At 50.5% G+C, this 140207-nt stretch overlaps 5 protein-coding genes, 3 long non-coding RNA genes and 1 pseudogene across 16 annotated transcripts; 3 read left to right on the forward strand and 6 right to left on the reverse strand.

Moving 5' to 3' along the window:
• Nucleotides 1-8742: 8742 nt before the first annotated feature.
• HPN (hepsin) lies at nucleotides 8743-25847 on the reverse strand. Its single transcript, XM_042919098.1, has 13 exons — nucleotides 25663-25847; nucleotides 25042-25111; nucleotides 19233-19334; nucleotides 19103-19144; nucleotides 13842-13971; nucleotides 13646-13768; nucleotides 13493-13533; nucleotides 13053-13218; nucleotides 12773-12963; nucleotides 9914-10009; nucleotides 9578-9720; nucleotides 9231-9395; nucleotides 8743-9012 (listed from the first exon to the last, which is right to left on the reverse strand). Exons 2-13 carry the CDS (start codon nucleotides 25055-25057, stop codon nucleotides 8974-8976), a joined length of 1254 nt encoding a protein of 417 aa, XP_042775032.1. The 5' UTR covers nucleotides 25058-25111; nucleotides 25663-25847; the 3' UTR covers nucleotides 8743-8973.
• Nucleotides 25848-27204: 1357 nt separating this feature from the next.
• On the reverse strand, nucleotides 27205-35879 carry SCN1B (sodium voltage-gated channel beta subunit 1). Of its 2 annotated transcripts, none has more exons than XM_042919149.1 (6): nucleotides 35727-35879; nucleotides 33827-33993; nucleotides 32807-33047; nucleotides 28297-28438; nucleotides 27888-27959; nucleotides 27205-27800 (listed from the first exon to the last, which is right to left on the reverse strand). In XM_042919149.1, the coding sequence occupies exons 1-5, from the start codon at nucleotides 35764-35766 to the stop codon at nucleotides 27893-27895; spliced, it is 657 nt and encodes a 218-aa protein (XP_042775083.1). In that variant the 5' UTR covers nucleotides 35767-35879; the 3' UTR covers nucleotides 27205-27800; nucleotides 27888-27892. The 2 variants fall into 2 exon arrangements, with proteins under 2 accessions (XP_042775083.1, XP_042775084.1); XM_042919150.1 differs by having other exon boundaries at nucleotides 27883-27959.
• A 3095-nt stretch (nucleotides 35880-38974) lies between these two features.
• On the reverse strand, nucleotides 38975-63978 carry GRAMD1A (GRAM domain containing 1A). Of its 7 annotated transcripts, none has more exons than XM_042919012.1 (19): nucleotides 63184-63978; nucleotides 53117-53327; nucleotides 53008-53028; nucleotides 52450-52534; nucleotides 52207-52310; nucleotides 52034-52129; nucleotides 51206-51286; nucleotides 47893-48005; nucleotides 47572-47722; nucleotides 46835-47033; nucleotides 45811-45954; nucleotides 44098-44216; nucleotides 43874-44016; nucleotides 43064-43167; nucleotides 42805-42978; nucleotides 42620-42707; nucleotides 41359-41466; nucleotides 41155-41275; nucleotides 38975-39432 (listed from the first exon to the last, which is right to left on the reverse strand). In XM_042919012.1, exons 1-19 carry the CDS (start codon nucleotides 63453-63455, stop codon nucleotides 39340-39342), a joined length of 2427 nt encoding a protein of 808 aa, XP_042774946.1. In that variant the 5' UTR covers nucleotides 63456-63978; the 3' UTR covers nucleotides 38975-39339. The 7 variants fall into 7 exon arrangements, with proteins under 7 accessions (XP_042774946.1, XP_042774942.1, XP_042774939.1 ...); XM_042919008.1 differs by lacking the exon at nucleotides 63184-63978 and adding an exon at nucleotides 59750-59886; XM_042919005.1 differs by lacking the exon at nucleotides 63184-63978 and adding an exon at nucleotides 57402-59455.
• On the forward strand, nucleotides 60196-69503 carry LOC122208276. Its single transcript, XR_006197170.1, has 3 exons — nucleotides 60196-60499; nucleotides 60634-61002; nucleotides 69104-69503. It is a non-coding gene; the product is annotated as an uncharacterized LOC122208276 (long non-coding RNA).
• LOC122208283 lies at nucleotides 61438-62777 on the reverse strand. The gene is made up of 3 exons (XR_006197177.1): nucleotides 62672-62777; nucleotides 62496-62526; nucleotides 61438-61523 (listed from the first exon to the last, which is right to left on the reverse strand). It is a non-coding gene; the product is annotated as an uncharacterized LOC122208283 (long non-coding RNA).
• A 13953-nt stretch (nucleotides 69504-83456) lies between the features above and the next one.
• LOC122208285 lies at nucleotides 83457-93091 on the reverse strand. The gene is made up of 4 exons (XR_006197180.1): nucleotides 93065-93091; nucleotides 88555-88639; nucleotides 84959-85179; nucleotides 83457-83706 (listed from the first exon to the last, which is right to left on the reverse strand). It is a non-coding gene; the product is annotated as an uncharacterized LOC122208285 (long non-coding RNA).
• On the forward strand, nucleotides 86992-87939 carry LOC122208244 (annotated as a pseudogene).
• A 14264-nt stretch (nucleotides 93092-107355) lies between the features above and the next one.
• On the forward strand, nucleotides 107356-115588 carry ZNF792 (zinc finger protein 792). 2 transcript variants are annotated; one of them, XM_042919048.1, is made up of 4 exons: nucleotides 107356-107602; nucleotides 110567-110651; nucleotides 111115-111237; nucleotides 112120-115588. In XM_042919048.1, exons 1-4 carry the CDS (start codon nucleotides 107567-107569, stop codon nucleotides 113739-113741), a joined length of 1866 nt encoding a protein of 621 aa, XP_042774982.1. In that variant the 5' UTR covers nucleotides 107356-107566; the 3' UTR covers nucleotides 113742-115588. The 2 variants fall into 2 exon arrangements, with proteins under 2 accessions (XP_042774982.1, XP_042774981.1); XM_042919047.1 differs by having other exon boundaries at nucleotides 107357-107602; nucleotides 110525-110651.
• A 20909-nt stretch (nucleotides 115589-136497) lies between these two features.
• Nucleotides 136498-137993, reverse strand: ZNF30 (zinc finger protein 30). Its single transcript, XM_042917907.1, is given in 6 exon segments — nucleotides 136498-136532; nucleotides 136535-136921; nucleotides 136924-137429; nucleotides 137431-137629; nucleotides 137632-137863; nucleotides 137973-137993. Coding segments are annotated over 6 exon segments (1380 nt in total).
• Nucleotides 137994-140207: the final 2214 nt, after the last annotated feature.

Genomic DNA, 140207 nt, shown 5'->3' on the forward strand with positions numbered 1-140207 from the left:
CCGGGTGGTGACTGCCAGAAGGTGGGAGGAGAACCAGGAGCTTGGGGTCCTGGACGCAGGGAGAAAGTGCTTCAGGGAGGAGGGAAGTGTTGGGGTGTCTCAAGCCACAGATGGCCAAGCAGGATGTGGGCTGAGGATGGGCCACTGGGGGGACGGGGTGGGGGGGGGGCTCATCAGGACTGGTCTGGCTGGTGTGAGCTTGAAGGCAGACAGAAGCCCGAGCAGAGAAGCGTCACAGAATGGAAGGGGAGGGGTCGGAGGCACTGAGCACAGGTAACCCTGTGGGGGGTTTTGCTGTAAAGGGTTTCGAAGGCAGGGGGCAATCGCTGGAGGGGCTGAGGGATCAAGGCAGGTTTGTTTGGGTTTTTTTTAACAAACGTAAAGAAAATGTTTAATGTTTATTTATTTTGGAGTGGGGAGAGGTAGGGGCAAAGAGAAAGGGAGAGAGAATCCCAAGCAGGCTCCACACCGTCAGCACAGAGCCTGACGCGGGGCTCGAACCCACGAACTGTGAGATAACGACCTGAGCTGAGGTCGGAGGCTCAACCGGCTGAGTCACCTAGGTGCCCCTAGGCAGGTGGGACAAATCGCAGCCTGTTGGAACAAGGTGAGAAGGATCCAGCAGAAAGGGGCAAACTGCGGGTAGACTCAGACCAGTGTGCATCAGAGTCCCCAAAGTCTGGCTGAAACAGACTGCTGGGCCCCACGGAGTGGTGGCCCGGGGTGGGACCCAAGAGCTTCCATTTCAACAAGTCCCCAGGTGTTGCTCATGCTGCGGTCTGGGGACCCCACTTCGAGAACCATCGACGCAGAGGCGAGAGAACAGAAGGATCTCTGGGTGAGACCCGGGAACAGTCGCAGGGATGGAGCTTAGTCAGGGACCAAGGCCACCGTCACCACAGCTGCTGGGACTCAGAGGGGGCCCCAGAGGGTTCCCACTGTGTTTCCCAGCGAAACAGGAGGCGAGACTGTGGCAGCGCAGCTGAGAGTGGGGTTCGGGAAAGGAGGTGTGAGTGCTCATCCAGGAGAGGCAAGGGAGGGTAGCCGGGAGCTGGGCAGGTGGCCCCTCAAGTTCACGATCACAGATGTGAAGCCGGCCCAGGGGCGAGTGCAAGAGGACAGGGGAGCCTTCTGGAGTGGGGTTTGCCTGATGAGCGGGAGGGAGGGGAGGGTGCCGGCCGGCCGGAGTCACAGAGCCCGGAACTGGAGAAGGAAGGGCGCGGGGAAGCAGCAGTAGGGTCAGTGGGTCCGTGGGCTGGATGGCCAGTGAGTCGGCCAGTGGCTAGACTCAGGGGCAGCCAGAGACTGGCTTGTGCCACAAGGAAAGCAGCGGTGAGTAGGGGTGAAGCTGAGGCTTTGGAGGGCTGCCCTTCGGGAGGGGCCTCGAGAGGCCTGTGGTGAGGACTCAACCCTGGGAGGCTCCACGTCTCCCGTGACCCTCTGTCTGCCTCGGGAGAGTCCGCCGTGCGATTCGCCATCCGCCCACCGTTCGTCCACCTGTCTGTCTGTCTCCCCGACTTCGTCTCACCACTGCTTCCTTCAGGCTCTTTGACAGTCCGTCCCTGTGGTGCCCATTTTCCCACTGTGCCCGTGGCTCCCTGGGTGCCCCTCCTTGCTCCACTCCTTGCCCAGCCCCCAGCCTCACTCATTCACCAGCCCGTGTCCTGTTGGGCCTCGGGGTCTCACCACCACGTCCTGGCCGTGGACCACCCGCCCCACGAGGGTCTCTGGACCACCCGCCCCACTTCCACACGGACACGGACGCCAGGAAAGCAGGGCCAGGACAGCCCGACAGGGCGGGAGCTCGGCCGCTTCTCAGCAGTGTATGCAGACGTCCCGGTCGGGGGGGGTGGAGGGCACCCAGGTGGCGGGAGGGGCCGGCAAGGGAAGGGCTGTGCACATGCGCTTTGCCGACCTGCCCGCTTCAGCCAACAGTGCACCCGGCCTTCCCGCCCACGGTGGCACCGGTGGCTACAGGCATTACTGTTCCAGAAAGAGGCACAGAGAGGCAGGAACTGGACTGTGGAGAGAGAGGGGCTGGGGCCCGGACTCCAGGTCCTGAGAGAGGACAGGACAGGGGCACCCTGACTCCTGGATTGGAGAATGGAATGGGTGGGGGGTGTGGACCCCTGGTCCTGGAAGAGGAGAGGGCTGCGGCCTCGGGCTCCTGGTGCCCGTGGGCTTGGACCCGGGAGCAGGCAGGTCTGGGATAAGAGCCCCCACCGCCTCACCACTGTAGGCACAGCCATCGGGGACCACAGAGGTGTCGGTGCGGCAGGCCCAGTACCCGGGGAGGCCACATTGCTGCTGTCTGCCACCGACGGGACGTCGGGGGTCCCGGATCCTGGGATGGCGAAACAGTCCCTCTGCTGGCCACTGTCGAAGCCTACGTGGTGTGGGATTCAGGACAGGGTCAGCCAGGCCATTTCCTCACCCTGAGGACCCTGGGCAGCCGCTGTTGGTTCCCCACCCACGTGGGCAGCCATGCCCAACCCCCCCGCCCCGGGCCATTGTGGGGCTCCCACCGCTGGCCACACCCACGGCCTACTGGATGTCCTCGTAGAGAAATAGCACCCGGGAGGCACCGCTGGCCATGGAGCACCACCTGGAAGGTGTTCACCTGCAGCGGGGAGTGTGGCCTACAGCCCCGCTCCTCAGCTGGGCTCCATCTGCCCCACGGAGCTGGCTTCTTCCCGGCCTCCCCCTGTCCCAGTCCCCTGTCCACGTGGGCCTCCCTCTCGCCTGCCCTCCTTCTCTATTTTTCTCTCTCTCTTTTTGCCTCAACCCTCCCTTCCCCCAACCATCTATCCTATTCTTTCACCTTTTCTCACTCTCTGTCTCCCTGCTCTTGCTCTCTCTCTCCTTCCTTCTCTATCCCTCTCCCAGTCTGTGTCTTTCCATCTCTCTGCCACCCATTTTCTCTCTCTCACTGTGTCTCTGCTTCTCCTCTCTCTCTCCATCTCTCCCCATGTCCCTCTCATTTTTATCTCTTGCTCTTGCCCTCTGTCTGTGTCTCCCACTTGCCAGAAATCAGACTCTTTCCCCTGGGGGTGGGGCCAGAGAGCCCCAGCCTGGGCCCTTCTCCCCTCCCCCATCCTCACCTCCATCCATCCCCGGAAAAGGGAATCGGGTCCCAGGTGGCCACGAGCAGGGCTCCTGGGCTGGGAGACACGTTGGGGAAGGCGTAGGCCAGATCTTGGGGGCCCGCTATAGTAACTCTGCCTGTGATTCTGCAACATACACAGCCCTGACTCGACGTGGACCCATCTGCCCAAGACGGGGCCACAAAGGCCTGGCCCAACTCCCAGGGAAATGCCTCAGGTGGGAACAGGGCCACAGCCTCCCCAGAGGACACCAGCCCATCGAGGCAGAAAGGAAGAGTTGGGCTGGGGATTGTCATCAGGTCAGGGACTGGAGGGACAGGGCCCAGGGCCCAGAAGGACAGAGGAAAGGAGCAGATACAGACAGGATCAGTCAAGGACCTGTGGTCAGGGGTCAGGGCACTCACACTGGCCGTCCCATGCATGACCTCAGAGAAGCCATCATCTGTCCTCTGCAAGGAGGGCCTCATCTCCATGCTTCAGCCCATAAGGGTACAGGGGCAAGGCTGGGGACATCGTGACCTCTCAGAACTCCCAGGGAAGGGTCATGTCCCCTCAGTCCCCAAGGGCAGGGCTCACCATATTGGGAGCATGTCCCGCCTCACCTCTGATCGCCTCGCTCCAGGTCACCTGGCTCTGCGCGACCGAGGGGAAAGGGGGTTCGGCCAAAAGCTGGGGTCCACCTGCCACAGCTGACCTACCTCCAGAGCCCTCACTGCCCCCTGCCCACCAGCAGCAGCCAGAGCATCCCCATGGTGGCCTCATGTACTGGGTGGCTGCAATGGCTTATCCCCAGGGCTGAGGTGGGGGCCCGGGAGGGGGTCGAGGTGGGGCTGGGGGGACTGTCAGTTCTGCTATCCATGGTTCGTGGATCCAGCAGGCCTAGGAAGCTCCCAGGGATCCTGGTCCTCATCGGGTCTGGCCGGGGCTGGGCCAGGCCTGTAGGTGGGGGTGGGGCAAGGAGAGCAGACAGATGATTTCCAGACCCTTCCCGGGAGCAGGGTTGCCCCAGGCCCCAGGGTGCAGGAGGAGCTCCCCACTCCATTAGCAGGCCTCGGCATGAGTCAAGCGATCCGCAGACAGAGAACTGGAGCTCTGCTGCCTGGGGAGCTGACGATGCAGGGGCTTCTCCTTCGCTGGACCCCGCCGGCAGTGGGTGACAGACCGTCTCGCAGCCTCCCGGGACCGGAGCCAGCAGGTGAGGACAGACGGTCAAGGTGTGCACCTGGGGAGATGGAGCGGCTGCAGGCCCGACACGGGGCCCACAGGGGGCGTCTGCAGAGAATGATGGGGGATTCTGTGGTAGAAAATCTCAGTTGAGCATTTGGGAGCATGACTGGGGGACATACCGGCCGAAGGAGAGGTGCACCTGGAGGGTGAATGAGGAACCAGCAAAGGGGGCTCGTGCTGTGCACCTTGGAGACCGGTGGGGGCTGCCTGGCAGGGGAGGTTCTGAGTGAGGCAGTGGGGACCCCATTGTCAAAGTGGGGGGTCCCTGGGACACTGCTGTAACGCCCCAAATCGAAGCCAGCCTTCACCTGGTCAAACCAGGTGGGACAGAGGGGTGCTTATACCAGGCCCTGATCTGAGTGGACCCCTCACCTTCCCCCCCCCTCTGAGGAATCTCGGTTAAGGCCTCCCATCTACGTCCCCAGAACACCCCAGCATGGAGCCCCCGGGACCCCTTGGGAGCAGTGTCCAGGCCTGGTCAGCGGTGGGGGATGGCTGGGAGTGGGGGCACTTCTGGTCACATTCCCAGCTTTGCCCCCTCAAATGCACCACCTAGAAGAATGTCAAACCCCACAGCCCCTGCCTCCTGGCTTGTACGAGGGTTAAGCCAGCATTTCCCAACGTGTGGCTCCTGGGCTGCAGTCCGTGCAGGAATTCTGGGAGTGCATAGGAGAAAGTGAGGAAGCATTGGTTATTAGTTTACTCATATTTTTCAATCTAATATTTTGTATTTATGTTGAAAAACATGCCACTGCCACACGAAACCTACAGTTTTAGAAATATCGCCACTAAAGTCAAGGCTAAGTTGGAAAAAGAGAAAGACAAAAAGAAGGAGAAGCAGAAAGACATGATCTAAATAAAATAATACAAGTGGGACCAGTGGTATTTGTTGCTGGCCTGCCTCCCCCAAGACACCCCCAGAAGAACAGGGTTTTGTCTGGTCTCCAGTTGTGTCCTCAGTGCTTAGAACCGCGCTTGCTTGGCACGTAATACGTGCTCAATAAATACTAGTCGAAGGAAGGAAGGAAGGAAGGAAGGAAGGAAGGAAGGAAGGAATAATACAAATTAAGAAAACCACACTCAAATGTCTGACTTTGAGGAAATAATGAGAGAACATACATAAAACCCTTGGAAGCACCCAGACATAAGTGCTAAAAAATATTCATACATACACTTATTATTATAAAAAATTATTATTATGTACAAGTGCACCAAATAGACATTCTGGGCAAATGCTGAATGGCTGAGCATGAAAATCAAGATATGGCCAGGGCACCTGGGTGGCTTAGTCGGTTGAGCATCCGACTTCGTTCGGCTCAGGTCATGATCTCACAGTTTGTGAGTTCGAGCCCCGCATCAGGATCTGTGCTGTCAGCATGGAACCCACTTCAGATCCTTTGTCTCTCTCTCTCTCTCTCTCTCTCTGCACCTCCCCCACTCGTGCTCTCTCTCTCAAAAATAAATAAACATTTTTAAAAAAACTTTTAAATAAATAAATCAACTCAAATCAAGGTATGCCCAAAGCTGAATACCACCATCCTAGGACAAACTTTTGAGATGTAAAAGCAAATCTGAAAATATATTAAACATTTCTTGCTGTCACAGCCTTATTTTCCACAATCACAACAGGCAAATCTTTCAGGCTGAACACTTCAGGGAGGGATAATTTCCCCACTTTGTCAGCTGCCAACATGCTCATCCGGTCAATAAGTTTCTGTGGCGGTTCTAGAATGCGGGTCCCGAATTCTATCAACGGACTGAGAGTTGGGGTCGGTCTCTCTCTGCTCTTCTGAGTCTGGATAGGTTTGTGATGGCTTCGACCAACTGAGTCGACCAGAGGGGAGGCTGAGGTGTAAAAGGCAGTGTTTGTGGAAAGGCTCACTGTGGAGCCCGAGACACCTGGGAAGTCCAAGTGTCCTGGGGTGGCCATGCTCAGAGGCCAGCGAGCTGATAGCTGAGCCTAACCTCTGAGCTGTTCCAGCCCCGGCACCAGACATGGGAATAAAGCAGCTCTCCTAGTCCAGTTTCCGTCTACCGACTCCTTCCTTCCCATAGATCTTCCAGCTGAGGGTCTGGACGTCACGGAGCAGAAACAAGCTGTCCCTGCTGTTCCCGTTAGACCTTCTGAACCACGGACTCCATTAGCATGACGAGATGGTTGCTATTTTACCCCCCACGATGGTTGGGGTGTTTTGTTATGCAGCAAGAGGACTGGAACAGCTGCTCACTTAATAGCTGACGCATTTAAATAGTATTACTTCTTCTGCAGAAACTAAAATCCGCTCCCTACTCCCACCACGCCTTGAACGTTCACAGTGATTATTTCCGATCATCGCAATCATTGTTAATCAGGGTGGCATTTTCCTTGTAAGAGAGCTGTTGTGGAAGACTGTACGTTCCTCCTTCCGCTGGACGGGGAGGAAGCCAGCTTTACAAACCACACGCGGGGCTTTCCACCCCAAGTCATCCAGAAGGCTTTTCTATATTTGAAAGCGAATATTCAGATAAAAAGTCTATGAGCGCAAACCCCTGCTTGTGTCCCGGATAGGGTTACACCCGGTGGGCCGAATAGTTCTGGCTCCGAGATGCGTGCCAATGACACGGAAATAAGAGTGTTGATCTTCGACTTTTCTGAAGACCAAGACCTCAGCAGAACATCAAAACAGTCCTGTGTTGTCATTAGTTTTCTCATATCTGCGTGGCTCCTTGGGGAGGGGGCGAGGTGGGTGGGGACAAGAGGAGAAACTGAGGCTCACCGACCCTCAGCAAATAAAGGAAACTGGTAAATGGCTATTGAGTGGGCGCAATAATGGTCGCAGAAGCCAGCGCCGCCCCATGGCTGGCATGTTTTCAGTACATCTGTTATCGACTTTTAATGCCCAAACGTCCACTAGATCCGCTAGAGCAGGGCTGTGTCCCCTCAGAGCCCCAGGGCAGGCCGTGCCCTCTTCAGTCCCTTGCAGAGCAAGGTCATGTCTGCTCTGCCCAGCCCCTCCTGCCAGGGTAACCTCCTCCAGGACTTGGCTCCACCTGCTCAGGACCCCTACGGTGGGCCATGTTCTCTCAGAAGCCCTGAGCTTCATACAACACACGTACGGGTCATTTTTCAGCTAATTGCAAAAGAAAATTTATGTTCACGATGTGCAAGTCGAGTCCCAGATGGGATGGGTAGGATGGTCCGTTCACATGCGGACATTTGGAAAACCTGCCTGGAGCTTGCGGATGAGACGGGAGGAGGGGGTCGGGCGGGGCTGAGGTGCTCCCAAAGGACAAAGCAAAGCGATGGTGAGGATCAACCACACTAAGGGTTTGGTATCCAGGGAGTGAGGCTCGGAGCATTTTCCAAACGCTCAGTTATCCAAAGGCACTTTCCTGTGTCTATTCATGTTTTAGGAAATTGCTCGGATGGACAACACATTATAATTTTTATCACCGAAAGTCATGGGAAGCAGGCACCCGTGAGCATTTTCCTGCAGACCAGCTGGTTGTCAGCAACACATGGATAAGACCAGGGCAGAAAACACTTGATTTCTCCCAGTTTAGGGGCAGCAGCACCCCCTGGTGGCCGGCAGGCCTCCAGGAGATCTGCAGATGCTCTAGGGAACCCGGGGAAGCTGGGACCCGACCTCCAGCCCAGACCAAGGAAGGGGTGTTTGTCTCAGGTTCTGCTCACAGGGCCTGGCACTCCTGTCTCCATCCTACAGGGACCCAGTTTCCTGTGTTGGCCTATGATGAACGTCTTTTTTCCCCCACTGGGTATCCACATCATGTTTTTAGAAAAAGTGCCCCATTTTCCATTGGGGAACACCCTATAGTCAAGTCATACAGTTCTTGAGGGTCAACCTTCCTAACTCCATGCATTACGTGCAGTGATTTGATGAGGGATGAGGATATGACCCGAATCTGTCCAGAGAGAGCCAGGCCTGGACCTTGCTGTAGCTACTGGTTAAGAATTCGCTTTCCACTGGGGCTGCTAAGTGGTCCGTGAAGATAAGCCTTGTATTTGGGTTGAGTGGGGGGGGGACATCTCTGTCTCTGGTTGTAGTGGAGTCTTCTTGGAAATAAAGCTGGCATGGAGAAAAGTAGATCTGAGAGAAGAAATGAGGCACAGTCCCGATAAAAAAGTATATGAGCAGCTGGATCCAACAGTACCTGAAGCCGATTGCTCCAGGGCAGTTTCAGCTAAGTGAACCAATTATTATTTTTTTTCCTCTTAAGCCAGTGGGGACTGGAGGATAATGCTCCCTGCCTGATTTGTGCCAGTCCCTAACTTCTCTCTTCCCTCCCCCACAAATGTCCTCATTGCTGTTGCCATTTGCAAACTCAGAGGCCACGTTAATCAAAACCATCTTTATTATTTAAAGAGCATCCTGTCATCAGGGGCACCTAGATGGGGGTCCCCAGATGGCAGAACAATATTTACAGGGGGGTCAGGAGGGTGAGGCTCGGGTGGTCCCAGGGCTGAGTGGGCCCGCCACTGTGGAAGAGAGGAGCCTGGAGGGAGGGTACCCTTGGACCTGTGGGCTCAGCCCAAGAAGAAAAATGTCCCATTCCAGGCCAGGGTGAACCCCACCAGGTGGGGCTGGAGCCACCTAGGCGAACTTGGGCCCTGGAGGCGTGCACTTCAAGGAGAAGCCGCAGGTCAGAGCTGGGTCACCATGCCGCTGGCTTCGGAGTGAGTCTGGGGAGAGACAGCTGGGGGCTTCTGAGGACTGAGAGGTTTCCCCAGTCCCACAGCTCCCCTCCCCTCCCCAGAAGCCCTCTGAAATCCAGCTGTTCCCTAGGCCGCCCTCTTCTAGGCCTGAGCACAGGTTTCCAGAAAACCCCGCCTTCTCCCTTTTCCCCATTAGAGTCCCAAACACTCCCGCCCTCTGGCTCCCATCTGGGCCCAACGTTCACCTTTATGGCCTGGAAGATCCACTCCCGGAAGTCACTGACTTTGGTGTAGACACCTGGCTTCTGGGCCAGGGCACAGCCGGTGCCCCAGCTCACGATGCCACACAGCCGCCAACGTGGCGTCCGAGAGATGCTATCCTCACACACGAAGGGGCCACCGCTGTCACCCTGGTGGGGGAAGGGGAGGCCTGGCTGGAGGCCGAGAGGGCATCCAGGAGGCCCTCTTGAATGGCCAGCGGCTGTGGCCACAGAGCCCCCTGGGCCTGAGATAGGGAGCCCGACCGCCCCCTGCCCTGGGTCTCCATCCCCGGAGTGGCAGGGGCTAGGGGCTACCCCACACAGTCCCTCACCTGGCAGGCGTCGATGCCACCCTCAGGGTAACCGGCACAGAACATCTTGGGCTTGATCTGGTTCGCGTAGAAATCGGGGCCGTTGCAGACATCGTTGCTGATTATGGGGACTCGGGCCTCCTGGAGTACCCCAGCCTGTTGGCCTGGGGGTGTGCGGGCAAGGCTGGCCAAGGCTGGGGAGCGTGCGCGGCCCCCTTCCCTCCTGGTGCCCCCCGCCCAGGCTCCTCAGCGTCCCTATGCCCCGGGGCCCAGAAGCATTCGACCAGCCGGACTGCTTTTCCCCAGCCCAGCTCAGTCTCCCTGACGGCGGCTCCGCAGACAGAGGACGGGACTCACCGTAGTACTGTGTGTTGCCCCAGCCGGTTACGGTACAGATCTTGCCATCCACCAGGGCCTGGCCGGCAGCCGGGAGGCACACGGGCTGGATGTATTCTGTGCGAGAGACCACGTGGTCCAGCCTCTACCAGCCTGGCCCACCTTGTACCAAACCCCTGTCCGGCGGCCTCAAGCGCCCCGGCACACCCTTTCCTCGGTTCTTTTAAAATGACCACGGGAAGAGTTGCCATCAACTGAGTTAACCGTGTACAAGGCGCTTTCCTGTATCCTCCAAACTCCCATCAGCCCGGGGGGGGGAGGGGAGGGGTACTGTTAGCCCATTTCCAGAGGAGGGACATGAAGCCAAGTCACTTGTCCAGAGTCTCATAACGACTCAGTGACAGAGCTAGAACTGGAACCCAGGTCGGCCTGATTCCGGAGCCGGTGTTCTTAACCACGGCCCACAGGGCCAGCCCCTGCCGAGAGGGTGCCTTTGTGAGAAGTAGGAAAAGGCATCCCTATCTTTACATCCGTGACTTCCAACTGCCAGAAAATCATCACAGTAGATACACAGGTCTATGCCCACAACAGTGAGAATGGTGCCCCTGGGATGCGATGTCCTCGTGCCGTGCACAACACGCACAGAGGGTTTGAATGCTCCCTGCTGGTGACTTCACGCGCCTGAGCCTCGGAGCTCTACGCTATAAAATGGACAGAATAATCTTTTCCCCCAGAGGGTGTGGTGAGAAACTGGCGAAGCACTGAGCAGCCCACCTGACACATAGGAAATGCTCACATGAATGAGTCACAGTAATAAACGACAAAAGCAGTGACTGCTCACACGAACTGGGTGCTCACTGTGTGTGCTGCCATCGCTCGAAGCTCTTTACTCACATTCCCCTTTTAATCATCTCAAAAACCCTAGGCGGTCATTTAATGGATCAGGGAAACTGAGGCACAGACAGAGGTGAAGCCACACACTCAAGATCCCACAGACGGCAAGCCCCGGAATCTGATCCCAAATCCTATGCTGTTACCCCCTCGGCCTCGTGTCTCGAACTGAAGCCACTCCCACCCCCTCCTCCTGTGCTTCCACGGACACTTCTTTACTTCAGTATTTGTAACCCCCAAAGACAAGGCTTTGTTTTTAAAAAAAAAGTGTATCTGGGGCGCCTGGGTGGCTCAGGTCACGATCTCATGGTTCGTGGGTTCAAGTCCCACATGCTCTGTGCTGTCAGCGTGGAGCCCAGTTTGGATCTCTCCCCCTCTCTCTCCCCCACTGGTGCATGCTCTCTCTCTCTCTCTCTCTCTCTCAAATAAAAACAAAAGAAAAAAGCAAAATGTGCATCATCCCCTTCGATGGGAAAACCAATAACATGGACCATTCAAAAGAAAATAGGCATAAAAATAAGTATAATAGAAACCACAAAACAGCCCTAGCAGCACAGCCTGGGGGTTACACGCACAGATTCCCACGCCAGGCAGGCTTGGCTCAGATCTTTGCCATTTTCCAGCTGTGGGACTTTGGAGCAGAGTTCCCTTCTCTGTGTCGGGATCTTTCCCCATGTGGGAACGCAGGATTAGAGGAGGACCCACCCTCCCCAGGCTGCCGTGGGGGCTAATTGTACTATTTCATTATCATTGTACCGTTGCCTGACAGAGGCTCATCGTCGTCATTACTACGACTTCGTGGCCATTGTTTTTATGATTAGTGTCACCACACTGTGGCCTGCTGAAAGCGGAAGCCCAAGGTCTGCTCTCAATCCAGAGGCAGGCCCTGGAGAAGCGTCCTGGCCCCCAAGGGGAGTCTTGCCCCCTGACAGCAAGGAAATGCCCCAGAGAACTGCAGAGGGGCTAACTTCTGAGTCCCTCTCTGATTCATCTGTGTATTTTAAAAGCCTTCTTCATTTCATCTTTTTCATTTTAATTTTTTTTTATGTTTATTTTTGAGAGAGAGGGAGAGACAGACCGTGAGCAGGGGAGGGGCAGAGAGAGAGGGAGACACAGAATCCGAAGCAGGCTCCAGGCTCTGAGCTCTCAGCACAAGAGCCCGATGCGGGGCTGGAACTCACGAACCACGAGATCATGACCTGAGCAGAAGTCGGACGCTCAACCGACTGAACCACCCGGGCGCCCCTCTTCATTTCATCTTAACTATATTTGTTGGTAACAGCTCTTTTGAGACGTAATGCACACACCATGCAGGTCGCCCTCTTCGAGTGTACGAGTCAATGGCTTTTTAGTGGGTTCACATAGAGTTGGGTGCCTGGCGATCCATTTTGGAACAAAAGAGGTCCTGTATTCTTGACTCATCCCCTCCCAATCTCCCCACCCCAGCCTCGCCCCTACCTCATACCTCCCTTACCCCCTGGTAACCAGTGATCTTTCTCTGTCCCCACACCTGCCCATTCTGGAATTTCATTTTAACGGGATCATAGAGCGGCCTTTTGTGTCTGACTTTGGTTTAGCACAGTGTTTTCAAGGCTCATCTGAGTGTCTTATGTCGGTACCCTGTCACTCCTTTCGTGTGTGGATGGACCACGTTCTGTTCATCCGTTTGTCAGACGTGTGGGTTGTCATCTTTTGCTTGTCGTCAACCGAGCTGCCTTGAACATCTGTGCGTGAGATTCTGTGCGGACATGTGTTTCCGTTTCTACCGGGCGTGTACCCTGGGGTGGAATTTGCTGGGCCCAATGGTAACTCCATGTTTGACCTTTCGAGGAATTGCCGGGTGGTTTTTCAAAGTGGCTGCACCAGTCATCCCTGTTTGACGCGTGCCCGTCAAGATCGTTTCCCTTACCCCCGTGGATTCCTATGGCTCCGTCCTCTCTCCTCCCAGCCTCTGGAGTCCCCAAGGCCAAGGCTCATCTCCAGACTTACCCGTGAGGGGCAGGGGGCTGGACAGGTGGACCAGGGCGATGTCATTGCTGTTTTCCTCGCTGTTGGGGTCTCGAAAGGGGAGGTAGCCCCCGTGGTACACCACTGCCTGCACCCCCAGCTGCAGGCCATGGGGGGAGGCCTGGGCCACAGCTCCGGCAAATACCCGCCATCGGGACAGGACCCGGTTCCGCCTGCCAGGGGACAGGAGAGGAGGATGGCAGCTGCCTGGGCATGGCCCGTCCCACGTCGCCTCTCCCCCTCAGCGCTACGGGACGCTCACTCAGGGAAGCAGTGGGCAGCTGTCAGCACCCAGTCTCCAGAGAGCAGGGACCCTCCACAGAGGTGAGCTCCATCGTAGCGAAGACTGACTTGCCACGGCCACCTGCCCAGGCTGGTGTCTTGGCCCCCCACGATGCGATCCACAGGCAGCTTCCGACGGCCACAATCTGTGGGAGAGGCGGAGTCGTCACGAGGGCCCCGGGAGGGCCTGGAACCTCAGGACACAGCCCCATCCTTGGGGATCTATGGGGACAAGGCCCTGCCATCCTGGGGGAGTCTGAGAGGACACAGCTCCATCTTTGTAGGGTTGGATATGGCCAGTGGGGGGGGGGGGGGGGGGGGGGGGGGGGGGGCGGGGGGGGGGTGCCTGATGGGACATGGCCCTGCTCTGGGTTTGGGGGGAGGGCCTAAGGGAGAGGGTTCTGAGTTTCAGGGTCTCACCTTGGCAGACGGTAGCCAGGAAACGGCCCCTGGGACAGTCACTGTGAGAGAAAGACAGGGGCAGAGGCAGAAATAAAAAGAGAGGCCAATTAAGATGGAAGAAAGGGCACCGACCGCAGGCGGGTGGGCGCCCCTGCCCGCTGCCCTCCTCACCACACAGAGATGACCTCGAGCAGCCTCCGGGCCAGCGGCAGCCTCCCCTCGTCCACGCAGAAGAAGCCCGACGTGCCGTTGGCGCCCGCCGTCCGCACGTCCAGCTCCGAGTGGCCCAGGGCCCTGGGCAGGCAGGGGTCAGGCCTGCTCCTCCCGCCCCGCGCCGCCCGCCCACCCCCCGAGGGCCGCCCGCTACCTGAGGAAGCCCATGTCCTCGCAGCCCAGGCCCGCCACCCCGGCGTTGGAGCGCGAGGAGCACAGCAGCCGCCACGTGCCCTCCGTGTCGTCGAACACCATGAGCCGGGCGTCGGCAGGGCTGACCTGCACTGCAGGGCGACAGGACGGCCGCCTGGGTCACCTCCCCGCTGTGCCCACCCGCTTGCCCGCCCGACCCTGCGGGGCTCCAGGCCAGGGTCTCCGCGGAGCCAATAGGAGCTGGGGGGCCCCTATGGGCTGGGAACCCGGGGACCTTCCTGTGGCCGCCGGGCTGCCTGAGCCGGCTGCACATGCACCGCTAGTCTGACCCTTTGCTTGGCCATTTGGGAAGAGGGAAGCGGTTTCCAGCGAGCTCCAGAGAGGATGGCGTGTGCGGCTGGATCTCCCGGGGCCATCTTTACCCCCAGGAGGGGAAAACTCAGCCAACGCGGAGGAAAGCCAAGATCTGCCCCTTGATGAAGCCAGGCTTGCAAGACCCCCAGAACTGTTGGAGAAGTAAGTTCATCATTTCCCTTTCTGTTTAACCAGTTTGTTTCTTTTTTCCTTTTGTCTTCTGCAGCCTGAAGACCCTTGACACATCAGATTGCCAAAGTATCTAGATACCCTATAGTTTTTTTGAAAGAAAGAAAGAAAGAAAGAAAGAAAGAAAGAAAGAAAGAAAAGCTATCCTTTCTGCAAGACTTGTCCAAGCCTTGAATATACTAAAATCCATGGCACTTCTCCAAGTAGTATTCATTCATTCATTCATTCATTCACCAGATAAGTGTTAACTAGACATATACTCCGTACCCAGTCCTGTGTGGGGTGATGCTGGGGGCACAAAGATGACCTAGGCAGCCCTGGGTTGTGCCCTCACCAAGCCCAAGTCCAGGGGTGGGAAAGACAGACAGCAGAAAAAAAGTCACTCAACCAAACACCTCATCACAAGCTGTGAGAAGAGGTGGGGTGGAGACACAGTAAGGCTGGAGAGAGCCCATGGGGGGTTCCTCATGTCTGGGGCCGGTTGTGTTGAGAACTGAAGGCCCTCTTAGCCCCTCCCAGGCTGCTCCCCACATGGCCAGAGGACCCCTTTCCACACCTAAGCCAGGTCACAGGCCTCAGGCGTATGTATTTACATTTACCCCTCAGCACGGCCTGGCTCCGTTTTGGGCAGTGGACAAATTGCCAAAGCAATAAGCGAATCAGACAAAACCCCTGCTCTGTGGAACTCAAAGGCCAGTAGGTGAGACGGGGAATGAAAGGGACAAATGAGTAAAATAGATGGTGTGTCACAAAAGGAGCCGGGGAGACAAATCAAGCCTGACAGAGGCAGGGGCGTACTGGCGTGCGGGGTGAAGCTGCCATTTTCCATAGGCGGGCACGGAGAGAGCTTCGTTAAGGAGGTGGAGTGTGAATGTAGATCTGAAGGAGGGGAGAGAGTCGGGAAGGTAGGCGAGGGAACAGAGAACTAGGCCACAGGACCTGCGAGTACAGAGAACCCAAGGCTGGTGGGGGGTGCGGTGGGGGAGGACCAGCAAGGAGGCCGGAGCAGAGTGAGCGAGAGGCAGAGGAGCTGGGAGGTAGGCTGGGTCAACACCAGGACTTTGCTTCTCCCCGAAGAGAGGGGCAGCCAGGGGAGGCTGAGCCGGGAGGCCCTGACCCGACTCGGGGGTTCACAAGGCTCCCTCTGCCTGTGGGCCGGGAGCAGAGCAGTGGGGAACCTGGGGAGGGGCTGCGGTGGTGTCCAGGAGGGGGTGGATGGAAGCTGGGCCAGGGGCAGGGACGGTGGGGGCGAAGGGTTTAGACTCTGGGTCGCAGGGACAGGGTTTGCTGGCAGAGTGGACGTGGCTGTGAAGGAAGGACAGGGGTCAAGGACAACTCCACGGTGTTCAGCCTGAGCCATAGAAGGATGGAGCTGCCGTTGACCAGGATGGGGAAGGGGGCGGGGGGAGCAGGTCTGGGGAAGGACCAGCTGTGACCTCCTGGGTCCTTTTCTCCCGAGCTTCCTGCATTCTAAGGCCATAATTAAGGCAGAGCACATTCTAAGAAACCAAATCTGGGGCAAACTCAGTTTGCCAACCTCTCAGGAGGAAGCCGGCGAGGCCGTACCCAAGCCGAGTGGTCTTCCCATAGCCCCACGGATCTGGACAAGGGAGGCAGGGCTGCGTGCTGAGATCCTGCTAGGTGCCCAGCACTATGCCTCGTGCTCTCCCTGACCACCAACAGCAGGGCCTTGCCACACCACCCCGAAGCCACAGAGATCCCCATTTTGGTCAGAGGAGGGGCTCAAGCTCGGAGAGACGGGCTGACTTGTCCAACATCACCGGGTGAGTGAGAAGCAGAGAGGGTTCGCACCCAGGCTTCGCCACTCCAAACCCCAAGCTGTGAATGTTGCCCTAGGCGGCCTGTCCAGCCACTTCCCCTTCTGAGGGCCAAACAGTGACAGCGGAGGGACGTCAGTGGGTTGGACCATGTTATGCTATGTCATATCTGGTGGGGGGGGGGGGTGGCTTGTGAATCTCACAACCATCCTAGGGCATAGAGACCCCTTCTATGCCCATCTTGCAGATCGGGAAACTGAGCCTCAGAGAGGACATACTTGCCCAGGAACCTACCGCTAAGAACCAGCAAAGAATTTGAACCCAGGCCTGCCAGCCTACATACTCACTGCTGCTTCTGAGGGTCTCACCTGGACTTTCACCGGCCCCACCCTGGGCACACTTCCCCCAGCTAGCACTAAGAGCCTCCTGGCTGTCCTGCCTTAATTATGGCCTCCTGCTCTGAGGTGGGGGCAGGCGATGCCTGGTGCCTCTGCTGGATGGCGCCCACCACCCCGCATTCCAAGACCAAGACTTGGGGTTCAAACCATCAGCTGGGGGTGAAAAGTTTCCAAGTGTTCCAGATAGGGTGAGGCCTTAGGGAAAAAATGATCACTTTATGGATATGGGTTGGGGGAGATGCGGGGAGGGAATATCAAATGCCCCCTCCAATTATTTTTGAAGCCACGTTCTGTGCCACTGTTTCTCACTTTTCAACTCTTTATTCTTGTTTGAATTATTTGAAAGAAAAAAAAAAAATGTGTTCCGGGTCACCTGGCTGGCTTACTAAATTGTGTGATATAGTTAGAGGTGTGAAAATCCCAGGAAAATGAGGTGGGGATATAGTTTTGCGTCTGTTTTTGTTTGTTTGTTTGTTTGTTTTGTAATTTCCCAGCAGTTTTGGAAAACCCAAGTATAACTTGAGCAGTAGTGCTGACGTTGGCCGGAGCTCTGTCTGAATCACGGCCTAGTTACTTTCCAGCTGGAGGCCAAGAACAGGGTAGTTCAATGGCAACTTGTGTGTATTCATTTAAGCAAAGACTCCCTGAGCACCGACTTAGATGCAGGACACCGTCTAGGACAGCAAACAACGTGCCCCTGCCCTACTAAAATGCACCAGAAGTACATAATTATCAGTGTGAGGAGAGTTTTACCGCGGCAACACGGATGGTGGTGGGGTCGGGGGGAGCATGAGGTCTGGGGTGCAGGAAGGCCTTGCTCAGGAACCTTAAAGCCTGAAGGTGAGACACAAAAGCAGTATTTACCAAGTGGCTGAGAACCAAGCACTGCACGGACCATCATCTCTCATTCTCCCCCGCGCCCCTCGCCGCTTACAGATGAGGCTATTGGGACTCAGGCGGGGCAGGACCGGTAGGAGGCCCCAGAGCTCAGCAGTGACGGTGCGGAACCTTGAAACTGCTTCTAGGTGTGAGCTGGAAAGAGGTGATAAGCAAAGACTGTGGGACCGGGAGGGTTCTTCAAGGGCATGAGAGTGGACCCTGGCGAGTGCCAGACGCAAGCGTGAGGTGCGGGCGGAAGAGGGGGATGGACCCTAGGAGCCTTGGAGCCGCAACGGGTTGAGATTTTAGCCCAGCGGCAGTGGGGAGCTATGGAGGGGTTTTCGGCAGGGGCACGACCCCTCTGTCCTGCCGCTTATTCAGTGTGTGGTCTTCACTTCACTGGGCCTCAGTTACCCCCTTCTGAAAAACGGGGATGATAACAGCTCCAAATTCACAGGGTATGGTGCAAAATTTACAGCCAGGGCCTGGCAGATGTTAGCCGTCACTATGGCGAGTTGCTTGGCTATTTCTCGAGAAACAACAGAGTGTAGTTGTTCTGCACAAAAGCAGATCTAGGCTACCTGGGTTCAGATCCCAGACCCCGCCGCTTACTAGCTCTGAGACCTGCAGTAAATCACTGGGCCTTTCTGTGCCTCGGCCTCCCCACATTAAAATGAGCTTTAGGGGAGGGTTAATGAAGTGACAGCATAGAGCCCAGGGGCCTGCGCCCGGCACCTGTACATGCCAAGTGCTGAGATGATGACCAACATGGACGTAGGCTTCCCTTGTCTGGATTTTCATTTCTTCTCTTGACGTGAGCAGAGCCCTTTATGGAATTGATGAGGCTCACGGGAGTGAAAAATACATGCCGACACTTAAGTTCCCCTTTCTTCCTGCTGCTCTGGGCCACAGAACGGCAGCCCGGGGCTGGCATCTGGGAAAATTCATCCATTCATTCCACATTTAGTGTCTGTATCTATTATTAGTGTGGCCATTCATTCTCAGCTGCCTGCAGACACAGCTCTACCAGGCAAGCCTAACAGCTATTCCTGGCCTCATCATCTACCAGCTGTGTGTCCTCTCTGGTCTCATTTTCCACATCTGTAAATGGGGGTCATGACAGCAGCCGCCTCCCAGAAGAACTAGAATGGGTCGCCGAATTCATACGGCACCCCTCAGACAGGTTTTGACCTTGCCTCGCAGTAAGGAACACATTTTACATCACAGCGTAGCCCTGAACCTGTGCTTTCTGGGGCGAATCATTGCGTTGCTCCGAGCCTCAGTTTCCCCATCTGTAAAACGGACTGATAAACAGTACCACTCTCGTAAAACCGAAACAGAAGATTCACAAAACTTTTTCTTACGGAGAGAGGTACACTGTGGTATTTTCTAATCTAATCTATTTTCAAAATGCGGTTTTCAACTCCCTAATTTAATTTCACGATGCACCAAGCGGGTCATGCACTTAAGAGTCTAAGAGACACCAGACAAGTGAAGTGCTTAGAACAGTGCCTGGCCCAGAGCAGGCCCTCCACACGGCACAACACCGCCGCTAACTTCTCTGCACTGGCTCCCGCAGTCACTCAGGACCTTTTTTCTGGAGCTCCCACCAGGGACATGTGTCCTCCAGGGCTTCCCAAAGGCTCCCAGCCTGCTTTACTCACCCGGATACAGCGGCTCCTGATCACTCTTGAGTAGAAAGGTCACTGCAGAGAAGGTAGAGGTGAGGGCAGGCAGGCGGCGGGGGGGGCTGCAGGGGGCAGGGGAGGGTAGAGGCCCAGAGGCCACTCTCACCAATGGCCCAGGATGCTGCCCCGATGGCCGTCAGGAGCAGCAGTGTCCCCGCAGCGAGGGCTGCCACCTTGGGTCCGGAACAGCATGGCACAGTCCGGCCACCTGCAACAGACACCGTGCCGGAGCCACCGCCAGGCCTGTCCTCGTCACGGCAGGGTCTGGGCACGGAGCCAGCTCTTAGCCCCCAGGGCTAACTTAGCACGCCTGAGCCTGCCATGCCCTGGGCCCAGTTTCTCAGGGCCGTCCCTCCCCTACAGCGTGGACAACCAGGTGTCCAGCTCCACAAGGCTTCCCGCTGGGAAGGGGCGTGGCCGGGACAGCCGCACTCCCGCCGGGTAAGGATCTCTCCTCCCCAGTGTCGGTGACACATGACAGGCGCTTCCGCACTTTGCTATCTCCTTCATCGTGTTGCACCCTTTTCTCGAAACTCTCACTTCTGATAACTCTCTCAGAGGTTCTTGTGACCCTTGACCTTTGCCCCCTTGGCAGCTCACTTCCCTCCTGTTTGGCATTTCCTCACCACCAGTCTGCTCCGGTCCCTCCGTCCTTGGGTATTCTCCCAAAGCCAGACCTCTCCCGCAGGACCCAGCTCCAAGGTCAAATGTGCCCCTGGAGGGTAAGAACCTAAGTTTGAAAATTCGCAAGCCCCACTTTGAAATATTGGTCTTACTCCGTGCTGGCAGCTCGGAATCTGGAGTCTGCTTCGGATTCTGGGTCTCCCTCTCTCTGCCCCTCCCCCGCTCATGCTCTGTATCCCTCTGTCTGTCTCTCTCTCTCTCAAAAATAAATAAACATTGGGGCGCCTGGGTGGCTCAGTCGGTTAAGCGGCCGACTTCGGCTCAGGTCGTGATCTTGCGGTCCGTGGGTTCGAGGCCTGCGTCGGTCTCTGTGCTGACTGCTCAGAGCCTGGAGCCTGTTTCAGATTCTGTGTCTCCCTCTTTCTCTGACCCTCCCCTGTTCATGCTCTCTCTCTGTCTCAAAAATAAATAAACGTTAAAAAAAAAAAAAAGAGTTAAAGAATCCATGCTATAAACAAATAAATAAATAAATAAATAAATAAATAAATAAACATTAAAAAACATTTTAAATGTCGGCCTTACCCCTCCCTCCCTGGGACCTTGGACAGGTGGCATCACCTCTTTGAGCCTCAGCTTTCTCATCTATTTAATGGGCATCCTCCCAGCACTCACCTAAAAATAATACTTTCAAGTTCTCTTAAATAATAGCCAAACTCTAATCACAGGCTTATTTTCTCAAGCACTACTCTAAATGCATTCACTTACTCAGGCCTCATTTCAATTATGGTTCCCATTCTTCAAGCAGGAAGCACTACGGCTCAGAGAAGTGGAGTCACATGCTTAGGGTGACTCAGCCAGCAAGAGGCAGTGCTGAGTCCTGAACCCCGGGCACGTTTGGTGCTGGGGCCCAAGTGTAGAACCACTAAGCCATGCTACCTCTCCCCGTGCTATAATGCCCGGCATAGAACAAGTTCTCAATAAATGCTTTTACATTAGAGCTGTGTGGTCCTGGGCAATACCCTTCACCTCTCTGGGCCTCACTTTTCTCATTGGTAAATGGAGCTCTATTCATTCATTGTCCTGTTGGAGCACCCACTGTACCTGGCCCCGTTCTAGGCTCAGGAGACACATCCCAAAACGAAACAGGTGAGATGCTCGCTCTCGTGGGGCTCACATTCTCATATGTGTAAGGTTGAGGGGAAAACATAAACAAGTAAGCAAACTCGATCATTTCCAGACTGTGGCGAAGTCTATGAAGGAAATAATGCAGGTCAGGGCAGCAGGTGGCCTCTGGAGGGTGCTGAGGGAAGGTCTCCCCAAGAGGGGACTTTTGAGCAGAGACCTGAAGGGTGACACCAGCCATGTAAAGATCTCAAGGAAGAGCGCTGTGGGCTGAGGGAACAGCACAGGCAAAATCCTTGAGGCAAAAATAAGCATATGATCTGTTTGAGAGAGGCCACTGATGTGGCCAGAATGGCATGAGCTTGGGGGAAGGCAGGCACCGAGGCTGGGACCAACCAGGGAGGCCAGTAGCCTGAGGAGAAGGGGGGTTTTATTCCCAGTGTGACAGAGGCCCTGGGGACTAAGAGCCAACCCCTTTGGCTAGGGATTGCGGGAGGGCCGAAGATGCAGGGCTGCTAAAAGCCTTTGGCAGGGCCTGGCGTGTGCCCAGCTGTCCCTGGCACCTGCAGGCCGTCCCCGGGGCAGCAGGAGCTCCCAGCTCTCCCCTCCATGTCGTGGTAGTACAGCTGGTGGGCACAGGGCCAGACCAGCACCCAGAACGGTGCAAGGCCTGGTCCAGGATCCTCCTGGGACGGCCGGCGTCTGGGTGTCTTAAGAATTTGAGAAGCCAGCAGTTCCCGTCAAGGCATGAGAAAACAAATACTCCCTCCCTCCAAAGAGGCCACAGTGGGCCAGGCCAACCCTGGCCTCCCGCCCACGCCCGCCCACCAGCGACTCTGCCCCCAACCACCTTCCTGGTTCCGGTGGGAGGTCTTGACTCCCTGCAGCCATGAGGCTGGTCCTGGTCCCTTTGTTTTCAGGTGCCTGTCAGGGCTTTGGGCCCGGCCCGGAGGCTCTGGTGTGCCTGCCGGGGTGCCAAGCGCTGCCACCCCGTGTCTCTTGGGGCGGGAAGAACCTCCTTCCACGCCTTCTGGATCTGGGGACTTCGAGTAACCCTAAAACAGGTGCCCGTGGGGGGACAGGAGGCGTCTTCACTCTGGGTCCGCCTGTGTGAGAGTCCTCCTCACGGCTCGTCTTTGCGGAGGCAGGAAGTGTCCTCCCTGTGGGCATGAGGCAGCCTCCTTGCCCTGATTCCCGGGAAGCAGGGGAGCCTCCGGGCCTGGGAGGCAGCCTGCCCAGCCTCTGCCGCAGGCACTGCTCTCTGCCCCCCAAGGGCACTAAGGCTGCCCTACCTCAGGTCTTCTGCCCCCACCATTTGGCTGCAAACCCTCACAAGTGACATCTTTGGTTCCTTGGCTTGAAACTCAGGCTCGTGGCTCAGCCCTCACCCTACCCAGCTCCCACTTCCTGAATGGAGGGCCCTCCTTTGGCCTCCGGGATACGGCACGTGCCCGATTTTCCTTCCATTTCTCCGATGGGGCCTTCCCCATCCCCTGACCCTCTTCTTACTCCCTGAAACCTGGAGTCCATAGGGTGGCACATGGCCTCCCCCCACTCAGGCCCCCTGCTCCCATATCCGTCTCACACACCTCCACAGCCTCAGTTTCCCTTTTCTGTCCTGCAGCCTCGTAGATGTCCCCGCCCACAGGACCCTCCTGGTCTGACACTGGCCTCAATGTCCTCCCAACCCCCAGGTCCCGTCAGAGGCTCTCATCCTCAGGACTGTCCCTCATCTGCAGGATGCTTCCCCCTGCCACACACACAGCTTGCCAGCTCGCAGCCTGCAGGCCTCCTGAGCATCTCCTGTCCACCCTCTCCTTCCCTGCTCCCAGCCCCACCTGCGCTCAGCCTCTCTTCTGGTCCAGCCTCCACACAGAAGCCCGAAGATCTTCCTAAACACAAAATCCATCCTGTCCCTTCTTTACCTAGAACCCTCCATGGCTCCCCAGTGTCCCCAGGACAGAGTCTTAGACCTTCAGCCCTGTGGTGCCGCTGTTAAAGATTCGGGGATTGAACATGTTTCCCCAAATTCCCAGAGAGTCTTATGGGGCTTTCTTTATCAGACACCCAATAGTTTCCAAAGAGCAGTCAAAAGCCCCAGAACTTGTAAAACACAAGTCAGTAGAAGAGAAACGAAGACTAACCACCAGCGCCATCTTGCGGAGAGACCCAGCACTGCCAAGGCATCAGCCAGCCCTTCAGCAGAAAGAGTCCTAAGAGACGTGGCTCCGGCTTGCTCACCTCACCGCTGCCCCAGCTCCACTTCCGGTATCACCTCCAGAAATAGCCGAATTACCCATGTGCCACTGCACACCCAGCGCCTTGTCAGCCCCTGCCTTTAGCCACTCTTCCCTCTGCCTGGCACACCCTACCTATTCCCTACTCATCCTGAGTGTCGGCCCGGGTATCGCCTCCTCCAACTCTGAGTCCCCGGGGAGCACCAAGAAGCCTGCCTTGGGCGCACTTCAAAGCAACACAGATGTAGCAGCCACAAGGCAGGGATGGCTCTCAGCCCTGTCCTAGCCCCGTCCTGCACTTCCCTTTCTTCCTTGCACCAGGTGTTAATAAGGACAGTATCATTATCCTCGTCCCCAGTGTACAGATGAGGAAAGGAGGCCCAGAGAGGCGCAGCCACCTACCCTGGGTCACCCAGCAAGTCGGCGCAGCACCAGAACCTCTCAGCATCTATATCCAGGTTTGACTGCCGGCTCCAGCCCCGCCAGCAGGACGCCGTGACGGGACCGGCTTGAGCTGCCCGGGGGTGCACTGGAGCCCCACTCTGCCTTGCTTCTCTCTGTAGCCAGACCATCTCCGGCCACCCCTCTGGGCATGACCTGCTTTTCTCCCCGGTTCATTCACACAGGGGCCCCGGGCCCGGGGACCCCAGGAGACATGCCATCCCTGAGGTTCCAGGCTCCGTCACCCACCTGCTCAGCCAGGACAAGTGCCCCCTCCTGAGCCACTGCGAGCCTGGGCTCGCTCTGGGGCACAGCCGTGCGGCTTGGGGCTTGATCTGCCAACTGTGCTGAGACCCCACAAGGGCAGCGTCCACACTGATCGTTTCAGCCAACACAGCCAGCCCTTCCTGCCAAGCGTGCCATTCAGACCCTCATGCCACCCTGTGAGGCGTGCCTTCGTATCATCTCCATTCTACAGATGAAAGCTTGAGGACCAGAGAGGATAAATCTGGGGCCTCCCAGTCAGAAAGTGCCACCACCTGGGACCAAACCCAGCTAGCCTGGTTGCAGGAGGAAGAGAGGGAGCCGGCCCCCACTGGAGAGGCAGGCAGGAAAGGCCGTCCCCTGATCGGGCCCCTCCAGCTGGCCCCCAAGCGTGGAAGAGGTTGAGGGAGAGGCGGGCTGTTTGGAGCCCCCACCGGGGCCTGCCAAGAGCCCTTCAGTGCCAGCCACTCGGGCGCGTGTTTTCCCCCATCGTTCCTGGAGTGCTTTCTCTGCGACCTCTCCCCTCTCCATCCATCCTGGCCGAGTCCAAAGTCCTCCCTCTGCTCTTTTGCCCACAGTGCGGGGAGGTGGGAGGAATGTCTGGAATCGGTGGGGGTCTCGGGTCCCGGGGACGCCAAGTTGGCCGACCTCTGTCATAACCGCTCCAGTTCATGGCATGTGTCTCACATGCTAAGCCCCACAGTGGTGCCTTGTGTGTGTTCCGAGCTCCCAACAACCCCTGTACGTAGGCAGGTAGGTAGGTTGGTAGCATTAGGATCCATGCTTGACCCAGGGGGAAAATGAAGCCCAGAGAAACGATGTCAGTTGTACAAGACCACACAGCAAAAAAGTGGCAGGTTCAAGTACAGGCCTGTGCGTTTAGCTCCAGAGTCTGTGTCCTTAACCATGATAGCTGGTCTTCCCACCTTAGCCCCAAGGAGAAGACGGTCCAGGGTTCGCTGAGAGATCACTGGGGTGTGAGGGGAAACTGAGGCATGGAGCCAGGCAGGTCATATGGGGTAGCGGGAAGGCGGGTGGTGGCACAGCCCCACAGAAAATTTGGTTAATAGTTAATCAGGTGGAAGAGACTTCACAAGGGGCTGGGGGTGGGCCCAGGAGGGGTGCCAGAGCAAGGGGGCTCTGAGGGGGTGGAGGGCTGGGAACAGAGCACAGAGGGAGGGGCGCCAGGCAGAGCCAAAGTTGGGACTCAAGGAAAAGGGGACTCACCCTCTTTCTCCGCCATGTCACGGCCTCTTGTTAATGATTCCCAGGCTGACTTCCTGGGCCGGGGAGGGACCTGTGGGGAGATGAACCGAGAGGCAGGGCCTGGGGGAGCCGAGCCCAGCCCCGGTGCCCCCAGTCCCAGGCGCCCATCCAGGGAGGCTGGAGGGACTGGGCCCTGGCCAGAGCACGCCGTGATCACGGACGCAGATCGGGCCGGGTTCAAGGATGGGGTCAGTGTCTGACCAGCAGCCAGGGGACGCCTGATTTGCAGGGTTGGGGGCCCCCCGTGCCTGGGCCTTGGTGAGGAGTGGGCTGAAGGTCTGAATTCCTGGGGCTGAGGGAGTAGATGAGAGCTGGGGACCTGAACTCCTGGGTCCTGGGGAAAAAGGCATTTGGGGGCTCTGAACTGCTGGGTATGTGGGAGGAGGGGCGTAGGAGCCCAGACTCCCGGGTCTGAGGAGGCGGAGACTGGGGCCCCATCCCTGTGTCTGAGGGAGCCGGGGTTGGAGCTCCAAGGTCCTTGGAGAGACGTCTGGGAGCCCCTCTGCCGGGAGGTGGGCGCTAGGTAGGGTGAGGATGAGGGGACCCGTGTCCCGGCCTGGAACTGAGGGCCCCGGTCCTTACCCTGGGGTCCGGCAGGTGGGGGCAGAGCTGAGAGATAGTGCCCTTGTCGGGTCAGTCTCCGGGCCTGGGCAGGAGCATGGTGGCCCCGCAGCAGCGGTGGCCCGGAGGCAGAGGCAGCGGCGGCGTGGGGCCTGCTAGGCCTGGCTGCCTCACCTGAGGAGGAGGGGGGCTGGGCCGGAGGCGGGGGAAGGGGCGGGGAGGGGCAGGGCGGAGGGATCGGCAACGCTGGAGGCCACCTGGCTGGTGGGGCAGGGTTTGCAGGGGCTGGACCTGGCCGGCCTGCCCCCGCATCGCCTCCTTCCGGCCTGGAGGGGGCCCAGGTGTGCCAGTCTGAGGGGACATGGAAGGGGGGGGGTTGGGCAGACAGACAGAGCAGGCCGGGGGTGGGGGGTGGGGCTGAGGGGGTGCCCGCAAGGACTGAAGGATGGGCCTTTGAACTGGAGGCAACCAGACAGAGGGCCCCGGCTGCCCCAAGCCCACCCTGCCCCTGCCTCTGCCCCTGCCTCTGGCCCAGCCCCCGCCCTACCCGCCCCCCCCCCCCACCTTGCCCCAGCTCAGGCCTAACTCCCTCCCTGTCCTCCCCTGCTTCCTCTAGCACCTCCTGCCCAGCCCCAAGCCTGCCACTGCCCCTGCCATTTCCTGCCCCCCATGTGCAGCTCCTGAACAAGGCAGTCCGGGTCCCTGCCCCAGCCCTGGCCCCGGCCCCCTCCCCCCCAGCTGCCTTCCTACAAGTCACGGGGGCTGGTTTGCTTTGGCAGCTTCCCTGCTGCCTGCAGCAGTGACCTCTGGAGCCTGGAAGTCCTACACAGGGGGGATGGGGGGCTTGGCCCGGAAAAGGCAGCACTGAGTGCTGAGGCCCAGGCCAAGCGGCCGGAAGTGTCCACAGGCAGATACACACTGTCCCGCCAGCAGCCAAGAGCGATCCACGTCAGACCCCAGGGCCAGATAAACACCCAGACACCCAAGGGTCACCATCAGACACCTGCTTGTGGACAGCCATGCACCCAAACACAGACAACAGCTGCTCACCCCACACACTGGCTCCACTCAGAGCCACAGCCTCTCACAGGGGGTCGTGCTGGCGGGGCCCCGCTGCTGCCCAGCCCCTCATCTCCCTCTCCCTCTCCCCAGCTCCCATCACAGCAGAGACCCACACTGCTGGGAAGGGACGGCTGCATTCCCTCTCTTCTCTCCAGAGCACCTTCCCTGCCCTGCTGCCCCCTGCCCTACCCAGGGCTCCCCTCTGCCCTCCCCCACCCTCCCATACCACTCACGGTCCCCACTGCGCTAGTGACCCCCCAACCCCAACTAGTCAAGTACTAAGTGGCTGTCCCCGGGGAGGGCGAGACCCACCCACCGGCTTCTTCCTCATCCTTACCCCTGAACATGCGCAGAGAGGTCCCACTGCCTTCCCCGGGAGGGCGGCTCCCCAGGAGAACTGAGGCTTTGGGATTTGAGGGGTGTAGAGGGTGATGGGGCTCATGAGAAAGACTATGAATCAAGTCCAAGAATCTTTATTTCATGAACAAAACTACTTGTGTGAAGAGAGACGAGGCTGAACGGGCCCCTTTCTAAGTGGCCGCGATCCAAGGCTGGTGAGAGAGGGCAGGGTTGGGCCGGGGCAAGAGTGCATCACAGGGAGAGGGGACCCCAGGTCCAGCCAGAGGAAGGAGGGGAAATGTTGCTGGGGGTCGGGTTGGGCCCCAGAACCCCCTGCCCCAAACCGTGCCAGCCCATCACGACCCCCCACCGGGTGGGGGCTGGGGCAGGGAGGGGCTGGGCCCCAGTAGTGTGCATCTGAAGCGGCCAGTGTGTGCAAATCAGCAAGAAGGAGGGGTGCGGAGCCGCTGCCCCCACCTCACCGCCCCCCCTCCCAAACAGGCAGCGGAAGCAGGGGTGGGGGCAGCGGCAGTATTGCTTTACCCATCATGCATGGCGTGGGTGGGCAATGGAGCAGGAGGAAGTAGGCTGGATTGGGGGTGTGAGCCAAGCCCCCTGCCCCCTCCCACCCTGGCGGCTCCGTTGGCAGGACTCTGAGGCTCGTGGAGGCCCGGGAATGGCCAGCCCCCACTGGGGGCAGGCTGTGCCCAGATGTTCCCCATTTAGGGCTGGCTCTTCCTTGAGGTGGAGCCCAGGGCCTAAAGGTGAGGGAGAGACAGGTATCAGGGACCTAGTGGGCGACACCCTCCCGGGCGCTGCGGTCCCTGCCCACCCACCTACCTTACCAGGGCTATTCGGCCACCTGGACGCCCGTACAGTTCTCTTTGCTTTCTGAGGTGATGGCCAGGTATTCCGAGCTGTGGGGGCAAAGGCCAGATGTACAGCGACCCCCATCATCAGTCTGGCCCACCCCCAGGAAACTGAGGCGGGTTGGGGTCTCCGCCCCAGGTGTACAGGGCTCTGGAGCTAGAGAGAGGAGGAGACTGCAGGCTGGGCTCCCAGGATCCACAAGAAGTCCAGGCTGGGGCCCGGAGTCCTGAGTCTGAGGGAGGAGGAGTCTGGGGGTCCAGACTCCCGGGTCCTGGGAGGGGAAGGGGCTGGGACCTGACCCTATCCATCTCTGACAACAAACATCCCTCTCGGGGAAGCCCGGGTCTGGGTCGCCTGACCCCCCTCCCTACCGACCCCACTCACGCATTCTCTTGTGCAGCAGCCTCCGTGGCCGCGGCGATCTTCTTGTAGCAATAAACCATCTCTGCCACGAGCCATATGGTCAACACCACGATGAGCACATACATCATGATCTCCGACACGATGGATGCCATGTCTCTGTTGGCTGCAAGTGCCAGGCAGGGTTAGGTGGCAGTCAAGGCTAGGCTCAGGAGGCATGACAGCCTGAGGCGCCCCAAGCCTGCTGTGTGAGCCTGAGCAAGCGGCTTGGCCTCTCTGGGCCTGGTCTGCAAATAGGACCATGCAGCCTCCCTAGAGTTGTCATCGTTACCGTGATTCTTAATAACCAGCCTCAGGTGGGCCTTGAGGTCCCCCTCACCCTGCCTCCCTGTGTGGCTTGAGGGGGCACCTGTGTCATTCAGGTGACCGTAGGTGCCCAAGAGCCGTGGCTTTGCAACCAGAAGGCTCAGGTTCAAGTCCCGGCTCTGCCACTTGCCAGCTGTGTAACCTTGGGCAAGTGACTCATCCTCTCTGGGTGTGAGTTTCTCCATCTGTGAGAAGCTGATAATGACAATAGCTCCTTCTTGGGAGTGCTGTAAAAATAAGTCCGCTTCAAAAATCCTTAGAACAGTGCTTAACCTATAGATAGCCTTCAATAAATGCTTACTATTATTAATACTATTACTACTGTTAAGAGTGGGGGCTCTGGGGGCAGACTGCCAGGGTTCAGATCCTGCCTCTGCCTCTTATTAGCTGTGTGACCTTAGGTAAATGACTCCGCCTCTCTGGGCCTCAATTCCCCCTCTGTGAAACGGAGATGATGAGACTCATGCCTTCCCTCAGGGTGGCTGGGAAGAGAAAACAAGTTAATATCTGTATTAAGCACACGCTTAAAATCCAAGCACACGCTTGGATGTGCTCCCAGTCAGCACTGCCTAAATGTTGGCTATTCACTGACATTTTCCGGAAACCTTCTATCCTTTCCACGGCACTGCCTCTTGCCATTGCCAGCTTCCTTTCATTGAGCCTAAATTTAAACTATGAGGGGGATGCGTTCAGCCAGGGAACTAGAGGTGGAGGCCACTATGGCGTCATCGGCCGATTTCACGGGTGTCCAGTCCGTATCCCCAGGCCTTTCCTTCCTGATGGCCGGGACCTCATTTCCCCCCTGTCCTCACATGGTCTTTCCTCCCCTGTCCGTGGGCACTTTCTGCTGCTCCAACCGGTGCAGATGGCACCGATGCTTTCTGGGCCAGAGTGAGGGAGGGTGCGGGCTGGATGCTTCTCCCCTGCCTCTCTGCCGGAAGGAGCTGGGGAAAGGGTTCCACCCATCATTCGTTCGTTGGTCCTTTCGTTCATTCATTCATTCATTCAAAAGATACGAGTGTATCTCATATGGTGAATGCACACTTTCAGCCAGGCTCTGTGCTAAGTTCCTTATCTGGGCATCTCTCTGAGTCTTTGAAACACCCTAAGGATAGAGAGAGTTCTGGCTTCCCATGTCAGCTGACCTCAGGAAGCACACTGAGTTGGATATATGTTGGATAAAGCTTACACCATCGGGTTCTCATCCCTGCTCCTGGAACTCAGTGCCCAAACGGATTTAGGTAATCTGGTGTCTCCTGCCCTCCCAATCAGATTAGGACAGCGACAGGCACGGCTCTGTAACCCATTTTCCAGACAAGGACACTGAGGCTCAGAAAGTGGACGGTGCTAGGCAAGGAGGCACAGCCAGGGTTGGACTCGGAGCCAGGATTCAACCCCAAGCGTTAGCAGCTGCAGGGTCTGGGCTCTTATCTGCCCTGGGAACTACTACAGCCGAAGAAAGACTTGGTGAAGGCTGCTGTATATCAAGTGCAGTTCCCATCAAGCCGTATAGACATCCCAGGAGGTAGGACTGTGGTTCCCCCACTTCACAGATGAGGAACTGGGGCAGAGGGTAATAGGCACCTTGCCTGGGGAGAACTCCGATTTCTTCAAAACCCCCCAAGTCTTCTAAAAGCTTCACCTGCCTGCCCCCAGTAGAAGCCCCCAGGTCTGAGGCCCCCGCCCGCATCTGTGCATGCCGGGTTTCTCCCTCGCCTCAGACGCTGCTCTACCTCAAGACATTCTCCACCCGTGCTGGGTATGTCCAAAATAGAATTAGCCCTCTGGTCCCTGTTTGCTGGCTCCACTCCTGGTGGGGGGACTCCCGGGTGCTTCTCTGGTCTCCTGCAGCTCTGCCAGCTCGGCAAAGGTCCCACCACCAGCACCCACGGGCCCTCCTCTGGAAATGACCCCTTGGAAAACCCTCCTTGGGGCTATTACCAGGAGGCAGTATTGGCTGATGGGTCATGTTGAGAATGCAGTACGATTGTGGATTATAACAAAAAAAGAATATGGTAGGTGCCTGGGTGGCCCAGTCGGTTGAGCCTCCGACTCCTGATTTTAGCTCAGGTTATGATCTCGAGGTTTGTGAGTTCGAGCCCTGCATTGGGCTCTGCACTGATGGTGTGGAGCCTGCTTGGGATTCTCTCTCTCCCTCTCTCTTTGTCCCTCCCTTATGTGCTCTCTCTCTCTCTCAATAAATAAACTTTAAAAAATTTTTAAAAATTAAAAAAGAAAAAAAAGAAAAAATATGGTATGGCCAGCAATACTAACAATGCAATATAATGGGTAATGAAAGACATACTGTGGTGGGATGAGTAGTGTTAAAAATACTACAGTATGCTGGGTAATGCCGACTCTATTATAGCATAACGAGTAAAATTTTAAAATACTACAATATGATTAATTTAAAGTACTACAGCATGGTGGGTGATGTTAAAAATACTCTTGTATGATGGATTATGATGAAAACATTGTTGTATGTTTGATAATGTTAAAGAGTATAGTATATAGTAATACGAAATACTTTAATACGGTGGATAAAAAACACTAGAGCCTGTTGGATAATGAAGAAACCACAGACTCTGGGAAAACAGCATAGCTCTGCCTATGGTAATTGTTAAGAACACCGGCTCTGGTGGGGAGGAGAATATGGTACATAATGTTTAAAAGAGGCTCTGCTGGGACGTGGGCGCGCCTGACCCCCCCCCCCCCCACCTCCCTCGCAGGTGAGGACAGCATCCCGAGCAAGGGCCAAGCCACAGGATGGAAGAAACCCGGCTGCCTGAACGGTATCATGGAGCCTCCCTGCCCTCCTGACCCCTGGCCTCGGCGCTGATTCAGGAGACAAGACTGACACAGATTTTGTTCAGCTACAGTGTTTAGGGGCGTTCTTGCTACAGCCACTCCCTCGGGCGGGGCTCCATCTTCTACATCCGTGGGTGGCCACCCACCCAGCATCGTGACCTACACCAGCGAGTAGCTCCGACACGTCTCCTGTGTTGAATCCTGCGGGATCGCTTTGATAACAAGCGTAAAAATGCTAATTATCAAAAGAAACCCACAGGCTCTGGCTGACAGCAGAGTGTAATGAATCATGCCAAGAACAGAAACGGCAGTCACACACGCTTAGTTGGGTTCAAATCCGGGTCCCAGCTCTGTGATCTCGACCTCCCTGAGCCCGGGGTTTCCCATCTGTAAAGTGGGGGGAGTAGTAAGAGCCCCTAGCCAGGAGGGTGGGTGGGAGGGTTCAATGAGGGACTGCACGTAGGCTCTGAGGCTGGCACCCCCCTGGGGGAAAGGAAGGACGATGCACGGTCCCCGTGACAATGCGCGTGCGCCGTGGGCCCCACGGGACGTACTTGCCATGGCTCTCGGGTGGCTCAAGTTCTGGGATATCTTCCTGACTCTAAGCCAATGGGCCACTGTGCCCTGGAAAATTCCAGTTTACACCCATCAGAAGATGGTTCAGAGAAGGGATCCAAGGCAGCTGGAGCCAAAATGATGAAATGTTCAAAAACACCTTGCATCCTTGCTGTTCAGTGTGGCCCCAGACCTGCAGCGTCGGCTTTGCTGAGAGCTCGTTAGACATGTGGCCTGAGCCCCCACCCCAGGCCTGCTGGGTCGGAGTCTACACATTAGCAAGACTCCCAGCAGGTCCACGTACACAGCAGAATTTAAGGAGCTCTGCTCCAAGGGACACACTCTTATCTCTTCCCTCACGGTCACAAAGGGAGGAGGGGCTGAGGCTCTCCGACAGTCAGAACCTCCACTGTCATCCCCACTGCTGAGGCCCCGCTGCGGGCCAGGCACGGGGGCAGCTGACACCCAGCACACCTCCCCATAGAACAGTTCAGACAACGCCCTGGGAGGTGGATACCATTATCGACCTGCATCCTACAGGACAACCCTTCCTCAGAGAGGGGAAGGCACAGCACAGGTGGCACCCGGAACGTCCAGAGGAGGGGCCTGCCGTGGCCCTTGCCTGGGGTTGAAAGGAAATGGAAGCCAGAGCTGGGGCTGGGGAAGGAGGTGCGGCTCCCCCCGCCGCCGTGGGCGTTTGCCTGGCCCAGGCGTGGAGCCAGCCTGTCCCCTACCTGCCATCTGTCCCGCCATCTGGCTGCCAATGGGCAACAGGGGTGAGGGGGGGAGGCAGGGTCTGACTCACCTTTGTCCACCACCTCAAGGTGGATCTTTTTGACGACGCTGGTGTTGTGCTCGTAGTTCTCAAAGAAGAGCAGCCGGTAGACGTGGCACTCGTAGTCGCCCGAGTGGTTGTAGGTGACGTTGGTGATGAAGATGGACAGGTCCTGCAGGTCCTTGGTGCCCCGGCTGCCGTTCCACACCACGCGGCCCTCGAAACGCTCGTCCTCCTCCAGCTGCAGCACCTCGTTCTCATAGCGCAGGATCTGGGGGCGGCAGGGCCGGTCACTGCCTGCGCCCGGCCCCCTACCCAGACTATTCTGTCCCTTGCCCTGACACTCAGACAGTCAGTGGACACACACGCGGGCACCGTGACCTCAGGCAGGGAGGGCGCAGGGGAGGCTAGGATCAGGCCCCGGCCCGCCCCCAACGCCGAGTGTGTCCCTGGAGCTGACACGCACACACACGCACACACACATATTCCTCAGGCGTCCTCCGGAGTACCCCCCACCCCCCTTCCGCCTTCCTGGCTTTCATTCTCTAAAGTTCTTCCCGGCCACCAGGCACACTCCTCAGGCAGGGACAGAGGGGTCCCATCTCAGCTGCTGCAGACCCCAGCTCTCCAGCAGGCGCCCCGTCGTTTGTCATTCAAAATACGTGTAACACAAAGGAGGCCAAAAAAGTTCTGCTTCTCTTCCATAATGACTGCCTGAGACATTCTTGCTGGCACTAAATAGTTCCAACGACACTCACTCTGCGCCACCCGTGTCCCAGGAGCAACAGCCACGCGGACCCTCACACAAACCTCGGAGCTAGAGACCATCACCCTCCCATCTTTCCAGAGGAGGGAACTGAGGCTCAGAGAAGCTCAGCGCCTTGCCCAAGGTCACCAGCTGGTCACTGGGGGAGCCGGAGTTCGAATCCAGGCCACCGATAGTGGCACGTTATTGAAAACAGACAAGCCACCCCCTCCTGGCCCCTGGCCCCTGCCCGCCACCAACCCCCACACAAATGCCCACCCTCCCGCAGCCGTGCGCCCGCACACCTTGACAAACTCCTCCGTGCCCTTCTGGCGGAAGGTCCACTCGGTGAAGGTCTCGGCGGTGGTCTCGCTGCGGCGCTTGCAGGAGATGCACAGGATTTTGAAGGTCATCCCGTACACGGCCTCCGTCTCCGAGTCCACCTCCACACAGCCCCCCCAGGCTGAGGACACTGCGGGGACAGCAGGCTCAGGTCGCGCAGGGCCACCCATCGCCCTAGGCAGTGCCAGGCTCACTGGTTGTTGGCTCTCGGAGACCATCTGTTTCCCCTCAATAACATTATGAATGGACAGACCCAGACACTAAGCCTGGCCCTGCCACTTGCCGTGTCCCCTTGGCGAGTCTCTCAGGATCTGTGGCCTCAGTTTCCCTCTGTGAGGGGAGGGAAACCATCGTCTCTGCTTCTGGGCGTTGCTGGGCAGATTCCGTGAGTTAGGTAAGGCCCCAGCAGGGGGCCTGCCACACAGGAAGCTCCCCCCCGCCCCAACCCCTTAGCAAAATAGGGCTGTCACTGTGGTCAGGAACTTCGAGTCTTTGCTCTCTAACCCAAGTAGCCACCCAAGTAGCCCTTCTTAAGAAATCCACTTGCCCAGGGTGCTGCAGCATTTAGGTGGTGGGACTAGAATTCCAGATGGGTTAGAAGTTCAAGGTGGCAGAGTCTTTTCTACCATTCCTGCTCTGCAAAACCAGTCAGCCCCAGACGGGGAGCCAGGAGAAGGCAAGGCCTCGGGGGGCTAGGTGGGCACTGGAAGCAGGGCCGACCTGCGCTCCAGCCCTGTTCCCCAGGTCCCCAAGTTCTGGTGTCATCCACTCCCTACCCAACTTCCGTCTCCTGGCCCCTCTGCCCCCAAGGCTCCTCACCTCCCGACTCCTGTCCCACCTCCTGTCAGCTTCTCAAAACTCACTGAGCTCTTTGCAGCCTCAGGGACTTTGCGTCCGCACTGGATTCCAGTCCCTTTGGGTGCCTCCTCCACATTCTTACCTGCCACCCCCTTCCCAAGGCCCAACACTCATCAGCGAATGCTATGCCTCTCCAGCTCTAGCTCTGGGTGTTCTGTTGTTTGTTCGTTTGTTTTCCCCCTGAGTGTCTTCGTCTAGGAATCCTGGGAACTTCTTGTCCTCCTCCTCTTCCGTCTCTCTCCAACTCCTTACGCACCTCTGTGTCTGTCTCCCCTACTTCATATCTCTTAGGGAGTCTCTCTGGAGGGCCCACGGCTTTGTGTCCTCTTTCCAGACTCAGACAGCCTCTTCCGGTCGGTCTCTCCACCTTTCCCTGCCTCTTTTACACCCCGTCTCTTCCTGTGTCTACCTGTGTCTCCGTCTGGCCCTGCCTCTCTCAAGTTTCTCTCTCCAGCGCTCCGATTTCTAACTCGCTTCTCGGCGTCTCTCTGGCACCCTCTACATCCCTCTCGGGCTCCGTCTCCCCCCTTACTCCCGATCCCCAGTCTCCGCGGAGCAAGCCCGAGTACTCCGAGTGGCTGTGTCTCTCGCGCCTTTCCTTCCGTCCCCATCTCTCCCTGTGTCTCGGTCTCCCCCGTCCCAGTCTCCGGGCGCCGCCTTCCCCCACCCCCTCCCGCCGCTGTGGGTGTCACATTGCAGCCTGCGGGGCTCCGAGAGCAGCTGACTCCGCGTTTCCTCGCCCCCGGCTGGGCGCCCGCAGCCGCCGAGCTGTGCCAGCCCGGCCCCCGCCCTCTCTCGCCCACCCGCACCTCCACCGCCCTCCCCCGCCCCGCGCCCGGCGCTCCGCGCTCACAACTTCGGAAGCGGACTTAGCCGCGCCGGGGAATGGGCCGGGGGCGGCCCTCGCCCCGCCGTCCCGGGTCCCGCGCGCGAACACCGCCGCCGGGCCGCTGCCCGGGCTGTGCCCTCCGCCACCCCCCCCCCCCCCAGCCACCGCGCACTCACCCAGCGCCGCGCCGACCACCAAGGCCAGCAGTGTCCCCATGGCTGCGCTGCGCGCGCTGCGCCCCCCTCCCGGGCCGCCGGTATTAATAGCGGGGCAAGAGGCAGCGGGCCCGGGCGGCGGTTAGAATGTCCCCGGGAGCGCGCGGGCGCAGCAGCTGCGGCTCTGGGACCGGCAAGGGGGGGGGGGCGGGGGGGGGGCGCGGCCCCCCCGCTCCGGTTACCGCCGGGGGCCCAGCCCCGGGGCCCGGCGTCCGGGCATCCCCGCCGCGCGGGCGGCGGCCGCTCCTCGGGCTCCTGCGCTGGCGCGCGCGGCCGGGCGCATTCGCCAGGTGCACCGACCCCGGCCCGGCTCCGGCTCGGGCGCGCTGAGGCGCGGGCCGCGGTCTCCTGCGCACTGCAGCGGCGGCGGCGGCGGCGGCGGCGGCCTGGGGAGGGAGGAGGGAGCGGGAGGGGGCGGGATGAATCACCGCGGGGGGAGGGCGCGGCCGCCCAGCCTTTGCCGCAGCGGCCCGGGAGGCGCCCGCCGCACCGGCCTCTCCCGGTGGCGCAGGGACCGCGGCTTCTGGGCATGGGCGGATGGCCCGGGTGTCCCCTACCCTTCCCGACGCTGGGGACCCCCGGCTTCGGAGTCTGGAAAAGGTCACCCCCAGAGTCCCAGGAGGGCTTAGAGGGCGTTTGAGGGGCAAGGCTTCCGACTTCAATTTATGGAGGTCATCCTCCTGGGATGGAGGGGGACTTGGCTGGGACCTCCAAGTGACCTCCCTCTCAGATCCCTGGCATCTGGACCTGAGGGGTCACTGTGCAGGAACCCAAGTGGGTGTGAGGTGGGGGGTGTCATGCTAGGGCCACGAGAATACTTCAGACTCCACCCAAGCAGGAGGGAGGGAGGGAGGGCCATGCCGGATCTACACCACAGAGGCTTCTCTGGGGGTTTGGGGGTACAGTGTTACAGGGGGTACCTTGGTCTCTGATGTCATTCACCCACCCGCGCCTCCCGCGGCTCAGTCCCCTGCCCAGGCCCCTGCTGCTGTTCCCAACACAACAAACTTATTCCTGCCTCAGGGCCTTTGCCCTCTTTGCTCTTCCCTCTGTCTGCTCTGCCTCTGCTCTTCCCCCTGGTAACCAAAAGGCTCACTCCCTCTTCTCCAGCAGCTCCTGGCTCCAACGTCACCTTCCTCAGGTCTTCTGTCCATTCCCAGGAAACTGCCTCCCCTGTCCCTTACTTGACCGCAGTTGTCACTACCTGACATTTTTCTCTTCCTTTATTTAGATCTTCCTTTCACCCCCTTCAACCCTGGGATACAAGATCCCCCCCAGGTGAGGACACTGTCCTGGGCACCACTGTATTTCCAGCACCAGAACTGTGCCTGGCACATTATAGGTGCTCAATAAATATTCATCAAATGAATAAATATATGCCAAAGCTCTAGCCCTTCGCGTATGCTGGACCCATTTCTACCTCCCAACATTGGCAGTAAGTTCTACTATTATCCCCATTTTACGGAAGAAATGGAGGCTGAGAGTGGCTCACACCCTTGCCTAGGGTCATGTAGCTAGCCTCAAGTGGAAGGATCTGGAATCCTGCCCCAGCAATGGTGGGTGGTTTGTCCTTTTAGTAGGTTCTGCCAAATGGAGAGGTTGGGGGTGGGAGCTCTGGGCTGTCAGGACCAGGGTGGGAGTGAGACTTTTGGCTGGCTGCTCAGGTCCTGGCCTCTGGTTTTGGGTGGGGTGAAGTTCCAGAATCCCCCTGACCCAGTCCTGCAGAGGAAGAGGAACAAGGATATGGGGCAGGCTCAGGGCAGAGGAACAGGAAGCCAGGGACACTGGGCACCTTTGTGGTCTGGGCCTCTGTGCCAACGCCTCCTGGGCTGTGAGATTCCTCTGCAGAAAATAACTCTCTTGCCGTTCCGAGCCCTCCCTCTGGCAGCCCGTGACAGGCAGAGAGGCAGTGAGGACAGGCCTTAGGCACTGGGCAGGGGCATCTACTCACAGCCCTATAAGCCGGTGTCCACTGAGCACCTACTATGGGCTTGCTGCTATTCTAAGCACTTTACTAATAGGAACTGAAATTCTCCCCACATGATGGGTATTACCATTATTCCTAATTAACAGGTATGGTAAACTGAGGCCCACAGTGGGTGGGTAACCTGCCACGATCACATAGTTAGAGGAGAGCCTGGCTCTGCCCTTTGCCACTTACGGCCCCTCCTGCCTCCATCCAACCCTTCCTCCAGTCCTCTCCCTCAAGCCCTCCATCAAGAACTTTCTTACAGGCTGTGTGTGACATGTCAAAGGTCTCTCCTTACCCCTCACTATGGAACCAGAACAGGGCTGTGTGAGACAGACCTGGGTTCTACCTGGACCAGAGACTTTGCCTCTAAGCCCATTTCTTCATTGGTAGGTTAGAGGTCCAGATGGCCTCAACCTGGACAGGCTGTTGTGGGGTCCCGCAGGGGTAGGACCTTGCATCTAAATGTGGAGACACCATGGACTGGGCCTGCAGCCCTCGTCTTCTGCAGAGTGGCCTCAGTCATGTAACTATCCGTCTGTATCTCATATGGAGTCGCCGGGAGACTTAAAGGAACACCAGACCCTGGCATGGAGCCTGGTGCACACTTGGTGCTTCCTACAGGACTTACTTTTTTCTCCCCCCAATTCTTCCACGATGAGTAACATTATTGGAAACTTCCTGAGCCAGGCCCTGTTGTAAGCGGCCACGTTTATGAACTCGACTGTTGTAGTAGTCGTGGCTCGCAAAGCAAAGTCCCTGAACAAGCACCATGAGCATCCCTGGGAACTTGCTGGCAGTGCAGACCCTCAGCTCACCCCAGATCTGCGGGCTCAGAAACTCTGCGCGTGGGCTCTGGCACTCTTTCAATAAGCCTCCAGGAGATTCTGGTGCAGCTCAAGTTGGAGAACTAGTCACTTCCAAGAACGCTGGGAGACAGGTGCCACTCTTATGCCCGTTGCACAAAAGGGGAGACCAAAGCTCAGAGGGCTTGACCCCGCTCCATGTTACATGACTGCTAAAAATTAGGAGAACTTGAACTCGGGCCTCCAGGCGCCTGACTCTGTCCTCACAGCCTGGCACTGGACTCTGATGACACAAGGCTTGTGGAAGATGCTAGAGAATCCCAGATCGTGTCGGTGACTTAGGCCCCAGAAAATGGACCAACCCCCGCCCCCCGCCCTTCTAGTGCAATGGGAGGCTCCCACCCGCTCCCAGGGACCTCATAGGCACAGCCACAGCCATTTCCAACCCTTTATTGGGGCTCTGTCAGCCCCAAATAAATATAATACATTAAACCCAGAGCTGAGGGCATCGTGCACCCCAGAGGCACCCCCCACAACCCCAGCTGGGCAAAATAAGTTAGCGGGGGGCCTGCCGAAGGCCAGGCCAGCTCCCTGGCTAGGCAGGCGATGGCAGCTGGACTCGCACACGCTGATCTAAAGTGCATCTCGGTTCTGTGGTCCCCATGTCTGTGTGGCCCCCGGCTGGGCCACTGGGAGGGGCGGGCGGGAGGCTCCCGGCGCTCACACCGTGCCAGCAGTGGCCGCCGAGGCTCTGTGTCCATCTGTCCGTTAGGGGGGTCGGCCACATGGCTGGGTGTCCTCAGGAGAAGCTGTCGTCGGGCCGTGGCTGGGAGTCGAAGGGCGGGTCTGAGACCGTGATGCCTTGATGCAGCTTCTCCAGAGAGAACTTCATCTGGGAGGAGGAAGTGGGCAGGGCAGGGGGTGAGTACCGGCAGGGGTGACATTCCTCCCCTTCACGCAGTTGAGGGACTGGGCAGGGTCCAGAGAGGCCACATCCCCTGCCAAGGTCACCCTGTGACAATAGTGGAGCCACACTGCACCCAGTTTAACTTCCAAGGTGCTGGAGATGGAAGGGGCCCAGGTGGCCCAGGTTCAAGTTGCAGCTCTGCTACGTACCGGGTAGCCTCGGGCAAGCCCCTTAACGGTCCCAAGGTGCCTCCGCTGAAAGACGGGTCAGTCACAAACCTGCTTCACAGGATTATTTCAGGGATCCGATGGGCAAACACCTGGCACTTGGCACACAGGAAGCGCCTGATACACATCGGCTACTCTTATTCTCCGCTGTGTGACCTTGAGCAAGTCCGAACTTCTCAGACCTTAGCACCCCCATCTAGTAGATGGGGAATAACAAGAGCATCCCTCTCATAGGCTGGCCACGAAGAGCAAATCAGTGGGTCACAGCAGCACATGGAACAGCCCAAATCAATCTGTGGCTGCTGCTAACAAGTCTATGAAGTTGACCCTGTGCCCTCGGCAGTTAAGGGAGGAAAATAATGGGAATTTAACTCAGGATGGGGAGGCCCTGCCATCCCTCTCTGTGAGCGATGTGACCCCAGCCTCAATGCCTTTCCACCCTGTTCTGCACGGCCCTTCCTAGCACGAGCGTCTCCCTGCAAGTATGACCTCAGGGTGCAACGAGGCCCCTAGACGCGACTCCATATCACGGTCTACGGTGACCACACGTGATTTCACCATTACCCGCCAACTTGGGCTCTGATACCCTTGGGCGTCCAGCCAATACCAGCCAGCTCTCAGCTTCCCACACACCCCCCTCCCACCTAAGGCACTAATCCAGGACCTGACATTTATGCTGACCCACCACCGCATGAATTGGGCACCTACTGTGCGCAGGCACTGGGCTCACACTAATGACAGCAAACACGTGTACGGCGTTCACTCTGAGCTTGACGTTGTTCACTCTGAGCTTGACGTTGTTCGTACGTGAACTCACTTGATTTTCACAACAGTCTTTGAGGGAACAGCAACCATCGTCCCGCTCGCAGAGGAGGAAGCCAAGGCTGGCAACGGTGAAGTCACTCGCCCAAGGTCACACACCAGAATCTGAACCTCAACATCTGAATAGATGCTGCCACCGTACTACAGACAGCGTCTGGAGCAACCCCTTCTGGAGATCTGACCCCAGCATCCTCTGGAGAAACTCTTTCCCACCTTCACGTGACCCTAGTCACCCCACAGCGGCCGTGGGGTTCAAGGACCAAGCCTCGCCTACCCCCGGCCTCTGTGACTGGCTCAGGGACGGGCCTGTGACCCTAGCAGCCAGTGAGAATGAACGCTTTCCTTTACATGTCAGCCTAGAGCTGCAGGTACCACCCTGGTCAAGGGTGGGAGGGGAGGATGCCCAAAACAAAGCCAGCCCTGGGGGTGAACAGAGTCAAGAGATGGAATGAGGGTGGCTGGATCCAGCCATGCCTGAGGTCAGACACCCGTGGATATTTTTCCTAGGACGAGGGCCAATTCTTCGATTTGTCCAGCAACCCTGGGAGCTGGGGACTATGAATGGCTTCCTCATTTTACGGAGGAAGAAACTGAGGCCCAGATGTGTCTGCCACATGGTGGGATCTGACCACAGGGCCCTTCGGCCCCAAAGCCGCACCTCGTCTAGGAGCTCCACGGAAGCCCTCAGGATCTGCCTCCACTTGTGCACCTCGACGCTGTGGAACTGCTTCTGCAGGGCTAGGATCTCCGCCCACTCCGTGGCCGTCTGGGGGAATTTGCTGTAGGGGACGCAGGGCTTGAGTGGGGCGGTCGCCTTTCCCAACCTACCCAAGTTCCCAACCCCCTCAGGCCACCCACTCACCCCTTGGCCAGGGCCAGACTGTGCCAGGACTCGAAGGTATGGGCCGTCCTTTCCAGAGACCAGAGGCGGTAAAAGAGGAGGACATTGAGGGCGATGAGGACGATGAGGCTGAGGGCAGGGGTCAGAGGTCAGAGGTCAGAACCAGCACGCAGACACTCCCATAAGTCAGCACCCACACAACCCCACCTCGAAGAGCACCACAATTACCCCCTTCTCAGAGGAGAAAGTGAAGGTTCAGAGAGGGTGAGAGACACGCCTAGGGTCACACAGTCCACAAGCAGCAAAGTCAGGGTTCAAATCCGGGCCTGACACCCACACCCCCTAACTTGCACAGCAGGCTGCCTCACTGGGAGAGCTGGGGGCACTGAGTGGGGAGAAGGGGCTGCGGCTGGGACTGAGGCGAGGGGTGCCAGGGATGCGGGATGCGGGGCCCTACCTCACACAGATCCTGAGGCGGCAGCAAGGGGGAGACAAAGAGGTGAGAGCCGCCCAGCCCTGAGAGCCGCCCCGCCCCTCCGGAAGCATGCTGCACTGCCCCGCTCTGGACTGCCCGTGCTGGGAAACTGAGGCCCAGAGTGTGTGACCAAGCTGACTGTCACTCCCCAGGGCCTGCTGGGAGCTCAGACCTCACTTCCAGGTCCTCGGAGTGCCCTGCCCCCCACGTCCCCTACCGCCCCCCAGGCCTTTGTGCACATTAGCGTCCCCGCCTCGGCTCTCTGGGGTCTCAGCTCAGGAATCCTCTACTGTCCCAGGAAGCCTTCCCCTGCCTCCCACAGCTTTCCCGTCCCGGCCCTGTCCCCCAGCACTCTGGCCTGGTGTTAGGTCCGTTAGTCACTACTGTGTCCCCAGTGTCACCCAGGTTAGGGTTGGGTACAGAAAGTAGGAATGAGATGTGTCAGTGACAGTGCTCCTTTTCCGTATCTCTCCTGGAGCACCTCATTCCACCTCCTTTGGGTGCCTGCTCCCCCAGAATGCCCTCCCTGCCCCCTGGGCGAGGGCAGGCCCTTCCGACCTCCCAGAGCCCCCAGGGCTTCCCTCTTCCAGCAGGACACGCTTCTCCATGACCCACTGAGCAGCACACTGTGTAAGGAGCTCTGGGCACCTTCCAAACATCCTCTCCTTTCGTCTTTGCCGGGCTAGGAGGTGTGCCCATGCTCCCGCTTCAGGAGAGGCCCAGAGAGGCCAGGCACCTGCCCGATGTCACACAGCCAGAATACAGATCCAGGCCTGGGTGACCCCAAAGCCCGAGCCCCTTACTCACACGACGCTGATGAGAACAAGGGCGCTGGGGATGCCTGCCCCGGGGCCCTGGTCCACGGACGGTTCCGAGAAGCGCGAGCTGAGGGAGCCTGAGGAGAGCACCACGGAGTCAGACAGACCCATCTCGGCATGACCCCCCCGAGCCCCGCTCCTCCGCCTGCCCTGCCCAGGCCTGAGGGGACACACCCGAGGTGTGCATGCCAGCCCGGGCACAGGGGTCAGGGTCCGGGTGCTGGGGCCCATCGCCGTGACCCCTCCAGCTCAGGGGCCGCTTCCGCCTCCGCAGGCCTGACAGCAATCCCCGGGCATCCTTCCCGCCTTCCTCCAGGGACAGCTTCTCGGCTTTGGCAAGCTCTCGCTCTGTGGACACAGGAGAGGCCTCTGCACGGCTGCCCCTCGCCAGGCTCCGAGCCCGTCCCTGCCCTGGCCAACCTCCGGCCCCTACCCAGGTGGTGGAAGTAATCTTCGATGCCACTCCACGAGTTCTTCTCGATGAGTGACTTCACAAGGCTCCAGGGCTGTTTCCGGTAGCGGATCTCAGAGGACACTCTGGGGTTGGGAAACAGGGCGAGGGGGTCGGGGTCTGACTCCAACCTCGCAGCCCCACTCCCCAGGGGGAGCTCTCCTTCCACCAATTCAGAGAGGGCCCGTCGTCACCCATAGACACACACCTTGACAAGTCTCCCGACCTTCGCAGCGCCCACCCACGCCGGCAGCTGACCCCGCACCCCCTTCCCGACTCTTCCATCCTGCCGCTGTGCCCCAGCTCCACACGGAGTCTGAGACAGCTCAGCACATCCCACTCCTGATCTTCCCCCGAAACCTATTCCTCCCCACCTTCCCCATCGCAGTCAATGGCAGCTTCATCTTTCTATTGGCTCACGCTGGACACCCCCAGGTGCTCCTGACACGTCTCCCCGAGAGAAGGGATTGTCTGGTTTGCTGCACCCCCACCGCCTGGAACAGTGCCGGGCACAGAGCACATAACCCACAGCCAACAAACAACTAAACCGATCATCGTGCACTCAGCCACTCACTCGCCTCCCGCTCAAACCCCTTCCACGGATGGGGGAGAGGTCCCCGGGGCTGCCCTCGTCTACCCTCCGCTGTTCAGGGTTCAGAGAACTCAGGGACCCAGAACGTCTGCTCCTCTGCGGTGGTAACCCACGTCGTGCTGCGGGCTCGGGGTGGGGACGGAAGGGTGGGGACCCCGGGAGCAGCAGGGTGGCCGGCGAGGGGCCAGGCCGCCGCTTACCGGAGTCGGGCCTTGTTCCGGGCAAGGCCCAGGATGCAGTAGCGGTGGGCAGTGTAGAAGTAGTCCTGGTAAGGGATGCCCTGCGTCAGCACCTCGGAGTCCACCACACATGCGCCTGCCTGCGGGCCGCGCCGGAACAGCGTCTGCGGGGACGAGGAAGGAGGAAGCGGTCAGGGGCACGCCACCCGGCCACGCCACCCAGCCCGCCGCTCTGCCTGGCCCACCTGTGTCTCCACCACGGAGGCGCTCTTGGGGCCCAGCGGGTTGCTGATGGGAATGGTGTAGGTCAGCACTCGGCGCTGGTGGCACTTGCTGTCCCCGCTCCAGGGACTCAAGGTCACATCTGGGGGAGGGAGGAACAAGATGAGACCATTCTCCAGTTTCTGCCCACAGGCCATAGGAGAAAGCCTTTTCGGGTAGTTCCGGTTCTCTCAGGACTTGCCCCCAAACCCACCCCACCTCCAGGCCCCCCACCTTGGTGTCTGCCCCACCTTCCTTCTAGACACCTAAAACTTCAGGTGTCGGTAATTCAGAGCTGGGACTTCTCCCTACACTTCTCACCCATGCTGGGGCCTTCTTGTCCACTCTTGCAGCCTCAGCTTCCCTCTCTGTACCAGTCCGGGCTTCTCCCCTGAGCCTCAGACCTAGGGTCCTGTGACCTCCTGAACACCTTCTCTTGGAAGTTCTCCAGATACCTCACACCCACCAGGTCCCACGCTGGCTTCCGCACCCCCCTCAGCCTCCCCTCCTCTCGGGGTGCCATCGCAGGGGCAGCCCCATCATCCCCCAGGTTGCCCCCGGAGGCCTGGGCCTGCCCTGGACACTCCCTCCCCTGGGTATCCACTTGACCTCCTGAGCATTGCTCCTGCTTCGGCCCACCCCTGCCCACCCAGGGTCCCACTGCAGCCCCCGGGAATTTCTGGCCTCTGTCTCCACCTCTGAGGTCCAGGGGGTAGCTTCTTAAAGCCAAGCGTGTGCCCTGCCCCTAACCTGCCTAGAATACTCCCTGGCTCTCCAGGGCCTCTGGACAGGATCGGAGTTCGTCAGTCTGATGTCAGTCTCCCCGGGACATAAGCATAGTTTTGAAGACCGTGGGGCCCCAACTCAAGGCACAGTCTTACTCATTCTGCAGGGGATTTACATGGTTCATTTCCATGGACAGAGGAAAAAGAAACAGAGAGAAACTACCTTCTGACTAGCCCCTCCCCGGCCTGAATCTTTCAACTGGTCCCACAGGCAACCCTTCCACGTCACCTGGCGCTGGGGCTCCGCCTCGCCACACCTGGCCACAGAGGCCCGGCCTCAAGGGACTCTCCCAGCGCCTGCCTCTGGTCTCAGGACCTCTGCAGATGCCTTGCTGGCCTCCTGGGTTTCTCCTCCATCTGCTCCCCCTTCCCCAGAAGAGTTCCTCCTTCAGGCCTTGGTCTCAATTTCACATCCTTCCAGCTGCTTTTGTGGATACCCCTCAGATCACAGCTACCCCTCTGACACTCAAAGTCTCGGCACATCTGTGACGTATTTGTGTACCTATTTACCTTCGTTCTCACGAGATTCTCGAGTTCATCTGGCCTGGCCTCTGCACAAACCTGACAGACCGGGCACTAAAGGTGTGATCGTGAACTTGTATTTATTAAGCGCTTACTATATACTACCGTTCTAAGGCACTTTTCTAGCATTAACTCACGTAGTTCTTAGGAGACCTGGATACGACAGGTACTATTATCACACCCCCAACGTACACAAGAAGAAACTGAGGCAGAGAGGCTCGAAACCCGGCGCAAGGCCACTCAGCTAGTTAAGAGGCAGAGCCAAGTCCGGTCTCACAGAATCTGCTTCTAAGCCCGCAAGGGCACCACATCTGCACAGCAGCCACCCGCTGTCTCCTGCTTCCTCCTCCCCACCCCCGCCCCGTGCCTGCACAACCTCAGCCCCCTGACCTGTGAACTTGCACTGCTGCAGGAAGCCCTGCAGGAAGGGCGAGTCCGAGAAGAGCATCTGCTGGAGCCGCTCGGCACCCACGTGGAAGACTGAGTTGATGAGCAGACGGCCAGAGAGGTCAGGAAGCAGGGCGGCCAGGTCAGCTGGGTGACGGAGAAGGGCAGTGGATGATGCATTCCTCCCACCTCGGAGCGGCTCTGGGTGGCTGCCCCCTTCCACTCCCAGGCCTCGTACGGTGGACGGGCAGACCCACCCTCCAGGGCTGAACGCAAGTGGAGCGCCCACTGCTCGGCCCCTTTCAGCCACAGGCTGGCTTTAGGGTGGGCATGTGCCCCAGGGTCAGCCAGTCAGAGCCACCAGGATTGGTTCAGGGGTGGGCCTGGGCTCTCGGCCACAGTGATTGGCTCCGGGCTGGGCTTGTTGCCCAAGTTGGACCAAACAGACCAACCCTAGAGGTTCTGGTGCAGCCCCTGGGAAAAGCGTGCTTTTTCTCAACTAGGCTTGTCTGGGGCGGGGCTGGGGCTCTCTGTGCCCCCACAAACACAGAAGCTACCTGTGAACGAAGCTGGCACAGAGAAAATGGAAATAGTCATAATAATAACAACAGCAGCAGCCAACACTAACGGGCCTGAGCTCTTTACGGATGTTAACTCATTTTAGCATCCTTAACACCAACCCTATGAAGTAGGTATTATTACTGCCAACCCCATTTTTCAAGTAAGTAAAATAAGTCTTGAAAGAGATTAAACAATTCGCCCAAGTTACATAGCTAGGAAGCCGTGTGGCCAGAAATTGGACCTCGGCAATCTGGCTTCAGAGTCTGTGCTCTTATCTGCTCTGCTCTGCTGCCTTCAAAGCACCGCTAAAGACACACAGATTTCTAACACCGCCATCTGTATGCCTTACCTGCCTGCCCACCCCCTGGATTTCAGTCCCATGAGCCAGCAAATCCCTTGCTAATGCCAGCCTGTGTAAGGTTTATCACACATAACCGAAGAGAAGGACTCGGGCCACCTGTCTCACCTTCCTCCCCTGTGGACGAGGAGGAGTTACTCGTGTCTGTCAACAGTTCCTCACTGGGCAGCAGGTCCAAGGGGCCCAGGGAGGTGGGCCCATCAGGCGGGGTAGGCTCTGTGCTCGGGGGTTCAGCCACCGGCGTCACTGTCTGGCTGGAGGAGGCGTCGGGCTGGCTGTCTGTCTGCTCCTCCTTGTCCTCCTCTGCCTGCAGAGAAAGGGCTTAATCCAGCTTTGTCCCACCGTCATTCCAGCCCGAGGGCCCCCGTGTACCCACACTGGCCATAAGGACTCAGCGCTGTAGGGAAACCAACGCTGGAGGGTCACGTGGGCACGTAAAGCTTCCAGCTGAGCATGTCACAAGGGGCCCTGGGGCTGCCCGGATAAGGGCCCCTCTCAGTCCCTACCAGGCCCATCTTGGGTGCCTGGGCCATAAGCCTTCTGATGCCCCTCCTGCCCACTGGTCCATCCTGTCCATGCCTTGTCTCCTACTTCATCTGTCCATCTGTACGTCCATCTGTCCATCCGTCCCTTGCTTCTTCTGTCTCTTAGCTTTTCCCTGTCTGTCTGCCCTTGAGCTGATCGCTCTCACTCCCCGTTTTCTTTGCCATCTTTTCAGGTCCATCCCATCCCTCCATCCATCCCCTCCCCACTGCCCCCCTCAGTCCGTCCCTCTCCCTGACACCACCACTCCCCTTCCCCTCTCTCGCCATCAGCATCCTCTCTGTCCCCCATCCTCCGCTCACCCCGTGGTCTGCATCGCTGCTGGCCCGGGAAAGGTTGGGGGTGACGCGGCCACGGCGCGAACCCACCGGGCTCGGCTCCTGGCTATTGTCAGCTGCCCCAGAGGGGGTGATGTCACTCAGGGCGATCACATCTCCCACTTCCTTGGGGTTCCTGTGGGGTAAAGGAGGGTGTGATATGTCTATATCTCTGAGACCCCCCACACCCTCCTGGTCGCCCGGACCGTACACCCACCTCAGTCCAGCCAGGACTCCCAGGAGCTCTGCACACAGCCCCTTCTGTCTCCCCCCACCCCAGGAGCCAGCCACCAGCCTCTGACTCACCCCAGACCGTTCAGCTGCAAGGGGCAGACGTAGTCCTCATCCTCGCTGGTGAGGCCCAGCTCTGAGCCGTAGCACTGATGCACCAGGTGCCAGAGCTCGCGGGGACTCAGCGTCTGGGCAGGCAGGACATGGGGTTGGCCTGAGTTTCCCTGGGCCCAGAACCCTTGTTACCCCAGTCCCCACCAGCCCTCCGACGCGGCGCTCCCCCGGCGTCCACAAGGGGGCAGCCCTCACCCAATCTGGCTCCAAAAGGTCTGGCACCAGGAGCCAGGGCCATCTGGACTTTCCCCCTGGGTCCTCACGATACTCCCGCGTCTACAGGTTAGCATCCCCAGACTTACAGAGGAGAATATGGGGGCCCAGGGAGGGGAAACCACGCGCTGAGGTCACACAACTGACTGGGGGCGACCCAGGGATTCAAACCCAGCCGGACCCCAGAGCCAACGCACCCTCCGCCAGGCCATCCTGCCCCTATCTTCCTTAGTGCTCCTGGCCAGAGCGGCAAGGCCGACGATGAAATGGTAGTAAAAAGTTAAGAGCAGCAGCAGCAGGGGCGGCCATCCACTGAGTTGTTACCAGGCGCCAGGCACTCTTCCAACCCCCTCCCGCGCACTCACTGAATCTTTAAAAACAATTCTGTGAAGCGCTAACGCCGTCAGTTTAAGGCAATGATGCTGAGGCGCAGAGGTGCTCAAGTGGCGGGGCTGAGATGGGTCCCGGGGAGGGGCCGGTCTGGCACCCTGGAGCTAACCATTGGACGGGTCTGCCCCACAAGAGCTGACCCGACTGAGCACGGATTCTGGGCTCAGCCCTGGAGCTCTGAAGTAGGGACTGTCCCTATCTGAAGGGATTCAGCGACCTGCTGGTCACTCAGCTCCTCAGGGATGGGGCTGGAATCCCAGCGCTGGCAGGCTGGCTCCAGGCCCTGAGCTTTGAAGCCTCCTCTGCCCCCACCCTCCCTGGAGACCCTGCCGCTGCACTGTCCCTCCCCAGGCTCCTACTCCAGCACCCTGGCCCCTGAGGACGGGTGTGGCTGGAGCCGCCCCAAGGGGACAGGACAGGAGTGCAGCCAGAGAAGCAGGCTTGGCCTTCTGGGGTGCCGCAGGCCAGCAGGAGCAGTCTACCCGACACCTATCCACCCTCCCTCCCTGCCGGCAGAACCCCAATGTGTTTGGAGTGAGAATCTTCCCCACCCCTAGGGATAAATTATAACTGGCTTACATCAAGTTTTCCATCTTTCCTTTGCAACTGAGGGTGGTCATGTCACCCAGTTCTAGCCAAAGAAGTGCAGAGCCCCCCTTTAAAGGGGGTTTTCCCTCCCTGATAAAGGAAAGTCCCCTTTCTATCCACCTGTTTCTCCTCCACATCTGGGACACTCACGTGAGGGCATGATGCCTATAGCTGTAGCAGCCATCTTGCAACCACGAGGCAAAAAGCATGTGGACAAAACATCAATATGCAGAGGGTGATAGTACGGAGGAACAGACAAGAGCTTGGGTCCCTGATGACATGGGGGAGCCCTCAAATCCACCCTGGACTGCCTGCCTCCAGACCTCTAGTTACATGAGCGTCAGCTGGATATAGAACCTAACCGCAACAGGTCAGAACCCCAGCTCTGCCACACAAAAACCCTTGTGGCCATGGGCAAGTCTATCGCTCCATGCTTCGCTGGTGAAACAGGTAATTACCACGCTGCCTCGTAGGGTGGTTGTGAAGATAAGGTGAATTAATTCATGTAATGCTCAGATCAGCGCCTGGCACCCAGTAGCACCGTAAGTATTAGCTGTTATTATTACTTTATGAACTCAGTATCTGTTTGCTTAAAGCATGTTTGGTTGAGTTTTCAGTTACTTGCAGTCGACTGTATCCTACGTAAACTCATGCAACCACGGTAGGCACTGTGGGAGGGTCTGCTCAGGCTGGCGCACAGCAGACCACCAGAAGGCGGGAAGTCCAGGGGCACCTGGGAGGCTCGGTCGGTGAGGCGTCTGACTCCTGATTTTGGCTCAGGTCATGATCTCACGGTTCGTGGATTCGAGCCCCGCATCGGGCTCTGTGCTGACAGCTCAGATTGGGATTCTCTCTCTCCCTCTCTCTCTGCCCCTATACTGCTCTTATGTGCTCAGTCTCTCTCTCAAAAATAAACTTAAAAAAAAAAAAAAAAGGGATGGGGTAAGTCTAAAAGCCCTTACTCAAAACCTGTGGGGCAAGATGTAATTCAAAATTAAGCAGTTTGGGGGTTTAAAAAAGCTAATACAGTGCCTATACTGTATATAGTAATACGGTATCAATAACGATAATTGTATTATGCTTAGTATTCAGTGCGGTATATACCAAAGGTTCTCAAAGTGTGGTCCAAGGATTTCTGGGGGTCCCCAAACCCTTCCAGGAGATCCATGACACCAAAATTATTTTCGTAAGTATGTTAAGTGTTACTAGCAATGAGATGTTACTCGCTTTTGTCACTGTTATTCTCATACTGGTACACGGTGGAGTTTTCCAGAAGCTACATGACATGGGATGCTGCCTTTTTCCAGGGGCCAATGCAATATGTGCTCCTGTATTCTTGTGTTTGAGAATTCCCCAGTTTCAATTTCTAATACAGTAAATATTGGTAGACATAGCCCACCTAAACAAAAGCTCTTGGCGTCCACAATTATTTTAAAAGAGTATAAAAGGTTCCTGAAGCCCTACAGTTTGAGAATCACTGGTATATTCTATATTGGATAAATATTATAACTTTATATTGAATTCCAATTATACCTAAGGTGCACCCCAGTCATGCACATTAATATTGTTTGTCCTGAAACACATGAACAGTCACACTGAGATAAATGGAGGCCTGAGCTATACAAGAAGCACATGCGGCCATTTAAGTATAAATGAATTACAACTTAAAATGCAGACATTCAGCTACACTATCCACTTTTCAAGAGTTCAATAGGCACATGTGGCCAGTGGCTACCATATTTTGACAGCATGGATGGAGAATACTTTCATCTTAGCAGAAACTTCTATCAGTGCTGATACAGACTACAAATAACCATGCTAGCTCAAGTGAGGTTTTGCAGCCACACATGCAAAGATACCTCCCTCAGCTGAGAGCAGTTTTGATTTGTGGACAGTGAATAGTGAATAAAAGGCCATGGGTACGCGTACACGTGGGCAGGCCTGGCACTAGGGCCCGTGGTGGCCCCCTGGTGGAGTCCATAGATGCCGCAGGTACGGCAGGCCTGTGCCCATTCCCCAAGTTCTGGCCCTCCCGGCTCCATGATTTCCCCTAATCCCCCATCCAGGTCCCGTCCAGACCCACCTTTTCAAGCAGCGCATTCTGCCAGAGGCGGAAGATAAGGAGGAAGCAGCGGTCCCGGGCCCCAAAGGAGGTGAAGAAATGCTGCAGGAGAGAGAGGGGTGTGATGGGGTGGGGGACAGACATGGCCTGGATCTCCATCCTGATGCATCCGTTCATTCACCCCTTCATTCACTCCACAGAATGTTTATCCTATGCCCAGCTTGGCTGTGGACGATGCTGGAGTCACTGTGTTGAGGACACGGCCCCCGGCCCTGCCCCCGGAACTCACAGTCCAGGGCGAGAGACAGGTATGGCCCAAAGTGGTTGGGCTGTGATGGGGTGAAGCCCAGGGCACCTTCCCAGTCTCCTTTGGCTAGTAGGAGTGGTCACCCAATCCATGTTTGACCGACAAAACACAAAGGGGAGTCGGCTGTGAAGTCTTCCCACCGTTCCCTTCTCCCTTTCTGAGTCATTAGTGGGAGGCAGCCATCTTGGGACCATGAGGCAACAATCATCAGGACAGAATGGAGTGTCAGGGGAGGCTTCCAAGGAGAGGGGGCATCTGAGTTGACAGATATGGGAACTCACGAGGGAAGAATTTTACTAATAATATTATCTCCGAGCAGCTGTGTGAAAGGACAGACTGACTATAGGGACTGAGACGAGGGGCTGGTGTGGGGGTTCCAGGTCGGTGGTGATAGGAGCCCAGGCCAGGCCGGTGGAATGGCAAGGGGGTAAAGAGAAAGCAAGGGATCTGAGAGTTCAGGGTGCAGAATAAGCAGGGCTTGGGGCGGGAGGGGCTGGCTAAGACCAGTGACCACAGCCCCCCGAGCAGGTGGTCAGGCTCACCTTCTCGCTCTCAGTGCAGATCTGGATGGCATTGGGGATCAGCTTAGCTGTCTTTTCCTTCTTCAGACACGTCACTTCCTTCAGCTGGATGGAAATCTGAAGACGAAAGGCCAGTCAGAAGAGGCCAGGGCCCAGACCGCCCGGAGCCCCTCCTTGACCCTGAGTCGGCTCACTGTTGTTTCCCAGCGGAAGATGTTGCTGTAGAAGCAGATCCAGTTCTCAGAGAGGTAGAGGCGGCCCTGGAGGAGGATCTCGCGCTGCAAGGCACAGGAGTAATCTGAGGCGGCCGGGGGGAGAGACGGCAGACACCCGAGTCACACACGCTGTGCTGGCCAGCGAGGGCGGGGAGAGGCGGGGAGGGCAGAGCTGGGAACCCGGGGCCCGGCCCAGCACTGGGTCTGGGCGTCAGGACTCACCCACAATGAGGCGTTCAGCCTCAGGGAGTTTGCTAAACAGTTTCCGGAAGTCCTCGTTCCGCTGTTTGTATGTGGGGCTCAGCATCTGGGGGAGTTTGGAAGGTGAGTACCCGGATGTGGGTTCACACCCCTACTTCTGCCCCACAAAGCCCCCAGAAGCCCCTGAGTCTCCTCACCCCCAGACAAGCTCTCTGCGGTTTCAAGTCTAGCTCACGTCTGGCCTCCACTGCCCAGAACCCAAAACTAACCATGACGAGAGCTGTCATTCGTGGATTTCCACATAAGCCAGGCCCTGCGCCAAGTACCCACCAGCACCACGGACTCTTAGGGAGTGTTCCCTCCAGCCTTGAAAGGTTGGGACAGTTTCTCAGGAAACAGGCCCGGAGAAGTTAAACAGCTCACTCAAGGTCACGCAGGAAGTAAGGAGCAGCACAGAATGTGACCCTAGGTCAGCTGGCCCCCGCACCCACTCCTTGACTGCTACAGCCTGGGGCTCCCGGCCCAGCACCTGCCCCCCTCCCTCGCTCCCCTCCAGCAAGCCCCCTGCCCAGCACTTACACTGTACCAGCTCTGCATCTTCTGTAAGAGAAAGGAGCAGAGTCAGAATGAGCCCCTAACTCCCCCACCCTTCCACTTCTCTCCCCACCCGACCTGGGCTTGCACCAACCTTGCTATTGCGGATGAAGTTCCTGCTGCCCAGGCTCTGGGTGCTGGGGGTCCCAGGCACGCCACCCTTCTCTGAGGAGCTGTCTGACCCCTTCTCCACCATGGTGCCTGCTTCAGGCTCGGGTGGGGGCCGGCTTGAGGGCAAGAGCTGCAGCCGCTTTCGGAGAGACGGGGAGCTGCTCGGCGTGCTCCGGCCGGAGTGGGGGGTGGTGCTGGGGGAGGAAAAGAGGGGCATCAGGGGGAAAAACAGGCTAGGTGCGGGCACAGGCTTATTTTAGGAGGCCACACACGAGCCCGCTGATCCCCACCCACAAATTTCTCTCCCCTTCTCGCAGGGTGACCGAGCAGTTTCCTAACTCTGCACCTCGGTGACTTCATCCGTGATCCAGGGGAGATAATACTTGTCCTCATCTGCTTGTTTGGACAGTCAAGTCAATCAACACGTATAAAGTGCTTTTAGTAGAGTCTGGCATATAGGGAGGTCTATTTTTAAAATTAACTTATCAATTCATTTGTAGGAACATTTATGGAGTAGCCACTTTCCAGTCTGTTGCTTCAGCTAAAAAGCCTAAGCGTCTTATTTTTCCTGTTCACTCTTCATTTCTCATCTATTAGCAAGTCCCACCTGCTCTACCTCCAAAATCTGCTTCCGTTATTTCTATTATGCCCATTTCCCCTGCTCTAGCCCCCTAGCCCAGCCTCCACCCTCCCCCTCCCAGACACCACAGCAGCCCCCTGTCCCCATCCCCACCCCCCTGCAGAGGGTGAACCCGAGTCAGGTCAGGGACCTCCTTGTAAAGGCCGAGCCCCCCACCCCCTTGGCACCCAAGGCCCTGCTGTGGCCTGTCACACCCTCCACTCCAGCCACCCCAGCCTTTTTTCCCTAAGCATCACCGACAGCATTCCCACATCAAGGCCCCCGCACTTCCGTTCCCTCTGCCCAGAACATCATTCCACAGCCCAGCCTAACAGACTCTGTCTTATTTGGCTCAAATGCTCCTCCTCCCCTGGGGGCCCAGCCCCCCGAAGCCCACCTCACACTACCTCAACTCTTCCTGTTGGCTTATTCGGTTTGCCTATTGTTGCCTCCAACTGTGTGGATTAAGGAGGTCTTGGTTGCCGCTGTGTCCCTGGCACCCAAAACTGTACCCAGCACGCAGTGAACTCCCAACAAACAATGGTGACTACCCGAACGATCTGTGCACCGGCTGGAGCGGGAGCAGCAGAGGGACACTTGGCTCTGTACCAAGACTCCGGCAAGCTCTCTGTATCATTACTTATTCCTCCGGCAACCCTGTGCACGTGACACTATCACCATCCCTGCTTTACAGAGGAAGAAGCTGAGGCATAAAGCAGCAAACCACTTGTCCAAGGAAACACGGCTGCTTCTTTAAAAAAAAAAATTGGCGGGGGTGGGGGGAGTGGTGGGGGGGGGGTGGGCAGGGAGAGAGAGAATCCCAAGCAGGCTCCACACTGTCTGTGCAGAGCCCAGTACGGGGCTCGACCCCACGAACTAGGAGATCATGACCTGAGCTGAAATCAAGAGTCGGACACTTAACCGGCTGAACCACCCAGGGGCCCCTTGCACAGTTGCTTTAAGTCAGGGCAGGGTTCTACCTTGGGGGCCTTCTATCTACTCCATCCCGAGTCCCTGGACCACTCGGGGCTCCTCAGACTTCCCTCTCTTGCCTCCAAGCCTCGGCACACGCTGTTCTCTCAGTGGAGACTGCCCTTTGCCTTCTTCGCCTAGTGAATTCAAGTGCATCTTCCAGGATTCTTGCTCACCACCCCTCCCTCCTGGCAGAGCCTCCCTGCTGTGCGTCCCCATTCCCACAGACCCCTGGCAGCTCCCATCCTTTCCCGAACCACCGCCCCACCGCCACTCTGCCTCTGCTTCCCCCATCCCAGCCCTGACTACTCCTGGACTGTCACTGCCTGGTGACAGCTCCATTTCCCCCACAGGTCCGTGAGCTCCCTGGTGGCCAGCCTGTTGTCCCGGTCACTGCTCTGTCCCCAGGATTGCTTGGACCAGGGCCCAGGGTAGGCATTCATGTCACACTTGTGAATTTGTGGAAGAAAATTGTAAGTAAATAAATGAGATAGGTGGTGACCCAAGTGACTGCCGTTCCCCCTGGACTACTGGAGCTGGCTTCTCCCAGACCTCCCTGACCCCTACCCCCTTCCCGTGCTCTGCTCCCCACCTGCAGCCAGAGGGGGGCCTGTGAACACCTGAGTCAGGTGGGGACCCCCCGACCCCCCCCGCCGTACCTGACTCCAGCTAAAAGCCCAGGGCTGGACCTTGTCATCAACCCGTTGCTCACTCTTCCCCAGCTCCTGCCTTGGCTGTTCCCTCTGCCCAAACGCTCTTCCTCCCAGATGTCTGGAGGGCTCCTGAGCCTCCTCAGGTGTCTGCTCAGTGGATGCTTCTCCAAATCTCAACTCTCTAATGAAATCACACTCCCCGCCTCTCCATCCTCCTCCTCCCTCTTCCTCTTTCTCCCCAGCCCTTCCCCCACTTGAACTTCTGGAATCTCTCTCTCCATGCTCCACAGGGGAAGGGGGTTTGTTTCCAGCTGCATCCCTACTGCCTAGAACTAGGCACAGTAGGTGCTCCGAAAGCATCTGCTCCCTGTGGACTGAATGAATGACTGACCCTCTCCCGCCCCTCAGGGAACCCAGATTCAAGCCAGTGTGAGACTTGCCCAACCCCTCAGCGACCCCCGGCCACTTGCTCCCTGTGTGACTTTGGGCAAGTGTCTGCACCTTCCTGTACTTCAGCTCCTTCCTGAATACAATGGGAATAATAATAGCGTCCACCTCACAGGGTTGTCTGGGGGAGAAAGTGAGGTAATATACAGTTGACCCTTGAACAGCATGGGATTGAACTGCACGGGGTCACTTCTATGGGAAGTTCATTCAACAGATACAGTACACTCTTGTACATGTATTTTCTTTATGTTTTGTTTTGTTTTTTCCTTTTTAAGTAGGCTCCACGCCCAGCCCGGAGCCCAAGGTGGGGCTTGAACTCACAACCCCGAGATCAAGACCTGAGCTGAGACCAAGAGTCGGTTAAGACTGAGCCACCCAAGCGCCCCATTTTATGATTTTCTTAATACCATTTTTTCTAGGTTACTTTATTGTAATAATACAATATCGTAATAATATAATACAGTATATAATATACACAGTAAACAGAATAACGTGTTAATCGACGGTTTATGTTATCAGTAAGGCTTCAGATCAACAGGAAACTAAGTAGCTACGTTTTGGGGGAGTCAAAAGTTACACACCAATTTTCCACCGCGCGGCAGATCAGCCCTCCCTCACTTCTGTGTTGTTCAAGGGTCAAGCGCACATGAAGCCCAGCGCGTGGAAGGCACTCCGCTCTGATCAGTAGGGACTAGGACTAAAATGGAGGACAAGGACCGGCCATCGCCCCAGCACACCTGTGTCCAAGATGCAAACGCTGACCCCGACAGGCACCATATAAACACGTCAGCCTGGGGCTCAGGGCCCAAACTGACCCCCAAGCTCCACCATTCACTAAGCATGCACTGAGCACGTGCCCTGTGCCAGGCACTGGGGACACAGAAGTGAGCAAAACGGATACCTTCCCTGCCTGCAGGGACCTGACATTCGGTTGGGGAACAGAGATGACCGACAAGAAAACGTGTAAACGAAGACGCTGATCTCAGACGCTGGTCTGTGCTATAAAGCAGCACAGCTCGCAGCACCGGCAGAGCAGGAAATTGTGAGAAATGCAGATTCGGGGACCCAGGACCCACCTCCAGGTGGGGCCCAGGAGACTGGTGCATGTTCAAGTTTGAGGACCACAGAAATAAATGAGGGCTAAGTGGGCGGGTGGGTGGAGTGCGGGGCACACTTGAGCTGAGCCTGAGGACAAAGGGCAGCTCTGGCAGGGGAAGACTGTTTTAGGGACAGAAGCATGGAGTTCAGGGACAGGACAGAGCCTGGCAGGTCTGAGGAGGACTGAGGTGGCCAGCAGGGCTCGGGAAGGAGGACAGGAGGGTACAGGCCCACCTGCAGGACGGTGAACCTTGGTCAGGAGCTCGGGCTTCACCCTGAGGGCACTGGTGAGCTATGCAAGGGTTCTGAAGGAGGGGGTGACCGCATTCCTCCCCTGCCTCATTTTCTCACCTCTCTACCCTAAAATGCAGACCCTCTCCCCTTGTCCTACCCTCCCACAGCCCCAGGTCTAGGGGGCTGGTCCTTAGGACTAGGCCAGTAACAGGTCCAATAACACACAGACGGGGCAGGTCTCTCACCCCCAGATGTGGCTCTTCGTAGGAGGAAGAGGAAGTGCTTGAGGGCAGGCACAGCCCTGAGGCTGCCCAACCAGACAGGCTGCAGCAGAGGGAAGGGAAGAGCCCGTGTGGCTGAAGGACCGTTGGCGGGGGGAGGGGGCAGGGACTCGGAAGAGAACCGGGTTTTGCCCCTGCAGATACGGACTTCCTGGACCTAAACAGCCCTGAGCTCTCGTCACAGAGGAACAGACGCACACGCAGGTGTGCATAAAAGGGAAACCTGGTGTGGGTCCCACACAGCCAGCATCACAGGCAACCGTACTTCCCCACGGTGCAAGAAGTCTCCCCCACCCCACACCATCCCAGACACGTATGCACACACACCACGGAGTCACAACCGGACACACAGGCAACTTACAGTGACACCTGGAGCCCACACACGGCAGCGGTATCAGGGTGTGTTACCCTCACGCAGGACCACAGTGTGCCAGCACTGACACACGCAGCTGCAGCATGACAAGCGCGCTACGGTCACAAAGTCCCAGACGTCACACACACACACATGCATGTGCGTGATGCATACATGCAGCTGCAGAGGGTCACAGAAACCATAGAAAGTCCCGGATAAATTACAGGCACACATACAGCCACGAGAAAGTCTCAAAGAGGTGAAAGCAACAGCCGCAGAGGAACAACGTCAGTAAATTTAAGTCACAGGCTCAGCTCGACTCTCCTGATGTTCACCAACTGGTGGGGAAGACAAAGGGAAGGCCTGCTGTAACGTGGCAAGGGATGGAAGTGCCAGCTATGTCGCCGCCAGAGAACCCAGACACTCACAAAGCCATGAAGGACCCAGGAGGTCATGGCCACATCTTAATAGCACAGTGGCCAGGTATTGAAATAACGTGTGGGATGTGCTTTCTCAACTGCAACAGGGGAACAATGCCAGGTCTCACTGCTCCAGAGGGTCAAGGGTACACCCCAGGTCTCAGGAAAGAGGGTCCCAGGCCCACTAAAAGCCACAAGGGATTTCTTCCTCTTGCTCTTCACACACATAAAGCCCCAGAGTGTCTCAGCTGGACACACAAAGCCTAGGCACACGCAAAACTGTCACATATGAATACACTCTGGAACCTTCACACAAAGATGGAATTAGAGGTAAGTTACAGGCACAACCCCCCAACCCCAGGGGGAGCCAGCCACACATATGCCAGGCCCCAGACACACAATGTCACATCTGGACACACACAGGTAACTTACATTTGTACAAAGAGCTAATGCATTCAGAGATGAATTACAGGCACACAGACAGAAAGTGACAGCTGGAAGCACCGTCCCAGACACGTACGCACACACACCACAGAGTCCCAACTGGACACACAGGCAACTTACAGTGACACCTGGAGCCACAGATGAAATGAGAGGAGAATTTCACAGACACACACACTCAACCAGGGAGGAGCACAGCTGTCTGCACACGAGGAGACCCAGACACACGTACACACACTCCAAAGTCACAACCAGATATGCACAGGTCCGACGGGATGTGATAATACTTCACACCCACACGACCACGGAAGGTCACAGGCACACACGCAGAGCCCCCCGACACACACTAGAGTCACTATCAAACATCCTCAGGGAACTTACAGTAACACATGGAGCCACAGATGGAGTCTGACGTAAATTACACACACAGTCAAAGAGGATGCACAGTAGGGATACAGGCACGCGCACACACATTTCCAAGACACCTACGATTCATGCTGGAAAACATACCGGGCCCAGGGAGTAGGAGGTCAATTCTGGGCCCGCAATCCCAGAGAATTTCAGGCACGAGGCCCCCACCATCGACAGTCCGAGGCTCACGGAGCCCCGCGACAGACAAGGGCGGTGGGAGGGGGCTGCTCACGGGCCCGCCCGGGGGCTCGGTGGCCTGTGAGGGCGCCAGCGGGGGCTAGAGTCCGCCCAGCCTCCACCCCAGGCCCAAAGCCCGGGGTCGGCCTTGAGCTCACCCCTCACCTCCCGCGCCGCGGCCAGTTAGGCCGGGACCCTCCCCGCAGGCCACGCTCCCCGCGGGATGAGCCCGGGACCCCCACCAAAGCCCCGCCACCCCGGCGCGTCGCGCCCCGTCGGTGACGAGCCAGCCCTGGAGCCTCCCCGCCTTCAGCGCCCTGCCCCCAAGGCGGCCCCGGCCCCCTCCCCGCCCCCACCCGGTCGCCCGCCACCCCCCACCTCGCCGACCCCGCGAGCCCCAACCCCCAGCCTCGCCTCCGACCGCGCTACCCGCAAGCCGAGCGCGCGGTGCCGCCGGCCGGCCGGCCGGCCCGGTCCTCCCGCCCGCCCGCCCGCCGCGCCCCGGTCCTTACTCAAACATGGATGCGGCGCGGCGGGCGCGCCCGGCCGCAGGGCACGGCCGGCCGAGCGGGGATGGGCTGAGCTGGGCGTCCCCGCGGGGCACCTGCCTCGCCTTCCGCGGCCGCCGCCCCCACCCGACCGCGCCGCCCGCCGCCCGCCGCCCGCGGCCCGCACAAAGGCCGGAGCCCCGGAGCAGCGGGAGCCGCCGCAGCGTCAGCTCACCCCTCCCTCCCCCGCCCCCGCCCCGTCGCGTCACCGCGCCGCCCCCGCCTGCGCGGGAAGGGGGGCGGTGCGGCCCAGAGGGAGGGCCCTCGGACCCGGGCGGGGGAGGGGCGGGGGGAGGGGCGCGGGCCGGCACCCGGCGGCGGGGGCTGGCCTAGGCCCGGGAGGCCCGGCGGGCGCCGCCAGGCCCGGAGCGGGAGGCCCGCGGCCAGAGTTGGAGATGCTGGGACGCGGAGGGGAGGGGGGTGCACCGGGGGAGGGAGGGCGACGCGGGGAACCGAGAGGAGCAGCTGGGACGCCGGAGATACCGAAACAGGAGAGAGGAAGAGAAAAGATAGAGACTGAGAATCGGAGGAGGCAGAGAAACGAACAGAGGAGAGAGGAGGATAGAAAGAGGAACAGTTGATTCAAAGGAAACCCCGCCATGGCAGTGCCTTGGCACCGGCTGCGACCCTCTCCTCTGGTACCCGGAAAGGGTCTTCGGCTCCAATTCTGCCCCCGGCCGGGAGCTGCCGGCCGCCCGGGGCGGAACCTGAGAGGTGGGACGAAGTTTCTGGGAAGCGGAGGGGTGGGGGCTGCGAGCACCGAGGAACGGCCTCTGGCGGGAACGGGGTGGGGCCCGTAGGCCGCCTCCCTCTTCCCATCCGTTTCCGCACCCCCCCCCCGCCCCCAGTGTTGGCCCAGGAGGTCCTCGACATCTGGGGACCCCTCTCCATCCCAGTCCCCGTCAGCAGACCAAGTTAGAATCCAGCCTGCCTGGCTCTTAGCTGTGTCGTGACCTTGGGCAAGTCACCCCAGTCCTGGAGATCCCACGAACTGTGTGGTAAGGGGCTTTCCCACGGGGCAGCGCTGGGGTGGGGGACAGCAGCCCTTTCACAGATGGGGAAGCCCCCCCTCAAAGACGGGAAGTGGCTTGGCCCAGGTCACGCAGCGGGTAGGCTGCAGAGTTGGCCACAGCCCTGCTGTGACGCGGTAACCTGCGGTCCATCCCTGTGGGGCTGTCTGTTGGTGTCCCGGGCTCCTTGCAGGAAGACACGGAAACGTGAGTCCCACCTCACAGCTCCTGGCCGGAGGCACCTCAGCACTCCCCACCCTTCCCTATGACATTCTGTTTCTAGTCTTGAAAAAATTCCATTCCCATCTCTCTCCGCACCTTTGCAGCATCTCCCCGCACCCCCCCCCTCCCCGCCCCAAAAGCCACTCCACTTCTCCATTTTGGTGGGTGGCCGGCCCAAAACTTCCATCTTCCCTGACCCCTCTGTCTCCCTCACACCTACACGCAATCTCTCAGCAATCCCTGTCCACTCCACCCACAGAATCTCTCCAGAATCTAAGGACCTGGTGGCCCTTGTCACCATTCTGACTTCACCTCCGCCTCCTCCTTTTTTTGCATTCCCTCCCACCACCCATTTTTCCTCTAGCTCACCAGACACTTCCCCCACCCCCCACCCCTTCCCCCGGCCTTTGCACTTGCTGTTTCCTCTGCGTTCTTCTCTCGGATCTTAGGCGCTCCTTCCACCATCCTCCTCTGTTTCATTGCTGTCATTCTCTATACAGGTGATCCTTGAACAACATGGGTTTGAATTATGTGAATCCATTTACACATGGATATTTTTACAGTATAGTACTGCACCTGTATTTTGTCTGCTTTATGATTTTCTTAGAACATTTTCTTTCCTCTAGCTTACTTAATTGTAAGAATACAGTATATAATACAGGTAACGTACAAAATACATGTTAATTTATTGTTATGTTATAGGGAAGCCTTCTGGCCAACAGTAGGTTATTAGTGGCTAAATTTTTGAGGAGTCAAAAGTTACACTTGGATTTTTGACTGAATGGTGGGCCAGTGCCTTCTAACCCCCCCATCGTTCAAAGGTCAACTGTACTTCTCTTTACGTGTTTCTTCTTTTGAAATACTTTTAAATTTTTGATTAGGGAATATTTATTTCAAACTGGAAAAAAAATAAAGCAATCATCCCCACCATCCATAGACGATAGATGTGGATATTTTGCCATTTTCATTTCAGATCTTATTTTCTTTTTTAAAAGAAATAAACTGTTACAGGCACAGCCAAAGGCCCAGTTGCCCATCCCTCCGTTCTCTGGTCTTACCCCCAAGGTACCCACCTCCCTGAAGCTGTGTTCCTCCTGTGCCCTTTCTCATCCTTTTTTTGACATCAGGATGCATCTATCAACAATATAGCCTATTGTTCAGTGTCTTTTGAAAGATACACACGATTAGTCTCCTACTGTATCATTTTGCAACTTGTTTTCTCCATCATCGTTGTTTCTGAGTTTTCTCCACACTGATACACAGAGCTCTATTTCATAAACCTTAACTCTTATCTAGCATCCATTGTTAGAAGAAACCACAGTGGATATTTCTACTCAGAGCCAATATAGTTCTTTCTTCTTTTCCCCTTGCAGCCTTGAACTTTCAGTTCCTGTCTCCCTGTGCCAGAGGCAACGTTTATTCACAGAAGTTTTAAGTTTCTTTTTTCTTTTTTTCCCATGAGCTACAGCAAGACATACCTTTTACACTGGTCTCCAGTACAAGAAGTACCTGTAATATGTATATAATATATATATAAATATATGTAATGTCACAAAAGTTGCAGGAAACCCCACTTATTCACTATGCCTCATACATTGTATTTTAAATTCTACCCTATTTCTGCTTGGAAAAAGTTCTGTTCGCAACACACTACCTTGGTTTCACGGCCCTTAAATGGTCATGATCCACAGTTTGAAAAACACCAGAGGGGCACCTGGGTGGCTTAGTTGGTTAAGCTTCCGACTCCTGATTTTGGCTCAGGTCACGATCTCAGTTTGTGAGTTCGAGCCCCATGTCCGGCTCCACACCGTCAGCAGGAAGCCTGCTTGGGATTCTGTGTCTCCTTCTCTTTCTGCCTCTCTCTCTCTCTCTGTCTCTCAAAAAGAAATAAACATTTTTAAAAATTAAAAAAAAAAAAAGGAAGGAGAAACACTGGGTGTGTCGAAAGGGGTGTCCCCTTAATAGGCGGTGCTCTGCTGAGAGCAGAGAGCTCAGAATCAGTTGTCTCAACACATAGTCCCAGTTGCCTGGTTTTATTTGTGTACCTATTTCACAACTTCAGTCCAACTGACCTTCAGCTCCTGCACCTGGACAGTGTCAGCCACCCTCGAGCACGAGTCCCTAGAGAGAGAGCACCTCTCTTTTGTCCCAACACCGGGGTCTGACCTGTCCTGGGGTAGACTCTCCAGGTCTGGGGCCCTCGGCAGCCGTAGGCGCTGGGGGGTCGGGGTGCAAGGGGGTGACTCTCCATCACTGGATGGTGTTATGTGAATGGAAGGCACCTCCGGGAGCCTCCAGGTCTCAGGGGATGGGCCCTCTGCCCTGCCATCTCGTGGCTGCTGGTTCTGCCACTCGGCTGCAGGCACTGATGAGTCTGAGTCCTGGACACCACCCTCCACCGATGGGGGCCAAGGCAGCTGGGGCAGGAGCTCAGCCATGGGAAGGGCTCCACCTGCCGGCTCTGGAGCCTTGGATAACTGCACAGTCTCTGGGGGAGAAAAAAGGAAGGTGAAGGGAAGGGCCCCTGTTGAAGCCTTGCCTCTCACCACCCCGCACTGCTCCACAGCCGAACTGAGGTTCAGAGCACAGTGTAGGGGTCAGAGAGGTCTGAGTGGGAATCCCACCTCTGTCAGTGTCCTCTCTTCCTGACCCCAAGCCTCAGTTTCCCCTTCTGGAAACTGGAGATCCTGATGCCCACCTCCTATGGTGGCTGGGTTGCATCAGAGAGCTCTGACATGTGGGGTGCCCAGCCCAGGTCCTGGCACACAGTAAGTGCTCAGTGAACTTCTGTTTGTGCTCCTGAGTTGGGGTTTATTTTGTCTGAACATTCACCAAGGCCAAGCCCTGGGTTTTCTATACACCAGTCACCCTAGCTCCTTTCCACACACACCAGGCCAGGAAGGAGCCGGGCCTGAGGGGGCCCCAGAGGCCTCCGGGCCTAGGTAACGGCTGATCAAGCTGAGGAGACAGAATCCAGGATTTCCCTTCCCTGTTTGCTCAGCAATTGCCCCTCCCAAAACAAACAAAGGGAGGGTGGCCGGCTGTGGCCTCCTCAGCTGGGAGGAAGCCAGGCCAGTTCTTGCACCGCAGCTGTGACATTACAGGCCACCTGGGTCTGCGGAGATCAAATCAGTGTCTGTCCACACGGCAGAACACAGCAAGGGCTGCTTGGTGTCCAGCTGCCCAGGGAGTAGGGAAGGGAGACCTGTGGGACCCAGAGAGGGTGGCCTCTGGCTTGGGGAAGAGACCCTGACCCTTACAGGCCAGGCCCGGACCCCAGGGTCCTTCCCAGGCACCCCAATACCCTTACCTTCTGGTTTCCTCCTCCTTCTGTCCCCACGGGGTTCGGACTTCCAGGATAAAGACAGGAGACCAGGCCCTTCCCTCCCCCCAGGAGTCCTGGCTGGACCGAAGAGTCACAACCTTGCGGCCAGAATAGCATGTCCAGCTGGAGTCGTGTTCCCCTCTGACCAGCTGTTCCTGGGAGAAGGGACAGAGTGGGGGTGGGGGCGCCCGTACAGAGGAGGGTGAAGTCAGCCGCCTTGTCTTGCCCTTGTGACTGCCCCACTGAGGAAGGGGCTGTCTTCCCTAGGCCTCTGCTGGTCCTTCTCTCCACAGTGTGGCTCCTGCCTGTCCCCCATTATTCCCCCAGAACTGCTCCTCCAAGCCCAGGGGTCACCCCTGGGTGACCAAATCTGGGACACTTTCCAGTCCTCATCTTCCCGCCCTGCTTTTAGAAGCCACAACCTGGGACCGCCCTCTTCCTTCTGGGAGCTTCTCTTTGCCTCTGAGATGCCGCAGTTTCTGGCTCTCCTCCCACCTCACTGACAGCACCCCCTCACACTTTTGTGCACACCCCTCTCCGCTACCCTATCTGGAGAAGCTAGTATTCCCCACGGCTCAGGTCTAGGTGCTTTTCTCTTGCTTTTCCATTATTATTGCATAATAATTGACACATACTAACGAGTGTCCGCATCATAGACGTGAGTTATAAATTATAACAGTAAATGGGCCCTTTAGCCCCCCCCCCCCCCCCCCCCCAATTCGAGAACCAGCACATCACTGGTGATTGCCTTAGGCTCCTCCCCCAGCCCACCCAGCTTCCCTTCCAGAATTCTCCATCACCCCTCCTGGACGGTCATCAACCCTTCACATTTTTAATAGTTTAAAATTATTTTTTTTTATTTTCGTTTTATTTTTATTATTATTTTTTTTTTTTGAGTAGCCTTCATGCCCAGCTCAGAGCTCAGTGTGGGGCTTGAACTCATGATCCTCATGATCAAGACCTGAACTGAGATCAAGAGTCAGACGCTTAATTGACTGAGGCACCCAGGCACCCCTTTAATAGTTTTTTTTTAATAGTTTTTTTTTAATCACATTGCTATACAACCCTAAACAATATATTTTTTTAGTTTTTCTTGCGTCTGAGCTCTTGAACCATACCTTGTGTCATCTGTGACTTGCTTTCCTCGCTCAACGTGAGTTCTAAGATTCAGTCATAGGGGTAGCCCCACTTATTCTGTTTTTGCTACTATGCTACCTTCCATTGTCAGAATATACCACACTTTCTTTATCTTACCTGCTCACGGACGGCAGGTTGTTTCTGGTTTTCTGCTCTGATGAATGACGCCGTCCTGACATTCTCCTCATGAGTTCCTTGCGTAACTCCCTGGTAAACCAGCATCCCAGTGATCGTCCGGCCACCCGCGTGCCTCCCCTGTGCGTGCTCGTGTCTGAGTGCTCAGGGTGTTTCTGTGGATCTTCTATCCCGCCTTTATTACTTAATTTTTTACTTTATTTTATTACTTTACTTATTATTTTAAGACACTGACTTTATTACTTTAGTGTTAAAGTAAGTCTTGATGTCTGGTGAGCAAATCTTCCTATCTTGCTCCTCTTCTCCCAGAGTCAGCTTGTCAAGTTCCAAGGGGGAAAAATCAGTAAGAATTCCATGGTTATGCTATAACCAACAATTGATATCTTTACTGACTTCTCCAAAATGTCCACATGGGGTCACTCTCCTAGTACTTAGGTCACTCTCTGGGCGTTTAGGAATTTTTCTTAATTGTGGCAAAATACACATAAAAGTCCCCATCTTAACTTTTTTTTAAAGTAGGCTCCAAGCCCGATGCAGGGTAAAAGATCATGACCCAGACACTCCACTGACTGAGCCACCCAGGCACCCCCCATCTTAACCATTTCTAAGTGTAGAGTTCCATAGTGACAACAATACTCAACATTATGCAGCCATAATCACCGTGTGTTTAGGTACTTTTGAAAAATAATTGTTCTTTTAAAGTTCTTCCATACCTTTTTTTCCCCAGTTTTATTGAGAAATAGTTGACATACCTCACTGTATGGCTTAGGAGGTACATACAGCATGATGGTTTGACACATATATTGTGAAACGATCACAGTAGAGTTCAGCTAACATCCATCTTCTCAAATAAATACAATAAAAAGAAAAGCAGGAAGAAAAGAAAAAAGAAAAATAATTTTCTCCTGGCGGTGGGAACGCTTAGGATCTACTCTCTTGAGAACCTTCCTGTCTGTCACACAGTGGCGTTGACTATGGTCGTCATGTTGTACATTGCATCTCTAGGAGGTCAGTACCTAATAACTGGGATTTTGTGCCTTTTGACCCTTTCCTCCAATTCTCCTTCCTCCCACTTTCGTATCTTTTGTTAGATTTTTTTCCTTTGGTATTTCATGTTTACAGAAGTTCTTTTGTGACAGATAATACACACACAAAAGGGCATAAAATATAAATGTACGGCTTAATATATAATTATGAAGGAAGAACACATGACCCACTACCCAGGCCAAGAAAAAATATGCCAGCATTCCCAGAAGCCACAAATGCCTTCCTAGCCAAACCCCTCTCCCTCCACCCAGTCATCCATCCATCCATCCGTCCATCATCCATCTGTCCACCCATCCACCCACCCATTGAGCCATCCGCCCATCCATCCATCCATCCATCCATCCATCTCTGGGTATTTCAGAGCTTCCTTGGTCTATTTGTCTATCCCTGTGCAAAACCCACACTATCTTAATTATACACACATTGACTTCTTTGAAAATTCCTTCCTTTGCTTTTCTTTAGTTTTACCACTTAAGCACATATTCCCCAAAACCCTAGTTTAGTTTCTGAACTTTGTACAAATAGAATAACACCCTTTGAATTCTTTGGTATTTGGCTTTTGTTATTTAACATTATGCTTCTAAATTATTCACCTTATTGTGAATAGCTGTAATGTGTTCATTTTTAATATTGTATAGTATTGATATAGTATCAATGAAATAAGTTGTGGATAAATACCATTACTTGCTTATCAATTATACTGATGGACAGTTGAGGGCTTCCCAGTTTGGGCTATTAAAAATAGTGCTGCTGTGAACATTCTTTTACATGTCTCGTTGCATTCCTCTTTGTCAGGCATCAGGTATCTATCCATCCATCCATCCACCCATTTATCCTTCCATTTATCCATCCACCCATTCATCTACTCACCTGTCCGTCCATCCGTTCATCCATCCATCCTCTCATCCATTCATCCAGCCATCTCTGGGTGTTTCAGAGCTTCCTTGGTCTATTTGTCTATCCTTGTGCAAAACTCACACTTTCTTAATTATATATGCCTAATTATCCTAATTATATGTATAGTTTTATAATTAGTCTCGATATCCTCCCACCTTGCTCTTCTTTAAGAGTCTCTTGGCTTTTCATGTTCGATGCTTACCTCAGCTGTGCATGATCCTTGCCTATCAGTTCACGTATAGGAGTGGGGCCCGGTGTGAGGCTCAGCCTGTAGTGTGAAACTGAAAGCGCAGTGGAAGATTGAAATAAAATGTTTTGCTGAAACACATCAAGAGTCCTATGGAAAACTTGTTGGAGATGTGCCTACAGAACCCCTAGATGGACAGGTTCAGTCGGCAGCTGGACAAATAAAGATCAGCGCTGGTCTGGGCGTTCCCCAGCGTGTTGGCAGAGGTCACTCACCCCAAGAAATCTAGCTATCAAATGTCCCTCACCTCACCTGGCACATCTCTTTCCAGAACCCACCCTTCTCTCCCTGCACAGGATTATTGTCTTCAAGAAACATCAAGGTTGGCATAAGATTCTTTCTTAGGGGTTGAGGTTACAGGGGGAATTGGGCTTGTGGTCAGTGTTGTTTTTACCTTTCCTGACCTCTGCCTTTGCAGACAGATTTCTCAGTCAAGTTCATGGCTGGTGGAGAGAAGGAAACTCATTAGAACCTAATGTCCTTGGAAACATGGGAAGGGCTGGTATGTGGAAATGAAATCTCAAACAGAGCAAGGCTACAGAAGAACACCCCATGTGCTCTCCATCCTAGAAGCTCTGTGGCCGAAAACCGCCTGCTTCTTGTCCATTATTTCTGCCTTCCCCTCATCCAGGGGAGCACCGCCCACGGGAGTCTCTTCCCAACTGGAATGAGGAGTCTGGGCTGAGGAGTCCAGACTCTGTGCTGTTTCTGTAGTATTTTTCCACATGGAGATTTGGTGTACAGATAAAATCTATGCTCACTGTTCCATTTTCTACCCCTACGTGGGTGCTCCAGAGAGTGTGGGCTTATGTATCTCTGACGAATAATAAGCAATAATGTGATGTTTGCACTCCCCAGATACTTCAAGATTTCCTGACTGTATCTATCTGTTTCCAGTGAACTGTGACTTCTGGTTTCCTCTCTGACTGTGCCCACATGGGCCTGGTAAAATTTGACTCCTTACCAAATCTCTCCCACACTCTCTGTATACGTAAGGTTTCTTCCCTAGTGTGTCTGATTTTAGCAAATTCCTTCCCACACTCTCCACCCTGGAAAGTCCCAAATTCTCTGATGTCCTCCCTTTCAATGCCTTGTTTGCATCCTGAGACTTGTCCCTTTGGGCCAGACTGAGTTCCATTTCTACAACACAGATGTGCACCAGGTGGTGACCCGCCACTGCGGGGTGGGGGGGGGGGGGGCAAGTTGGACAGTTCCCTGCCCGCCGCCCTCTGCCTTGACCTCCCAGTCAGTGCTGTTGGGGCCTCTGTTTCTCATGAACTTCTGCTTTGTCTTTCCAGCATCTTGGATGGAAGTGTCGTGCTGCTCCCCTCAGGCAAAGACACCCAGGCCAAGACCATTTCCTGCCCTGAAACCTGGGGCTCTCTGAGGAGAAAGCTTGGTGTACCTCGAGTTGTCCGAGGATGGGCACCTTGACAAGACTAGGGACGAGTGATGAAGGTGGATTTTTGCCATCCAGAAACTCCCAAGGGTTTCTTCCTTCTCCCAGCTTCCTTCCCAGCACCTAGTTTTCCATTTTGCCTTCTGATTTTGTATATTTTACTCCCACCCAAAAAAACCAAAAGGAAGGGCCCAAAACACGGTCTAAGAAAAAGTGGCCTGTTCTCCTTCTCAAAGCCTGAAAAATCACATTTTTCTGACCATTTGGATTCATTTCCGCAAGGACTTGTTGGGACCAAATACAACATTTCCTGTAGAAAATACCTGCTTCGGGAGGGATCTGTTATGCCCGGTGGCCCTTCCATCTCTGTCTCACCTGGACTGGGAACTCTTCAAGGAAACGTCCAGATTGGGGGCTTCCTTTCAGCAGGGATGATGGGAAGTCTTTTGATAAACTGCAATGATTTCCAGGCTGCCCCCCACCCGCTGATGTACACACTGTTGGCTGCTCTCCTGGAAAATGGGGATTAAGCTACGGACAGAGACACAATCCCTGTAGTCAGTGAGTTTCCAGCCTTCCTCTGGGAAGTGTGGGAAATGCTGATGCCCACCTCAAGGGGTTCTGAGAGATTCTGATGAGATAATACAAGTAAAATGCTTAGGCTGGGCTCGAGCACACAGCGAATGCCAGATCAGTGTTTTAGTTGCTATTATATGTCCGGGGGTGGGGGGCGGTGTTTGAAAGAGCATCTGTGGCTCAGGATTTCGACAACCACACTACCAAGATGCTGGAAAGCAGGTGCTGGGGGAAATAGGGTGAGGAGGAATGCAAGAATTCTAGAATGCTGGTCATGTCCCCATGTCGGTTTGGCTTAGCTCAGGGTGTTTTTCCACATCACTTATCAGGCAAACTTTTAAAACGAGAAACTGACATTCCCTTGCAGAGGCCGAGGGAGGAACTAGAAAGATTTCATTCCGCTCCACAGTCAGGCCTGTGAGGCGGAGAGCCCTCCAAATATGGCAGCTTTGGTATGGTTCATTTTTTTTTTTTTCTGTTTTATGTATTGGAATTATGTATAATATGTAAATATAAAATTATGTATAAAACCTTTTTTGGTTTTATTTAAAAATGTTTTTTAGGGGCACCTGGGTAGCTCAGTCAGTAGAGTGTCTGACTCTTCATTTTGGCTCAGGTCATGACCCCAGGGTCACGGGATCGAGCCCCCACTTTGGGCTCGGTGCTGAGCATGGAGCCTGCTTAAGGGTCAGTCTCTCTCTCTCTCTTTCCCCCTCTGGCCCTCTCCCCCACTCACATGTTCTGTCTCTCTCTCTCTTTCTCTCTCTAACAAAAAAGATAATAAATAAAGATTTAAAAATAAAAATATTTTTTAAAAGTTAGGTATAGCTAATTTAAATTTTTTTAATGTTTATTTATTTTTGAGAGAGAGAGAGAGACCGCAAGCAGGGGAGGGGCAGAGAGAGAGAGGGAGACACAGAATGTGAAGCAGGCTCCAGGCTCTGAGCTGTCAGCACAGAGTCAGATGCGGGGCTCAAATCCACGAACTGTGAGATCATGACCTGAGCCAAAGTTGGATGCTTAACCAACTGAGCCACCCAGGTGCCCCAAGTCTAGCTAATTAAATGGAAACAACTCGCTTTGCCCCCGGAAGCCTGCAGAAAGGAAGGATAGGAAGAGGGAACTGTCTGCACGAGGGAGGCCCAGGCCACTGTGGGGATGGCTCTCAGAGTGGCCCCGCTGAGACCGAGGAGGTTCGCAGATCCACTCCACAAGCCTGTCAGGGCCACTCTCAGCTCTTTCGAACACTGAGCAAAACACTACCTGTTCTCAGAAATGGGAGAAAAAAATCGGTCTGACTTGGGAAAGTCTGCACGCAAAACATTTCTAAAAATTTCAGTTGGAATGTTGCACACATTACAAGCAAGTTTAAATAGGTGTCAATAAAGCTGAATTTTAAACGACACCTGTATGCGTTTCCTGGGGCCGCCAGAACAACTTCCCATGAACTTGGGGGCTTCTAACCACAGAAACTCATGGTCTCCGAGTTCTGAAGTTTGGAAGCCTGAAGTCGAGGGGTTCCGGAGGCTCCAGGGCAGGATCCCTCCTTGCCTCTCCCGGTGGCCTTGCGTTGTTCAAGGGGAATAAAGGTACTGATAAGAAACTTCGAAACAGTAAGCATGCATCTAAAATAAGAGAATGTCTACCATCTAAACTAGTAGAAGGAAGAAAACAGAAAGGAAAAACCTTCACTCCAAAACATGAAAGAAGCATGGGAAAAGTGGAATAAAGAGAAAGTGCACGCGATATTATGGCTGAAATCTAACAAGCATATCAATTATGATAATACAAGTTAAAAGACTACTCCTGTCAAAGCACAAACACTGCCAGATGAGACCAAGAAAAACACGTAGTTACATGCTCTTTACAAGACAAATAACTGACAAATGAGGATAAAGAAAGGTTGGAAGTAAAGGGATAGACAAAGATTTGAATTTTTTGGAATATGTTTTTTTTTGCAGTATCAGGAAAATACTAACTGGAGGAAAGGTAGTGTAGCTGTAATATCAGACAACAAAGATGTATAGAAAAAAACACTTTAAAAAAAATTTTTTTTTTAACGTTTATTTATTTTTGGGACAGAGAGAAACAGAGCATGAACGGGGGAGGGGCAGAGAGAGGGGGAGACACAGAATCGGAAGCAGGCTCCAGGCTCCGAGCCATCAGCCCAGAGCCTGACGCGGGGCTCGAACTCACGGACTGTGAGATCGTGACCTGAGCTGAAGTCGGATGTTTAACCGACTGAGCCACCCAGGCGCCCCGAAAAAAACACTTTTAAAGGTAAAGACAGCTACAACCTAACAGTATAAAAGTTCGACTCACCAGGAAAATATAACAGTTCTAAGCTTGGGTGCACCAACAAATTGTATTCAGTAAGGAAAGAATAAACATTTTTAAAACTTGAAGTATTTTTGACACACATTAAATCAGTTTCGGGTGTACAACATAGTGATTCGACAAGAATATACATTCTTTTTTTTAATGTCTATTTATTTTTTGAGAGAGAGACAGACAGAGCACGAGCAGGGGAGGGGGCGGAGAGAGAGGGAGACACAGAATCCCAAGCAGGCTCCAGGCTCCGAGCTATCAGCACAGAGCCCGACGTAGGGGCTTGAACTCACGAACCGCGAGGTCATGACCTGAGCCAAAGTCGGATGCATAACCGACTGAGCCACCCAGGCGCCCCTAGGATATACATTCTTTATTTTTTTTTCCAATATATGAAATTTATTGTCAAATTGGTTTCCATAGGATATACATTCTTTAAAGCACACATGGAATATTTACAAAATTTCATCACAGTCTGACATAAAAAAAAAAGTGCCAATGCACTGTTACAGTTTTTAATGGCAAACAAATTCATTCTCTGATCAAAATAAAATTGTCAGAAATTAATAACTAAAATATTACTAGGAAACTCACCTGTTTGGAAATTAAAGACACTTCTCAATAATTCACAAGTCAAATAAGAAACCATAAGAGAGGGGCGCCTGGGTGGCTTGGTCGGTTGAGCGTCCGACTTCGGCTCAGGTCATGATCTCACGGTCTGTGAGTTCGAGCCCCACGTCGGGCTCTGTGCTGACAGCTCAGAGCCTGGAGCCTGTTTCAGATTCTGTGTCTCCCTCTCTCTCTGCCCCTCCCCTGTTCATGCTCTGTCTCTCTCTGTCTCAAAAATAAATAAACGTTAAAAAAAAATTTTTTTTTTAAAAAGAAACCATAAGAGAAATTAGAAAATATACAGAACTAACAATAATGAAAATGCCATGTATAAAAACTTGAAAAACAAGAAAAACTACAGCCTTAAACGCTATTTAATGAAGTGAGCAATCAAATTAGGAAGATGGGAAAGAGAGGGGAATAAATCCTAAGAATACATGAGGAAGGAAACAATAAAGGTAAGAGCAGAAAATAAAATAGAAAACTAGGATACAATAGAGAAGATTGGAAGTCACAAGTTGGTTCTTGAAAAAGATAAAAAAATGGGGCACCTGGGTGGCTCAGTCGGTTGAGGGTCTGACGTTGGTTCAAGTCATGATCTCATGGTTTGTGAGTTCAAGCCCCACATCAGGCTCTGTGCTGACAGCTCACAGCCTGGAGCCTGCTTCAGTTTCTGTGTCTCCCTCTCCCCCCCCGCCCCCAATGCTCTCTGTCTCTGTCTCTCTCTCAAAATAAATAAACATTAAAAAAAAAGAAAAAGATAAAATGACAAAACTTTGGAAAGACAGATTAGGGAGAAAACAAAGTGAGAAGGAGCAAACATCCCAAATTAAAAATGAGTAAAAGGGACAAAGATACTGATATTAGATATTAAAGGGATTAGATACCGATACAGATATTAAAATGACAGGGTATATTATGATGAACTTTTTGTCAATATATTTGAAAACTTAGATGCAATGGACCAATTCCCAGGAAAAAAACTATAATTCACCAAAATGGATTCGAGAAGAAATACAAAATATAAATGGTCCTATAACAAGTAAATGAAATAACTTCAGTTACTGCTTAAAAAATTCTGCTCCCTGAACTCCCCCATTAGACCACATACACGCAAAAACACAGAGCCAATGGCTTTTAATGGGGGTTCTGCCCAACATACAAGAAAAAAGTCATTCCAATCTTAGATAAACTATTTTCCAGAAAGAAAAGGGAAGAGAGATCTTCCAACTCATAAGGCTAGCATTACCTTGATATCGACATATGCCATCTCATTATGAGAAAGGAAAATTATACTCATAAGCATAGATGCAAAAAAATCCCAAACAAAATTCTAGCAGACTGAATCCTACAGTTGGGTTCATGCCAGGAATGTAAGGATGATTTGACAAAGAAAATCAATAAATGTAATTTAACATATTAAGAGATCAAAAGATGCAAAAAAAAATATTCCAAAAAATTCAACATCGATTCATAATTGAAAACCCCTAGCAAGCTGGGGATGCCTGGGTGGCTCAGTCGGTTAAGCGTCCGGTTCTCGCTTTCGGCTCAGGTCATGATCTCACGGTTTCGTGAGTTCTAGCCCCATATCGGGTTCTGTGCTGATGGTGCTGAGACTGCTTGGGATTCTCTCTCTCTCTCTCTCTCTCTCTCTCTCTCTCTCTCTCTTTCTCTGCCCCTCCCGTACTCACACTGTCTCGGTCTCTCTCAAAATAAATAAACTTAAAAAAAAAAAAAAACTCCTAGCAAGCTTGAAATAGAAAAGCACTTCCTTTAACTGATAAATGGCATATACAGTAAAAGTGTTAAACCCAAAGAAAAGCTCCTAGAAAGGAGAATACAAGACAAAATGGATAGTAAGAGAAAAGATAAGAAAATTAGAGGATAAATCCAGAAATTAAAAAAAAAAAAAAAAGCAGAAAACACAATAGTGAAGAAAGTATTAAAGAAATATTACAAGAAAAAATCCCACAACTGAAAATTGGAAGGGGCCTACAGAGTATGGGGCACAATTGTTAAAATACAATAATGATACTTCAGAACATCAGTTCTAAAAGTTTCCAGAAAGAAAAAAAAAAAATCACAGTTAAAGCATGATAGGGGGAAGGACCTCTAACTATCAACCAACGAGAAACAGGATTAGAAATTCTCAGACACATAATGTCTCAAAAAATTGCCTCCCAAGCTCTTTTTCTCAAGAAGCTTCTAGAAGATATTTCCACCAAAAACAAAGAAGTGAACCAGGAGGGAGAAAATGGGGGAATCAACCTGGCAAGATGGCAAAGGAAAGTCCCAGGGAGAGAATTCTGCACTCTGTTAAAGAGCATCCATCTCCAGACTGGACCAGAACAGTGATGTTGGAGGTTAAATTATTCTAAGTCGGGGGAGGAGAAGGCAATGTTAACTCCAGTTGTAAAGAAAAACCAAAACCTTGACTGGAGACGCTGTGCTGTGAATCCCAGCACACTACATAGCTCAGCTCTGACTAACATTTTACTAACCATAATCATAGAATCACTGAATGTTGATTTCATAAAAATCATCAAAGAACAACCTTGGGAGGAGGAACAGAAGGGAAGGAAAGAGGTGTGTGGGAAAGGATGTGTGTAATAGGTAAATATGTGTATAAGAGCTAATTTATCGTCATCCAGTAAAAAGTCCGTGGGTAATATATACAATGAAAAAATCAAGACTGTGTATACACTTGCTATTTGTAAACATGAAGATTGTCAAAATCTTCGGCATTTGTAAACATGAAGATTGTTGAAATCTTCTGGCGAAAAGGGAGTGGTTGATTCTGCAGAGTGGAATCAAGGGTGAGAAGGCATGGAGTGGAGGAGACAAAGGCACGTTGAATCGTTTTACCTTTCCTACTATGTGTGCGTATAACTGATCAGCATGAGAATTTAAGAAGCCTGCCTTTGTTAGGCCCAAGAACTTTAATTCTAAGAATCCAAGTGATAGAACTACTAATAATGAACATAATAAACATCGTTATGCATTTTTCAAGTTCCCCAGTCGGAACACTCTGTCTTTTCATCCACGCACTCACGGAAGCTTCCTCCCTGTGATCTGTGAACGGAGACACAAAGCTTTTCTCTCCTGCTGGGATGCCCTTCCCCGTGTGCTCCCACCAGCTGCCCCCACGCTTCCCTTGGCTCCCGTCGCCGGTCCTGGGTGTGGCCGGTGCCAGCCTCTTCACCTGCCATCGCTCTCTCCTCATGAGGCCCAGAGCAAGAGTCAACAGAAGGCCTCCTGCACCGTGGATGCTGGATCCTGAGTCTCAGTGCCAGGGGGCGAGTGGGGCTGAGCCCGAGCCATGCCTCGGTCCGCAGCACCGCCCTGGACAGGCCCTGCAGCCCCTTGGAGGACTCAAGGAAGAAAGTGGGAGATGGTGGGAGGGAAGCAGTGGGAGAAGGGCGAGTATAGCTGGTGTGTGTGGCGGGGGGGAAGCCCGGGGTGGGGCCTCGGGGCAAAAACACGGGGTGAAGGCAGAGCACACCGTTCCCCATCCCTCCTCAAACATCAGGGGGTGGAGAGGGTGCCTGGAGCCCCGGGGAAGGAGAAGGGTTTCTACCCAAGAGGAGTAAGGCACTTGACAGAGGAGAGCTGGAGGGCCCTCATGGTAGGAGTCAACATCTGGAGGTTCGCTGAACTCTTCAAACAACTTCATAGCATTTCGCTTGAGCAGGAAATCCATCCAGACTTAAACTTCCTTTTTCTGCACCATAGAGAAGAACAGGAAAAGGGCGTAGGATGCAGAGCGTCGGCCATGATTGGAGAGGATGAACCCAGCTCGCTCCCCGCGGTGTCTACACTGCACCATCCTTCACGGCTCTGGGGTCCGAGGTTGGCCCGCGCGCCACAGCACTTGCACGCCCCCCGACTGGGTTGGTTTTCTCCATCGGCTTCCTCTCTCCCTCCCATTTCACTTGGCAAATCCCTCCACTTCATCCGTGATTCATTCATTCCACAAGTATTTTGCGAAAGTGCTGGGGATACAACAGGAAATCAGTCCTTTGCATTCAAGAAAGCGATCATGAAATCGTTGTCGTTGTTGTTAGTCTGTGTTGAGACTTCGCTGCCCCCCCCCCCCCCCCCGCCCCGGGAAATCTTCTATCGAGCATGAGAAATCGTAGGAGTCAGTGGACATTTTTAATAGGAGATTGAGAATTCTAGAATGAAAAAACAAACCCTCCGTTGGGGGGAGGGGAACGGAGAAGGAAGAACAATGATAAAATACCCAGAAATGCCCCCAAACGGTGAGGAAAGGACAGTCAGAAGTCGGATATTGCCACATCCCGGAAATAGCACGTAGCAAATGAGGAAATTTCGTAAGGCGATTTCTTGTCCTAGTTCGGCCTGTCTCATCCTGCGAACTTCAGCATACCCATTCACCCCTCGGTCACCCCGTTTCCCACATCTGCACCGTTAACCCGGTCTAAGCTAACTGGGTGGGTGTAGGTAGAGTACAGTGAAAATGAGGCGCTGTGCATAAAAGTGCACCGGGACTGGGAAACGCCATATAAATGGTGAGGAGAGAGGTTTTTAAAAGTCCCTCCTAACACTGCTGAGCTCCTCCGCCCTCCAGGTACCGTCTTTCTTGAAGTCAGCTCCCGGGTCCACCATCAGCGGGGGGGGGGGGGGGGGGGGGGGGGGCGGGGAGGGCCAAGGCGGGGGGGGGGGGGGGGGGGGGTGGCTGCTCAGGTCAAGGTAGGGCTGTGGATGGCGCTTGGTGGAGCAAACATTTCCTGTTCTCAAGGTGGCCGCCAGGAGGCAGCATCATGATCAGAGGGCACCCGTCAAGAAGTGTTCTCACCAAGCACCGGGCAGAGGAACTAGAGTTCCGTCGGAGGAATTGGTGTTTGACCCGGGTTTCAGACGCACTTTGAGTATGAGAGAACACTTCCTCAGCGTTTCACACTTCCACATTTGTCCCGACTTGGTCTTGCATCCCAGGAGACCCCTGACCATGGGGCTTTGCGTCCTTCTCCTGTGTCTACACCCAAGGTGGTGAACCCCGGTTCTGGCCCAGCTCGGTTCCTACACCAGGTGCTTAAAGCCAGGAATGAGCCAGACTTGCAGAGAATCTCATCCTCGGAAGCGCGTTACAATTTTCAGGGCGCCCTTTAACAATCTGGCCTCAGGGCGGTTAAAATCAGAATCTGTGGGGGGAAGGGAGCCCTTGCCCCAGGAGTTTTCAAAGCTCCCGAGGTGATTCTAACCATGCAGCCGAGGGTGAGAACTCCTGAGCTGCAGTGCCCATCCAGCTTTCATGTGCACACAAATTGCCTGGGGGTCTTGACAAAACCTAGATTTTGACTCAACAGCTCTGGGTTTGGGGCCCGAGATTCCACTTTTCTAACAAGTTCCTGGGCGTTGCTGCCGGTACGTGGGCCAAGACCGGAGCTGGAACCCAGGCGACAGGGATTAAGGTTCTTGCGCCCTCTGGTGGTCAAAAATCTCCCTAGCGTCACCCAGCGGAGAATGATGCGAGACGCCTTCTCCAATAGATTCAATTTCTAGAATGTTTGCAGATTCTTCCCCAGAGACTGGCTACTGGCATCTTCATGTCAGAGCTGCGATAACCTGAATGCAAACCTGCCTGGACTCCTCACCTACGAAACCGTGAAGTAATAAATGGGTATCGTTCAAGCTGCTGAATTTGTGGTACTGTGTTACGCTGCAACCGAAAACTAACACAGGGAGTTTTACAGGCTTTACGATAAAAGGCCAAGTGAAACTCTCAAGCCCACGGGCTTGGCTCAGTGGCCCTGCACGATTGTCTCTGATGGATCTGTTCCCAACCTCCCACTCAATGGGAGAAGAGGCAGAAAGGATTGTATTTCTTATTTATCAGCATTACGCCTGCTGTCTTATTTCCCATGACCACACACCTCCTTTCACCCTGTGAGGTCTGTTGTCACTGACACTCGTGAAAGCTCAAGGACGGGGTGGCGGCTGGTCTGCTCTCGATGGCGGATTGTATTTTCCAAAGATGAATCCCATCCTATGTGCCCTTCTCACAATAGGACCTTCTTACAGTGGAGACACTCCTCCGTCAAGATGTGGGTTCTATTAAAAAGGGGGGAGGGGCTCCTGGGTGGTTCAGTGGGTTAGCTTTGGACTGGATGTCAGCTCAGGTCTTGATCTGAGGGTCACGAGTTCAAGCCCCATGTTGCGCTCCACGCTGGACGTGAAGCTTACTTAAAAAAAAAAAAAAAAGATGTGGGATCTGCATTCCGTCCCCTTGAGCCCAGCAGACGCAAGACCATGGTGGGGGTGACAGTAGGTGTCTTTCAAGGCTAAGTCGTAAAAGGCGGTACACGCTGCCTCAGTTTCTCTCAGGACACTCATCCTTGGAGCCCAGGCCCCATGCTGCGAGGACACCCTAGCAGCCACATAGAAGGGCCACCTGTAGGTGTCCTGGCCAGAGCCCCCATCCACTGCAGCGTCAACTGCAGACATGTGAGTGAGAGAGCCTTGAGAAGATTCCAGGTCCGCCTTCAGGCCGCCCCAGCTGATGCTGAGTACAACAGACCCGAGCTGCAGGCACCGAGCCCTGTCCAGATTGCAGATCTGTGAGCAATATAAACGTTGTTTAAAGCTACTAAACTTTGGCTTATTTTTATGGGGCAAGAGGTAACTGGAACCCTCTCAGACTCTCCCAGGGACAAGACTCTGAATTTGGCCAGGTGTGGGGGGTGGCGGTGAGGAAACTCTGGTTTCAATTAATTACAGGTGAGTTACCTATTTTTCATTATTTACTATTTTTACAAGGCCACCTCCTTAGAAATTCAGTGCTTATAAACTGTTAGGAAATCAGCCCCTCGCGTGTGTTAGAAAGCCTGGCATTTTGTGTAACGTTTCTTCTTTGCCATTTAATTCACTTAAAAGTTTGTCTCCTTAAATACTTCTCAAGAGTATTTTTCTGCAGATTCTTCCCCACCTGCCGGAGGCCAACTTCTAAGGGGGCCTGCGGTGCCCCTCCCCCATCTGTCATTGGTGCCCTTGTGTAACTCCCTTCCTTGAGTGTGGGGCCTGACCTTGTGACTTGCTTCTAATGGATAGAATATGGTAAAGGTAATGGGCTGTCTTTCCCATGACTAGATGACAGACGTTGTGACTTCTGTCTTGCTAGCCAACTCCCTCAATTGCCTTCTTGGCTCATACGCTTTGACATCACAGCTTCCACGTTGGGGAAAAGCACCCGATGGCGGCCTCTGGCCAACAGCCAGTGAGGAACGGAGGCCCCCGGTCCAAGAGCTCGTGAGAAAGGAATGAACTAGAAAGCGACTCCTTCCTGGCTGAGCCAGGTGATGAGACACCAGCCCTGGCCGGCATCTCGATGGCAGCAACAGGAGAGACCCCGAGGAGGGGACCCCAGCTACACTGTGCCCGGACTCCTGACCCACAGAAACTGGGGGATAATAAATGTGTGTTGTTCTAAGCCACTAAGTCTTGGGATAATTTGTTACGCGGCGACAGATAACGAACGTACCACCCCTCCTCTGGCTGCCCGAGCGTCATTTCTTTATCAGAATCCCCAATCACTCTCAGGCTAACAACATGTGTCTACACGGCACACGACCAGGGTTCTCACCCAAGCGTGCTGACTTACATCGAAGTGAAGGAAGTGTTTCAGGTCCCCCCGGCCAGGTGCCTTCTTTCCTGTGTGTCTGTACCTGTGTTTGCTGAGCCTGTCTTAGAACACTGACCGTCTTCCTCACCCCTGTAAATCTTCTCCCCTGGAGCCTGGGTGGATCCTGTCTGAATAAGGCAGAGCCTCAGATACATGTTCCATCCCTGAGTACTGCAAATTCACGTTCTCTCCCCCTGGGCCAGGCTGAGCTCAGACTCTGCAAATATGTGGCTTCCTCAGGATGTACTGGCTCTTCCTGTGACAGGAAGAATCATTTCCTCCAAGTCAAGGGCTTTCTTTCATTTGAGCTCCTGCCTCTCCTCTGGCATTTCTGGCCCGGGATCCTCAGATCCGAAGCTGTTTATGCTCCTTAGCGTTGGAACCTGAGAAGTCTTGCCCCGTACTGATTGATTGGAGCAGCCGGAAGGCAGGAGGAGAGGAAGTGGATTTCTGGGCTGAGTTTTGTTGGAAAAAGAATATTTTAAGGCAGAACAGTGGAAGCTGGGGCCACTTGGGTGTTTCTGCCTGGCCTCTCTGCCTCCCCTCCCTGCCCCCACATCCACGCCCTTATATCATGTAACAACATAAGCTGTTTTCCCCACAAAGGTGGCCTTCGTACCCCTGATATTTCCTTCTGTCTTCACACATTGCATTTTATTTATTTTTCTAAAGTTTTCTTTTTTTTTTTCTTAATGTTTACTATTTTTGAGAACGAGAGAAAGTGGGGGAGGGGCAGAGAGAGAGGGAGGCACAGAATCCGAAGCAGGCTCCAGGCTCTGAGCTGTCAGCACAGAGCCCGACGCGGGGCTCGAACGCACGGGGCCGCGAGATCATGACCTGAGCCGCAGGCCGACACTCAACCGACTGAGCCACCCAGGCGCCCCCACCCATTACATTTTAAATTTGCATTCTATAAACAGGAACCAAACACTGCACACGGAGAAGAAAAAGACCTGTTCTGGTTCTCGAACACCAGCCTTTTCCCAGGACTTTTGGGTTCACGTCTTCAGTGGTTTTCAGTGCCAGACCTAGAAGAAGAGGTGTTCCATGCTCTGGAACCAGGCATATTTTAACTCCCGCCCCACATTACAAAAAGGAATTCAGCCAGGCTGGTTAGGTAACCACCACGGAGACAGCAGTAGCGTGGACAGCCACAATCGGAGCCTAAGGAGAGACTGCAGACAAGTCTCCAACAAATGTCCGTGCACGTTGCTCTACGAGGAAATGCTCTGAGTTCTCCTGTGAGAAATAAGGGAAATGGGAGGCGTGCCCTTGTGTAATTTTCCTCTTTCTGAACGCGGGCCTGACTTGTGACTTGCTTCTGACCCATGGAATAAGCGAGTACGAAGGGACGTCACTTCCGTGATTAGGTTACAAGAGATTGTGACTTCTGTCTTACCAGCAGCCTCTTTCAGTACCTGGCTCGCACACTTTGATGACGCAGGCTGCCATGTTGGAGCACACAGTGTGGAAGGTCTCTGAGATGCCACAAAGCACCACAGGCAGCAGACAATAATGGTTTCTGGAGAGGATGGGTTGGCAGACCTGAGTGTTAATTTGCTCATCCGCTCAATAAATATTCCTTGAGTCGGGGCGCCTGGGTGGCTCAGTCGGTCAAGCGTCAGACTTCGGCTCAGGTCATGATCTCATTGTTGGTGGGTTCGAGCCCTGCGTCGGGCTCTGTGCTGACAGCTCGGAGCCTGGAGCCTGCTTCGGATTCTGTGTCTCCCTCTCTCTCTCTGCTCCTTCCCCGCTCACGCTCTGTCTCTCTCTCTCTCAAAAATGAATAAACATAAAAAAAAATGTTTTTAATAAAAATAAAGAAAAACATTCCCACATTTAAAAGAGTCATAAATAAAACACAAGTGCTAAAAATAGGGGTTCCTGGGTGGTTCAGTCAGTTAAGTGTCCAACTCTTGATTTCTGCTCAGGTCACGATCTCAAGGTTCGTGAGATCCAGCCCCACATTGGGTTCTGCACTGACTGCACAGAGCCTGCTTGGGATTCTCTCTCCCTCTCTCTCTGCCCCTGTCCCACTCGCACATGTACCTACCCTATGTCTCTCAAAATAAATAGGCATTTAAAAAATGCTAAAAATGCTTGCTCTTCCCATAACAAAGGGTTACATATATATAAAGAGCTCCTAAAAATCAATAAGAAAAAAAAGCAACCATCTAGTTTAAAAATGGGCAAAGAATATGAAGAGGTAGTTCATAGAAAAGAAAAAGGGAAATCTAAGGCCCCTTAAACATAAGAAGACTCACTCAGCCTCCCTTATCTTGAGAGAAATGCCAATGGCCTTCTACACACATGTAATGTTTTCCACAACAACTTGTGGTTTGGAGAAGCCAGGACACCGCAACTCACCAACTGCACACCCAAACCCAGATTACATTTGCACTTTTGTCTCCTTCCAGTATCACAGTTAGCCTCGTGACTTCTTTAATTACTATAGCATCCATTCATTTATTCACTCAGAAGATTTTTCTTGTGGCCATATTGTGTCTTGTCCTTGAGCCAAGATCTGGGGTTACGTCGATGAATAAGATGTGTTCCTTATGCTGAATGAGCTAATATAATGAAATACTTCTTACCACAGATAGCATTCACTGAGCACCCATCATGAGTCAAAACTTTTAGATTTAAGTATACGTTTTCACAAATGCTGTAAATTACCCTCCACCTTCCCGTCACCCCATGTTGTAGTTAGCAATCCGAAGCACAGAGAAATTGGGGGACCTGGCCATTTCACAGTTTTTATGGGGATTCGAATCAGACCTACGAGACCCCAAACCCCTTATTCTTCGGTGTTTGCCAATAATGGATTAAAATTTGGCCCTGACTCACTCTGGACAATCCATGCACCCCCAGGGCTGGACCCAAGCCTGGACAGAAGCCATCCCACACAGGGAGCCTAAACCGGGCAGCCAGGGAGAATTATTCCCTGGTGTTTTCTCTCGCCCACTTTCTACCCAGTCTGCTGTCCGCCCATGCTCCTTTGTAGGCATAACTTCCTCTGGGTCTGCTCTGGGTTGATTGCACTCGAGGAATCTGTTGCTCCCGCCAATAAACTCGAGCAATATTTTTTATTTGGTGGATCATTTGGCATTGACTTTTTAATTTGAGAATCACATAAGAGATGATAACAATTAACGGCATTTCTCTAGTGCTTTAGAATTTGCAAAGTGGTCTCACCAATAGGATCCCAGTCGACCCACACCCGAAACATGAGAAGCCTGAAGCTTGGAGGGAAGAGTCATGGCCCGCGTGAAAGTGGAATCCAGAGTTAGAACTCAAATCTTGAGGCTTTTCTGTAACAAAAGTTACAGGTTTCCATGGAAGAGGTTCTGTAGGAGAGAGAAGGTTTGGGAACGATGTTGGGGGATCAGCAAGGTGTGTGAAAAGAGGGGTGAGGGGGTCTGTAGAAAAGGGGGAATCTTATAAGTTAGTAGACATTTTATGGGAGAGAGAATGAAAAAGTAAGTACAGAGGGAGGCAATATCAAGACATATCTATGAAATGATGGGAGGGAGCGATGAGATTGAAATTGTAAAAGAGAGAGTTAAGACAAAGTCCTCAGAGACTCATCTATACTGATAAGGAAGGGAGGCCAGGAGTGCTCACTGCCCAGAAAAGAACATAGCGTTTGGAAGCAGGTGAGCTAGACCTCGGACCAATTCCACCTTATGAACTAAGCGCCATCGGGCAACTCTCTTAATTTATCACTTAGTCTCTTGGACTATAAAATGGACGTAATTCTGAAGGTGAGTGGGAAGATCAAGTTCTGTAACATCCTTTAAAATACGTTGTGGGTGGGGCACCTGGGTGGCTCAGTGGGTTAAGCATCTGACTTCAGCTCAGGTCACAAGCCCCGCGTCAGGCTCTGTGCTGATGGCTCAGAGCCTGGAGCCTGCTTCGGATTCTGTGTCTCCCCCTCTCTCTGCCCCTCCCCTGCACTCTCTCTCTCTCTCTCTCTCTCTCTCTCTCAAAAATAAATAAAATTGGGGCACCTGGGTGGCTCAGTCGGTTGAGCGTCCGACTTCAGCTCAGGTCACCATCTCGCGGTCCGTGAGTTCGAGCCCCGTGTCGGGCTCTGTGCTGACCACTCAGAGCCTGGAGCCTCCTTCCGATTCTGTCTCCCTCTCTCTCTACCCCTCCCCCGCTCATGCTCGCTCTCTCTCTCTCTCTCTCTCTCTGTCAAAAATAAATAAACGTTAAAAAAAAATTAAAATAAAAAAATAAAATCCACTGCCTGGATATCGTTGTGGTTTCTACCGTGTCGCTCCGATTATACTCAAGCCATCTTCCTCAGAAGCCCTTGCCCTGCATGCTTCTGGGTTACAGTTGGCCAGGAAAGCACTTTTATGAGATTTGGTTGGTGAAAGTGAAGCAGTTGTATAAGGTCTACTTTTCCTTTTTTTTTTTTTTAATGTTTATTTATTTATTTTGAGAGAGACCGGGGGGGGGGGGGGCAGAGAGAGAGGGAGAGAGAGAGCATCCCAAGCAGGCTCCACACCATTAGCGCAGAGCCCAACGTGGGGCTCGATCTCGTGAACCGTGAGATCACGGAAGGTCCAGTTCTCACAAGCAATCCCTTACCCCAGAATCCCCGGAGAAGTTCTGCCTCCCTGGCTGAACGCAGACGGGTAGACAGCGATGGTGCTGTGAGCGGTTCCAGGGAACTGAAACTCGAGGCTAGGAATCTGGACCGGGTTCTCTGGCCAGACTCCACCGGATTCATGACCCCGTTTCTGACGGTAAAGGAGACGCTGGTTGTCTGTGGCGCGCAACAGTAGCAGAATCGTGACAACAACGACCGCCTGTCGTGGTGGAAGGAAGTGTCGTGGTGTAATGCCTGAATTAAGCATTGATTGGCAAGGCATCCATTTCAAAAGCCGTCTGCTCCAGATCGGCACAACCAGATAAGGCAGTAGGCACCCCCACGCCCACGATGTTGTCCTTTCAGAAAACCCTGGACGACCATGAAAACGGACACGCCTTGAGTGGCCCTGCCTTCGGTCTCCCATCCCCTGAATCCCACTCTCAGGCTTCAAATTAGTCAATACAGAGTGACCTCATGAGCCCCCAGGAACCCCCCCCCCCTCAGACGCTAATGAAGGCAGAGCCCCAGGTCTGCGTTCTGTCTGCCTGTGACCTCACTCGGTGGCCCCGGCATGCCAGGACTTGGGAGTAATTACTCTTGTTCGTCAAAGTTCCCTGATGGTTTTCACTGACGCACATCCTGCAGTCGTAACAGGAGCCACGAGATCCAGTCCAGTCACAACACGGGCCCTGCTGGGGGGAACGTCTGTGATATGGGTCTGGCGAGTGCCTCAGGTATTCCCAGCTGGGAATACCACCTTCGAAATCAAGAGTCGGGTGCTTGGGGCGCCTGGGTGGTTCAGTCGGTTAAGCGTCCAACTTCAGCTCAGGTCATGATCTCAAGATTCATGAGTTGGAGCCTCGCGTCAGGCTCTGTGCTGGCAGCTCAGAGCCCGGAGCCTGCTTTGGATTCTGTGCCTCCCTCTCTCTCTGCCCCTCCCCCACTCGTGCTCTCTCTCTTTCTCTCTCTCTATCTCAAAAATAAACACATTAAAAAAAAAACAAAAAAAAGAGATGTTTAACCGACTGAGCCACCCAGGTGCCCCCGGTTGGTTGCTTTTAAGTGCAGAAAGAAAATGAGCTCAGGGCTTTAAATTCTCAGCTCAAAGTCAAGGTAAGGGATAGAAAGCTATTAATGACCATCCTAAGAGAAATCCTTATCTCCCTTAGCTCCCGAGTTGAGATTTCTGAAAACTAAACCCACAGTCTAATCCTTTGGATGGCTGAATTGCAATACAAATCGAATCCCCAGCTTTGCATGGTGTCACGTTAAGGGAAAGGCGTCTCAGAGGTCATAAGAAAACAGCTAGTTGACTCCGGGGATATGCATGTGCTGTGGCTGAGTTGTACGAGAGGGAAGAGTAAGATACAGAATATTGGTGAATAGCTTGGTGGCTCCATTTAATCCTCGGTGGCTGGAACCCAGAAGAGCAGTCCTGGTGATGGTGGGATGGCTTGGCTGAGCTTCTGGAGAGGACAGCAAGAAGCCACACGATGCTTGTATGTCCCTTGGGGTTTTCAAGCCTGGGGCACCTGTCATACGTGTAGAGTCAGAACTGATGCGGCTGTCATTTGAGGGAGTTGTGGTCGAGAGCACTTGTAAAGGAGGGATCCATATTTTGAAAGGACCAACATCAGAAACACTCCTCGCCTAAAACAGACACCTGGATTACTAGTCACTTGATGGCTTTATATACATCTTCTTCTTAAAGCTCACCTGTAGGCTGTTTGTGGGAGAGGCCTGCAGAGGCTGAGATAAGCCAACAACCAGCTGAGCCAGGAATCCAACTGGTGCCTGAGTTCAGACACCTCGATATTTAAAAAAAATTTTTTTTTTAATGTTTACTTTTGAGACAGAGAATGAGTGAGGGAGGGGCCGAGAGAGAGGGAGACACAGAATCCAAAGCAGGCTCCGGGCTCTGAGCTGTCAGCACAGAGACCGACGTGGGGCTCGAACTCACAAACCGTGAGATCATGACCCGAGCCGAAGTTGGTCCCCCAACTAACTGAGGCACCCAGGTGCCCCGAGAATGGTTTTAAAATAGAAGAACAATTCAGATAGTCTTGGACATAAAACACAGGCGGCTCCCGTGGAAGAAAACGTAACTCAGAAACTCAATCACCTGCAGATCTGTGCTGATGACTTCTCTGGCTCCTCAGCCAGCTCCCGAACACTCGAGGTCGGCTGTGGCGTGAGAGACACAGTCTTTCTGATTTTACAGACTGACCAGGATCCGGGACTCTGTTTACTGCTGTGAGTTTTCCTCCACGGCTGTAGAACTGGTTCAGACAAATTTAGCACAGGATCCTTGCCGGTGTTTTCCCTTTGTTCACAATCCATGTGATGAAGATCAGAGTTACCCAGCGCCCACGGCTAGTCTCGAGATTGTCACCCTCAAGACAAGATGCAGGAGGCTCTCAACAGGCTGAGCAGGCTTCTGGAGCCCGGAGGGATGATGCCTCTTCGAGATTATGGCCGCTATGACACGGCTTAGCTTGGGTTTAAAAAAGGTCAGTGTCGGGGCACCCGGGTGGCTCGGTCGGTTGAGCGACCGACTTCGGCTCAGGTCACGATCTCACAGCTCGTGAGTTCAAGCCCCGCGTCGGGCTCTGTGCTGACAGCTCAGAGCCTGGAGCCTGCTTCGGCTTCTTTGTCTCCCTCTCTCTGTCCCTCCCCTTGCTCACACTCTGTCTCTCTCTCTCTCAAAAGTAAACATTAAAAATAAACAAATAAATAAATAAACATTAAAAAGAAACGATCAGTGTCTGTCTGAAATTTCCATGTGACAGGCGATCGTACTAGAGTTTAGTTCTTCACACAAGGTGAACTGGATACACTTTTCACTACTGCTGGACCGGAGAAGGTTCAGAACATGGTGGATTGCCAATTATAAGCGACCCGACAGAAAGAGCCAACAATGTACTGAGTTTGGATTCGGTGCAAGTATCACAAGGCTCTTCTGTCCAGCGCTGGCTGAGAGGCACCTGTTCCTGACACGGGAGCTCACTGGAGCTTTCCGAAAAGAACATTCACAAATGGTGTCTTGATGGTGGGAAGTTTAAGGATTCAGACTTGAGCCTTGGATCTAGGAAAAACTGCCTTTTATTGTGCTTCATATTTGTGACGCCCTTTACCATATCCTTTCCTCAAGTTTTTAATTTTTTTTTAACTTTTTAAAATGTTTTATTCATTTTTGAGAGAGAGAGACAGAGCGTGAGTGGGGGAGGGGCAGAGAGAGAGAAGGAGACACAGAATCCGAAGCAGGCTCCAGGCTCCGAGCTGTCAGCACAGAGCCTGATGCGGGGCTCAGATTCACGAACCACGAGATCACGACCTGAGCCGAAGTTGGACGCTTAACCGACTAAGCCACCCAGGCGCCCCACCTCAAGTTTTTTCTTACTTCAAGATCTCCAAGAACTTTTCTTGCCATCCTGTAATTTACCATAACTGAAATGTTCCTGGGAATCATGAATGTACAAGGCATGAAGAATTTATTTCCAGGTGAGGGTATTATGTATGATAAAGTATCATTTGTGAGTTGCATTGAGATATTTCAGAGTTCGAGTACTTGCGCTAGACAGTTGATACATACAAGGGTGAATAAAGGTGTTGTTCAGCGAGAAGCACATCAGGAAGAATCATCTTTCTCTGGATACTTTCCCGACTCAAAAGTACTGCTTTAAAGAGCATAAAACATGTCTTGGTTACACATTTATTTGGTCATGGCCTCCACTTAACCTTAGTGCTATAGAATTTCAAGCACTCTTCCCCCTCTAGGTAACCCCTTCCTAAAGAATTTAAAGGATCTTCCCTTTTAGCAAAATTGCCTTATTTTTTTTTTAGTGTGCCCTTAAATGTTTGACACAAAAGGAACCAGAAGAACTTTATTTTAGCCACATGACGGCACAACTGAATGTGAGCATCATCAGTATCACTTCATGTTCTGTTTTTTTTTTCCAGTTACCACTTTCACATGTTTCCCTCTTGGTGGTCCATGAGTTATACAACATATTCTTAATTTTACCAAATAAAGAATTTTCTTTCTTTTTTTTAAAGTTTATTTATTTATGTTGAGACAGAGTGTGGGGGGGGGGTGTGCAGGGGAGGGGCAGAGAAAGAAGGAGAGAGAGAGCATCCCAAAGAGGCTCCACACTGCCAGCACTGAGCCCGATGCGGGGCTCAAACCCACGAACTGTGAGATCATGACCTGAGCTGAAACCAAAAGTCAGACGCATAACTGACTGAGCCACCCAGGTGCCCCCCAAATAAAGAATTTTCAATTCTTCTTACGTTTTGGATTTTCAACTAAAAAAAATGTGGTATTTATTTAAAAAAAATTTTTTTTTTAGAGAAAGAAAGAGAGCATGTACAAACAGGGGAGGGGCAGAAGAAGGAGAGAGAATCTTAAGCAGGCTCCGCTAACCGCACAGAGCTCAGCTCAGGGCTTGATCCCACGACTGTGAGATCACGACCTCAGTCAAAATCAAGTCAGACTCTTAACCGACTGAGCCACCCAGGCACCCTGAAGATGTGGTACTTATATACAAGAATGAAATCTTGCCATTTGCAACATGATGGATCTAGAGAGTATAATGTTAAGCAAAGTAAGTCAGTTAGAGAAAGAGAAATACCATACGATTTCATTCATATGTGGAATCGTTTTTAATGTTTATTTATTTTGAGAGAGAGAGAGAGGGCAATCAGGTGAGGGGCAGAGAGAGAGGGAGAGAGAGAATCCCAAGCAGGCTCCAGGCTGTCAGTGCAGAGCCCTATGTAGGGCTTAATCCCATGAGCTGTGAGGACATAACCTGAGCTGAAACCGAGAGTCGGACGCTCACCTGACTGAGACATCCAGGACCACTCCTCGTACGTGGAATTTGAGAAACAAAACAAATGAACAAAGATAAAAAAAGAGACAAACCAAGAAATAGACTCTCTACTATAGAGAACAAACTGACGATTCCCAAAGGGAAGGCGGGTGGGGGGGATGGGTGAAACAGGTGATGGGGATTAAGGAGAGCACTTATCTTTTTTTTTTTTTAATTTTTTTTTAACGTTTATTTATTTTTGAGACAGAGAGAGACAGAGCATGAACGGGGGAGGGTCAGAGAGAGAGGGAGACACACAGAATCTGAAACAGGCTCCAGGCTCTGAGCTGTCAGCACAGAGCCCGATGCGGGGCTCGAACTCACGGACCGCGAGATCATGACCTGAGCCGAAGTCGGACGCCCAACCGACTGAGCCACCCAGGCGCCCCAGGAGAGCACTTATCTTGATGAGCGCTAAGGAATGCCCAGAATTGTTGAATCACTATATTGGGCACCTGAAACTAATATAACACTATACGTGAACTACACTGGAATTAAAATAAAATAATAACAACAATAATAATAAAGTAATGAAGAGGTGCTTACTGTTCCTAGCATATAAATTAGGAAGCTATGGTAATTTAAAAAGAATGGACTTGCATTATATATGAATATGCAATTCAAAGAAATAAAGCATTCAAGTATTAGAAGAAAATCCAAAGAACATCCATTTATTTGTTTTCTGGTTGGGGACAGGGATGACTTTTGGAAGACTGGCAGAGATTCCATCTAATTAAAGATCCAGGAACAAAGGGGGCACCCGGGGGGCTCACCGGTTGAGCGTCCAACTCTTGATTTCCGCTCAGGTCATGATCTCACAGTTCTCGGGTTCGAGCCCCACATCAGGCTCTGCGCTCAGAGTGAGGAGCCTGTTTGGGATTCTCTCTCCCTCTCTCACCCCCTCCCCCAGTCACGCCGTCTCTCTCTGTCTCTCTCAAAATAAATATATAAACTTAAAAAAATAAAATACATTTAAAAAATTAAAGATCCAGGAACAAAGAAGAACGTATGTAGGAGAGGAAAGTTTTTCCAAAAACCTATTTTCTAGATTGAACAACGATCCAAATTCTCAGCTTGAAAGCATCTGCTGACTCCTGGCTGGCTCAGTAGGAAGGGTGTGCGACTCTTGATCTCAGGGGTCATGAGTTCGAGCCCCACGCTGGGCGAAGAGACTACTAAAAAAATCAATAAGTAAAACTTAAAAAAAAAGAAACAGAAAGGATCTGCTAAACTCAAATACTAAACAAACACATGACTCCTCTGGAGGAAGGCGCCTTCACCATAGGTCCCAGAGCGTTCCCATAAATATTTTAAAAGTAGAATGAGGGTCTGCCATCAAAACAACCAAGTCGACTTGCACTTCCCACGGTGGTTGACTGGGTCACTTCAGATCAACCTTTCCACAGAAGAACACTCGGAAAGCTGGACAAAATATGAAAAGTTGAAGGTAGTTCAGAGGGTCACCGAGGCGGTACAAATCTCAATTATACTGAGAAGCCAGGGTGCCTACCGTACAATTCTGTCTATTTATAATTTTCGTAAATGCAAATGACCAATCTGGACAAAATCCCTGCTAACTCGTTCTGACCAAACTGGTCAGGCTTCTCTCCTCTCCACAGGCCCTTGAACTTCAGCCCACCCTTGAGCTAAAGCGAGCATTAGAAGGCAGGACAACCTCAACGGCACCTCCCGAGGATCAAGGATCGGCTGACGGCAGAGAAAGACATTTCCTGTTCGGGTGCTTGACGACACCACTTGCTTACCTCCCTACCCCACACCTGGCTCTTTCCAGCCTCATCTGTGCCTCCCTGTAAAAGAAATGCCATTTCCCCACAGCCTCCTCAGGTGCTTACAGATCTGATGGTCTGTCCAGACTTCTGGATAGCCTTTCTCTAGGCAAGTTTGGATTTTTATTATTATTATTTTTTTTACAGTATTCTGGTGCCGTGACTCAGAGGGAGTGCTGACTCAGGTCCTTCTACCATCACCCAGGTGTTCGTGTCAGCCTCTCGTACCCCTTGTGTCCTTTCCACATTGGGGAGATCTGGCTCCACACTGTCAATCACAACCCCTAATCCAGTGCTCCAGACATGTGCCGTTGTAGCACAAGCAAGGAGTTACTTTGATTCTCTTTGAATGAAAACTTTTTTCTTTGGCTCTTGAGTGGGCATCCGATCTGCCCGTTGAACAGGAATCTTGCAAGTTTTGGGACGGGTGAGAATCTTCCCAGCTCTTGGGGGAAACCTCTTTTGTTTATTTGAATACGTGTCTAATCCCATGGGAAATTCTCGCTCCCCTGGATCCCCCCTTTCCTCCTCTGTTCTTGATTACACGCTCTGCCTCGATAGCACTAACTCAGTCCGACATTCCAGAAAAAGGTAGAATTTCACTAAGGATAATTTGGAACTACAATCATCTCTCTGGAGTTCTTGGGGTCTCCCCAAATTGGTTTATCTCCAGGGGACCTTGAATCCTCAGGATCCCAAATCCCCTCTAGAAAATGGTCCTCGGGGGCGCCTGTGTGGCTCAGTTGGTTAAGTGTCCAACTCTTGATTTTGGCTCGGGTCATGATCTTATGGTTCATGAGTTCAAGCCCCACGTCGGGCCCTGCACTGATAGCATGGAGCCTGCTTGGGATCCTGTTTCTTTCTGTCTCTCTCCCCCTCTCTCAAAAATAAATAAACGTTTTTCAAAAGTGGTCTGCTAGTTTCTCCTAGTATGAAATTGAAAAATGGCCGTTTTAGGGGCACCTGGGTGGCTCCGTTGATTAAGCGTCCAACTTCAGCTCAGGTCCTGATCTCGCGGTTTGTGGATTTGAGCCCCGCATCGGGGCTCTGTGCTGGCAGCTCAGAGCCTGGAGCCTGCTTCACATTCTGTGTCCTACCCTGCTCACACTCTCTCTCTCCCTCTCTCCAAAATAAACATTAAAAATTTTTAAAAAGAAAAGGAAAATGGCCTTTTTAGTACAACCCTCATCCGGTCGTTCAACAGTCTCTTCGTACCTTACCTGAGGCCATGTAACCTCTCAGAGTTCACCTCCCCTCTGTAATTGTTACTCCCAATGACCTCCCTTTAAGGAATCTGTTCCTGTCTTTCCCCAGACACCCTTGAATACACGGGGTGAGATGATCACCTCAGTCAATGGGGACACTGCCACCTTTCTGGTGGGGTCACATACTCTACCCTCAACACCTCAGATGGCCCTACTATAATTCCTCAGGGTACACAACTCACCTCTGTAGTGAGGTTAGATAATCCCTCACATGATTGGATAATCAGTCACATGATCCATCCCTTAAAAAAACAAACAAATAAACAAACAAAAATATCCTTTCTTTGTCTCTTGGACCCCATGATGCCCAACAAAGCTTTTCTCTTAAGCCCCCCAACCTCTTTTAAGCTACGAGGCAGAGACTTGATTTCTCATTGTAATGTTAATATTTAACGTTCATCCAAGGGACTCACCTTTGAAGTTCCAGACTCCAACCTCATGCACTGTGCCCTCTGACAGCTCTGATAGATTCCTAAGGTTTTCTTGACCCCTCAGAGCTCCCCAAGCCCTTGATAAGGGCTGCATGCAGGGACACGCTCATTCACCTTCCTGACTCACTGTCGCCTAAAGGAATGGCAGGTGCAGGACGCCGCTGAGAGGTAAGAGCCTTTATTTTTTTTTTTTTTATTATTTTTTTTTTTTGGTAAGAGCCTTTAAAGGTGGATGCAGACCTCGCTATGTCTCTCTCTCAATTAACTCAATACGATACCTTAAAAATGAGGTAATTTATGGTCTCAGACCTATTACTCATATATTACTTGACAAAGGGCTTCTGATCTCCACATGGAGCCCCTGCAGCACATCTATTCTACCCATAAAGAAACCTAACGGAAGGGGTTACCAGCTTGTCCAAGAGCTGTGAGCCACAAATAAAATTGTAAAATGCAAATTTTTTTTTTCCCAAATCGCAACACTATCTTTGCTCCTATACCCTCTGACCCTACTTATTTCGTCATTGTTGATACGCTCTGCTTTCTTCAGCAGACCCCTTTATCTAACTCCCAAATACCTCTTCACCTCGCATGCGAAAACCAACAGCATACCTGGATCGTCGTGCTCCAGGGATGTTCCAAAGTCCCCGCTTATTTTTGCCTGAATATTAAGTGTAAATCCAAAGAATCTAGGCTCCTTTTATAATTCAATCCTCAGTCAATATCCGGATGAGCTTCTTTGTTTTACTAGGTTCAGTGACTCACAGACACTTAATATTTATTAGAAGCTCCGGCTTGTGTTAACCTTAAAAATAAAACTGTTAATTATTTTACCAGAAAAACTGATTTATTCGGGAGCAGCAGAGAATTACAATTCAAGCCACGCAAGCCACAGCAAAACCACAAACAAGTCCAAAGCACAAAGGAGAAGTTGGCTCTTTCATAGAGAAAAGGGGGGTGGGGGACTTGGGAGGAGCTGTTGTAAACAAAAAGTCCATTGGAGTAAACCGGGAGTCGGAAGTGTAGTGGCTTTTCATTGGTTGAGTTGTGTGCGACAGTCTCTCATTGGCTAGGCTGTTGCTGGGCTGGGAGAAAAATCTTTCTTCCTCTGCTGGGATTGTAAAGCAGGCTCCTTCTCTTTGGCAATGCGGGTCTGTCTCTTTCTGTTTGCTCTGCAAAGGGCTGTGAGGAATGGTACAGCGTGAGAGCTCCCCCTTCTGGCCTTCCAACTCCACTTTAAATGAGACTTTCTTATAAAAAAAGATAACTGACATTTTCCTTATTCAGTTTCACATTTACGAGGAGCATAAGGTTTCAAGGGGCAAAATACAACTTTGCGGTCCAGGTGCAATATTTAGAACATGGTATCTAACCCTGAGGGAAAACCCTTGTCCTCAGAACTAGCAAGACCATCCTTCATTACCTTCAGCCTGAAACCAAAAGACAGCTCTGGGGCTTTCTAGGATTACCTGGATGTAGAGTCCCCTTTATATGGCATAATTTAGGAAACTATGCCTCACCTTCTACAATGGGACTCACTTTCCATGATGTATTCAAATCCTTAAAAACTTCCCTTTCCTGTGCTTCCACCTTGAGGCTCCCAAAGCATCCTTTGCCCTTCTCACTAGTCATTCATTCATGAGAGAGAAGGACATGCTTTAGGTGCTTTTTCAAGCAGAGGCCCATTGGGTATTTTAGTCTCGCTCTGGACTGTGTGGCTGAAACCATTTCTTGTTGTAGAGCAGTCATGGCAAGAGCAAAGTTGGTTCAGGCGACAATGGATCTTGTGTTAGGTATGTACCCCGTGTGCCCAAATCCTTCTCTTAACTGAAACACCGCATTTTTTTTTTCACCTCTCATCTTGCCTCTCTTGAGATCCTTTTGCTCGCTCCTTCTCACATTACCACCCCCCGTTGTTCGAAATCTTAGCGTTGTTGGTCTTCTTCCTTTCCTGACTGGAGGGGACCCACGTGACTGCAAGGCAGCCACCTGAACTTAACCCTTCTGCACTCCGGCCTTTCAGAGCTTCCCCTAACAGACCCAGACCTCACCTTCTCTGTTGATGGCTACTAGCTCCTCACTTCACAAGGAACATTTCAGGCAGGATCTGCCTGAATCCGTAGGTTTCCAGAACCCCATGAATATGAGTGTCAGCCTCACACCCAATCATCCCAGATAACAGAACTCATTCCAGTTGGTGGAACTTCTGGTTCTCACGCGGGCCTGCGTGTTAGTTAAGGATAGGAGAATTAGTATCTGCACAGATAGCAGATACCTTTTGAGTTGGAACTATGGAACTGAATAAAGGGAATGTCGTTTTAAATGGAGTTGGGAGGTCCCTGGGTGGCTCAGTCAGTTGAGCAGCTCACTCGTGATTTCAGCCCAGGTCAAGATCTCAAGGTTTACGGGTTGGAGTCCTGAGTTGGGCTCCACACCGTCAGCATGCAGCCTGCTTGGGATTCTCTCTCTCGTCTCTCTCTCTCTCTCTCTCTCTCAAAAATTAATAAACTTAAATAAACTAAACAAAACTAAAATGGAATTGGGAGGGGGTACCTGGTTGGCTCAGTTGGAAGAACATGCAACCCTCAGTCTTGGGGTCATAGGTTGGAGTCCCACCTGGGATACAAAGAAATTAAAAAACCCCTTCAATTTAAAAAAAGGGGGGCCCTGGGTGGCTCAGTCGGTTAAGCATCCAACTCTTGATTTCAGCTCAGGTCATGATCTCACGGTTCGTGAGTCTGAGCCCCCCACGGGGCTCTGAGCGCTGACGCTGTGGAACCTGCTTGGGATGCTCCCTCTGCCCCTCCCCCACTTGCGCATGCACACTCTCTCTCTTTCAAAATAAATAAATATTTCTAAAAAGCAAGTTTCCCTATAAATGAACAAATAAATAAGGCCGGAAGGGGGAGCGCTCACGCTGTAGCACTCCTCACAGCCCTTTGCAGACCCCACAAGAGACCTTCCTTGCGTTTTCCCACAGGAAGAAGCCTATTTTTACAACGCCAGCAGGCGGAAGGAAGATTTTCTCCCTGCCCGCCAACAGGGTCGCCTATGGTTTTGCTGTAGCTTGCGTGTCTTGAGTTGCAGTTCTCTGCTATTCCTGAACAAGCCCATTTTTCTGGCAAAATAATCAACAGTTTAATTTTTAAGGTTAGCGATACTTGATCGGTATTTATGACTGCACGTGGCACAGCAACTCAAAATGGGAAATGCGTGGCTGATCACTTCGAGGATTTATCGGTACCAAAAGAAGTGGACATATTTAAAACAGAAACTCATATGGGCGATAAGATCCATAAGCAAAGGGGGAACTTGCTAAAGCCAACAGCTCAGAAACCTGCCCCCATTCTACAGCAGACAGAATGTTAAATCTCCTCTGCCTACGCCCTGACCCTCTAACAGAAGAAATGAAAAGCTCTCGGTCCAAAGTCCCTAAGATTAAAAGGTCAATTAGAAATAAGCTGGACGTCCTTTGCATGCGGATAAACTCTCGAGACATCCAGATGGCCGTCTGGAGTCTCCTCAATCCCCTGCCTGAAATTTAGGCCATGACTTTCCCACAAGGGGAAAGAAAATCTAGAGCAGCTCCTCCACTGGTAGTGGTGGGAAAATTTTGCTCTTTAGCTGGCACAACCGGTATCCTTTTGTCCCATCTGCTGAGAACATAATCCTGGTGGAGCTGTAATGGCGGGGCAAGCGAGAAAGCCACCTCGAGCTTCCTCTGTGGGCAATTACATATCACGCAGTTGCCTGTAGGTCATGGCTATGAATATGTCCTTGTCATTATTCACGTGTTCTCTCATTGGATCAAAGCTTCCCCGTGTAAGAGGGCTACTGCTTAACCACTGTTGCTACATTTCTGCTGGAACAATTTTTCTCTCTCTGGGATGTTGCTTTTGCCCTGTCTTGACTGAGCGCATGAATGGATTATTAAATCTAAAATTGCAAAACTCTCAGAGAAACTTGGCCTTCCATGATCCGAGGTTTTATCTTCGGCTTTGATGACCTTCGAATCTCCACCCACATCAACTCTTCTTCTATGAGACACTTACTGGAGCATCTGTGAGAATTCCACACATGGCATGGGCTACAGAAGACTCTGGTCTGGTCATTTCAGACCTTCCCAAATATTGCAATGGACTGACTGACTATGCCCATGCCTTATCAACAGGTTAACACTGTTTTTCCTCCAGTCTTCCCATCTAAACTAGTCCACATATAAAACTTGGAGATTTGGCTCTCTGGAAACCTCACTATCAAAAGATTAACCTTGAACTTCGTCCGAAGGGTTCATATATGCAAGTCTCGGTTTTCCTACCTGCACCCAAGAGCGCTGTAGATCTGATTCTCCATCCCACACGTTTCTTGGCATTTCCTCTGTCCACAATCACACCTGTAAGCTCTAAATATCCCAGAGTTTTTAAACTTAATAATAGACTTTATGTTTTTGAAGAATAGTTTTAGATTTACAGGGGAAAAAATGAGCAGGTAAGTACAGAAGGCTTCTATATACCTCTCCCATATGCACATAACATCTTACATTATATGATACGTTTGTTACAATGAATGAATCAATGTTGACACATTATTATTGGATGAAGCCCATAGTTTATCCACACTTCCCAAGCTCTTAACCTAATGCCCTTTTCATGTACCAGACTCCCATCCAGGATGCTGCATTCAGTTGTCCTGTCATTGCAGGCTCTGCTTGCCCGTGATAATTTGTCAGACGTTCCTTGTTTTTGATGAACTTGGCAGTTCTGAGTAGTACTGGTCAGGTATACTGTAGGATGTGCCTCCATGGGAATTTATCTCATGATTTTCTCATAATTAGACTGCGGTTATAGGACTTGGGTAAGAAGATCATAGAGGTAAAGTGTCATTTTCCCCACATAATATCAAAGGTACTGTGCTGTAATAGGATAGACCAATAGACCGATATATTTGGTCTTTGTCTCTGGTCACTGAAAAAACTCCTAGAACCCACGGAATGCCCTGAGTGATAAGAGTGTCTCTGTTATTTATAAGGAGCCCCTTTTGAGTACACCCGAGTTTATGCTAGTAAGCTGACTTAGAAGGGATCCCTAGACAACCTCGGGTTGGGGCTGATCACCAGACAGATCAAGTGATTTAAGGCTGAAATTTTCAGCTCCAGCCATTGATCTCTGGGAAGAAAGGGGGGAGGGGCAGTATCACAGATTAAATTCTATAAAAACTCTTGAACAACAAGATTTGATGAGCTTCCAGGTTGGTGAACTCATCCACATGTCCGGAGGGTAGTGCACCTCAGTTTCATGGGGACAGAAACTCCTGCATGTGGGACTCTACCAAACCTGGCCCTACGTACCTCTTCATCTGGCTGTTCATCAGTATCCTTTATCATATCCTTTATAATAAGTACTTACTTATATACTTTATAATAAGTACTCACTGGTAAGTGTAAGTCAGTGTTTCCCTGAGCTTTGTGAGCCATTCTAACAAATGATCAAATCCAAGGAGGAGGTTGTGGGAACCTCTGATTTATAGTCAATCAGTCAGTGGCACAGGTAACAATCTGGACTTGGAATTGGCATCTGAAGTGGGGACAGTCTTGTGAGACTGAACCTTTAACCTTTAGGATATTGACGAGGGAGCATGAGGCAAGCTGAGACCCCACAAACGCCCTCCAGCCTCCCGCCTCCAGTGGGATACATGTGACAATCCTCAAGCACTCCTGGCTGCCTTAAAGCTAAGAGAAGGAGAAAACAAAGGGCTGACTGATACAGATCACAGTCCTGCAGGACATGAGTCTCCGTCAGTTTACAAACATCTTAGTAAATTACAAGAAAAAGGCAATCTTATCAATAGCCTAACCTCCAGAAACCCATAGACTCAATTTCCTGGAGCCCTAACATCACCTTCCCCTCCATGGTGATGTAGGGAACAAAGGCAAGACAAAAATGTAATACAATTAAATTTCTTTGTAACCTGCAGCCCACTGACAAATATTTGAGATAGGCAGAGTAAAACATTCCTCCAATAAACTCCCAACTGTCTTGTCTTAAAGTTAATGCCTTACTAGAGGGAAAACAACCTTAGCTTGACAATAGCAAGACCTCTGGTATCTTCTGAGTCCTCTTTAGCATATAAAGTCCTTCTGGAAGCCTCCCTCTTTGCCTTTACCTCCCTCACTCCATAGTATATAACCAGTCACTCTTCACAACCCCAGTGCAGCTCTTTCTGCCCACGGGTCCTGTCCCCATGCTTTAATAAAATCACATTTTTGCACCAAAGACATCTCAAGAATTCTTTCCTGGCCATCAGTTCCGGACCCCCACCACCACTCTAAAACCGCATCAGATATGATGCTAACTCCAGGTAAAGAGGGTCAGAATGGAGTCCAATTTGGAGGACACCCAATCAGTGTCTGCTGAGACTTGAAGAATTGCATGGTGGTCTTGGAGAGCTCAGAAATGAATATATATACAATGTATCCAAAGTTGGATGCTTAACCGACTGGACCACCCAGGCGCCTCTGGCTGTGCTTTTTATATATAGCACCGAAAAACAACCTGTGAAAGAAAAAAACTGATTACTGGACTTCATTAAGATTAAAAACTTCTGCTCTGTGAAAGACATCGTCAATAGAATAAGAAGACAGGCTTCAGATTGGGAGGAACTTTTTTGCAAAAGGTGTATCTGATAGGGGTGCCTGGGTGGCTCAAGTCGGTTGAGTGTCCGACTTCGGCTCAGGTCATGATCTCACAGTTCGTGGGTTCGAGCCCCACATCAGGCTCTGTGCTGACCGCTTGCTCAGAGCCTGGAGCCTGCTTCCGATTCTGTGTCTCCTTCTCTCTCTGCCCCTCCCCTGCTCACGCTTTGTCTCACTCTGTTTCTCAAAAATAAATAAATGTTTCTCAAAAATAAATAAATAAATGTAAAAAAAAATAATTAAAAAAAAAGTGTATCTGGTAAAGGACTGTGATCTAAAACAAAGGAGTATTAACAGAGAAAGTAAACAACCCAAACCCAATAAAAAATGGGCAAAAGATGGAACAGATACCAAAGAAGATATCCAGAGGGCAAACAAGAATATGAAGATGCACACGAGATATCATTAGGGAAACGCAAATTAACACAACAATGACGTACCACTACACACCTATTAGAATTGCCAAAATCCAAAACACTGACAACACTGAATGTTGATGAGTTTGTGCAGCAACAGAAACTCTCATTCCTGGCCGATGGGAATGCAAAACGGTCCGTTTGCTTCGTAAGACAATTTGGCAATTTCTTCCGAAACGAAACTGACTCTTAGCCTACAAGCCAGCAAATGCATTCCTCGGTATTTCCTTGAAAGAAGTGACAACTCGTGTCCACACAAAAATTGAACATGGATTTTTATAGCAGCTTTATTCATAATTGCCGGAAACTGCAAGTCATCAAGATGTCCTCCAGTAGGTGAATGCATAAACTGTGGTACGTCCAGACGGTGGAATATTATGCAGTGCTATAAAGAAACGAGCTCTCAAGCTATTGAAAGGCTTAGAGGGAACTTGAATGTATATTCCTAAGTGAAAGAAGCCAATCTGAAAAGACTACATATGATTCCAACTATATGACATTCTGGAAAAGGCAAAATTATGGAGGCAATAAAAAGTTCAGTGGTTACCAGGAGCTCGTGGGGGCCGAGAGGGATGGATGGATGAATAGATGCAACACGGGATTTTTTTTTTAGGGCCGTGAAAGTATTTTGTATGAAACTATAATGGTGGACACATGACATCATACATTTGTTAAAGCCCAGAGAAAGTGATGCAGGCAGGGCAGGTGCGATGACCCAGAGGGGGTCCCATAGGTCCAGCCAAGAGGGTGTTTGGCATTGAGCAGGATGGAAATCAAAGTGAGATTTGAGTTTATTGAAGATGTAGTGAGAACAGACACAGACAGAGCATCTGGAAGAGACTCAGGAAGGAAAAGAATAATGACTCTCCTGGTTGTTTGGGGTCTGGAGTTTTTACTGAAGAGTGTGGTCTGGTATACATACCCTCTTGGGCATCCAGGACCTAGTCGGATAAGGACGAGTACCTGGGTGTCCTCCATAAGTCACTTATGCCCTGGTCTCAGTGTCTGGAGTCAGTTGTCTTGGAAACCTACATGAAACCCCACCTGGTCACCCCTTTAGATGTTAGCTATTTGCTAGAAGACTCCAAAGAAATCATTAACTCCTTGCCCTCTACAAGGAGGACATACAATAGGCATATATAAGCTGGGGGTGGGGGGGTGGTCCTCACAAGAATAGAAGCAGGAAAAGGAGTTTTTTAACAGGGTCCTTTCAGTTTCCCTGTCTCAAAAGTACAACACAGTGAACTCAAATGTAAACTGAAGGTTAATTTTGTTTGATAATGATGTGTCAATGTTAGCTCATAGATTATAACAAATGCACAACACTCTGCAGATGTTGAGGGAGGAGAACCTAAGTGTACATGTGCGGGAAGAGGTATATGGGAACACTATACATTCTGTTCAATTTTGCTGTACCTAAAACTGCTCTAAATATACTGTATATTAATTTTCAAAATTTAATCCTTTACCTTATGCCTGTTTGATAGTCTAAAATAAAAAAAGACAGGGGCACCTGGGTGGCTCAGTCGGTTAAGCAACTGACTTGGGCTCAGGTCATGATGTCATGGTTCATGGGTTTGAGCCCCACATCGGGCTCTGTGCTGACAGCTCAGAGCCTGGAGCCTGCTTTGGATTCTGTGTCTCCCTCTCTCTCTGTCCCTCCCCCATTTGTGCTCTGTCTCTCTCTGTCTCAAAAATAAATAAAATGTAAAAAAATTAAATTAAATTTAAAAAGACAGGAAATAAAGTGTTGGCAAGGACGTGGAGAACAAGGAACACTTGTGCGCTGTTGGTAGGCATGGAAATTGACATGGCCACTGTAGAAACAGTATGCGGGCTCCTCAAAAAAATAGAAATACCGTATGATGCAATAATTCCACTAATTGGGTATTTACCCAAAGAAAAAGAAAACACTAATTTGAAAAAGATATAGGCACCCCTATGTTTATTGCAGCATTATATACAATAGCCAACATATGGAAGCAACCTAGAAGTCCACCAATAGATGAATGGATAAGGAAGATGTGGACGGAATATTATGCAGCCATAAAAAAGGATGAGTGTGTGCCATTTGTGACAACACGAATGGACCTAGAAGGTACTAAGCCAAGTGAAATAAGTCAATTGAGAAAGACAAATACCATATGATTTCATTCATACGTGGAATCTAAAAAAAAAAAAAATCCCAAATGGATAAACAAAAAGCAGAATCAGATCTATAAATACAGAGAACAAACTGACAGTTGCCATAGGGAAGGGAGATGGGCAAAATGAGTAAAGGAGAGTGGGAGATAAAAGGTTTCCAGTTATAGAATGATTAGGTCACAGGAATGAGGGTCGTAGCATGGGAAGTACAGTCGATATTGTGGTCACATTGTATGGGGACAGAAGGTAGCTTCCTTGTGGTGAGCACAATGCATAAACTTGTATAATCACTACACTATACACCCGAAACTAGTGTGTCAGCTACACTCAAATAAAAAAAAATAATTAAGACGAATCCTTCAGGGACATATTGAGCCACTAAAAATCTCTGACTGCTGGGGCGCCTGGGTGGCTCAGTCAGTTGAGCGTCCAACTTTGGCTCGGGTTATGATCTCGCGGTTTGTGGGTTCGAGTCCCACATTGGTCTCTGTGCTGACAGCTCAGAGCCTGGAGCCTGCTTCGGATTCTAGGTCTCCTCCTCTCTCTGCCCCTCCCATGCTCATGCTTTGTCGCTCTCTGTCTCTCAATGATAAAAAAACGTTAAGGAAAAAAAAAGAAAAAGAAAAAAATCTCTGATTGCTAATCTGAATATTTATTCGATAGCAACTTGGTGTAAAAGTTGATGCATTTGGGTTCTCTGCTTTTCTTTGCCTCCCTTCTTCTTTACCCACTACTTTAAAAGTACTGTCTACTCATTTACAACCCCCAAATTTTTCTACTTTGGAAAGTATTTTCTTTGACTTTACTTATTTTATTTAAGCAAAAAATTACAAATACTTATTTTAATCCATTAGCACAGAGTTATAAATACCTTTACCTTCCTTCTAGACAACATAGGGAACTCGGAATATCCATCACTTTGTCCAATTTCGATTACTATGATTTTTATGGCATGCATGGCAATGCCATCATTCTAACCCCACAGGAGATAGTATTTCTGTTTTACACAGAGAATGAACAGTTGCAGGAGCCCATAAACACACCCCTCTCTCAGATCTTCATTCCTTTTTTTTTTTTTAATTTTTTTTTAAACATTTATTTATTTTTGAGACAGAGAGACACAGCACGAATGGGGGAGGGGCAGAGAGAGAGGGAGACACAGAATCAGGAGCAGGCTCCAGGCTCTGAGCCATCAGCCCAGAGCCGGACGTGGGGCTCGAACTCGCGGACCACGAGATCGTGACCTGAGCTGAAGTCGGACGCTCAACCGACTGAGCCACCCAGGCGCCCCACTCAGATCTTCATTCCTATCACCCTGAAGATTTCACCTGGAATCACTTTTCCTTGTTCTTAATTATAATCATTAGCGTTGAGTTTTATGTAGGTCAATTTCCCATTACACTTTTCTTTTTTGGCTTGAAGTAATCTTTTTTAAGATATCTTTTTTCTTGAGAGACACTTTTGCTATGTATAGAAATCTAGGTTGGTGGTAATTTCTTCAGCAGTTTGAAAACATCCTTTCACCGTGTCCCTGAACCACAGCTATCTAGCGGGAGTGAGAAGTGATAAGTAACCTATTTTGCTGTAGTCTCCTGGCATGAGGTTAGGTTCGGAGTGTAAATACTAAGATTGAGATTGAGGTGGTGATGGGATGGGGTTTTGGGTTGTCAGAGAAAAGAGGGGCAGCAAGTGTTCATGCGTAGGAGAAATACAAAATGAGTATTTGGTTACCAAACTGATGGATTGTTTTTGAAGCCAGTTACATTTGCTCACCGATCTCTTTTTCTCTTTCTGTACACCCAGCTTCCCTGACATTTAATTTGGACCGTTGCAAATTAGTTTGGGGCAATGAAAAATGGACAGATGTAACCGTGAAATTGCGTCTTCATTATGTCTTCATTTTGTGCCCCTTCCTGGTATGGCCTCCTTGGGCCTCAGTTTTCACCTCTCCAGGATTTAGTGCTCCCTGGTGGGCTACGGGCCCAGGCGGTGGTGGGCTGATTCTGTCTTGATGAGGACAAGGGCCTCCAGCCAATGGACATCAAGCTGGGATGTCTTGCGATCATATATTTGTACCCGGATCTGGCTGCTCTGAATACGACAGTCAGGAGAGGGGCAAGTTTTGGTTCCTGTGACAGTGATATTCTCTTTGACCAACCTCTACTTAGACACTTCTGGATTCTCTTCTCAACTAGGCCCTGGCTTTCAGACTTTCATGTTTCTCTCTGCATTGTCTAATTGTAGCAAGAACCCTAAAGTCAGTTTGACCAGAACTACCCTCCATATCGGATCACGGGTGATATCTGATCCAGTCCCTCATTCCCCAACACCCCCCAGGTCTGATCATCCTGACCTGCCTTCAGCAAGAATCTTGTTAAGTCGGTTCAGTTGGAACCCCTCTTATCGCCTGATGTATCCTCTTAGTAATTTCCCATCCCCTCCCTCCCACCTGCGCCTATAAATTCCTACTTTTCCTTGTTCTCAAACTCTTTCTCACTACAAACTCCTGCTGCAGTGGTCCTTATACTTAACACGATAGGGCCCGTGAAGAAAGTCCGCCTTATCATTCTCAACAAGTGTCTTGAATAACTTTTTCTTTAATGCCTGAGAACCAGAGATGAGTAATGGTATCTCATCTTATGTAACAAACGTGAAACCATGTGAGTTCCATTGTCCACTTAGGCCTGAGGGCATCTAACCCTGCTGTTCTCAAATGTTGAGTCATGTGGCCTATAAGAATCTGTCCTTTGTGCAGTAGGCCTGCCTGTAGTTGATGAAACTCTCCTGCGTGATGTATTTCAAAGAATACAAAAAAATAACCAATGGTAAAACATGTGCTCTCATGTAAGCATTATCATCATTACCTCTGCCGCTACTTGCTGAATGAGACTCATTATTTTGACAAATAAGTTACCATGCGGAGAACGGTCTCTGAGTTGCCCTCTCACAGCAGGGTTTGTGACTTGTGATAACAATGATGATGATGAATCTTTTTATTTTTATTTATTTATTTTTTTTGAGACAGAGAGAGAGAGAGAGAGAGAGAGCATGAAGGGGGGGAGGGTCAGAGAGAGGGAGACACAGAATCTGAAATAGGCTCCAGGCTCTGTGCTGACAGCTCAGAGCCCGACGTGGGGCTCGAACTCACGGACCGTGAGATCATGACCTGAGCCGAAGTCGGACACTTAACCGACCAAGCCACCCAGGCGCCCCGATGAATCTTTTTAAAAACATTATTATTTTGAGAGAGAGAGAGAGAGCGACTGGGAAAAGGGCAGAGAGAGGGAGACATGGTCTGAGCCAAAACCAGGAGTCAGACGCTTAACCGACTCAACCATCCACGCACCCCCATAACGACTCTTAAGTATCCAGCAGTAAGCACACCCTGGGCCCTGTTACTTACCAAGACTCCTTTTTCTCAAATTGGAGTCCCCTGGACGGCTTGTTCACGTGCAGAACGCTGGGCCCCACCCGCAAGATTTCTGAGTACCTAGGTTTAGGCTGTTGCCCCCCAAACGAGGATTTTTAACAAATTCCCAGATGATGCTGAGAAACACTGAATTAGAGCTACATTCCATGTTAGCACACAGACCCCGCAGATCAGGTGTTACCTTCAATTGTCAGTGTGAACCTGGGCCCCCCGAAAGGTCTGAGAATTGCAGGACCAGCCTCTGTCCCCGCACGCAGAAATGGGTATCCCGTGATACACACCTGAGGGCGACTGGGACTTGGTTCCAGAAAGAGAAGTCTGGAGACAGCCCCGTTAGGAGGAAAAGCTCGCGCTCCGCTGTCACAGAGAACCAGCAGGAACCAGCGAGAAGCAGGTAACCGAGCGCGTGCCAACATCCCCCCCCCCACCCGGCACCGCCCCCTCGCACCGATACCCCCACCCAGAGTCACCCTCTCGCACTACCCCCCCCAGACTCCCCCAAGTGCCACCCCCAGCACGGCCCCTGCGCTCCGCCCTCCAGTTCCATACCACCACCCCGCACCGCCCCTAAGCCCCACCCCCTCGCACTGCCCCCCGCGCCACTCCCAAGCACCGCCCCCAGAATCCCCCCCCCCAGCACTCCACCCCTCGCTTCACCGCCCACAATGCCGCCCTCTCCCCAATTGCCGCCCCCTCTCACCACACCCCGAGCACCGCCCCCTCGCCCCTCCCAAGCAGCGGCCCCCAGCACCGTCCGCAGAACCACCGCCCAGCACTCCCTCCTCGCTCCGCCTTCAACACCGCCCCCCTATCATCACCCACCCGCGCGCTCTCCCCAGTGCCACCACCTCTCATCGCCCCCAGCACCGCCCCAGCTCCGCCCCCTCGCACCGCCCCCAGCACCACCTCCTCGCACCGCCCCCAGCACCGCCCCAGCACTGCCTCCTCGCACCGCCCCCAGCACCGCCCCGGATCCGCCTCCTCGCACAGCCCCCAGCACCGCCCCAGATCCGCCTCCTCGCACCGCCCCAGATCCGCCTCCTCGCTGAGCCCTCCAGCACCGCCCCAGATCCACCTCCTCGCACCGCCCCCAACACCGCCCCAGCTCCGCCCCTTCGCACCGCCCCAGCTCCACCTCCTCGCACCGCCCCCAGCACCGCCCCGGGGCCGCCCCCTCGCTCAGCCCTCCGGCGGGGCCGAGCGTGGGCGGGACGAGAAACGCAGGTCCTTGGAGGCTGAACCAGGAGTCCGCGCCTGGCGCCGGGCCAATGACAGCCCTTGAGCTCGGCGCCGCTTCGGGCCGGAACTTCCTGCGTTCCAGGCCAGCCAGTCCTAGCCCGGGCCGGGTGTGCGCGCCGGCGTCACTCGCGGCTTTTCCGGAGCCGGGGGCCGGGACCCTGCTCCGTGCCGCGCCCCAGAGACGCGGGTCCGCCCGGTCCGGCTGTGCCCCGCGTCCCGCGCGCCTGCACTAGCCGGGAGCCCGAGGGCCCGCCGCACCTGGGGCCCGGCGAGGGAGGGGGGCACTGGGGGCCCACTCGTCTCTGGCGGCTGCTCTGCGAGACCGGGTCCCGATGGCGGCGGCTGCGGCGCTCAGGGACCCGGCGCAGGTGAGTGCCCAAGTGTATGCCGAGACCCCTACGTTCGCGTGCCCCGCACCTGGACCGCGGAGGTGGGCCTTGTCTGTCTTCTGTAGTCTCCCACCTCTCTCCGGGTTTTGAGTCTGGGAGCGCTGGAGGGGAGCCACGCCCGGTCCGGGGTGCTGAAGCCAGGCCGGCGATTATACAGAGCGCTTCCCATTTCCGAAATCTTAGGACGCGAGGAAGGGTTTTCTAGGCACGGGAATCGGCGTGCACAAATGCCTGGAGGTGAGATTGACCTGAGTGTTCGAAGAGCAGTTGGGAGACAGTGAGCCCCGGAATGGCGGGCTGAGGAGCTTGATCTCTATTCTGACTGTGTTGGGAGCCATAGATGGGTTAGAGTAAAAGAGGAAACACCTGACTCGGGTCTTGACAGGCTCCCTGTGGATGCAGAGTGGAAAATTGACTTGGGGTAAGGGTGGAGGCAGGAAGACCAAGGAGTCCGCTATTGCAGTAGTTCGGATGAGTAGTGCAGGTGGCTGGAGGTAGAAATGATTGGGTTCTAGATCCGCCTTTTAAGTCAGGCTGACCAGATTTTCTGATGTGGAAGGTGAGAAGGAAAAGGGGTGGTTTTTGGCTTCAGCAGCTGGAAGGATGGATTGCCATCAACGGAGATGGGGAGTTTGGGTGTAGAAGGAATATTCAATATAAAAGTAGAAGTGAGGCTTTGGCCCTTTTGAGCTCTGATGTTCTAGAGACGCCTGAATGGAGTTGAGTGGGCAGGTAGACACCAATTTTGGTGTTTTGGTGAGGTATAGTTAAGGTTATGAGAGACCGAATACACAAGAGGACAAAGGCTAGACCATACATAAAAATAGAATTCTGACCCACAACCTGCAGGGACCTGCCCAGGAAACCAACCTCTTTATCTACAATAAACAACCCAGGAAGCAGCCTGCTTAAATTAGAGTTCAGGAAGCCAGATTGCTATCTCTAGTGACAATCCAGGAACAATAGCTTCTGTAACAACTGCCCCCAAATGACCAGGGCTTGATTAATAACTGACAGCTTCTGTAATTTTTGTCCCCGCTTCCACCTTGGGACCAAGGAGAGAAAGCCAAGTATGCACCCTTAACCCATCACATAGGATGCCCCATTTCTAGTTAGCCTGCCTACCGCTTTCCCGTGCCCACAGCCCCCAGTCAGGGCACATCTGAAGCCTTCCCGTTTCCTCTATAAAGCTTTCCCACGCCTCTGCCTGCCTTCGAGGTGGCCAAACATAAGTGATGGTAGCTTGCTATAGCAAGCTCAGTATAAATACCTTTGCTTTTCTTAGTTGGTTGCTCTTTGTTTATTTCCACAGTTAAAATATCTAAAATGTGGCATCTGGTATGTGGACGAGGGTGTGGCTGTGTGTCCAGTTCAGGAGGGTGAACTTTCAGGTCATGGTGGTAGTGACACTAGAGGGAAAGGGGAAGGTGGGGCCTGAGAACTGAGAACAGGGGACTATGATTGGCTTGTTTGGCATTATAAAGACAGACATGGGGGGCACCTGGGTGGCTCAGTCAGTTGAGCATCCAACTTCAGCTCAGGTCATGATCTTGTGATTCGTGAGTTCAAGCCCCACAGGGGTTCGCTTCTGTCAGCCTGTCGGCACAGAGCCTGCTTGGGATCCTCTGTCCCCCTCTCTCTGCCCCTCCCCCACTTGCGCTCTCCCCAAAATAAATATTTTTTAAAAAAGACAAACATGAAGAGTAGCGCTCGTGGTGGTGGGGGACAGCTGGTGGGCTGTGTAAGGAGGGAGGAGTCTGGCAGGTGGTGTAGATATGGGTGGGATGGGGAGGCTCAGTAGTAATGGAGCTATTGTTACACTGAGCTCTGGGCTGTGCTTATTCACCCCTTTGCGTTCCCAGCAGGCCTTTGTAGTGACCCTTGATGGGGCCTCGAGGTTTTCAGTTGGGCTGGGGAATTAGCTCAGGGGCAAATGGGGTCAGCTGGGAGAGCCACTAGACCCTGAGTGGGTGAGAACCAGAGTCACAGAGTGTGACTGATGAAGGGACAGGATGTGCCACACCGAAGTGGAGGAGGCCCAAGGGTATCTGATGTCTGTGTGGTTCTGCATGGCTTCGATTGAAGCCAGAAAAGGGCCGGGCGGGGAGACCTTCAAATCAATGGTCTGTGTTGCCCTTGGCAGTGGGAGCCACCCAAGGGTCTGGGTTGTATTTGCTAAGAATTTCTGGATGCCATGTGCAGAGTGACATGTGAGGGTCCTTGGAGGTGGCTATGATGTGGGCTTGGATGGGGGAGGGTACAGTGACAATGGGGATACAAGGTGCAGTCCAGGACGTGTTATGTGTATAGGAGTGTGAGGGGCACCTGGGTGGCTCAAACGTCTGACTTCGGCTCAGGTCATGATCTCACAGTTTGTGGGTTCGAGCCCCACGTCGGGCTCTGTGCTGACAGCTCAGAGCCTGGAGCCTGCTTTGGATTCTGGATTCTGTGTCTCCCTCTCTCTCTGCCCCTTCCCCGCTCACACCGTCTCTCTCTCTCTCTCTCAAAAATAAATGGACATTAAAAAAAAATTTAAAAAATTAAAAAAAGGAGTGAGTGTGAGCCATCGGCCCCAGGGGCCTGGTACTGGGGATTAAGGGAGAAGACTAAGTCCATGTTTGTATGTGGAAAGCCTGAAGTTGGTGGCATGGGAGGGGGCCCACAGAAGAGGGTGGGGCCCTGCACTTCAGGCCCAGAGCTTAGCTGGTGTCTCGCTGCTCACCCGCCTGTGGGGGGACTGACACGGGTCAGGTGAGGCATGAGAAAAGAGCTGACATCCGTGGAACCAGGGCCTGGGATCTCCTCTGAGTTGGGAAGCTGGGGAGGTGGGGGAGCAGGGGACAGACAGGGAGTCCTGAGGAGAGAAGCTGATCATGGAATGGACTGTCCCCATCATGGCAGGGCTGTGTGACCTTTGAGGACGTGACCATTTACTTCTCCCAGGAGGAGTGGGGGCTCCTTGATGAGGCTCAGAGACTCCTGTACTGCGACGTGATGCTGGAGAACTTTGCACTTATAGCCTCGTTGGGTAAGGCCTTCGCACCCACCCGGTGTCCCGGGCTCATTTCCGCCTGTCCCCTTTTCCTTCCCGTGGCCAAACCATGGGCAATGCTTCCTTCCCCACTCTCCCGGCATACGTGCTGCAATTTTCAGGGCTAAGCTGTGTGCAGTGTCCCCCCACCCCCCACTCCCTGAGCAGCCCCAATACCTGCTGCCCCAAAACCTTGTGGGGAAGGGGCTGGAATGAGGAATCTTGTAGGCAGCCCAGTGGATCCCGTCCGTGTCCACCTGGGTGACCATTTCCTTCGGCTGATGTTTCCTAGGGCCCGACTGCTAGGAATTCGAGGCCCTGCTGTGACCACTGGGCTTTTCCAGCCATACCTCCCCAGTGTGTTCTTTTTTGTAATATTTCACTTTCTTTCCTGTGGTCTGTCAGCAGGTAGTTCACCTGGCCAAGTGCTGGCCACTCACCTGCCCCGTCTTTCCCGTAGGACTTACGTCTTTCAGGTCTCACATAGTTGCCCGGCTGGAGATGGGAGCAGAGCCGTGGGTGCCTGACAGAGTGGACATGACTTCCGCCATGGCAAGAGGGGCATACAGTGGGCCCGGCTCTGGTGAGTCGGGGATGGGAGAGCGTGTGACGACGTCAGTGCTGTCTGCAAATCATAACTGCAGTCTTTCTCGCGTTCGTCATTGTTTGGGTGCCAAAGCCAACGGGCACATCTCTCTTCGACCTTTCGTTTCCCATTCTTGACGCATCGCCCCCCTGTCATTTCTGCTGACTTGGGGCCCCTGGCTGGGCCCCACCTGTCCGGCCTTCCCATCTCACTCTTGCCACAGCTCCCTCTGTGACAGTCTCCCGCATGGACCTACACTCCTTATGTCATGATATGTGTATATTCCCTTCAGTAGTCCTTAAACACCAGCTACTTACTTGCAGTCAGATTTTCCTGGGCCTGGACACACCTTCTGCACAGGGCTCGTGTGTTACCAACAGCCAAGGCCCTGCCAAAAAGCCTTTATGGAGGAGTTGGAAGGGCGCCTGGGTGACTCAGTCGGTTGAGCATCCGACTTTGGCTCAGGCCACGATCTCCCAGTTTGTGAGTTCGAGCTCCACGTTGGGCTCCGTGCTGACAGCTCAGAGCCTGGAGCCTGCTTCGGAGTCTGTGTCTCCCTCTCTCTCTGCCCCTCCCCTGCTTGCACTCTCTCAAAAATAACTAAACATTAAAAAAAAATTTTAGAGGAGTTGGACACCCCACCTTTAGGCTCAATACGTGTGCCCCATCATTGTGTCCTTCGTCCTGGTAAGACCCCCCTGTTTTGTGACCTTGCCAGACACAGTACTGCCGAACAGAACCTTCCTCACCCTGACCTCGGGTTTCTTATCTTGCCAGCAATCCTGTGGACTCATTCCTGGGTCAGGCATGCGTTTGTCACGGGGCCGTTTCCTTCCAGCAGAGTTCCTGTTAACTTCACCAGCATTTCTCTGCTTTCAGATTTTTGCTCTGGAACAGAGGGTGAGCATAGTGCGTCTGTGGAAGGAGTGCCACGTGACCGGAATCTCAAGGCAGCTCCGTCTGGCCAGAAGGACTACTCCTGCGACATGTGTGGCCTACACTTGAAAGACATTTTGGCCCTGGCTGAACACCGGGCAGCACATCCCAGGCAGAAGCCCTACGTGTGCCAGGCATATGGGAGAGAGTTCAAGTCCAGTGCGTACCATAACCAGCATCAGATGCAGCAGGGTATAGACAAGCCTATCAGAAGGGATGAGGACAGGGCCTCCTCCCTCATGAAGAGCTGCAGAGATGATGCATCAAAGAAACCTTTCACAGTCAGGGAGGGTGGGAAGGACTTTGCGGATGGGAAGGCCGGATCCGGCTTTCTGCCGCATCAGGTCCCTCACAGAGTGGAGGAGCCACCCCGGGACACTGGTGTCGGGGATCGTCACACCGTCCAAAGCCATAACAAGTGCAGCGAGTCTGGGAACGCCTTCAGTGACAAACGCGCACTCGTTCAGCACCAGAGAACCCCCGCTGGAGAAAGGCCTTATGAGTGCAACAAATGTGGGATATTCTTTAGCCATGCCTCCGGCCTCCTTCAACACCAGAGAGACCACAACAGAGGAAAGCCTTATGAGTGCCGGGAATGTGGGAAGTTCTTCAGCCAGCACTCCAGTCTCGTTAAGCATCAGAGAGTTCACACCGGGGAAAGCCCCCACGTGTGCAGCGAATGTGGGAAGTTCTTCAGCCGGAACTCCAACCTCATTCAACATAAGAGAGTTCACACTGGAGAGAAGCCTTATGAGTGCAGCGAATGCGGGAAATTCTTCAGCCAGCGCTCCAACCTCATTCATCATAAGAGGGTTCATACCGGCAGAAGCGCTCACGAGTGCAGCGAGTGTGGGAAATCTTTCAACTGCAACTCCAGTCTCATCAAACATTGGAGGGTTCACACTGGAGAAAGACCTTACAAGTGCAACGAGTGCGGGAAATTCTTCAGCCACATCGCCAGTCTTATCCAACATCAGATAGTCCACACTGGCGAACGGCCTTACGGGTGCAGCGAATGTGGGAAAGCCTTCAGCCGGAGCTCTGACCTCATGAAGCATCAGAGAGTCCACACTGGGGAACGGCCTTATGAGTGCATCGAATGTGGGAAATTGTTTAGCCAGAGCTCCAGCCTCAATAGCCATCGGAGACTTCACACTGGCGAACGGCCTTATCAGTGCCCCGAATGTGGGAAATTCTTTAACCAGAGCTCCAGCCTCAATAACCATCGGAGGCTTCACACCGGGGAGCGGCCTTATGAGTGCCTCGAATGTGGGAAAACCTTCAGGCAAAGGTCTAATCTGAGGCAGCACCAGAAGGTTCACAAACCAGACAGGCCGTATAAGTGCAGTGAATGTGGAAAAGCCTTCAGCCAGAGGCCTACCCTTGTCCGGCATCAGAAAATTCACATCAGAGAAAGGAGTGCAGAGAATGTGCTTCCTCTTCCAGCACAACCGTGTGCAGTGGAGATAAGCTCTGAGGGCAGACTTTATGAGGGGGCCATCGGCCAGAGGTTGAACCTTGTTCATCCCAATGTCCACACTGGGAAGATTCCCTATGAATGCTAGTTATGTTGAAAGCTGTCTGGAACAAAGTTGCATTTTTCTCACCACGGACTTTACCAGACCTTTGTCACTGCGAGTGTTTGTGGTAGGAGCCCTTTCAGCATTCCGAAGGACAGCGGGTCTCCAAGAGTGTGTCTCAGCCAGTCCCTGTGTTCAGACCTCTTCTTGTTTCAAGAGGGAATCCTGTGGAGCCTGAGGCCAAAGGAAGATGTCATTCCCTCCCTCTGTGACCAGTGTAGCTGTGGACATGACCCATCTTTGACCATGAAGACCTGAGCTGGATTCTGCTGGCAGCCTGCAGAAAAGGTTTCCCTTTTGTCAGGGATGGTGGATCTCCTGTGATGCTCGTGATGGATTTATCCAGACTCCACATTACCTATCCCAGCAACTACCTAGTTCACATTGCCTTATTGTAAAGCCACCTTTAGTATGTTTTGATCATTGTGAAGTGGGTTGAGGACACGGTTAAGGTCTACCAAACTAAAAGGGTCTCCAAACGTTGCCTCAGAGGGGACGTTGCCACAGGATGGTGGAGAACCCCTCTCGGTCCAGATTTGGCCTCCTTTGTAAGTTGCTATACGAGGCCTCCTGGGGAAGATTGTAGGACTCTGTGGGACTAATGTGATCCGAACGGCACGAATTTTTGTGACCCAGAGATTACCCTGAGGACGGGGCAGTTGTGACAACCTCCACTGCATCTGGGAGCTGCATGAATAGGGCCCCATGTTTCCAGGGGATGCCTCACTTTCCCTAGCACTGTTAAGCAGGCACCATTTACCTGGCACCTGTCAAGGAGCCATACGCCTTGAAGTCTAGCATCTGGTATACTGGTGTCCTAACTAAGCCTTACTGGGCCCAGTTGAGAGCATAATTTGTATGGAAGCACTTGGGGTGACAACGGAGTAGGTGAGGCTGCAGCAAACTAGAGGGAATGTACCTATTCTAAAAGTGCATCCACAGTTGACTCCTTGAATGTGACTGCAGGATTCAGGCTTTGCAGAAATTCTCAGGACCTCCAGTCCTCTATCCTATGACTTAGGCCGCTGGCAGAGCAAAACTCTAAAGATTTTGTGGCCACTAAGGCTCTCTGCACCTTTCATGCCACAGCCATTGCTGCCTTGGCAGGAAAATGGAGGCTGAGCGAAGGTAGGTCTTGTATTCCAGGGATGTAGCATTTGTGACATAGCCAGCCATTTTTGCTGCCAAGGCATGAGAGTGAGAATAGAGTCAACATAGGGTTACCAAATCTAATTTTCTAAAATGAATGTGCAACAATTTCTTTAAATGCTCTGATGAGATAGGATTGTCATGCAACAGTTGTACATATTTGATGTGCACAATTTCAAAGTTTTTCAGTACGTGTACACTCAGGGAACCAACACCATCATGATAACGAACGTACCCGTCACCCGCAAAGCTACCTCGTGCCTTTTACCGGCCCTCCTTGCCTTCCCAGAAAACCATAAATTTACCTTTTCTTTTTTCACCATGGATTTGTTGGCCTTCTTAGAATTTTGTACAACTGGAGTTATTAAGTACTTATACCCTATATTTGGTCTGTTTTCCTTCACAGCGTAATTTTCTTGAGAATTATCCATGCTGTGTGTAGGAATAGTTCATTCCTTTTGCCACTGAGTAGTGTTCTATTGAGTGAATCCATCATAATTTTTCATGCCTTATTTTTTTAATCAAAAAATACCTGGTAAAATACACTTAACAAAATTTGCCATGGTAACTATCTCTAAGTGCACAGTTCAGGGGTATTAAGAACATTCATATTGTGCAGCCATCACCACCATTCACATCCCGAGCCCTTTTCGTCTTGTAAAACAAAGTCTGTACCCATTAAACAATAACTCCAATGTCCCCCCTCTGCTGAGCCCCTGGAAACTTCCATTCTACTTTCTGTCTCTGTGAATTTGACTACTCCAGATACCTCATATGAGTGAAGTCGTACAGTATTTGTCTATTTGTGACTGGTTTATTTCACTTAGCATAATGTCCTCAAGGTTCATCCATGTTTTATAGCATGTGTCAGAATTTCCTTTTTTTTTTTTTAAGGCTGAATAATATGCCGTTGAATTTCTATGTCCTATTTTGCTTATTCATTAATCTTTCAATGGATATTTGGTTTACTTCCACCTTTTGGCTATTGTGAATCATGCAGCTATGAATAGGTGTACAAATATCTCTTTGAGACCTTTCTTTCTGTTCTTTTGGATATATACCTGTTAGTTGAATTACTGGATCATATGGTAATTATATGTTTAATTTTTTGAAGAGCCTGCATACTGTTTTTCACAGTTGCTCTATCATTTTACATTCCTACGAACCGTATACATGGGTTCTAATTTTTCTACATCCTCACCAACACCTGTTTTTTCTGAAAAAAACATTTTAATTTTTGAGTAGCATCTATCCTGATAGATATGAAGTGGTTTCGTGTTTTTATCATGAAAGGGTGTTGGATTTTGTCAAATTCTTTTTTGTATCAATTGAGAGGGTCATATGTTCTTTGTTCCGTTAATGTGGTGCATTACACTGATTGATTTTCATATGTCAAACTATCCTTGCATTCCAGGAATAAACCCCACTCCCACATGGTGTATAATCCTTTCAGTATGCTGCTAAACTCTGTTTGCTAGTATTTTGTTAAAGATATTTACATCAGTGTTCATAAGGGATACTGGTCTGTACATTTCTTATAGTATCATTTTCTGGCTTTGGCATCAGGACAACTAAGTTAGGAATTGTTCTCTCCAAGTTTTTGAAATTTTCTTAACAAAGATCACTGCTGCTTCTTTAATGTGCAAAATTCACCAATAAAGTCATTGGGTCCAGAGGTTTGTTTGTTGTGGGGAGGTTTTAGTTGTGTATACATTATACTCACTACTTACACGTTTATTGAGATATTCTCTTCATGATTCAGTCTCAATAGGTTTTGTGTTTTTAGGGAGTAGTCTATTTCATCTCAGTTCCATTTTTGTGTGTGTGCACGCTTGTTCTTGGTACTCTTGTAATCCTTTTTATTTCTGTAGAATTGGTAGTAATGTCCCCGCTTTTATTTCTGATTTTAGTAATTTGAGTCATCTCTCTTTTTTAGTCACTCTAACTAAAGGTTTGTCAATTTTGTTAATCTTTTTAAAGAACCTTCTTCTGGTTTTGTTGAATTTTCCCTATTGTATTTCTATTCTCTTTAATCTCTAACCCTTATTATTTCTTTCTTTTGTCTAGCTCTTGGTTTAGTTTGTTCTTTTTCAAGTTCTTTAAATTGTAAAGTTGTTGATTTGAGATCTTTCTTTTTTAATGTAAGCTTCCTCCTTCATACTGCTTTTGCTGCCTTTCATGAATTTTGGTATGTTGTGTTTTTGTTTTCTTTCATCTCCAAGTATTTTCTAATATTCCTTGTGATTTCTCCTTTGTTCCATTGATTAAATATGGGTTAATTTCCACAAATTTGTGAATTGTCTAGTTTGCCTTTTATCGATTTCTAACTTCGTCCTATTGAGTTTGGACAAAATACTTTGCATAATATCTACCTTTTAAAATCTATTAAGCCTTAATTTGTGGCCTAACATGGTCTATCATAGAAATATCCCATGTGCACTTGAGAACAGTGTGTTCTCTATTGTTGTTGGTTAGAATATTATGTAAATTTCCATTAGTCTGATTGGCTTATGTGTTGTTCAAGACCTTGATTTCCTTATTGACTTTTTGTTTATTATTGAGAATGGTCTCCAACTATTGTAAAACTGTCCATTTCTTCCTATCAATTTTTGCTTTTTATGTTTTCTTGGTCTGTTACTAGTTTCATAAATGTCTATAATTGTATATGCCTTCTTACTGGACATTTTATTACAATATAAAAATGTCCAAATTTGTCTCGTAACTTTTTAAAATTTAAAGTCTATTTTGTCTGATATTAATATAGCCACCCTTACTGTAATTGCTTATTATTTATATGGAATATGTTTTTCCATCCTTTCACTTTCAACCTACTTTTGTCTTTGGCTATAAAGTTAGTCTCTGTGTGGGGCGCCTGGGTGGGTGGCTCAGTCGGTTGAGCGTCCGACTTCGGCTCAGGTCATGATCTCACAGCTCGTGAGTTCGAGCCCCGCGTCAGGCTCTGTGCTGACAGCTCGGAGCCTGGAGCCTGCTTCCAATTCTGTGTCTCCCCCTCCCTCTGCCCCTAACCCACTCACTTTCTGTCTCTGTCTCTCTGAAAAGTAAATAAACATTAAAAATTAAAAAAAAAAGTTAGTCTCTGTGGACAACATATGGTTGGATCTTTTTTTTTTTTTATTATTTTTTAATGTTTACTTTTGAGAGAGAGACAGAGAGTGGGGAGGGGCACAGAGAGAGGGGGACAGAGGATCTGAAGTGGGCTCTGTACTGACAGCAGAGGGCCTGGTGTGGGGCTTGAACTCACAAACTGTGAGATCACGACCTGAGCTGAAGCCTGACGCTTAACTGACTGCCTGAGTCACCCGGGTACCCCTAGTTGGGTCATTTTTAAACATCCATTCTGTCAGTTTCTGTATTTTGATTGGAGAGTTTAATCCACTTACATTTAAAGTAATTACTGATAAGGAAGGACTTCTGTCATTTTGCTATTTGTTTTCTATATGGCTTTTGGGTCCCCATTTCCTATAGTACTGTCTTCTTTTGTTTTTGATTGTTTTAATGTAAAACGTTTTAACGCCCTTCTCATTTCCTTTTGTGTGTATTCTATAGCTATTTTCTTTGTGGGGACCGTGGAGATTATGTTGAACATCCTCAAACTATAACACTCTAGTTTGAATTTATATCAGCCTAATTTCCATACCGTACAAAAACTCTGCTCCTATGCAGTTCCACCTCCAACCCTCTCAGTTATTGATGTCACAGAATTACATCTTTATCCATTTTAGGTCCAAAATATATGCTAATAATTGTTTTTTAAAAATGCATTATCTTTTTAAATCATGTGGAAATTAACGAAGTTATAGACCAAAGTTACAATAATGGTGGTTTTAAAAATTGCACTTGTATTTACCTTTACAGGTGACCTGTATTCCTTCACACGGCTTAGAGTTAGTCTAATGTCCTTTGACTTCGAATGGAAGGACTCCCTTTAGCACTTCTTGCTAGGCAGGTCTAGTGATTGTAAACTTCCTCGGATTTCGTTTATCTGAGAATTAATTTCCCCCTAACTTTTGAAAGACAATTTTGTCAGATACATGATTCTCGGTTACCATTTTTCTTTGCTTTCAGCACTTTGAACATACCAGCCCACTGTTTTCTGGCTTCTAAGGAATTTTTTTTTTAAGTTTGTATTTATTGTGTGAGAGAGAGAGAGCTAGTGGGGGAGGGGCAGAGAGAGAGGGAGAGAGAGAGTCCCAAGCAGGCTCTGCACGGACAATGCAAGCCCGATGGATGCAGGCTTGAACTCACGACCCTGGGATCATGACCGGAGTCAAAACCAAGAGTCAGACACTTAACCAACTGAGCCATCCAGGCGACCCTCTGGCTTCTAAAGGATCTGATGAAGAATCTGTGGACAATCTTACTGAGGATCCCTTGTGTTGACAGGTCACCTCCCTTGTTCCTGTCAAATTTCTCGGTCTTTTGACAGATTGTAGTTTGTCTTGATTTGGGTCTCTTTGAATTCATCCTTTTTGGAGTTCATTGAGCTTCTTGGGTGGTTATATTTATGTATTTCATCAATCCGGGGGAGTTTTCAGCCATTAAATCTTCAAGTTATCTCTCCTTTGTCTCATGTCCTGGGACTCCGACAAAGTGTGTGTTGTTCCTCTTGAAGGTGTTCCCGAGGTGCCTTATATTCTGTTTACTTTCCTTCACTCCTTTCTCTTTTGATTTTCCTGTCTTGAAGTTCACTGATTCTTCCATGTTCTCAAATCTGCTTTTGAATCCCTCTAGCGAATTTTTCATTTCAGTTGTGGTAATTTTAGCACTAGAATCTCGTTTTGATTCCTTTTTATGTTTTCTATGTCTTGTGTGATATTTCCATTTTTGTTCATACAGCATTTCCTTGCCTTTCTCCATGTCTTCCTTTAGTTATCTGATCATCTATAAGATAGGGTTTTTTTCTTTTTTTTTCAATATATGAAATTTATTGTCAAATTGGTTTCCATACAACACCCAGTGCTCATCCCAAAAGATGCCCTCTTCAATACCCATCACCCATCCCCCCCTCCCTTCCACCCCCGCCATCAACCCTCAGTTTGTTCTCAGTTTTTAAGAGTCTCTTGTGCTTTGGCTCTCTCCCACTCTAACCCCTTTTTTTTCCCTTCCCCTCCCCCATGGGTTTCTGTTAAGTTTCTCAGGATCCACATAAGAGTGAAAACATATGGTATCTGTCTTCCTCTGTATGGCTTGTTTCACTTAGCATCACACTCTCCAGTTCCATCCACGTTGCTACAAAGGGCCATATTTCATTCTTTCTCATTGCCACGTAGTACTCCATTGTGTATATAAACCACAATTTCTTTATCCATTCATCAGTTGATGGACCTTTAGGCTCTTTCCATAATTTGGCTATTGTTGAGAGTGCTGCTATAAACATTGGGGTACATGTGCCCCTATGCACTCCTGTATCTCTTGGGTAAATTCCTAGCAGTGCTATTGCTGGGTCATAAGGTAGGTCTATTTTTATTTTTTGAGGAACCTCCACACTGTTTTCCAGAGTAGCTGCACCAGTTTGCATTTCCACCAACAGGGCAAGAGGGTTCCCGTTTCTCCACATCCTCTCCAGCATCTATAGTCTCCTGATTTGTTCATTTTGGCCACTCTGACTGGCATGAGGTGATACCTGAGTGTGGTTTTGATTTGTATTTCCCTGATGAGGAGCAACATTGAGCATCTTTTCATGTGCCTGTTGGCCATCCGGATGTCTTCTTTAGAGAAGTGTCTATTTATGTTTTCTGTCCATTTCTTCACTGGATTATTTGTTTTTCGGGTGTGAAGTTTGGTGAGCTCTTTATAGATTTTGGATACTAGCCCTTTGTCCGATATGTCATTTGCAAATATCTTTTCCCATTCCGTGGGTTGCCTTTTAGTTTTGTTGATTGTTTCCTTTGCTGTGCAGAAGCTTTTTGTCTTCATGAGGTCCCAATAGTTCATTTTTGCTTTTAATTCCCTTGCCTTTGGGGATGTGTCAAGTAAGAAATTGCTGCGGCTGAGGTCAGAGAGGTCTTTTCCTGTTTTCTCCTCTAGGGTTTTGATGGTTTCCTGTCTCACATTCAGGTCCTTTATCCATTTTGAGTTTATTTTTGTGAATGGTGTGAGAAAGTGGTCTAGCTTCAACCTTCTGCATGTTGCTGTCCAGTTCTCCCAGCACCATTTGTTAAAGAGACTGTCTTTTTTCCATTGGATGTTCTTTCCTGCTTTGTCAAAGATTAGTTGGCCATACTTTTGTGGGTCTAGTCCTGGGGTTTCTATTCTATTCCATTGGTCTATGTGTCTGTTTTTGTGCCAACACCATGCTGTCTTGATGATTACAGCTTTGTAGTAGAGGCTAAAGTCTGGGATTGTGATGCCTCCTGCTTTGGTCTTCTTCAAAATTACTTTGGCTATTCAGGGCCTTTTGTGGTTCCATATGAATTTTAGGATTGCTTGTTCTAGCTTTGAGAAGAATGCTGGTGCAATTTTGATTGGGATTGCATTGAATGTGTAGATAGCTTTGGGTAGTATTGACATTTTGACAATATTTATTTTTCCAACCCATGAGCACGGAATGTTTTTCCATTTCTTTATCTCTTCTTCAATTTCCTTCATAAGCTTTCTATAGTTTTCAGCATACAGATCTTTTACATCTTTGGTTAGATTTATCCCTAGGTATTTTATGCTTCTTGGTGCAATTGTGAATGGGATCCGTTTCTTTATTTGTCTTTCTGTTGCTTCATTATTAGTGCATAAGAATGCAACTGATTTCTGTACATTGATTTTGTATCCTACAACTTTGCTGGATTCATGTATCAGTTCGAGCAGACTTTTGGTGGATCTATCGGATTTTCCATGTATAATATCATGTCATCTGCAAAAAGTGAAAGCTTAACTTCATCTTGGCCAATTTTTATGCTTTTGATTTCTTTCTGTTGTCTGATTGATGATGCTAGAACTTCCAACACTATGTTAAACAACAGTGGTGAGAGTGGACATCCCTGTCGTGTTCCTGATCTCAGGGAAAAAGCTCTCAGTTTTTCCCCATTGAGGATGATGTTAGCTGTGGGCTTTTCATAAATAGCTTTTATGATGTTTAAGTATGTTCCTTCTATCCCGACTTCCTGGAGGGTTTTTGTTAAGAAACGTTGCTGAATTTTGTCAAATGCTTTTTCTGCATCGATTGACGGGATCATATGGTTTTTATCTTTTCTTTTATTAATGTGATGTATCACATCGATTGATTTGCGAATGTTGAACCAGCCCTGCATCCCAGGAATGAATCCCACTTGATCATGGTGAATAATTCTTTTCATATGCTGTTGAATTTGATTTGCTAGTATCTTATTGAGAATTTTTGCATCCATATTCATCAGGGGTATTGGCCTGTAGTCCTTTTTTTTTTTTTTTTTTTTTTTTTTTACTGGGTCTCTATCTGGTTTAGGAATCAAAGTAATACTGGCTTCATAGAATGAGTCTGGAAGTTTTCCTTCCCTTTCTATTTTTGAAATAGCTTGAGAAGGATAGGTATTATCTCTGCTTTAAATGTCTGGTAGAACTCACCTGGGAAGCCATCTGGTCCTGGACTCTTATTTGTTGGGAGATTTTTGATAACTGATTCAATTTCTTCGCTGGTTATGGGTCTGTTCAAGCTTTCTATTTCCTCCTGATTGAGTTTTGGAAGAGTGTGGGTGTTTAGGAATTTGTCCATTTCTTCCAGGTTGTCCAGTTTGTTGGCATATAATTTTTCATGGTATTCCCTGATAATTGCTTGTATTTCTGAGGGATTGGTTGTAATAATTCCATTTTCATTCATGATTTTATCTATTTGGATCATCTCCCTTTTCTTTTTGAGAAGCCTGGCTAGAGGTTTATCAATTTTGTTTATTTTTTCAAAAAACCAACTCTTGGTTTCATTGATTTGCTCTACAGTTTTTTTAGATTCTGTATTGTTTATTTCTCCTCTGATCTTTATTATTTCTCTTCTTCTGCTGGGTTTAGGCTGTCTTTGCTGTTCTGCTTCTATTTCCTTTAGATGTGCTGTTAGATTTTGTATTTGGGATTTTTCTTGTTTCTTGAGATAGGCCTGGACTGCAACATATTTTCCTCTCAGAACTGCCTTCGCTGCATCCCAGAGCGTTTGGATTGTTGTATTTTCATTTTTGTTTGTTTCCATATATTTTTTCATTTCTTCTCTAATTGCCTGGTTGACCCATTCATTCTTTAGTAGGGTGTTCCTTAACCTCCATGCTTTTGGAGGTTTTCCAGACTTTTTCCTGTGGTTGATTTCAAGCTTCATAGCATTGTGGTCTGAAAGTATGCATGATATAATTTCAATTCTTGTAAACTTATGAAGGGCTGTTTTGTGACCCAGTATGTGATCTGTCTTGGAGAATGTTCCATGTGCACTCGAGAAGAAAGTATGTTCTGTTGCTTTGGGATGCAGAGTTCTAAATATATCTGTCAAGTCCATCTGATCCAATGTATCATTCAGGGCCCTTGTTTCTTTATTGACCATGTGTCTAGATGATCTCTCCATTGTTGTAAGTGGGGTATTAAAGCCCCCTGCAATTACCACATTCTTATCAATAAGGTTGCTTACGTTTGTGAGTAATTGTTTCATATATTTGGGGGCTTCCGTATTCGGTGCATAGACATTTATAATTGTTAGCTCTTCCTGATGGATAGACCCTGTAATTATTACATAATGCCCTTCATCTCTTGTTACAACCTTTAATTTAAAGTCTAGTTTGTCTGATATAAGTATGGCTACTCCAGCTTTCTTTTGACTTCCAAGTATGATAAATAGTTCTCCATCCCCTCACTTTCAATCTGAAGGTGTCCTGAGGTCTAAAATGAGTCTCTTGTAGACAGCAAACAGATGGGTCTTGTTTTTTTATCCATTCTGATACCCTATGTCTTTTGGTTGGCGCATTTAGCCCATTTACGTTCAGTGTTATTATAGAAAGATATGGGTTTAGAGTCATTGTGATGTCTGTAGGTTTCATGCTTGTGCAGAAGGTCGATTCAAGTTATGTGTGAAGGGAGTTCTCTGTGCCTCTTTGATTTCAATGCCTTTTTCCTTCCCCAGATCAGGGAAGTTCTCAGCTATTATTTCTTCAAGTACACCTTCAGCACCTTTCCCTCTCTCTTCCTCCTCTGGGATACCAATTATGCGTAGATTATTTCTCTTTAGTGCATCACTTAGTTCTCTAATTTTCCCCTCATACTCCTGGATTTTTTTTTATCTCTCTTTTTCTCAGCTTCCTCTTTTTCCATAATTTTATTTTCTAGTTCACCTATTCTCTCCTCTGCCTCTTCAATCCCAGCCGTGGTTGTTTCCATTTTATTTTGTAGCTCGTTTATAGCATTTTTTTAGCTCCTCCTGACTGTTCCTTAGTCCCTTGATCTCTGTAGCAAGAGATTCTCTGCTGTCCTCTATACTGTTTTCAAGCCCAGCGATTAATTTTATGACTATTATTCTAAATTCACTTTCTGTTATAGTGCTTAAATCGTTTTTGATCAGTTCGTTAGCTGTCGCTATTTCCTGGAGATTCTTTTGAGGGGAATTCTTCCGTTTGGTCATTTTGGATAGTCCCTGGAGTGGTGGGGACCTGCAGGGCACTTCCCCTGTGCTGTGGTGTATAACTGGAGTTGGTGAGCGGGGCCGCAGTCCGACCTGATGTCTGCCCCCAGCCCACCGCTGGGGCCACAGTCAGACTGGAGTGTGCCTTCTCTTCCCCTCTCCTAGGGGCGGGACTCACTGTGGGGTGGCGTGGCCCATCTGGGCTGCTTGCACACTGCCAGGCTTGTGCTGGGGATCTGGCGTATTAGCTGGGGTGGATCAGCAAGGTGCACGGGGGCGGGAGGGGCAGGCTCAGCTCGCTTTTCCTTCAGAGATCTGCTTCGGGAGGGGCCCTGCGGCACCGGGAGGGAGTCAGACGCGCCTCCGGAGGGATGGATCCGCAGAAGCACAGCGTTGGGTGTTTGCGCGGAGCGAGCAAGTTCCCTGGCAGGAACGGGTTCCCTTTGGGATTTTGGCTGGGGGATGGGCGAGGGAGATGGCGCTGGCGAGCATCTTTGTTCCCCGCCAAGCTGAGCTCTGTCATCTGGGGCTCAACAACTCTCCCTCCCGTTGCCCTCCAGCCCTCCCGCTCTCCGAGCAGAGCTGTTAGCTTATAACCTTCCAGATGTTAAGTCCCGCTTGCTGTCCGAACACACCCTGTCCGGCCCCTCCGCTTTTGCCAGCCAGACCCGGGGGCTCTGCTTGGCCGGGCCGCCCCTCCGCCCCGGCTCCCTCCCGCCAGTCCGTGGAGTGCGCACCTACTCTCTGCCCTTCCTACCCTCTTCCGTGGGCCTCTCGTCTGCGCTTGGCTCCGGAGACTCCGTTCTGCTAGTCTTCTGGCAGTTTTCTGGGTTATTTAGGCAGGTGTGGGTGGAATCTAAGTAATCAGCAGGACGCGGTGAGCCCAGCGTCCTCCTACGCCACCATCTCCCTCAGGATCCTAAGATAGTTGTTTTAAAGTCTTTGTCTAATGGGAGCTGACATCAGGGTTTTTTTACGAGACAGTTTCTGGTGATGTTTTCCCCCTTTGAACGGGCCATGCTTTCCTGGGTTTTTTTGTTTGCCTTGTGATTTTTGTTGTTGTTGAGCACTGGACACTTAAATTTAATTATGTGTTAACTCTGGAAACAGATTCTTCATCTTTTCCCAGCGTTTGCCATTTTTATTTCGAAATGTTTTTAACCGTCCTAGGCCGTCTCTGCCAGGGATCAGCGTGAAGTGTATCTATCTCAGGTCTCTTCTGAGCCTGTTAACTTGACTTCTAAAATTCTCCTGTGTATGTGATTGCTTTGGAATGTCTTAATCCTAAGTATTTGACTCCCAAAAGGAGAAAAAGAAAAATGAAGGGGAAGAAATGTGCTGGCACCTAAAATCCCCTGGGAGTCACCTCAGCCAGAGGGGTAGTGGCTTGTAACAATTGGACAAGAGTTGCACAAATGGCCGCCCACTTCTGTGTGTTCACCTCTGCGGTCAGATTAGAGCACAGATCCTCAATATTTGGAGAGTGGGGTCCTACCCAGTCTCCCCAAAAGTGCATGCAAGCCGCTCCAGGGACACACAAAGAGCTGCCTGCCACAGGGCAAGGCGATAAGGGATAGGTAGCTGCTACAGTGCTGAGGACATACATTGAGCAAAATTAACTGCAATTTACTGCTTAAGGCTTCCTCCGTAAGTTGTAAGCCTTTGAATAGACCCCAGAGTTCCAAAATAGTTACAATAGACATATTCCGCCAATATGACTGTTGTGTAGATAGGGAGATGACTTTCTAGTGCTTCCTATTCTACCATTTTACCAGAAAACTTACTCAAATGCACTATAATTTTTTAAGCTTTTTGTATGTTAAATAACATGAGTTTTTGGCTATTACAAACTAAGGTATGGGCATGAATGTACAGGTATTCACATGGGCCTATGCCTTCATTTCCCTTGTGATAATATCTAAGAGTACAATGTCTTTGTCAAGGGCAGGTGAATGTTAAAAATTTTTGGAAACCGACAAATTGTTTTCTAAAGTACTTATACCATGTTACTTTCCCCCAAAGTGAATGAGTTCCAGTTCTTCCATATAGTAGCCAAGAATTGATACGATCAGTGTTTCTAATGTTTGCCATTTTAATAGGCCTGTAGTAGTAGAATCTCGCTGTGGTTTTGCCTGGCATTTCTCTAATGACTCATGACCTTGAGCATTTGTAAAATGTTATTTCCTACCCAAGTGTCTTTGGTAAAATGCCCATTCGTATCTTTTGCCTATTGTTAAAATGTTGGTTGAAGAATACAATGAAACAGCAAAGAAATTTGTTGGAATTTCAGTCATTTATCAATGATGTTGGTAACTTATTTACGTAAAGGGGTAATAGATTTTGAATACTGAAAACATCCTCAAAATTTTGCGCTGTTCCCAGTGGGAAACTATAGACACCATATACTTTTAAGTTGAATTTGAATTAACATAGTGTCTACTTTCTTGCGTCTTCACAGCTAATGAAAAAGTAAGTCAAGCATGAGTTCTAGTATTTACTTTGCAGCCATTTTCAAGCTACGTGCGGTCTCTGAATGTGACGTTGGCAAATATGTGCAGTAGGACAACATTGTATCCTTCGTCCAGCATAGAGACGCAACAGATGTAAGTAACTTTATGCAAAGATTTCTAATTCAAAATTTAATTATAGATATAGGGCTACATAGGTTATCTATTTTTTTTATCTGTTTTTGTAAACTTTAGTCATTTGTGTCTTTAAAGGAATTTGTTAATTTCATTTAAATTGTTTATTGGTAGAAATAGGTTCATGATTTTCCCTTTTTCCCCTCTCAGTATTTGTGTAATTGTGGTGATGTCTCCTTTCTCATTCCTGATATTGGTAATTTGTGTATTTCCTTTCATAACTTGATAAATCTTGCATAGAGGCTTGTCTATTTTATTATTCTTAAGGCTTTTGGTTTTACTCTTTTATTTTGAGAAAGACAGAGTGAGTGAGCGGGGGAGGGGCACAGCGCGGGAGACAGGATCCAAAGTGGGCTTTGTGCTGACAGTAGAGAGCCGGATACAGGGCTTGAACTCACAAACCATGAAATCGTGACCTGAGCTGAAGTCAGACACTTAACCGACTGAGCCACCCAGGTGCCCCTTACTGATTTTCTCTATAGTCTGTTTACTTCATTGATTTCCATTTAGATCTTTATTATTCTGGGTTTTTTTAAATTTTTATTTTAAGATTTCAAGTAAACTCTACACCCAACCTGGGGCTCAAACTCATAACCCCGAGATCAAGAGTTGCATGCTTCACCAACTGAGCCAGCCAGCACCCCCCCTTTTTTTTCCTAGTTTTAAAATGTGGAAACAGATCCTTGATCCTTTTGTTGTTGCTTAATGTTTATACTTCACATAGCCTTCAGTCCTGACAATTTCCTCTTGTATTTCCTTCTAAATACTTTAGTGGGGCATTTGTTTGTTTTTTGAGAGAGGGAGGGCACAAGTGAGTGAGGGGTAGGGGGGGGGCAGAGGAGCAGGGCTCATCGATGCAGGGCTCGTGCTCACCTAATGTGGGACTCGAACTCACCAACCATGAGATCATGACCTAAGCTGAAGTCTGACAATGACTGAGTCACTCAGCACCCCTAACTATTTTGTACTTTTGCATTTTATTTCAGTCTGTGACCTATTTTAAGTTCATTTTTGTTTGAAGGTAGGAGGCATTTCTTCCTCTTGTGCCTCACATCTGGGCAGACTGATGAGAAAACCCCAGGGGTTCCTTCTTTTGCAAGATTCAAACCCTGCAAGCCCTGTCCAAGCAAGGAAGCTTTACCTCAGCCCCATCTTCAGGTGTTCTGGGTATACTGGTGTGTTTCCATAATAATAATAATAATAATAATAATAATAATAATAATAATAAATGTTCTGTATTTTGGAAATTTGAATAATAAAAAGTTGTAAAATTAATATAATTTTGTCCAGAGACAAAGAAGTGAGCTACACCTCTGGCCAGTTACAAGTTGAACGTTGGGGCACCTGGGTGGCTCCCAGTGGTTGAGTGTCTGACTCTTGATTTCTGCTCAGGTCATGATCCCGGGGCCATGGGATCAAGCTCTGTGCTGAGCACAGAGTCTGCTTGGGATTCTTTCTCCCTCTGCCCCTCTCCCCCCCAACCCCCCGCCCACTCATGTTCTCTTTCTAAAATAACAAAAAATTTTTGAGCAAAGAGAATATGGACTATTGTGGGTTAAAATACATGAATGAATAAAAATGAGCCCATAATGAGACTTCTTAGAAAAGATAAGCAAAAGAATTATATGTTATTACATCTGTATGACACTGCAAGATAATTAAGTATGAAACTTTATATGAGCTTAAACTCATAAGATTGTGCAAAGACAAATAAAAATGCAAGTGAAATTATAATAAAGTAGCCTGAGGATACATACCAAATTCACACTGGCTGAGACTTTTGGGGAGGCAGAATAAGTGACTAGGTGTTCAGACAAAGAAAAATTTTAAATCACCTGTACCGTCCTCTCCATTCTCTTTCATAATAAAACATATAAAACATAACACAAGGAGCTATTAAAGTTGATGACTGCCAAACATAAGCGGTAGAGATATGTCCTTTGCACTTTTTAGCAAGTAACAGATGGGATTTTGATAAAATAATTTTTTTTTAATGAGGGGTAGAAAGAAAATTACTATGATGAAAAAAACTTGGACAAATTTATCATACTATGTAGGAGAGTATATTTACTTAAGTCCAATTTTTATTCAATGAAATAACACTTTCTCATTGGAGGCAGAAGTAGCCTCTTCCATGGAGAACAAGCTTGGCTGTCTTGTTACGGGGATCACTGCTGAAAGTCTAGTCTAGAACTCATTCCTATTGTTATTTCGGCGATTGTGTTAAACCCCAATTCTCTTACCATTTAGCTGCTTATTTACTCTGTTTCCTGAAATCGAACACTAATTTATAGAGTGTTTGGTGCTGGAATGGGTTATAGGCAACAGCTCATGAGCATCTGGGGATGTTTTTCAGACCTGATTGTGTTTAAAGGTAGGAAGATCCAGTTAACACTGGACAATACTCGTGTTCTGACAAGAAATGGACGAAACAACTGGCACACAGTGCTTGGGGCATGGTCGAATTAAGTGTTGGAAGACCGTTCTTCCTGGATTTCTTGGTGTTCATGCACTGTCTGGGTCTTCTGAGCTGCAAATGTTGACACTGTAATGATGGACATGTCTCCCCTCACCAGAGTCCTATTCTAAGGGTAAGACAGTCTGGAGATACCCTTTTAGCTCCCCCAGAGCCAGTTGCTTACATTCTGGGCTGGAGACCTTTCCTTTGTCCCCCAAGAGACCAGATGGACTCCCTCCCTCCCCCTCTTTATTTATTTCACATTCGAATCCAAAGCAGAATACACATGTCTTCTCAAGTACACAGAAAACATTGTTCAGGACAGGTCATACACAAAATGAATCTCAATAAATTTAAGACAACTGAAATCATACCAAGCCTCTTTTCATACCACAATGGTATAAAACTAGAAATCAATCACAAAAAGAAAACTGGAAAAGTCACAAATATGTGGAGATTAAACAACATGCTACCGAGTAACCAATGGATTATTTCTTTTTTGAATAAATCAGAGGATAACTCAAAAGTACCTCGAGACAAATGAAAATACAACATATCAAAATCTGGGGGATGCAGAAAAAGCAATTCTAAGAGAGAAGTGCATAGCAATACAGACCTAACTGAAGAAATGAGAAAACTCTCAAACAATCTAACTTTATACCTGAAGGAACTAGAAGGAGAGGAACAAAGCCCAGAGTTAGTAGAAGGATGGAAATAATAAAGATCAGAGCAGAAATAAAAAAGACTAAAAATAGAAAAGATTAATGAAACTAAGAGTTGGTCCTTTGAAAAGATAAACAAAAATGATAAACCTTTAAATAGACTAAGAAAAGAGAAGGCTCATATAAATAAAATCAGAAACGAAAGAGGGGAAGTTACAACTGACCCCAAAGAAATACAAAAGATCATAAGAGACTACTATGAACAAATATACACCAACAAATTGAACAACCTAGAAGAAACAGATAAATTCCTAGACACGTACAATCTTCTAAGACTGATTACTAGAAAGAAGATTGAATCCGTAACCAAAAACTCAGCAAACAAAAGTCCAGGACCAGACAGCTTCATTAATGAAGTCTACCCATCCTTCCCAAACTCTTCAAAAGCAAAACAAAACAAAATAACAATACAAACAAAACACCTAAAAAAAAGAAGAAAGAAAGAAAATCTGAAGAAAGGAAATCCTTCCAAACTCATTTTATAAGGCCAGCATTACCCTGATACCAAAAACAAAGACACCACAAAAAAAGGAAATTACAGGCCAATATCCCTGATGGACATAGACACAAAAATCCTCAACAAAATATTAGCAATCCAAATTAATCCATTAAAAAGATTATACATTGTGATGAAGTGGGATTTATTCCAGGGATAAAAATATGGTTCAATATCCACAAATCAATGTGATAAACTACATCAACAAAAGGAATAAAAATCATATCTCAGTTGAAGGAAAAGCATTTAACAAATTCAACAATTTATGATAAAAAAAAAAATTTCAACAAAGTGGGTAGAGTGGAAATGTACCTCAACATAATAAAGGCCATTTAAGATCAGCCCACAGCAAACATACTCAACAGTGAAAAGCTGAAAACTTATCATCAGGGACAAATCAAGGATGCCCACTCTCTCCACTTTTATTCAACATAGTATTGGAAGTCCTAGCCAGAGCAACTAGGCAAGAAAAAGAAATAGAAGGTATCCAAACTGAAGAAGTAAAACTATCACTATTTGTGGACAGTAAGATTTTACATCTAGAAACCCCTAAAGACTCCACCAAAAAACTATTTGAATTAAAAAACAATTTCAGTAAACTTGCAGGATACAAAACCAATATACAAAAACCAGTTGTGTTTCTATATAGTAACAAACTATCAGAAAAAAATTAAGAAAACAATCCCATTTACAATTGCATCAAAAGTAATAAAATAACTAGAATAAATTTAATCAAGGAGATAGAATGCCATTACACTGAAAATTTTAAAACATTGATAAAAGAAGTCAAAGAAGACACAAATAAACCTAAAGATATTCCATGCTCATGGATTGGAAGAATCAATATTGTTAATATGTCCATATTACCCAAAGCAATCTATGGATTCAGTGCAATCCCTATCAAAATCCCAATGGCATTTTTCACAGAAATAAAACAATCCTAAAATTTGTATGGAACCACAAAAGGTACTATGTCACCAAAGCAATCTTGAGAAAGAAGAACAAACCTGGAGGCATCACACTTCCTGATTTCAGACTACATTACAAGGCTACAGTAATCAAAACAGTATGGTATTGGCATTGAGCAGACACACAGACCGATGCAGCAGACACACAGGCCGATGCAATGGAATAGAGAGCCTATAATAAATTCATGCATAGTCAGCTAATTTATGAGAAAGAAGCCAAGAATATACAATGGGGAAAGGACAGTCTCTTCAATAAACAGTGCTGGGAAACCCAGAGAGCCACATCCAAAAGAATGAAACTGGGGGCGCCTGGGTGGCTCAGTCGGTTAAGCGGCCGACTTCGGCTCAGGTCATGATCTCGCGGTCTGTGAGTTCGAGCCCCATGTCGGGCTCTGTGCTGACAGCTCAGAGCCTGGAGCCTGTTTCAGATTCTGTGTCTCCCTCTCTCTGACCCTCCGCCGTTCATGCTCTGTCTCTCTCTGTCTCAAAAATAAATAAACATTAAAAAAAAAAAAAAAGAATGGAACTGTACCACTATGTTAACACCGTACCCAAAATTTAACTCACAGTGGATTAAAGACTTGAATATAAGATGGGAGACCATAAAACTCTTATAAGAAAACAGGCAGTAAGCTATTTGACATTGCTCTTGGAGATATTTTTTGGATCTGACTCCAGAGGCAATGGCAACAAAAGCAAAAGTAAACAAATGGAACTAGATCAAACTAAAATGCTTCTGCACAGCAAAAGAAACCATCAACAGTCTAAAAAGGCAACCTACTGAATGGGAGACGATATCTGCAAATGGTACATTTGCTAAGGGGTTAATTCCTAAAAAAAAAAAAAAAAAAAAACAAACTCCTACAACTCAGTAGCAAAAAATCCAATTAAAAGATGAGCAGAAGATCTGAACAGAGATTTTTCCAAAGACATAGACCATTAGGAAAACGCAAATTAAAAACACAATGAGGTACCACCAGACACCTACCTATTAGAGTAACTGAAAACAAAAACAAGCTGACAACACCAAGTGCTGACAACGATGTGTAACTGCAACTCTCATACATCGACAATGGGAACGTAAAACGGCGCAGCCACTTTACAAGAAATTGCCAAACTTTTCCAAAGTTAAAACCATATTTACCATACGGCAGCACTTCGAGTCCTTGGCATTTACCTAAAGAAATGAAAATGTCCACACAAAAGTGCAAACAGTGCCTTTATTCATGACTGCCCATCCTGGAAACAACCCAAATTGCTATCACCTGGTGAATGGGTAAACAGATTGTGGTTCGCCCACAATGGAATACTACGCAACAATAAAAACAAATGAACAACTTATACACATAATAAAATGGATGAATCACAAGTGCACTGTGCTAAATTAAAACCAGAAACAAGTCTACTGACTGTATTTGTATGACATTCTGCAAACAACAAAACCATAGATTAGTTGTCATGACCTGGGGTTGGGGGAAGGGAACTAATTACCCAAGAGCATGGAGGAACATTTTGGGGGGGGGGGTGGCAAATATTCTGTATCCTGGTTATGGTTATATGACTGTATATATTTGTCAAAAAATATATAGAACTGTATACCTAAACAGGGTGAATGTTACTATATGCAAATTATGTCAATAACCCCCAAATAAAAAACAAAAAATTCCCTCATCAACATAGATGTGAAAATTCCTTAATAAACATTAGCAAAATGAAAGCAGGAATGTATGACAAGTACACTATGATCTTGGGAATGAAAAGTTGAGCCAACTGTTGAAAATCAATGTAAGTCACTGTATAAAAAAATGTTTATATTGTATGAGAACCTCAATTGCTGAAAAAGAAAGCATTTGACGAAGTGCAACTCACTTTAATGATAAAAGGAAAATCCCTCACCCTGATAAGGGACATGGATGAAAAATCAAAAGCTAACATTATATTTAACGGTAAAGAACTGAGTGCTTCCCTCAAGATTGGACAAAAGCCAAGGATGTCCATTTTCATCGGCTCTATTCAACACTGGTGTACTGGACACCGTAGGAAATGCTGCAAGAGAAGAAAATTCAAACTGGGTAGGACATAGTAAAAGCGTGTTTGCTCACAAATGACACTGTTGTGTATACAGAAAAATGTAAGCAATCTATGAAAAGCGACTAGAACTCAAATTTAATATCACAGGAAACAAAGTCGATACCCAGAAAAAAATTCATATATATTCAGCCACGGAATTTATCGTAATATCAAGAATTATGACACACTAAAGGATAAGCTTAACAAAATATGTGGAGGACTGAAAAGTACACAACATTGCTGAGAGAAATTAAAGACCTAAGTAAAAGGAAATATATGTTTATGAATTAATGGATTAATAGTATTAGGAAGTGAATTATCTCCATATTGACCTATAGATTCAATACACTCCACATTATAATTCCCCAAAACGTTTTCTCCCATGGCAATTGACAAGTTGATCTGCAAAGAGGTAATTGAAAAAAAGACTTTCAACAAAGCAGTAGCAGTTCTGAAACGTGCAGTAATACTCTTCGGTATTGTTAGAATAATGGACACAGGGTACAATGGTATGAGAAGTGTATTTGGAAATGAATATATTTATGTAGTCTACTGATTTCCAAAAAGCAACTCAATGGAGAAAGATAATTCTTTTCAAGAAATGGCCCCAGAACAAATGTATATGGTTGTTTCCTCTTTTCACAGATTCGTTAATTGTATACACGGTGACAATAATTTTCTAATTAATTTTGTTGCTTCAAAATTAATGTTCCAATTACAGTTCTGGCCTCACATGAAAATTTCTGATACACAGGCATCTCATTACCTTTTCTGAGCAGACCTTAATTTCATAATTTTTGGTTTTCTCTTTAATCCCAAACTTATGCATACATGTGGTGACTTCCCAAATCAAGATGTTAAAACTATCACTATTCAGATCATTAATTGCAAGAAGCCTCCGAACAGTGGAAAGCTCCATCAGTGACTACCCTATCCAAGTTTCAATACTTAGTTATGTGTTTACAAAAACTGCAGCATTACCCTGGAAGTGTTTTTCAGAACCCAGTGAAATCTGTGTAACTTCCAACTATAGAAAAAAATCTGGGTAGAGGAACAAGTTAGGTGACTGAGAAAAATACAGAATGTGAAGCATTCTCTAACACAACTTCCTTGGACTTTCCCCCCAAAATCATGTAAAAAAGGTGGGACTCGAGAGTATATAGGGGCACCTGGGTGGCTCAGTTGGTAAGCATCCGACTTCGGCTCAGGTCATGATCTCACAGTCCGTGGGTTCGAGCCCCGCATCAGGCTCTGTGCTGGAAGCTCGGAGCCTGGAGCCTGCTTCGGATTCTGTGTCCCTCTCTCTCTCTCTGCCCCTCCCCTACTTGTACTCTGTCCCTCTCTCAAAAATAAACATTAAACAATTTTTTATAAAAAATTAAGAGTAGAAGGCTATTATTTAGGAGTGAAGTCTACAACTCCCTCTTACATGCAGAAATAACATGTATACATGGAGAGATAAGTAGAGATAAAATAAATAAGGCAAAATGTTACCAAAGATGTGGCAATTTTACTATTCTTTCAACTTTTCTCGGTTAAAATTTCTATTCACAAAAAAGTTGTAAAAAGAAATTTCCAAGTGGACAGTATTTTTCTCTCATTATTTCCAACTTACCCTGAGTTTTGGACAAAGAATGAGGATTATAGGCTATTCTCAACAACTTCACATACTTTGAAAGACTGAGTATCTTTCAAGCATTAATTCAATTTAAGGGATGAGTTCAAAATGAATATCCTCTCATTTCTTTCTTTCTACAAAGTTTTATCCAGAGAGATTTACCTAAAATTGTAAAATGGATACATGAATATAAAGGCATTTTTTAACTTTTTAATATATTTTTTAATGTTTATTCATTTTTGAGAGACAGCATGAGTGGGGGAGGGGCAGAGAAAGAGGGAGACACGAAATCTGAGACAGGCTCCGAGCTGTCAGCACAGAGCCTGATGCGGGACTCGAACGCACGGACTGTGAGATCATGACCCGAGCCGATGTCGGTGTCTTAACCTACTGAGCCATCCAGGTGCCCCAGGGCATTTCTAAATTAACTACACCTGTAGGGTCTTACTCTCAAAATTTCACTAGCAGTTGAAAAACATGCTAATAGTAAAATTAATAAATATCAGGCGTAGGTTTTTACGAGTATGTAGGTTCTTATACCACCATTTGAAAGCAATGCCCTGAAATAGCACGTGTGGTGCCTGGGGTCAAACAGGTTGGAAGGCGGTGGCATGACAATGATGGGAGCTGACGTGTGCTTTCCAATATACATTGACTGGTTTTGTTTGTTTTTTTAACTAGGATGGATTATCTGAAGTTCAGCGATGATTTAAGAGTAACTGGAAGGTTTTTTTTATTCACTAGTTCATTCAACGATAGTAGAATAGGTCATATCAAATTTCATGCTACCAGTGCTGTACTAAATTTCCTACCTTTTCTGAATTGGCCACCAATCCCGAATATTCTGATATTATAAACACAAGAATGACAAATGAAGGCTTTCCTATGTTTTCTGAATTCCATTATGAATTCTGTAATACGAGAATATTTTCTAAAGGCCTACAAGATTTTTTACATACAGGTTTCTCATTAGCATAAATTCTGATGCTAAATAATGTTTGAGTCATACATAAGGGACTCCCCAAATTCCTTAAATTCTTAGGGTTTTACACCCATATGGTTTCTCTGATTGCTTTAAGGGCTGAACTGTATCTAAAGTCCTTCCCACATTTTTTACACTTAAAGGGTTTCTCACCAGTGTGCAACCTCTGATGTTCAGTAAGGAAGGAATTAAGTCTAAAGGTCTTGCCACATTCCTTACATTCAAAGGGTTTCTCACCAGTATGAATTCTCAGATGTTGAACTAGGTAAGAGCCAGAACTAAAGGCCTTCCCACACTCCTTACGCTCATAGGGTTTCTCACCAGTATGAATTCTGCCACGTTGTACAAGGTATGAGGCACAACTAAATGTTTTTCCACATTCCTTACATTTATAGAGTTTCACATCAACATGAATTTTCTGATGCTATGTAAGATGTACATGTACTCGAAAGGTCTTTCCACATTCCTTACATTTATAGGTTTCACATCAACATGAATTTTCTGATGCTGTGTAAGATGTACATGTACTCGAAAGGTCTTTCCACATTCCTTACACTCGTAGGGTTTCTCAGCAGTATGAATCCTCTGATGTTGAACAAGGTATGAGCCAGCACTAAAAGCCTTGCCGCACTCCTTACACTCACAGGGTTTCTCACCTGTATAAAGTCTTTCATGTTGAATGAGGTATGAGGCATGACTAAAGGCTTTCCCGCATTCCTTGCATTCATAGGGCTTTACCCCGGCATGAATTCTCTGAGGTGCATTAAGAAATGAACTAAGTCTAAAGGCCTTTCCACATTCCTCACATCCATAAGGTTTCTCACCAGTATGAATTCTCTGATGTTTAACAAGGGGTGAGCTACTACTAAAGGCCTTCCCACATTCTTTACATTCATAGGGTTTCTCACCAGTATGAATCCTCTGATGTTGAACAAGGTATGAGAAGGTACTCAAGGCCTTCCTACATTCTTTACACACAAAAGGTTTTACCAGTATGAATACTCTGATGCTGAAAAAGTTTTCCATACACTATAAAAGCTTTCCCACATTTCTTACATTCATAGGGTTTCTCACCGCTATGGATTCTTTGATGTTGAACAAGGTATGAGCTACTATAAAAAGCTTTTCCACATTCCCCACATTCATAAGCTTTCTTAGCAGTATGACTACTCTGATGTACAGTAAATTATGACTACTACCAGAGGTCTTCCCACATTCCTTGCATTCATATGGTTTCTCGCCAGTATGAATTCTCCCATGTTTAACAAAGCCTGAGCCTCTAATAAAAGCCTTCCCACATTCTTTACATTCATAGACTTTCTTAACAGTGTGAGTTCTCTGATGTTGAACAAGGTACGAAAAGGTACTAGAGGACTTCCCACATTCCTTACGTTTACAAGGTTTCTCACCAGTATGAAATCTCTGATGTACAGGGAGCCGATGTCCATTACTAAAGTTCTTCCCACATTCTTTGTATTTGTAGGGTTTTTCACTAGAATGTGTTCTCTCACGTTGAACAGGGTTTGAGTACCGACAAAAAGTCTTCCCACATTCCCGATATTCATATGATTGCTCTCTATTAAGAATTCTCGGATGTAAAGCAAAAGATGTATATTTCTCAAGGGTGGGCATTTCTTTATTGCTGTCTCATCCTTCGACTGAAAATCTGAAAGAAAACAAACAAAAAACAAATATCTGTTTTCCTATATGAGAAAATACAGGAATAGATTTCTCTGGAAGAAAAGAGACTAAAAATATCCATTAGATATCAAAAGCCTAGATTATACTAAAATACTGTTAGAAAAATATTTTCAAGGTCAAAGAGAAATGCAGAGATTAGTGAGAGTTTATTTAAAATAGTAAGGTTGGGGATAAAATAGGTTTCATTTCTGATATTTAAGTGTGGATCAGGATCTTTGAGGAGCATGTTGAAAAACTGTACCCACACACCATCCCAGACCTCCTGAATCCGAAGACACAGGGCAAGTTCTGGGCACGAATATGTTTAACATTTCTAACAAATGTTTCTGATACAGATAAAATTTCATTTACCCCCAACGTGACTTCTCTTTACACTTTGAATAAAATCCATGTATCTTTCATTAATATGATTCCTGCTTACCTATCAGCCCTCATATCAAGTCAGAATTTTCTTCGTTCCCTCTTTACCTCACTTTCCCCTTTCAGCACTTGGAACGTGTCACAAGTTTTCTCATCGTTTGGTTCCATCTGCAGGTGATGGTAATCTCCCCCAAATTCTCTGGCATGTGTGGTTTGCAGACTGGATCTTTCTCATCCTATATATATTTAAGGTAAAATATCACTTTATCAGGAATACTGTAAATTGCTGGCCTTGTCTAAGGATGCCCATGTCTTTAGCTTCTGTTATAACACTTAATTCTTGTAATTCCAATCTGTTTTCAATTACACAATTATTTCTCTTTGCTAAAAGTTTTAATTTATTTCCCCCACGCCTACCTGTGGTTGATAGTATTTTGGTCTTCATGGCCTTTGCCATTATCATGCCTGTGAATATGTTGCATCACATGACAAAAGATATATAATTAAGGTTACTAATCAGTTGATTTGAGATGGAGACATCAACCTGGCTTGCCTGGATAATTCCCTAAAGAGCAGGGCTTTCTCCTGGCTGAGGGCAGAAAGGGAGCCAGGGACATTCAAAGTGTGAGAAGGACAAGACTTGCTGGTTGCTGGCCGGAAGATGGAGGGGACCACATGGGAAGTGTGAGAAGGAAATAAATTCTGCCAATAACCAGTGAGCCTAGAAGGCCCTATGCCCTAAAGAACTGTAGTCGCAGCTGATACTCGGATTTAGCCATCCTGTGCCGAACTGGTCTACAGAACGATGTGATAATAAATGACTGTAGTCTTAAGCTGCCAAATGTGTGGTAATTTGTTACAAAGCAATAGAAAACGAACACTTTCCCCCAAAGCAGGCCCAACCCCTGTGTCATTCAGCACTGAACTATAACCCCCTAGCACACAGCAGAAATTGACTGCAAAAAAAAAAAAAAAAAAAAAAAGACAAATCTCCAGACAAAGAATTAGGATATAGTTAAAAGACAATGTCATACAAATAATTCACCGATAATCCATTAATATAAAATAGAGAATCCTTTACGAAATAAACAATTTCTGGAATGAGGCAGGGAAGGTATAAGGTATCTTTGCCAAAAAGTCAGGTACATTTCCAAGACTCCTTGGTTTCTCCAAGAAACAGAAGAGACTTAATACGGAGCTCTGGATGACAAATGCAATGACAAAAGGGATACATGACTGATTATCTTGAATTACACATTCTGAATCAGTGATGATGGATAAAAGATGAGTCCATCATAATTCTTGCAAGAGGACAGAAAAATAATTTTTAATCTCTGTTGTTGAATAATCTCCTACTTAGAAAAAGTATTTACTAGCGAAGACTCAAATAATTCCTCTTCCTCTTTTCACTGGAGCTATGTTTCCAGTTAACCAAAAGTACTGGTTTAGAAAACTAATAAATATTTACACAAGAAATACCAGTAACGAAGTATCTTCCTACAAATAATATTTTCTTATTTTTTTTAAGTTTATTTATTTTGAGAGAGAGAGAGTTTGAGAGCAGGGGAGGGGCAGAGAGAGGGAGAGGGAGAATCCCAAGCAAAGCGGGCTCTGCACTGACAGCCTGTCATCGCAGAGCCGGCTTCAGATCCTCTGTCCACCCCCCCACGCCCCCCTCCTCCCCCGCATGCGCACACTCTCATAA

Source organism: Panthera leo, chromosome E2 (genome assembly GCF_018350215.1).
Source record: "Panthera leo isolate Ple1 chromosome E2, P.leo_Ple1_pat1.1, whole genome shotgun sequence".
NCBI classification, from domain to species: Eukaryota; Metazoa; Chordata; class Mammalia; order Carnivora; family Felidae; genus Panthera; species Panthera leo.

What these genes read in the sequence shown, in the direction of transcription:
- HPN (XM_042919098.1), bottom strand. An exon ending in CTCGAGGTCATCTCTGTGTG is followed by an intron (nt 13,534 to 13,645) that starts GTGAGGAGGGCA and finishes TTTCTCTCACAG; the next exon opens with TGACTGTCCCAGGGGCCGTT. An exon ending in GGGCAACACACAGTACTACG is followed by an intron (nt 9,721 to 9,913) that starts GTGAGTCCCGTC and finishes GCACACCCCCAG; the next exon opens with GCCAACAGGCTGGGGTACTC.
- ZNF792 (XM_042919047.1), top strand. Translation starts at nt 107,567, where the DNA reads ATGGCGGCGGCTGCGGCGCTCAGGGACCCGGCGCAG. An exon ending in CGCTCAGGGACCCGGCGCAG is followed by an intron (nt 107,603 to 110,524) that starts GTGAGTGCCCAA and finishes CCATCATGGCAG; the next exon opens with GGCTGTGTGACCTTTGAGGA. An exon ending in ATACAGTGGGCCCGGCTCTG is followed by an intron (nt 111,238 to 112,119) that starts GTGAGTCGGGGA and finishes CTCTGCTTTCAG; the next exon opens with ATTTTTGCTCTGGAACAGAG.
- GRAMD1A (XM_042919012.1), bottom strand. Translation starts at nt 63,455, where the DNA reads ATGGCTGAGCTCCTGCCCCAGCTGCCTTGGCCCCCATCGGTGGAGGGT. An exon ending in ACTTCATCCGCAATAGCAAG is followed by an intron (nt 53,029 to 53,116) that starts GTTGGTGCAAGC and finishes TTTCTCTTACAG; the next exon opens with AAGATGCAGAGCTGGTACAG. An exon ending in AGATGCAGAGCTGGTACAGT is followed by an intron (nt 52,535 to 53,007) that starts GTAAGTGCTGGG and finishes AAACTCCCCCAG; the next exon opens with ATGCTGAGCCCCACATACAA.
- SCN1B (XM_042919149.1), bottom strand. Translation starts at nt 35,766, where the DNA reads ATGGGGACACTGCTGGCCTTGGTGGTCGGCGCGGCGCTGG. An exon ending in GCACGGAGGAGTTTGTCAAG is followed by an intron (nt 33,048 to 33,826) that starts GTGTGCGGGCGC and finishes TGCCGCCCCCAG; the next exon opens with ATCCTGCGCTATGAGAACGA. An exon ending in CCTTGAGGTGGTGGACAAAG is followed by an intron (nt 28,439 to 32,806) that starts GTGAGTCAGACC and finishes TGGCACTTGCAG; the next exon opens with CCAACAGAGACATGGCATCC.